This window comes from Hypanus sabinus, chromosome 10 (assembly GCF_030144855.1).
Source record: "Hypanus sabinus isolate sHypSab1 chromosome 10, sHypSab1.hap1, whole genome shotgun sequence".
Classification (NCBI taxonomy): Eukaryota; Metazoa; Chordata; class Chondrichthyes; order Myliobatiformes; family Dasyatidae; genus Hypanus; species Hypanus sabinus.
This window is the reverse complement of record NC_082715.1, coordinates 59,296,713-59,440,891: the sequence shown is the minus strand read 5'-3', so window position 1 is coordinate 59,440,891 and position 144,179 is coordinate 59,296,713. Positions and strand designations below refer to the sequence as shown.

Genomic DNA, 144,179 nt, shown 5'->3' with positions numbered 1-144,179 from the left:
ACTGGCCTTGCCTCTCTGAGAGTAGTTGTCGCATTGCAGGAGCCACTTCTGCCAATCCAGCCTCCGCTGACTTTAACTTCTTCTCCATCTGACACACAAGCTTTGATTTGGGCTGTGCTTGAGCATAGCTTTCATTCTGCATGAGCCACTTCTGCCAATCCAGCCTCCGCTGACTTTAACTTATCTCCAACCTGATGAACAGGGTCAAGCTGTTCTCTCCCCCCGGGTCCATTTTGATGGTCGAGTCTTGCTGACATGGTCTTCAGTGATGGCCCAAGTGCAGAGGGAGAAACAGCGGAACAGAATGAACAGATCACAGAGTTTTAATAAATAATGACAGAAGGAAAATAATAAATGCTAGGCCAACAAACTCTCAAACTAAAACCTAATGATCTCACTGCAATTCAGAAGCAGGAAGTTAATAGTAACCTAATGCCACTCCTTTACAGCAACAGGCTAAAAAGTAATTTTCTTTCCCAGAATATGGACTAAGGTTATGCAGGGAGCGTGGTTGTGGCTGTTCTTCAGTCAAGGCCCGACAGGACTGAAACAAAATGAAAGGAGTTAAATACAACAACAAAACAGCACTAGTTGGCTGAAATGCACAGTTCCACGAGGACGACTGCCGATTTCTTTCAGCTGCCCACCTTCGAAAGCTCACAGACTCCATGACAGTAACATCATCAGCATAGTGTTCTCCTTCATATTCTAGATTTTTCTGAAATGGTTGCAAATTATGTTTGCCTCAATTACTCCATGCAGTGGTGAATTCCTCAATAACCCTGACCTCTGGGGAAAACTATATTTGATGAAATGGCAGAGGCTGACACCATGTATGTGAAAACCTCCTACTTGCTGTCAACTGCAACAAAGGCTTTTGGCAGATGTAATTCTGGTACATGTTAATCTGGTGGGATATAGTGTCACAAGCTGTATTATGAAGTGCATTGTTCCCAGTGTAAAATATCCATTGTTGCATCTGATGGTCGATCGACTGGTTTGCTAAACCCACTAGTATTTGAAAGAAATAACTAAAAGTTAATGCTAATACAATAGTTTACTTCATTATGAATGTTCTGATTGTCTTTGATATTGTCTGTAGCTCATTCTAAATGATGAAAGAAAGTTATCCAGGATCTCAAGTTTGCAAATTGTTGCAAGTTTCCTATTGTTGACCGAACACTTTTTCCTTCAATTTCAGTTGCAGCGTAACAATGCCCCAGGCAGCCTCTGTTATCCTGCTGCTTCTGGTTTCTTCTTGTTTTCATTGCTTCTTTTGACTTATTTCTCATTCACGACCAGGTTACAAGCATCAACAGTGAAATATCCGTTCTGAAACCCTTGAGTGCATCCCCAAATATGGCAAATATCCAAATGCCAAAGAAATGGAAACAAATTTCCAAAATGCAGTGATGAAAATATTTTGATTGCCCAACATTGCAGTACTTTTGACTTACTTTAGACCTTATGGTTGCACATTAAGACATTTTGAAAGACATGTCAATGTGCACTGGCTTTGCCATACTTCTAAACATCTAACACAGATATTTCGGGGTCTATTAACCATCTGTGGCTGGGTTAGAAGCAGGTTTTTTCCCCAGTGGGAATTCTTCAAAGGGTGTAGTTAGAGATCTTTCTTGGACAGGAAATGTTGAGGATCTTCCAGGTGCTCATGGTGTGGAATGATGACAGCTTGGCAAGGTTGCTCCCTTATGGTTAAGTGGAAGGACAATATTCTGACAAAAGTGTGGACCCAGACTGGACTAAGACCTACTTTATTCATTAGGTCCACAATCTCATTGACTTATTAACTGCTTTGATAATTCTTCCTGTCGCATTGTGCTCATCAATTACCATCACTTCTTTTTTACATTTACAGCTTGTACCTTCTCTATTTGAGCTTCCCGCCAAGCATGACTTCATGCAAGAGGAGAACTGCTCCTTAGGAAGTGCAACCTTAGGACAGGAAAAGACACCTCCCACTTCTGAGTCAGGAATGCCCCTAACTTCCCCACATTTAGTCTACAAACCCAATATTCCACTTGCCCAGCTAGTCAGATTCCCCTCGGCCCAAGCCCCATCCTCTGATCACAGCCCTCCCATTGGCTTTTGATCTGCCTCTGTCACATTGCAGTCAGGCAGTCCAAAATGCAAATAATCACCTCCCACTGTTAAGCTTACAATGACGTGGGAAGGCCTGTTCTTCTGGGTATCCTGAACATAGTGAAATCACTTCCTCCCCTCCCCTCCCCATGTGAATATCAGAGGTAGGTGATTCTCTGCTATTTACATTGGCAGCTGCAGACAGTAGATAGGTGTCTGAGCCTCAGACTAGCCATCCTTTCCTTCCCATTAGACTAATGATGATTCCCTTGAAAGATGACAGATAATTCATACCCTGTTTGCATTTCAATCACCTCTACACAGATGCAATTTCAATGGTGTTAGCAATAGTATTAAAAGCCATCAGATCATTTGAAATAGTAACATCTGCAACTTAAAAGATCACAGAACAGACGAAGTTAATTTTTATAATTAATCTGCCAATGCAGGAATGTTTGGAGGAAGATGTCTATGCTGAAGCATCCAAGCCAGAGCTTCGCTCACTTCAAAGGCCTGGCTGCAACATGAAAAAATTCACACCAGAATGTACACCATGTAAGTCACTCAGGTCTTTGACTCTGGCTGCCAAGCAGCCTCATATGTGCAAGTTCAGTCGGAATCTTGCTGTTAACCAACCGCACACACTGCACCCCACCCTCTCCTGACACACTGCAAGCTTCTTTGTGAAAATCTTTCAATGGAAAAGCACTCCTGCTTATTCAATTTTATGAGGAATAAATTGTGAAGAAAAGCAATATTTATCCATGATTATCTTTGTGTGGTCTATCTAATGTGGGAAGAGAACCTCTAAGTAAATCTCTTTGTTTTAGCCAGAATTTATTGGCTGGATAGAGCTGGTGGGTGAATATGGTGTATATCCGATGTCACCTCTTCTGCACCGGAGCTGCCCTAGTCCCAATGCCAAGGTTTAGTTTATTTGTTCAGATTATGAATGGTGTAGGAATGAGTGACGTTAAGTGGTTGGATATTTGCTCAGTTCGGAGCAGGATTTGGTGATCTATAACTATTTAAAGGAACCTTACATCATGGAAAGGGCAATTTTTCTGTATTTTATGCACCTGTTTTCCATTGGAAGTTTCCTGCTACTGGAAGATCAGAGCCCACTTTGAAGACAACAAGAAAATGTACAGCAGAGAAAGGACATCTTCATGAAAATGGCTGTAAGTTTTCAGAAATTATTGGCATCAGATTATGCTAGATAGTGCTACCCAGTTTTCAGGGTTAAAGCATGTTGTTGGAACACAGGAAATAAATTCAACAACTTCCTCAAAGGAGGCAAGGTAATAACACTTACTGTTTGCTCTATTGCTCATGGATAATCATCGGCCATCATTTCCATTAAATCCTCTTTCAGCACAAGAGGGTACAGAGTTATTGGGAACATCACAAGTAACCAGCTTGTCTGTCCACCTACAGCCAATCACAGCAGATCGGAAGTGTTGTCAGGTAACAAATGCCTGTGTTCGCATCGTTCATAGATAGTGTTTCTTCTAGTTTTGTCAAAGAATGCAGCACAAATGAAGCTTTTCTGAAAATGGTCTGTGAGGTTTTCAAAGAACACCACCATTAATAGAATGATGGTGAGCTCAATGAACTGTACGGAAACTTACGGACCAACATTCCTCTGTTTCTGCCTAATAAATTTTTATGTTGTTAGATTTAAAAGTCAAATGTTGGGTTACCCTAAATATCAATTACTAAGCAGTAAAACATAACAGTGCAGCAAACAACTTCTGTATCCACTCAGTAACACATATCATCATATGGGTTTGTTTTCAAAAAATATACTTTACCCATAATTTATTTGGTAAATATATACAGAATGTACCATTCTTTATATTCATTGCTCCATAACTCTGTAACTCTTAGTGAATAAGTTAGATCATTTCGGTGAGTGGAGGAGTGTTTCCTCCGATGGCCAAGTGCCCACAGGTTTGCAATGATAAATATGTGACATAGCAACAATGTTAAATAATGGAGTTCTTATTCTTGTCTCATCAACCACAAAATGAGCAAAAGCTGAAGATTCATTTTCTGTTGCTTTTCACTGTTTGCAATAAATTCAAAGGCTGTGAAGTGCTTCAGAGAGTTTTGTATCAATAGAAAAACATTTCTTCCACTAAGCAATGTTTCTCTCACACAGATTCAATGCCTCTGATGCAAATTCAACTTGAAGAGAATCAGACAACTTCTTCAACTGAAAATAATGTTCTACTGCCTGCCCTTCAAATTAGCTGTCTGATTTTCTGTCTCTCCACATTTGTCTGGGACATGCTTTGCATCTCAGGCAAATATATTGATTGTTTCTTGCATAATGTCAATGTAGCTGTGCCCAGAATATAAACCGTATTCACAAAGAGGTAAACTTTTATCATTTACCATCTCATGTTCTTAGACAGCCATGGAACTCCATAACATTGTATGGTTTTCTCCTTGTCCTTGATAAATGGATAATATTTCCATGGTTTTGCAGCATTCTGCAAAGGACATCAGTAGCCTTTCTGGATTCTTGAGCAAAGCTTTGTTGTATGCTTTCTCCATGAATTTAACTATTTTATTGGGTAGATTAATTTCTTAACAGAGCTTGAAAACTCACAATAAATCATAATTGCCAAATTCCTGCATTGAGTTTGATCATCTATTCTAGATCATCCTTGTTTGCCTGTTGGGATTGGAATATATTCACAATGGGTTACGTTATGAGATTTCCAAGAAGCAAATTGCAGAATGTGTTGTTTTTGCACAATTAACTGATCGGTCTTCAGTATCACCATCATCAGATCAAATAGATAGAATGATACATCTCGCGATACACTCAGATACATCATCAGTGATGCAACCCAGGGTCACTGGGATTCTCGGGGGGGGGGGGATTCTTTCAACATCAGACATCCTCACCCGAGTGATTTTGCCAGTGTTGATCTGGCCCCAACTTGTGTCTGAGTAGCATTCTGCCATGGATCTCCTCCTGATCCACAGCCATCTCGAAGCTTGCTCTGCTGCCTCAGTGTTGTTCCTGAAGGCTTCCCTTTTCTGGGTTTCTGAGATGCCCATACAGCTGTAGGCTCGGCAGAGGGACTGACCAGCAAACCCTCTGCAGCCTACCTCTATGGGTATACAGTGTACCCACCACTCCTTTCTGCAGCACACCTCCACCTGGTCTTGGTACTTTGTCTTTTTCCTTTCATAGATCTCCTCCATCCAGTCTTCCTAGGGAATGGTCAGCTCCAACATGACCACCTGTCTAGATGTCTCTGACAGCAACCTAAGATGTGTTCAGGGAATATGACCTATTTTCTAGGTTGACTCTCAATTGCCAGTCCTTTGCTGTTCCGAGGAGGTCATCATACTCCTTGAATTGGGTACGTCTTCCCCCCACCTTGATAAAAACAACTGCTTGCATCTAAAATATTGCCTAACAACTGGTAACGCAGAGTACTTCTCCTGTTTGATGAGTCAGTGCTTATGAAAAATTATTTATGAGTATAATTTATTCCTGGATGAATTTGTCTTCTGAGCATAAAATGAGAATTGGAATGATCAAGTTCGTGAGTCTGACAGTGAGATAGTGTTAAACTGATTTGCAAGGTAGGGAACTGGCAGAATTGGATGGAATGCCAGTTTACATCCTCTCACTTTTTTGCTTTATTGCCTTAACAGAATTAACTGAGGCAAAATTTAATATTTAAAACTATAAATGTATCCATTCTATCAGTTTAGATTAAAATTGCTACTTTGCTGTTTTTGGGAAATTATCTGTCTTCTCAGAAAATTTAATTTGTTCTTAACTATTGTTTTGTTTTACAATCCATATCTTAAATTTGGTCTTTGATAGTAAAATAGACTTTTAGGAAGAGGACTTCACAAACATTCTCATTCACTTTGGCACTTTCAAAGATTCAAAGGTCCAATTTAATGTCAGAGAAATGTACAGCATACAATATACATTCTGAAATGCTTTTTCTTCGCAAACATCCATGAAATCAGTGAAGTGCCCCAAAGAATGAAAGACAGTTAAACGTGAGAACCCTAAAGTACCTCCCAGTTCCTCCCTCCCATGCGTAAGCGACAGCAAGCAAAGATTTTCCCCTCCTCCCACCAGCAAAAAATGCACATCAGTGCCATCACCGAGCCCAAGCGTGTGCTAAGCAATAGCAAAGACACAGACCAAAGTTACCCCAAAGGCTTCACATTTCATCTGACATTCGACAAACCACAATTTCTCTCTCTCCCTGGCAAGGGAAAAGGAAGTGTCCCCTATTTTCACAGCGAGCGGGAGACATAACAACAACCTGCTGGCTTACGATGTTAAAAATCTGTTTCGTCGCTCTTTTCAAGCTCTGTGTCCGAAGATCACAAAGACCTCGGGTCTTCAGGCCCACAGCGAAAGATTTTCCAGCCTCCCTGACAACACACAAGTCTCCTGCTGTGACACCGTCCCTCGATCCACCGGTCTCCAGAACCCCGAGATCTTAGGCTTCCAAACACGAGTGAGATTCGTAGGCCAAACCCCTAGCACGTCAAATAATGGCCAGTCGTGGAACCCCGAGAATGGGTCCCATACCCGCAAAGAAGTAACTCCAGGTCAAGGTCTTCAAAAGAATGCTGAAAGGGAAAAATAAAGATATTAAAGGTGGAAATAGAGCTGTTTCCAAAGATGCATGCAGAGGAGTCACCATTAGGCGCCATTATCCCTTCTAAGCTCCACACTTTCCCATAATGATGCATTGGAGCTGAGATGAAACTGTCCAGTAATATTTTAGTGAAGCTTTGATAATATTAATGTTCAGTCGCTATCTCAACATACTAGTTTCTATCATAAGGTCAAAATTGGAGATATTTGTTAATAATTACACAAAATTTGATTCTATTCACAATTCCTCAATAAATGGAGCAATCCATCCTTAAACACAGCCGGATCTAGATAGTATTTTGGTACGAGGGAGGCAGGGAAGATTTGTACAACAATGTAATGATCACCTCCTACAGGAAAGAGTCTAACCAGCTATCCTTGATTGTTATTGTCTCACCAGCTACCCTTGCTAATGGAATTATTATTTCTAAGAGTCCCAGCATTGATATCGTGCAAGTTCATCACTGACACAAAATTCATTTGGACAAGCCTTATAAATACTGTAGCTACAACAGCAAGTCTGAGGCTGGACATCTTGTGGCACAAGGGTCACTTCCTAACATCCCAAAGCCTTTCCACCTTCAAACATAAGACAAAATATGATGATGCTCTCAGTGTCTGGATGTGTGTAACTCCAACAATATCCAGGAACTTAATATTGTCTAGGGCAAGGTAACTACAGTACTTGCTTGGCATTCCATCAACCAATTTGTTGCACTTTTATCAGCACATAATGGCTACTACATATGCAATTGCCAAAATATATTGGGTTTCTTACCAAGGATACCCGACTAGCACTTTTGTTGATGCTGGTTGCTTCCTAAGTCACACATAGGATTGACATGAGTTCAGTGATGGCCCAAGTACAGACAGAGACACACAGATGCAGAATGAACAGTTCACTGAGTTTTAATAAGAACTGTACAGAACAAAAAAAATGGCAAATGTTAGGCCAACAAAGCCACTAACTAAAACTCTCAAACTAAGAGTTTACGCCATCACTGTGGCTTGGAAGCATTAATTTAATACTGCTCCTTTACAGTGTCCATCTAAATTATGTACCTTCTTACATGGACTAAGGTAATCAGGGGGCATTGCCATTGCTGTTCTTCAGTCAAGACTTGACAAGACTGAAATGAAAGGAAAAGAGTTAAGTACAATTACCGAGCTATCCAAATTGGCAGGAATATATGTTCTCATGTGTGTGATTGCTAACCTCTTCCAGCTGACCACCCATGAGAGCGCCCTGACTCTGTGGCAGTGTTTGTAATTGCGCCAGGGCTCCCTTCCCTTGGCGTAGCTCCCGTGGCACCACAGACCTGTGCTGGTGGAAGTCCCGGATGAGAGACCTGTCCAAGGTATCACGAGCAGGAACTCAAAAATATTCCTCTGGGCCATATCCTCCCAATCCACGAGGGACTGGACTCTGCCTTGCACCTAGCAAGACACCAGGATGTGCCACAAAAATAGGCCAGGGTCCCATCTATCAAGCATGAATGGTTCCACATAAAATGGGCCAACTTACCACCTTCTATTCTCAAAGGAAGATCTCCAGACACCATCCAGACTTTTTCTCTGACTTGAAATGCATCACTTGTCACATCTGTCAGCAGAACCAATCAGCCTGCCGGGCAAATTGTTTCTGATTGAGCAGCAGAGAAGCCCTGGCCCAGCTTTACACATGCTTAACTTTGGACAAACTGCTCAGCAGAAGAATTTCCATGTCAATCTCTTCATCAGGGAAGGGTGGCAGCGAGAATCCCTTTTGGCATTCAAAGGGGACGTGACAGTGGAGGACAACTAGAAGTTATTGTGGGCAATATCTGCCCAAACTATTTTGGAGCTCCGTGGTGTAGGGTTGGAAGAGACAAGGTGGAACAAGTTCCTGATTCTCAGTTGACCATCAGATTAGAAACCTGATGAAAGGCTGACTTTGGCTCCCCAAAGAGACCATGCAGCCTACCAAAAATGGGATGTGAATTGAGGTCCTCGATCAGACACTGTGTCCTAAGAGAAGCCCTGCAGCATGAAAATATGCTGAACCATGACAGTGGCAGCTTCACATGCTGTGGGGAGCCTGGGGAGTCCAGGTGGACTGCTTTAGAGAAGCAGAATGGTAGAGTTCCCATCTGAGGGAGACAGACCAGTGAGGAAACACAACAAGAGGCACAAGCAACAAGTAGAGCAGACCAGCAGTGTGCTGATGTGACTGCTTGGTCTGGCCACAAGTGGGAAAGGCAGAGACGAAGTTGTGGAAATCTTGGGACATATATGGACAGCAAAATCATTTCTTTATAAATTCCAGGGTCCAGTGAATGCCTGGATGAGCAACCAGATGGGAAGATTATCCCCACTCCAACACTCTGGAGTGTACACTAGTAGGGACAAACAGTTGTTTGCATGCAATACTTCTCAACACTATAACATTGAACAATGACAGATCACTCTCTCAATCCACATTTAGTACCATTTACACTTGTGTTGAGGGTTTCTGCTCAAGCAATCTTTTCCTCTCACCAGCTTAAAAGTTTGCTGTTTATAACTACAACCGTATTATGCACATGGCTTGTTTTGGCAATGAAGCCTTCTCACGTTGTTGAAACATGCGGACAGAGGTAAACAGTGGAATCAGTGGAGTCTTACAGTCAGACTGACATTTCCATCTGTATTTGAGGCTGGTAATTAACAGAGAGTTCTTGCCTGCAGCACAGCACCATCTGCTAGGGAAATGGCTGAATTAGGTGCTAGTTGGTTATTGCATCTCTATAGTGACTCCATCAGGTTTGGACATGAGGCTTTGCATCTGCTAGACAATGAAGATGAGCTTTTAACGTGCTATTAGGCAATCCGACTGGGAAAAAGCAGAAAGGAACAGATTGGCTTTGGAGATATCTTCAGTTGTTTTGTTGTACTGACCTTCTCCTTTGGGATCTGTGAACAACTAATGTGGTACTTTTTTCCTTGTTTTAATTGTATTTTTATTCCTTTATTTGCATGTTATTTTTCACCCTCTTTTACATCCCCTTTGAACCATGGGTAATTCTATTTTGACAACAGCTTATAATTGGCTAGAAAAGTACTTCTTTCTTCATGCTTGCTCACTCTCTTTTCGCTGTGTTCTGAGGATGGGAATAAACATTCATCCACCCACCTGCCTCATTCTCTGAAGTCTGCCCCCCTGCCCTGATGGTTCATGTCACCTTTGATTCATATCCCTTGATGCCCCCACCAAATAAAAAAAATGTTATCAAGCCCTTCAGCATTTTGCGATTCCACTCTTTTAGAGTAGGGAATTATAGATTCTCACAAACTTTAGTCCTTCCCGATTTCACTCAAAAATTATTTATCTTCAATTCAAAGTCAAGCCACATAATTCTGGGTCGCCTCCCACCAGCAGCCATATACATACACTCTTGAATCCTTTTTTTTTATCACTGTCATTACCTCATTTAGATCATACCTGAGCCTTTGAGTTCAAGGAAATATGGCTCGTTAATACAGAACAATACACACAAAATGCTGGAGGAACTCAGGAGGCCAGGCAGCATCTGAGGAGAAGAGTAAACATTGGATGTTTTGGGATGAGACCCTTCTTCAGGACTGTTAATACAGCCTGCCTTCGTAGTTAAACTCCTTAATTCCTTGTGTCATCCTGGTGAAGGAACACTCTAACCATTCTGAATTTCTTGAGATGGTTGTGCAAAACTAAATGTTATAATCTAGGCAGCATGGTAAGAGCTAAATATAACAATCACATCACTTTTTACAACCTTCTGAAAATAACAGGCAAATATTAAATTCATTTTCTAAATGCCTTTTGTGCTTGTGAGCTATCATCTAGTGACTTGTGTACCTGGACCCCTATGTCCCTTGGCTCCTCCACAGTTTCACTGAAAAGAAATCTGAGTTGTCTTTATTGAATCCAACAATGAACCCAAATTGCATTCCTCTTCCTGAAGTTTTACTTCCCCATGTAGTCCTTTAGCTACTATCTGCTCACATCTTGAATGATTGAATTGCAGTGAAAGAGACCTACTGAGTCCATACTAGCTCCCCATTCAGCAAGCTACTCAGTCCATTATTTTGCTCTTTTCCTCCAATGCCACAAATCATTTACCCGCTATTGTCCATCCAACTCCATTTTGAATGCCTAATTGACCATTTTCAACATCCTCACAGGTGGCTAATTCCAGACCATCACCACTTTCCTTCACTAAAAGTGGCGATAATCATTGGGAAAGTTACAATCGGTCTTTTCTGCATCTTCTCCTCCAGAATGTTCACATTATTCCAAAGCTGGCAACCAGAACTGAATGTAATACTCTGGATGTAGACTAACCTATGTTTTGTAAACATAAGTCTTGTGACTTTCGTAGTCTATGCCTTTACTTGTGAGGTGACCATTTCCCATATGTTTTATTATCTGCTCTGTCAACAAATCATGCCTCTTTAAAGCTGAATGCTCATGAACACCCACATCCCCCTGTTTCTGTACAAACTGTGCAAAGTAGACTGCAGAAGGATAATGGTAGACTACCTTCTTTGCTAGTTTACCATTCCTCCAAGTTGAAAATTATATGTTAACTGACACTTTTCCTGGCATATTCATATATTAGTCATTAATAAGTAAAACAGTGATTCCAATATTGCCTCCCCCTTTCAAAGTGAAAGATAACCATTTACCACAGCTTACTACAATTATTTATCAATTCTGCTGCTCATTACTTTGCTACTAACCCTTCAATTTTGCTATTGAGCATCGATATAAACCTTTGTGAAAGAGCTTCTGAAAGTCGGTGTAAATGAAATCAATTACACTTTCATCATCACTTTTCTCAGTTACTCATCAAAATATTCAGTTAAGTTAGACAAATATTACTCTCCTTTAATATATCTAAGCTGGATCTTCTTTTTCAACTCAACTTCTTCAAGTACCTGTTATTTTTTTCCTCTCTGATTATTCTTTCTGGAAGATTCCCCACCACCATGGCAAAATTGACTGAAGTTAATATCCGGTGCTTTTTTACAAAGAAAGTGTCAAACTTGTTTTGAAGGCTTGCACCAAATAAAACTGGAGTGACCTATATGAAGATGTGAGTGTGGTGCGAAACCACCTACTCATTCAAGGTGAGAATGCACCCTTCACTCCTGAAGTCAGAAACTTACATTGCGAGCAAATACAAGAGGAAGTCATGCATTTGATAATTGCATGGTACCCTGGTGTGCCCTCAGGAGCAGTTAATGTTATATTATTAATGAAGAATAAATCTTCACTTTTTCATTGAAGTTTAAATGAATTCTTAGCTATCTAGTAATATGTCCAGTTTCTAGGCAAAGATTATGTAGGATCAATTATGCCTTAATTTATGTTGGATGTGGCTCAGATGCATCCTAAAAGCATCACCATCTCTCGTTCCACCTTGATCTAACTTCAGCACCTCATTCCAGGTGAAGAACCGAAGATCTGAATAGTCGAAGCTTACTTTATTTGGCAAACAAATGCAAATAGCTTTGTGAGCCATGAAGGATTTGGAAGATTATCTTTTAATTATTGCTAGGGTATCAGGTGTGAGCTGCCACCAAAGCCAATTTCTTTCCTGTAAGGGGGAGGGTTGTGTTCCTACTGATAACTTATCTGAGCGAGCACCTACTTAACAGCAGGGCAAAGGTAACAATGTGCGCCTTTACTGCTCAAATCAATTTCCTGCCCTTTGCTATTCTGGCTATATCTTCATGTCTCTGCACAAAGAATGTGCCCTTCAATTTGCATCTATACCCATGACTTTATAATGGAAGTCTTTATCAATATTGCAGACCATGCATCACGCTGCTGTGAGAATCATTGATAGCTGCTTAATGAAATAGTTGCAACTTGGCACTTGCCAGTGTCGGAATCAGAATCAGGTTTAATATCACTGGTATATGTCATGAAATTTGTTGTCCTGCAGCAGCAATCTATATCAATACATAATAAAAACTATAAATTACAGTTAGAAGTATGCATAAAAAATTAAATAAGTAATGCAAAAATAGGAAAAAAGTACTGAATTGTCCATTCAGAAATCCAATGATGGAGTGAAGAAAGCTGTTCCTGAAATATTAAGTATGTGTCTTCTGGCTCCCGTACCTCCTATTTGATAGTAGCAAAGAGAAGAGGGCAGGTCCAGGGAAATGGAGGTCCTTAATGATGGATACCAACTTTTTGTGGCATCACGTTTATAAGGCATTCTGGATGCTGAGCAGGCTAGTCCCCATGATGGAATTGGCAGAGGTACAACTCTCTGCAGCCGTTTCCAATCCTGTGCAGTGGACCCTCCATACCAGATGATGAGGCAACCAGTTAGAATATTCTCCATGGTACTTCGGTAGAAATTTGCAGTGTCTTTGGTGACTTACTTCAAACTTGGAATGAAGTATAGCCACTGTCATCCCTTCTTTGTAATTACATCAATATTTTTGGCTGAGGATATGTTGACACCCAGGAGTCTGAAAGTGCTTACCCTTTCCACTTCTGATCCCTCGATGAGGACTTCTGGGTGTTCCATCGAATTCCCCTTCCTGAAGTCTACAATCAATTCTTTGGACTTACTGACATTAAGGTTGTTGCTGCGACAACACTGAACCAGTTGAACTATCTCACTCCTGTACACCTCCTTGTCATCATCTGAAATTCTGCCAGCAATAGTTGTGTCATTAGCAAATTTATAGATGCTATTTGAGCTTTGTCTAGCCACAAAATCATGGGTGTAGAGAGAGTAGGGCAGTGGGCTAAGCACACATCCTTGAGGTGTGACAGCATTGATAGTTAGAGAGGAGAAACTTTACTTACAATCTTCACAGACTGTGGTCTCCCAGTGAGGAAGTTAAGGATCCATTTGCAGAGGGAGGCACAGAGGCCCAGGATTTCAAGTTTGTTTATTAGAACTGAGGGTATGATTATATTGAATACCTGATGCAGGTATTGCTATTGTCCAGGTGATCCAAGGCAGAGTGAAGAACCAGTGAGATTGCATCTGCTGTAGACCTATTGTGGTGATAGGTAAATTGCATCAGATCCAGGTCCTTGCTAAGTCAGGAGTTGATCCTAGCCGTGACCAATCTCAAAGCACTTCACCACATTAGATGTGAGTGCCACTGGGTGACAGTCTTTGAGGCAGCTCACCCTGTTCTCCTTGGGCCCTGATATGATTGTTCCCCTTTTGAAACAGGTGAAAACCTTCAACTGCAGCAGTGAGAGATTGGAGATGTCTTTGAACACCCATGCCAGTTGGATGGCACAGCTTTTCAGAACCCCACCAGGTACACCATCAGGGCCTGGTGCTTTGTGAGGGTTCACCCTCTTGAAAGATGTTCTGACGTTGGCCTCTGAGACAGAGAATACATGGTCACCAAATGCTGCAGGGATTTGCACAGTTTTGTCTTCTTTTCAAAGCGTGCACAAAAGGCATTGAGCTCCTCTGGGAGTGAACCATCACATCCATTCATGATGTTGGGCTTTGCTTTGTAGGAAGTAAAGGCCTGCAAACCCTGCCAGAGCTGACGTGCATCCGATTCCGTCTCTAATCTCAATCGGAATTTTTTTTCACCCTTAAAGTAGCCTCCTATAATTCATACCTGGACGTCTGGTATAGTTCTTGATCACTAGACCAGTCTTGAATGCCACAGATCTAGCCCTTATGAATCTCCTGGTTCATCCACGGCTTTCGCTTTGGGTATGTCCACTATGTTCTCAAAGGAACACATTCATCCACACGGGTCATGATGAATTCAGTGAAAACTGTGGCATATTCATCCAGAGTTGAGAAGACGAATTCCTGAATATTCCCACTCTCCCAACTCAAAGCAGTCCTGTAAGTGCTCCACTGACTCCCTTGACAATACCTTTTTGGTCCTCACCCACTGATGCTGCAGTCTTTAGTCTCTGTCTATATGTTGGGAGTAAAAATACAGTCAGATGATTAAAGTGTGGGTGTGGGATGGTACGGTAAGCATTCTTAATGTGGTATAACAGTGATCAAGTGTGTTGGCTCCTCTGATTCCACAGGTGATATCACAGTGATAGCTGTTTAGAGAACTCTTTAACTTGGTGTGGTTGAAATCCCCTGCAATGATAGGGAAGCCATCCAAGTACATAGATTCATGACTATTGATCTCTTTACCCAGCTCCCTCTGTGCCTGCCTAGCATTAGCCTGAGGTGAAATGTAGACTGCTACCAAGATGGCGGTGGAAAACTCCCTCCACAGATAAAATGGACGACATTGACTACTAGATGTCCCAGGTTGGGTGCACAGGATTGAGACAGAATTATAACATGCAACACAATGAGTTAATCATAAAGCATACTCAAAAGCCAAAGTCGAAGTTCATTTATTATCAAAGTATGTATGCAATGTACAACCCTGAGATTCGACTTCTCCACAGACAGCCATGAAACAATGAAACTCTATTGGACCCATCCATAGAAAATATCCAACACCCAACACGCAAGACAAAGAACAAATCATGCAAATGTCAAGAAATGAAACGCAGAATATTGAATATGGTCTTATGGCCATAATAATAAATATCAAACCATAGCTTTCCTTGAAACAGTCTGAGAATGTTCATTTTAGTTCAGTTCAGTTTAATTTAGTGGTGTATCGTTCATTGAGTGTCTGTCCCAATCAGAATTGCACAAAATATCAATAAAAAAATGAGTAACCAGAAAACAGAAACACATGTAACATGAAATGCAGAGCCCTCTAGAAATGAGTCCCATCCACAAACTGCAGCGGTCAATCCTTGCCTAAGAACCAAGGCTCCTGCATCTTCCTCTGGCAGCTTCGAACAAGGGGGAGAGGGAGACTAGTCAAACACTGGCAGACAGCACTGAACACCATTATTTACCTTCTGTTCTCGTCCTCTAGATTTCAACTTTGTTTGACACATTAATCGGCAAGATCAGTGTAAAGTAGAGTTGATCTTAGGTTTGTGCCCAATATTAGGCCACACACTCTGCTTCCATGACGAATTCTGTCAGAGACAGCAAAAGTCTCAAATTGTTGAGTCAACCAAAAACACATTATCAAAATGTAAATTGGAAGAAGGAGGATGAGTGGTGACCTGATAGAGGTGTATTAGATGATGAGAGGCATTGATCTTGTGGATAGCCAGAGGCTTTTTCCCAGGGCTGAAATAGCTAACATGAGGGGGCATAGTTTTAAGGTGCTTGGAAATAGGTACAAGGGGGATGTCTGAGGTAAGTTTTGCCCTGCTTTCAAAACACACATAATTACAAAGTCTTGTTATGGGCGTCTAACTTTCCTGCAGTGTCTCTAAGTTGCAAAGCTAGGAACATATTTGCTGTAGAGTAGGCCCACTGATGTCTCTAATGCTGACAGTCTAACATGATAATTAGTCCAAATGCAAGTCATACCCTGAATGCATGCAGTCGAGATTTTCCTGACATACTGGCAATGTGAGGTTTGTTTGAAGTGCTGGCAACATTTATGCTGTGCAGTCAATTTTTGAAGACTCTTCTTTGCAGCAGCACTGTGGTTTTATGCTGGGGTTTTGACCAAAATTTCTATCAGCACAGATATTGGGGAAGAGGACGGAAGTGTGGCTTGACCTATTTTTAGATGTCATAACCGATGAAGCAGAACTCTTTGAACCATTTTAATTCTATCTTCTAGAATCAAGTACAGCAGGAACAAATTGGAGTGTGTTTCTTTTCCCCAAAAAGAATAGCTGTCTGATGTTTTGCCAATGATCCAGATGCTGTATTTAATAAGGAAGCTTTACAGTAACAGAGTTCACCTTGTTATATTACTGAAAAACTGGTGCAGGGAGCTGGACAGAGGCCGAAGCTCTTTGCTTATTACAGATACTTGTTCATGTTATTATCCACAGTAAACAGAGTTATGTTTTGCGTCACATCTGCTGGAAGGATTACATTTCTCCTTTTAAAAGTCTCATTAAAGCATCATCTTGAACCATAATTCTCATTTACAAAATGGGAGTTTTTAGATAGCACTGGAAAGATGTCTCTGGTGCTGTCCCACCCAGCAACACCTGCTGCTGATTATTCATACAAACTCATCTCACTCCCCATCTAGGCTGCACAGGGTGTCAGTATGTGAGCCTCTGCCTGGGAGTTTGATGCAACTGATTATGAACTGGCAGGAGGTAGCCTGCTGTGTAGGAGACCCTTTCCACTCAAAAGGGAAAGTAATAAGAAGTACTTTGCCGAATGAAAAGAAAAACGCCAAGTGCGAATCCTGCACCAGATTTTCACTTTTGTGCTCTGACTGAGCACAGCCTAGAAGCTGGCGACACACCTAAAGGCCTTCTGGGACCAGTACCAACAGCGGCCATGATTTCACTGGGCGTGGTTAAAGTGAAAGGCATGGTATTATTACCTTGCTTGTTGTTGTAACCCATTCAAGCATGTATTATTGACCAAAAAATAAAATGCCTCTGCAACCAGATGCTGCAGTGCCTCTTAACTGGGAATAAGTTGCTGCTACAGAATGCAGAAGCACCTTCTTCTTAACAGCAAGGAGCTGAGATCTACACTACCTTCTGTACCTAATGAAGTGGTCACTGCGCACACGTTTGTGGTCTTTAGCTGTAACCCACACACTCAAGTTCTGATGTGTGTGCATTCAGAGCTGTTCTTCTGTACACCACCATTGTATCGCGTGGTTATCTGAGTTACTGTCACCTTCCTGTCAGCCTTAAGCAGCCTGGCCATACTCCTGTGATCTCTCTCAATATAAAGGCTGTTCGTCCGCAGTTCGGTAACTCACTGGATGTATTTTGCTTATTGTGCCACTCTCTGCAAACTCCAGAGGGTGATGTGCATGAAAATCCCTGGTGATCAGCAGTTTCTGAGTTACACAGACCACCCTGTCTGGCACCAACACTCATTCCACAATAAAAGTTGCTTCAATCACATTTCCACCCCATTCTGGTGTTTGGTTTGAATGACAACTGGACCTCTTGACTATGTCAGCTTTTATGCATTAGGTTTCATCCACATGATTGGCTGATTAGACACTTGCATTAACGAGCAGATGTACAAACATACTTAAGAAAGTTGCCACTGAGTGTAGATTTGACACATGCTCCAAGAATGTCAGTTGGCATGAGAAATCTCAAGGCACTATTCTGAATAAGAGCTGGGGAGTTCTCTCTACTGAACTGCCCAAATTTAACCTTTAACCAGAAATAATTAAAATGATTATTTAGCTGTTCTTTTATTTGATGTGCACAATAGACTGTGGTGTTCTTTATCTCCTACATTACAACAGTGGCAGACCTTTGACATTAATTCACTGGATGTTAAGCACTCTGGGATGTCTTGGCACCATGAATAGAATTTAATAAATAGAACTTTCTGTTTAACTGTCAATCTCACAATTGTGATCAGACAAATGGGATCTCAAAGTGTGGGCGGTGAGTTGATTTGCTGAGATACTGTAGACCCTACTGGATTTACAGCTCCGTGTTAACAAAGAAGTTCTGGCAAGGATCTAATGAATGGTTCGATACATCCTAGGACATGCTGGGACACATCAACAGTGATGTAACCTGGGGTTATCGGCTGTTTCTTGCCCAGGCGACCCAGCCAGGATTGATTAGGTCTTGGCCTATGTCCCAGCGGCAATGGTCCACGGGTCACACTTATTGATCCACAGCCATCTGGAGGTTCACTCAGCAGTCATCATGATAGTCTTGCAGATTCTTTTCTTTGAAGCCCCATAATCCCAAGGGAAGAGTAGGTTCTGCACAGCGAAATATCTTGATAATATTTGGTTGTGTACTATTTTATGGTTCCTTAAGGTTGTTATAGCCGGGGGTGGTAATGGGGACAAGCTCCCGCTACCTATTAAATGCTTCCAATGATGTGCACCTCAAATAGCCTCTGACAACCAGGTCCAGTTCCTGAGCTTTCATGTGTGGCTTAGCTACTAAGCCTGGCGGAACTGTGTTTTACTGACAGGAGAAGGGGCAAAGGTGGGTTCCTGGTGCCTTAAAGCCAGTTACTTAGAGCAGATGGGGCTCGTCAGCCATGTTTGGGAGCTCATCTAGGAGAAGGAAAACTCTAATTTCAAACCTCCACCATCTTGTGGCTATACCACTCAAGGGGAAGGCATGAGAGTAAGCCCTGAGGGAAAAATCCAGCGCTGAAGTGTCGACATTGAGTTCAGTGCTGATTGGCAACTCCTGCGGCACTGTGATACCAAACTGTACTGGTCTCTGCCATTCTTTTGGGTTCATCAGATGTGTGGAGAGGGGGAGCTTGCTACATGGTCAACAGTTTACTCTCCATATGGTACTGTCCAGTACGGTATGGTATCTAGACAGCTAGAACACAATATCCATGGTCAACCCTGACCAACAGAGGCCATCATCACAACTCATTATTTTATGATCACCTATGATCACCCTAGAGGCAGCAATGAAATGCTTAGCCAGCAATTTAAAGTTGCTTGTTTATTTACTGGGATACACCACGGTATAGGCCCTCTGGCCGTTCAAGCCATGCTGCTCAACAATCCCCCGATTTACACCGAGCCTAACATGGGACCATTTACAATGACTGATTAACCTGCCAACGGGTACGTCTTTGGACTGTGGGAGGAAATCGGAGCAGCCGGAGGAAACCCACACAGTCCTGGGGAGAACATGCAAACTCCTTTCAGGTAGCGGCAGGAACTGTAGTCCGGTTGCCTGTACTGTAAAGCCTTGTGCTAATCACTACATTACAGTGCCACCTTGTACCCTGTACCAGAATGACAAGACTCAAAGGAAGCCAGGTCCAACCAAGCATTCGATGCAGCAGAGTGGATAAGCTACATCCTACCAATCAATAAAACAAAGAATGGCAATCACTGGTGCAGCCTTTGAACAACACACTCAGCAGGACAGGAAGCATCTATGGAGAAGGGTAAAGAGCCCGAAACATTGGCCGTACTCTTTTCCATAGATGCTGCCCGGCCTGCTGAATTCCTCCAGCATATTGTGTGTGTTGTTTGGAGTTCCAGCATCTACAGATTTTCTTTTGTTAGTGTTATTTTGAGTCTATTTTTTAAAATATGGTTCAAATTCAGATCTGCAAGTGGTGAGAAGCCTGAGATGATCATTGCTGCAGTTTATCTGGATGCACAGTAGCGTAGTGATTAGCACAACGCTTTACAGTGCCAGCGACCTGGGTCCAATTCATGCCATTGTCTGTAAAGCGTTTGTACGTTCTTCCCATGATCTCCTGGGTTTCCTCCAGGTGCTCTGGTTTCCTCCCACAGCTCAAAGACGTACCAGTTAGTAGGTTAACAGGTGATTGTAAATTGTCCCGTGATTGAGCTAGGGTTAAATCAGGGATAACTGGACAGCACAGCCCAAAGGGCTGGAAGTGCTAATTCCACACTGTATCTCAATAAATTTTTAAAATTCAATGAACTTTTAATTAGAAAGTGTCCTCTTTGGAGCCGGTGGTGCGGTATAGGAAATCATTTGCACAAGTGAACAATGAAGAGGAGGATGTCAGAATTTTTGCAGAGCGTACCTTAAATGGAAATGTTCTTTGATGACTGTTCCTTATCTCTTTGTCACATTTTCCGTTTCTGTATTCTATCATGAGCTCATGTGAGAAATGGCTTTGAGTTGTGTAAACCATCCTCCTTCTACAAGGAGATTGTGTCACAGCATAATGTGTCTCACAAGATGCTTTCTAATAACTTATTGGCCAGTTTGGGTGTGATGATCATCTGGTGCTCCTATCAAAAGCTAACAAAATGATAGAATTTAAAATATAGCAGCAAAAGTGCCAGCAAAGGAGAAAATAACTATCGGCGACAGGTCTGATTTAATAAAATTTTATTTATTTTTACTTTTACTTAGAGACACAGCATGGTAACAAGGCTTTCCAGCTCACAAGTCTATGCTGCCCAATGCAATCATGAGACCAATTAACCAAGTAACCTGTACATCTTTGAAAGGAACTAGAGCATCAGGATGAAACATGGGTCAAGTATTTAAAGTGTGTTTATTATCAAAGAATGTATAAATTACATAACATTGAGATTTATTTGCTTACAGGCAGTCGCAAAGCAAGGAACCTGAAAGAACCCATTTTTAAAAAATAAGACCAACCCCCAGTGCCCACAGAAAAAGAGAAAAAAACACAAATCATACAAATGAGTAACACCACCACCCTACACTTCCAGTCTATATGGGCCAGTGTTCAGACTGTCCGATCAGTGAATTATACCCCGCATTAGGACCCGGGCCTCACTGCAGTCTGGGCTAGAACATACAGCCCAGTGATTCAGTTCAGACCTGGACTTCGTTACTGAAGAAGCCGTCGTTGACCACTCCAAATCGGCTTCACATTAGAGTGATCCACCCTCGCACCCAGGACAGCTGGACGGGCATCGGAACTCCTCTGTTCCATCTTCTCCCCTCAAAATCATTCACTCCAATCAGCACGACTCCAAATCCAAGTGCTTCGATTTTGCAGCGCACCAGCAGGGCACATCTCGCAAATTCACTTTGCCTTCACTCGTCTCTTCATTGTTTGCAGTGATAATTCACCACAATTTACCTCAAAGTTGTGTTACAGAAATACTTTTAATCATATTCCTTTGCATTTGATGTACCAGTAAGTTGTCGCACGCCTTTGACAGCGCCATCTTAAATCAGAAGAGCATAGGGTGAATGTGCAGGAATTGAACCCAGTTCAGTGGCACTGTAATTGCATTAGACACAACACTACTCTACCATGCTATGAAAATGAATTGGGCAAAATATTTATGTGGGCAAAAATAGGTGAAATACTGTAACTGAAAAGACCATAAGATACAGGAGCAGAATTAGGCCATTTGGCCCATCAAGTCTGCTCCACCATTCAATTAAGGCTGATCCTTTTTTTCTCTCCTCAGCCCCAATTCCTGACCTTCTCCTGGTAACCTTTGATGCCATTTCCAGTCAAGAGCCTATCAATCTCTGCCTTAAATAAACCCAACAACCTGGCATCCTCAGCTGCCTGTGGTAACAAATCCCACAAATTCACTACCCTATTTCTAAAGAAATTTCTCCATATCTCTGTTTTAAATGGACACCCTTCTATCCTGAGGCTGTGCCCTCGTGTCATAGACTCCCCCACCATGGGAAACATCCATTCCACATCTACTCTGTCTTGGCCTACCAACATATGAAAGGTTTCAATGAGATCCCCTCCCTCATCCTTCTGAATTCCAGTGAGCACAGATCCAGAGCCATCAAACGCTCCTCATATGATAACCCTTTCATTCCTGGAATCACCTTTGTGAACCTCCTCTCGTCCGTCTCCAATGCCAGCACATCTTTTCTTACACAAGGAGCCCAAAACTGTTCTCAATATTCAAGGTAAGGTCTAACCAGTGCCTTATAAAGCCTCAGCATCACATCCCTTCTCCTGTGTTCTAGACCTCTCGAAATGAATGCTTGCAGTTCATTTGCCTTCCTCACCACCAACTCCCAAGTCTTTAGGGTGTTATGCACAAGGGCTCCCAAGTCCATTTGCATCTCAGATTTTTGTATTTTCTCCCTGTTTAGAAAACAGTCTGTACATTTAGTTCTACTATCAAAGTGCATGATCAGGCATTTTCCAACTTTGTATTTCATTTGCCACTCTCTTGCCATTCTCCTAATCTAAGTCCATCTGCTGCCTATCTATTTCCACAACATTACCGGCCCCTCCACCAATCTTCATATAAGCTGCAAACTTGGCAACAAAGCCATCTATTCCATCATCTGAATCACTGACCTACAACATAAAAAGAAGTCCAACACCAACCCCTGTGGACCACCACTAGTCACTGGCAGCCAACCAGAAAAGTATCCTTTCATTCCCACTCACTGCCTCCTACCAATCAACCAAAGTACTAAGCATGTTAGGAACTTCCTTATAATATCATGGGCCTTTAACTTGGTAAGCAGCCTCATGTGTGACACCTTGTCAAAGGCCTTCTGAAAGTTCAAATTATACAACATCCACTACACCCACTTTATCTATCCTACTTGTAATCTCTTCGAAGAATTCCAAAAGGTTCATCAATCAAGATTTTCCCTTAAAGAAACCATGCTGACTTTGTCCTATCTTGACCTGTGTCACCAAGAACTCCATAACCTCATCCCTAGCAATTGACTCCAACATCTTCACAACCACTGAGGTCATTTCTGCTGCCTTCATCCTTTCTTAAATAGTGCCAGAGTCTAACAATTTTTTGAAAGATTATTACTAATGCCTCCTCATTCTCTACCTCTACCTCTTTCAGAACCCCAGGGTGCAGTTCATCTGGTCCAGGTGAACTATGTATCCTTGGGTCTTTCAGCTTTTTGAGCACCTTCTTTGTTGTAATAGTAACTGCATCCACTTCTCTTCCCTCACACCCTCAACATCTGGCACACTGCTAGTGTCTTCCACAGTGAAAGCCGATGCAAAATACTCATTTAGTTCATCTGCCATCTCCTTGTGTCCCATTATTATTTCTCCGGCCTCATTTTCTAGTGGTCCTATATCCCCTCTCATCTCTCTTTTATTTTTTTACATACTTGAAAAAGCTTTTATCGTCCACTTTGATATTGTTTGCTAGCTTGCTTTTATATTTCATCTGTTCCCTCCTAATGATTCTTTCAGTTGCTCTCTGTAGGTTTTTAAAAGCTTCCCAATCCTCTGTCTTCCCACTAATTTTTGCTTTGTTGTATGCCTTCTCTTCTGCTTTTACATTAGCTTTGACATCCCTTGTCAGATACAGTTGCACTATTTTGCGTTTTTAACTTTATAAGATATATGTCTGGATCTCATGTAACTCCTGCATTTATTGCCTGTTCTTAATTAATTTCCCTTAAAACGGTAATAGTGAACTACCTTCTTAAATGCAGCAGTTCTTCTGGTGAGTGAAGATCACAGAGCTGTATCGAGATACAGTGACAATGAAAAAATGGCAATATATTTTTAATTCAAGATGGTGAGAAACGTATGGGAACTTGCAGGTAATGGTGATTTTTTAGAATACGTACACGACCCTGGAAGAACTCAGCAGGTCAGACTGCATTCGTGAGAAAAGAGTAGCCAATGTTTCGGGTCGGAAGAGAGGGCCGAAGCCCAGTAATAGAGGTAGGGGAGGGGGAAGGGCTAGAGGCACCGAGGTGGAAAACCAATCAGAGGAAGGATAAAGGGGGGAGGGGATAAGCATGAAAGAACTGTAGAGATAAAGGAGCAGAAAGTTGAAAGGGGAGAGAGGCAGAGAGGGACCTAGGCTAGGGGAAGGGGGAGGGGGAGAGAATTACTGGAAATTGGAGAATTCAATGTAACGTTGGCTACTCGTTTCTCACAGATGCTGTCTGACCTGCTGAGTTCTTCCAGCATCGTGTACGTATACTTTGATCCACAGCATCTGTAGTTGTATTTTTGTATTTTGAATGGTGATTTTTTTATACCCTGGTCTTTTGCGACAGAGTTCACAAGCTGAACTGTGCTTTTGGAGCAGCCTAGACAAATAACAGCAGTGGATTTTGTAAATGGTACACAGTGGAGCTGCTGTCCACCACCAGTAGCGAGAATGAGTAGTTGGTGGCTTAGGGACAGGTGCCAATCGAGAATAGTGTCAAGCTTCTTGATGTTGTTGGACTTGCACTCATCCAGCTCCTTGGAGAGAATTTCCTTCTGCTCTGACTTGTAGATGATAGAAAGGCTTTACATTGTTCGGAGATGTTACCCAGCCTCTGATCCGCTGTTGTATTCAGAGTATTAAAAGTTCAAGATAAATTTATTATGTAAGTACATATATGTCAACATACACAACCCCGAGATTCATTCTCTTACAGGCATGCTCAATAAATCCATCATAAAATAATAACCATAATACAATCAATGAATGACCGTGTTCAACCCGGGTGCAAAAGACAACAAAATGTGCAAATACAAAAAGAAAGAAAAAATAGTAATAAATAAATAAATAAATAAACGAACAGGCAGATAGATAAATAAATAAATAAATAAATAGATGGATGGATAGATAGATAAGCAAGCAAGCAACAAATATTGAGAACATGCGATGAAGAGTCCTTGAAAGTTAGTCCATGGGTTGTGGGAACAGTTCAGTGATGGGGCAGGTGAAGTTGAGTGAAACTTAGCTCTTTGGTTTATGAGTCTGATGACTGAGGGTTAACAACTGTTCCTGAACCTGGTGGTGTGAGTCCTGTACATTCTTCCTGATGGCAACAGTGAGATGAGAGTATGAACTGGGGGCTGGGAGTCCTTGATGATGGATGCTGCTTTCCTGTGACAGCACTTTGTGTAGATTAACTCAATGGTAGGGAGGGCTTTATCCATAATGGACTGGGCTCTATACACTACATTTTGTAGAATTTTCCATTTAAGGGCATTGGTATTTCCATATCAGGTTGTAATGCAGTCAGTCAATATACTCTTCACCTCACATCTATAGAAGTTTTGTCAAAGTATCATATGTCATGTCAAATCTTTGCAAGTTCCAAAGTAGAGGCGCTGCCATGTTTTCTTCATAATTGCACGTGCTGGGCCCAGGGCAGGTCATACAAAATGATTGCACAGAGGAATTTAAAGCTGCTGACCACCTGCACCTCTGATCCTCCAAAGAGGACTGGTTTATGGACCTCTGGTTCTCTCCAGAGGTTAAGGGACTGAATCTAAGTATATTCTAAGAAATATTTATCTTTTTCCCATTAAAATATCCCTTCTTTTTTGGTCATTTACCCAACAATCTTGTCACATGTTTTAATGTGTTTTGCACATTACCTGCAGCACCAAGGGATCCAACACACTTCACCACTACTATATTACCATTAAGTATGCCTACCAATCTATCAGTAAAGTCTGATCAATTGGCTGTTCTTCTCCTTTCAGAGGCTAAAGAGCAGGGCATCAGAGGTAAGATCTACAGGAGTGAGAGGAGCAGCATCAGTAGACAGGGTCATGTTCAAGGGCTCATTAGAGGACCTGCATGAATACGCCATAGTTGTCACAGATTTTATATAGACACTTGTGAACAAGTGTGTCCTCACAAATTCATTCAGAGTCTTCCCAAAACAGAACCTCTGGATGAAACAAGAAACTTGCAATCTGCTGGGAGTTAGATCAGTGGCATTCAGTTTGGTGACCAAGGGATGTACGAGAGGTCCAGGTACGACCTTAATAAAGACATCTCACGTGTGAAGTGACAACTCTGGACCAAACTTGAATTCAAGAATATGGAGGCAACTTCATGAACTGCCACATCCTTCAACAAATCTCTGAATTCAGTCTCTGGGGCCGATGTGAGGGCATCTTTCAGGAGGTAGAAGCCATGGAAAGCATTTGGCCCAGATGGTGTACATAGCTCAGTATTGAAGACATATGCTAATCAACTGGCTGAAGTATTTACTGATATCTTTAACCTCTCACTTCAGTAGCCTGTGGTGCCCAATAAGAACGTGGTAAAATGCCTCAGTGACTATCGTCCAGTAGCACTTACATCCACTGTGACGATGTGCTTTGAGAGGTTGGTCATGAAGCATATCAACTCTTGCCTGATGAGTGATTTGGATGCACTCCAATTTGCCTACCATCACAACATGTCAACAGCAGATACGACTTCATTAGTTCCTCACTCAACCCTGGAACATCTGCATAGTGAAGGTACATACATCAGGATGCTCATCATTGACTACAGCTCAGCATTCAACACTATCATCCCTTCAAAACTGATCACTAAGCTCCAAGACCTTGGCCTCAGTACCACTTTATGCAGCGATATCCTCGATTTCCTCACTTTAGATTGGTAATCATATCTTCTCCACAATCACTATCAGCACAGCTGCACAACAAGGCAGTGTGCTTAGCCCCGGCTCTATTTGATTTATACTTATGACTGTGAGGCTAAGTACAGCTCCAATGCCATACACAAATTTGCTCTCAACACCACTATTATCCAGATCAAAGATGATGATGAAAATCAGGTTGCATGATGTCACAACACCATCTTCTCACTCATAGAGCTGATTATTGACTACAGGAGGAAGAGACATGAACCAGTCCTCATTGGGGGTTGGAGGTGGAGAGGATCAGCAACTCTAAATTCCTCCTCACTATCACTTCAGAGGATCTGTCCTGGGACCAGGAAGTAAGTGCCGTCACAAAGAAGGCACAACACCACTTCTACTTTCTTAGAAATTTGCACAGATCCAGCATGTCATCTAGAACTTAGACAAACAGATATAGATGAACAGTGAACAGTTTACAGACTTGTTATATCATGACCTGGTATGGATATACAAATACCCAAGAATGTAAGAGCCTACAAAAAGTGATGGATACAGACCAGTCCATCACAGAAAATGCTCTCCCCTCTATTGAGAACACTTACAAGGAACACAGCCACAAGAAAGCAGCATCCACCATCAACGCCTCTTACCATCCAGGTCCTTCTCTCTTCTCATTGCTCCCATCAAGAAGCCTTGGGTCCCACACCAGCAGATTCAGGAACAGTTAATGACCCTTCAACCATCAGGCTCCTGAACTTCACTGAATTAATTTTACAACCTGTGGACTCACTTTCAAGATCTATGCATTTCACATTCTCTGTGTTATTTATTTATTTGTTTGTTTGTTTATTTATTTATATTATTATTATTATTTGTATTTGCACAGTTTGTCTTTTACACAATGATTGTTTTGTCAGTCTTAGTGTGTAGTTTTTCATTGATTCAATTGTATTTCTTTGTTCAACTATGAATGCTTGCAGGAAAATGAATCTCAGGGTAGTATATGGTGACAGATTCATACTTTGATTATAAATTTACTTTGAACTACAGTGAAGTAGTTTGGGATGTTTTCACTCAGTTAAATTAAGTCAGTTAGGTGGAGGTCATTAAATTTGAAGGGTGAATGAAGACAAAACAAAAGACTTCTCCATTCTCTTTGCCTGTTGGAAATGTTTGTGATCAAAATACTGCAGAAAATTTCATGGAGAATGTTCTGAAAATTGAGTTAGCCTCCAAAAATTCCCTGGGAAGGTGGCTTACTTTGTTTAAGACCATAAGACATAGAAGCAGAATTAGACCATTCAGTCCATCGACTCTACTCCACCATTCCATCATAGCTGATCCTGGATCCCATTCAACCACATACACCTGCTTTCTCACCATTTCCTTTGATGCCCTGACTGGTCAGGAAACTATCAACTTCTGCCTCAGATATATACCCACAGGCTTGGCCTCCTCCACAGTCTGTGGCAGGGCATTCCACAGATTTATTACTCTCTGGCTAAAAAGAATCCTCCTTACCTCTGTTCCAAAAGATCACCCCTCAATTTTGAGGCTGTGCCCTCTAGTTCTGGATATTCCCACCAGAGGGAACATCCTCTCCACATCCACCCTATCTAGCCGTTTCAACAGTCTGTAGGTTTCAATGAGATCCCCATGCATTCTTCTAAATTCCAGTGAGTACAGGCCCAAAGCTGCCAAACACGCCTCATGTATTAACCCCTTCATTTCAGGAACCATCCTCATGAATTTCCTATGGACTCTCTTCAATGATAACACATCCGTTCTGAGATATGGGGCCCAAAACTGTTGACAATATGTGGCCTGACTGATGTTTTATACAGGATCAGCATTATCTCCTTTCTTTTATATTCTATTCCCCTTAAAATAAATACCAGCACTGCATTTGCCTTCTTTACCACAGATTCAACCTGTAAATTAATTTTCTGGGAGTCTTGCAAGAGGAGTCCTAAGTCCATCTGCATCTCTGATGTTTAACCCTTCTCCTCATTTAGATAATAGTTCCTTTTACCAAAATACATTATCATACATTTCCCAATAGTGTATTTCATCTGCCAATTTTCTGCCCATTTTTCCAACTTAAGTGATTAGGGAGAGAGGCAGAAGGGCTCTGTTAGACTAATTATGTTATAACGATACCCAAATAGAACAACCTCAAAGCTCTACGGCTCTCAGTGATCTTGAATCCACCCCAGGTACACTGCAGGGAACGTTGCCCAGTAATACATTGCATTTTACCTGTGCTGTCATTTGAAGACCATGCTTTATCATTTTGTTCAATCTTGGAGAGTCCATATGGAAGATAAGAACATGAGCCCAACTGTAGGAGCAAAAGCAGCTGATATGGCCCTTTGAGCCAGTTCTACCATTCAGTTAAGATGATAGCTGATCTCAGCTTGGATTAAAGTCCACTTTTCCCTCCTGATGCTCATAACACTTATTTCAGAATTGAATACGTGTACTGATTTAGCTTCCACTTTCTAATTATACATGGTTCTCAAAAAAAAAAATCCTCCTCGGTTCTATCTTAAATAGGTAACTGCTTAGATCAAGCTTCTGTTCCCTATCTAGATCCCTCTTCCAGGAGAATCATCTGTTCAGCACATAACCCATCATGATCCCTCAGGAACCTCATGTTTCAATAAGATCAGTTCTCTGACTTCTAATGTCCAAAGACCTCCCCCCATTTCATGGCCCTTCACCGAAGATAACAAACCAGGAAACCTTTCCCGTACCGCGGAGGATGCAAGAATGTCCAACAGGAATGAAAAAGGACAATGTCAGAAACACTCAGCAATGTGGTGGCACCTCTGGAAGAAGAAAAAGAGTTCAAACGTTTCAGATCTGAGGCGTTGAACTAAACTAGGGAAGAGAGAAAGCACCAGTTTCTGCAGCTGAAGAGCTTGGTGCGAAGGGTGAGAGGGACTATCTCTGATGGTGTGAGAACTAGTGTCAGATTCCTTTAAGCAGTTCTCTTTGTCTGTGCCATATTTGGCTAATAGCAAGGCTGTGCGATCTGCCCAACATACCAACCTAACTAATGTCTAGCAGGGAACAAGCACCAGGATGAATGCCCCACCAGAAGCCTAGCAAAAATGGTGAGAATCCCCTTTGCTGACCAGAGGTAATGAGTGGCATGGGGAAGGACTGGGGCTCGAGAGGGAGAAATGCCAGTGGTGCTCAGCAGCCTTCAAGGCAAAGATGACCTGCTCATTGCTTTATATAGCACTGGAAAACAAATGGACCATCGCTAGCTGTATCCTGAGGCAGGGTTAAGGGCACGGGCGCTCCCTGGCTCAGAGCTTTGACACTGCAGCAGTGAAACTCTGTTATTACCAAAGAAACTGCTAATCAACAAGCATCTGTTTCCCATTGTAATTCACAAAAAAAAGGAACTAGCTGTGGCAACACATTCACATGGAGGAAGAAGCTATTTCCATTGTTTATCTAGATAAACGGCTACACAGAGGAGGCTTTTCTACATTTTGGTGCCCTCTGCGTGAACTGCAAGCAAACAGTAATAATGGGTTGCTACATTGTGATTATGTCTCTCTACAATTAAAGAACAGCTGATTTCTTCCTCAGCATCTTTGTCCGTTGGGTAGAAGTCACAAAAAGTCACAAAGAAATAAAACAACTCAGCTGTGGATGCAACTTGCATTTCAGAGTCACGTGTACTTGAGCTGAACAGCAACGAGTCCTGCCTTTGGTGCCTCTGACCAAATTTTTAGCAACATTTTATTCTTTACTTCAGTTGCACTTAAATTTCTTAATTGTTCAAAGAGGTTTTTAATACTTCTTCCCCCCCCCACTTCATAATTCAATAAGGAAGGCATTTGACACTTATCCAGCACCAAGGCATTTTGCAACATTTTCACGCTGATAAAAAGCAAAAGGCAATCCAAGTTCTGCAATTATTTTTTTAAGAGATAAGTATATGGTGAAATCTTCAGTCATGTCTTCTCGTACTAATCAGTGGCAGTACATAGAATGTTCCGCATTGTATCTGTTGCAAAATCTACCAGCGGCTTCCAGTGCCTACCCTCTCCTCCCAGCACCACCTTCCTTTTGTACAATATATCCTCTGCCTGGTCTCCCAGGGTCCTGTTTTTTTATTGTCATAATGCACGATGAGGAATAGGTAGACAGGCACACAGATTCAGACAACATACAGAAAAAAAGTTGCACATAAATTAGACCAAACAGGGGAGGGAAAAAAAAACTACAAAAACAAGACACTAGTGCATAACAAGCAGAGATAAATCAGTATTTTAAGAGGAGGTCCACACTGTTCCACTGCCGAGGTAGGACTCGGGCTGTGCAGGTCAGTTCGAGAACGTGCTGGTTGTAGGAAACCAGCGGTTTTCGTTCTGGTGAGATGGGAATTCTCAACTGCCTGCCTGACAATAGCAGCAAGAAGCAAGCATGACAAAGATTGCTGAGGGGGACAGAAACTGCAAATTGATTTCAGGTCTCCATGATACAACTGTGGCCTGGCTATCGGGGATAATCCTGAAGGCCACCTATCTTGTGTGGTTTCAGTCTTACTGGAGAGTGTCTGCTCTCTACTGAATGCCTTCAGGACACTGTTGAATACACTTCCTTTTATCCTGAAAAACTTAGTGTCTAAATTACTCACTAGACTTATGCATTGAAGCATGGAAATGTACTGCTTTGCTTATTGAAGACTAATTCTAGACATTTGTGCATAGATTTCAAAGAACCAATGGGAATTAAGTGAACTGTCAAAAAGGCAACTGTTGTGGACATTAACTCCCAATTAAAATATCAACAACAATAGGTGAAGGGGGCTGTAGATAGATTACAGGCAAATGTTCTTTCTTACTTATAACTCAGTAGGTGTTCAGTTATACAAATGAGAAAATCTGCAGATGCTGGAAATCCAAAGCAACACACACACACACATAAAGTGCTGGAGGAACTCAGCAAGTCAGGCAGCATCTATGGAAATTAATAAATAGTTGACACTTCAGGCTGAGATACTTCAGGACTGAAGAGGAAGGGGAGAAGATGACAAGATAGAAAGATGGGGAAGGAGGAAGCTGGAAGGTGATGGGTGAAACTAGGTGGGTAGGAAACGTATACGTGGCTGTGGTAGCGAGTCAGGGTGAATACATGGTTGAAGAGTCAGAGGGCAGCAGAGATCACAGAGGGAGAGCAGTGAGAGAGCACCTCACTGAACTCCCATCAAAGAGAAGATTTAAAATTTCTTCAGGATAGGTGTCTCTCTGTCAGGATGCTGGAGCAGGGACCCAATCCAAACCAAGTACTGTGCACACTGTGATATTTGCTGAGTAGCAAATCCAGAGGGGCAACAAAGTCAGCATCAAAGTTCAGGCAGAGATCAAAAATTCCAGAGAAATCCAAAACACTAGAATCAGGAAACAGGCAGAGTTGATATTCAGACAGATAAATGCTGAAAAGGCTCAAGAAAACTCACTAGCAAAACACAGGTGAAAACACAAGACTGAAATACACTGAGCAATAAACAGAGAGGCAGATGATAGGTGGAGCACAATGAGACACAAGTGGCAGCAAAACAGGTAATAATGAGAAACAGGTGAGAGGCAGAGTACTCAGTAATACAGGGGCCGGGGTAGAGCAGGAACACATGGAGCATGAGAACAAACAAGAGCACATGGCAATACAAAACCACAGACTGCCGGCTAGAGGGAAAGCACACAAAAAGACAGAGTTCATCTGGAGATACTGACACTCTTAGAGAAACTTCACAATGGAGCCGCAAATCATAAACACAAGAGATTCTGCAGATGCTGAAAATCCAAAGCAACACATTCAAAATGTTGCAGGAACTCAGCAGGTCAAGTAGCATCTAGGGAAATGAATGTCCCATCAGACCCATGCCAATTCCCACAGAGTAATCTCATTCTCCTTCAATTTGTTATTTTGAATGCCCATCAATTTTCCCTTGATTCCTTTACAATACTCCTGCAATACTACCAGCATACCTTTGAATAGTAGAAGAAAACCAAACACACCCAATGGAAAGCCATCCAGTCACAGGGAGGTGGTGTAAGTTCAAAACACAAGGCTAGGATTGAACTGGCTCACAATTAGTACACGTTTGCAACTGGGATCGCTTTAATTCAGAAACAAATATCGAGGGTTCACAGTTAGAACAGAACACTATAGGACCCATGGATGAGAGGTAGTCAGTATTCTAGCAATCCGCTATAAACTACAATACCTAATCACTTCGAACCCCCTCCCAAACATAGTCATCATCTAAAACCTATTCCATTCTCTAATCCACCCTTGAGTTATTAATAGGTAAAAAGGGTAAAGCTCAGGGCTAATAAGGAAAACATAATCAACACCCTGCACACCACCCCTACCTCTGGTCGGTGGAAATCTATCTAGAGACTCTCATGAACTTGATATTCCTTATCAAATCAGTTACATGCTGTAAATGATGCAATCTCCATCATGAACCTGTCCTGTTCTTTCTTGCAGGCATGCAGAAATCCAATAGGCAACACATACCCTAGCAACGAAAAACACTTACTGTCCAGTCTACTTAATAGTTTAGTTTCATGTGCCCTGGCCCTCCCCAGGAAGTCAAACTGGAATAATCAGGCAATAGGTACACCATCCCTTTCCACACTTCATTTACTGAAAGACCTCAAATAGATTTGTACTTCTTTGGTGTAAACAGAAAATATATTCAGGAGAATATTTGGTCTGGAATATTGCCAAAATGGGTTTAAGAATAAGATTTAATGGTATATTTCAAAGTAATTAGCAGTTAAGTATTGAAGGGAAACAAACTAACCAATTACTCTGTCAGAGAAGAGATTTAGAACAATGGGCTGAATGGTCTTCCTTATATTATTTCATTCCATGATTTCTAGATGTGACAAATGAACGTGAGTGCAGACACACGTTGTTATAAATGTTACTGACTGTCTTTGAAAAAGGGGTTTATGCAGGGTGATATATCCTGAATGTTCCTTATCTCTCCTCAAACATGATGTCCAAAGAAAGACTGTGGTCAAGGTAATAACTGAGTTGGAATTACCAAAGAGTAACAATGATAGATCATTACCCTTGGCAAATATATGATAATTCAGAATTACTGAATTTCCAATGCATATACCGTAATAGTTTATTTTTCATGCATTGTCAAACTCATCAATTACTTTTAAATACTCTTCTTAATGAAGTATTCATTTCTCACAGTTTATAGTGAAAAAATCAATACCAAACCAGAAGCAAAGAAAAGAAATCCACTGTCTTTTTTGGAAATGGACACTGATACTCCAATTTACTTCTTTACATGCTTTTAATGGCATGAAGTCATTTTACTTTAAAATATAGTTCTGGGAATGTGAGCAAAAGTGGTTATGATATCTTTAAAACATAATGTAATCAGCTCCGAGTCAGATTGCTCCCAAATGGAAGCCATTTTGAGCCACTTAATGACAATAATGTGTCAGAAACATGCAGTTTGCCTTTTTTAATAAAAAAAATTGTTTGTAAATTACCACAGCTGCAGAAGCCAGGTGGTGTGTTCCTTCAGAAAGAACAGGAAATTATGAAATAGAGATTCTGCAAATGTAATGGGTGTCAGCTCATAATGTCGTGCGTGAGGTCAAACTATCCACCTGGTGCACAATTGATTAGCAGAAGCGGATTGTGAGGGTAGAATGAGAATACACACACTTTGTCTCAAACAATGGCTATCTGAGCATTGACTAACATTGAATATAAATAATAGGAAACACCTACTTTAATATGAAGCTTTGTTGTCAATCAGAAAAGATTAATCTTATAAGCAACAGTTTCTAATTAACACTAAACTCAGGCTCTTTCATATTCCTGGCTTTGACTCATCTCTTTGTGTACTAAACATCTTCACAAATTACTTATTGACAGACCTTCCATAATTAAATGATTCTTAATTTCTAGCGATCTGGTAGTAGCAAATTATTTCAGTAACAAAACAATAAAGGTCCATTCTGACAAATTGTCACTGAAATAGTACATTGCGCCAACATTTACAGTCAGCTAGGATTTTACATGATTAATAGGAAGTCAACACTTTAAATGACCATATTTTAAAGAGGATAGACAATACATTTCAGTCCCTCCTGTGTATTTTTACTCGTCAGTACGTAACAAAGCAGAATTGCCCAATATTGCTTCCTTAGACAACAATAAGAAGAATAATTTAAATGACCTAGAGATGAAAAGTGGAAAGAAACAAGTTTATAAATTAAATATTAAGATGGCAATATTTTGATTTACACATGAATTTAATATAGTGAAAATGAATTGACAAAATATTCCAGAAAAAAAAAGCCTGGTCACAGAAAAACACAAAGGTGTTACATTTGTATCACATTTTTTGGAAAAAGATCTCACAATGTGAAAACATTGCAGAATACCACCAACTACTATAGGCAATAGATACAGTGGTTGTTAACTGCAAAACTGATGAGGGTCCAGCTGTGGATTTGCTGACTGTAAACTAATATCATCTGTGAATATTATTATCTTTGTATCATAATATGGCAATTGTTTAATTTCTATTTCAAAATAGTCCAGAGAGAAAGCAAACTAAAACTCAATTTCTCAAAATTTTCCACTAACGCATTTTAAAGCAAAAGCTGCAACTTCACATTGTGAAAATGCAAAACGATTTTCAAGTGTTTCTCGTGTTTTTCTGTTTATGATTTTCAAGTTGTGTTAATATTCTAAGGTTTTTTTTAACTGTTTTAATTTGCATTAAAATATCCTATTTGCTTATCAGTGATACCACAGCTTGTGTATGAGAATTTGAGATAAAAGTATGCTGTCCAAAGCAGTTATCTATCATAGGAAGTCACTTGCAATTTCCATGGTTTCTGCTCTGCTCTGTTTTTCAACAGCGCAGAAGTAAAGACAATAAGCTTATCATGTAAGAGACAGAATTTTAGAAAAAAAAAGCTAATCTTTTTTTATTGCTTAAAGGAAAAAGATTAAAAGGAACAATTCAAAAATTCTGCAGCGTGGGTTGCATACATTAAATATTGCAGCAGCTGATGGTAATTACAGAGTACAGGTGGTAAGAAGCCATTGAATATAGACAGGCAGCTTCTGAGCTCTGCTTGTCACTGGAGAAATTAAACATTGGGATACTGGGATTTTTATATTTGTTGACAGGATTTAGAAGACTAGATGGCAAAGACTGCGGTGGAGAAAACCTTAAAGACTCAAAAGGATAGTGGAGAAGAGAAAGTATAAAACAATCCACCTGGGAACATCAGTCCTCCTGGAGAGAATGTAGCATTCCTAGGATACCATTCCAAGCCTGATGAGAATGCCAAACTAACATAAAAACAGAAAATGCTGAAATATTCAGTATACTAGAAGAATCTGTGGAAGAGGGAAGGTTGTTTCAGGTTAATGTAATGACATTCACTCTTAAAGATATTAGATTTGGACAACTTCATAAGCAAGTACAAATACTAGATAAAAGTGGGAGTGAAAGGTTAAGAAAACAAGAGCTATTCAAAGGAGAGGCCTATGGCTAGGGATGATTTCAATAACAATTGAGCAGATGATGGCATGAAGTAAGGTGTTAAAAAAAATAAAAGATGGTCTGAAGGAGGAAGCAATATTTATAATGCTACTACATTCTATCACCTATTTATTAGATTATACATGGCAGATTATTTAATCTTTCTTCCCTTGTTTTTTTTCATGTGTGTCGCACCAGAGAGTCAGCCATTCTTGTCTGGCGCGTAGTGTCAGGATTGGTCTCCTTTCAGACTAATCAAGTCACGAAATGAACATTCCTGACTCGACCCTTGTATTTTTTACGAGGCCGAGTGGCTAGCTCACCGCTGAACCTGGCACAGATGGAAAGCGTGCTCGGGGGTGGCCCGACTTGTGTTCAAACACAGGAGCATTTGCTCCGGAGTCCAGCGCTGATGCCATTGCTCCACCCGCCGGCCTTGGTTAAACAGTATTTTCCCAAAAGCCAGAAAGCTGTCTTAAAAGCTGAGCAGAAGACTCTTACTCCTCATGTATGTACAGGATGTAAGAAATAAAGTCAATTCAATTCAATGTAGAAGTCACAGAACTGAATGTGACTGCTTGAAATGAGGAATGTGTTTTATGCAGAAGGTTGAGAAGAATGGGCCTATTCTCTCTGCAATTTAGAAGAATGAGTGGTGATCTTACTGAAAGATAACAGGTTCTGAGAGGACGAGGGAATTTGAAGGTCGGTCCAACCTGCTTGGCAGTGGAGAAGGTTATAAGTAGGGGTTGTAACATCAGGATAACCATATATAACCATATAACAATTACAGCGCAGAAACAGGCCATCTAGGCCCTTCTAGTCCGTGCTGAACGCTTACTCTCACCTAGTCCCACCGACCTGCACTCAGCCCATAACCCTCCATTCTTTTCCTGTCCATATGCCTATCCAATTTTACTTTAAATGACAATATCGAACCTGCCTCTACCACTTCTACTGGAAGCTCGTTCCACACAGCTACTACTCTCTGAGTAAAGAGATTCCCCCTCGTGTTACCCCTAAACTTTTGCCCCCTAACTCTCAACTCATGTCCTTTTGTTTGTATCTCCCCTACTCTCGATGGAAAAAGCCTATCCATGTCAACTCTATTTATCCCCCTCATAATTTTAAATACCTCTATCAAGTCCCCCCTCAACCTTCTATACTCCAAAGAATAAAGACCTAACTTGGTCAATCTTTCTATGTAATTTAGGTGCTGAAACCCAGGTAACATTCTAGTAAATCTCCTCTGTACACTCTCTATTTTGTTGACATCTTTCCTATAATTCGGTGACCAAACTGTACACAATACTCCAAATTGGGCCTTACCAACGCCTTGTACAATTTTAACATTACATCCCAACTCCTATACTCAATGCTCTGATTTATAAAGGCTAGCATACCAAAAGCTTTATTCACCACCCTATCCACATGAGATTCCACCTTCAGGGAACTATGCACCATTATTCCTAGATCACTCTGTTCTACTGCATTCTGCAATGCCCTACCATTTACCATGTATGTCCTATTTTGATTATTCCTACCAAAATGTAGGGCTTCACACTTATCAGCATTAAATTCCATCTGCCATCTTTCAGCACACTTTTCTAACTGGCCTAAATCTCTCTGCAAGCTTTGAAAACCTACTTCATTATCCACAACGCCACCTATCTTAGTATCATCTGCATACTTACTAATCCAATTTACCACCCCATCATCCAGATTATTAATGTATATGACAAAGAACATTGGATGCAGTACAGATCCCTGAGGCACACCACTAGTCACCGGCCTCCAACCTGACAAACAGTTATCCACCACTACTCTCTGGCATCTCCCATCCAGCCACTGTTGAATCCATTTTACTACTTCAATATTAACACCTAAAGATTGAACCTTCCTAACTAACCTTCCGTGCAGAACCTTGTTAAAGGCCTTGTTAAGCCTTGTTAAAGAACCTTGAAAGAACCAAGAACCTTGTTAAAGTCCATATAGACAACATCCACTGCTTTACCCTCATCAATTTTCCTAGTAACCTCTTCAAAAAATTCAATAAGATTTGTCAAACATGATAAGGGGTCATCCATTTAATTTTGAGATGAAAATTATCTCAAAGATAATTTTTGTAACACTGGAGATCTCTGGGGGCTGAGCCATAACACATATTCAATGCTGAAATAGAAACGTTTTTGACAATAGTGGAGACAAGGGTTGTGAGAATCCAGTGAAAAAGTCAATTTAAGATCGTCAGTCAGTTCAATCATGATTACTTCAATGGAAAGTGCGAGCTGAAATAATCATTTATTCCACTTTTCTTAACTTGAGCTAAAAAGATAAATAAAAGAGAAATACTGTGTCCTAAATAATTATTTACTAGATCAATTTTATTCTTATAATGTTAGTGGTCAGTAAGTCCAGGCTCAAGGACAGCTTCTACTTTGTTAGAAGACACTTGAATGGATCTCTTGTATGGTCAACCTTAGGCTGCTGTGCCATCAGAAAAAAAGTACAGGAGCCTCAGGACTCACACCACCAGTTTCAAGAACAGATACTACACCTCAACAATCAAGCTACTGAACCAGAGGGGATAACTTCACTTGCCCCATCACTGAACTGCTCCAACAAACCATGGACTCACTTTCAAGGACCCTTCATCTCTTGTTCTTGATATTTATTGTTTATTTATTTATTATTATCTTTTTTCTTTCTTTCGTTATTTGTACAGTTTGTTGTCTTTTGCACACTGGTTGTCCATCTTGTTGACGCTGTCTTTCATTGATTCTATTATGGTCATTGGATTTATTGAATATACCAACAAAGAAATGAATCTCGGAGTTGTGTATGGTGACATATATGTATTTTGATAATAAATTTACTTTTAACGTTGATAAATATGAACTCTTGATCTTCCAATTTACTTCATCATGGACCTTGCACTTTACTTGTCCACCAGCACTACCTTTTTGCTGTAACTCTTACACTATATTCTGCATTTTTTTCCCTTTGTACTACCTCAATGTATGCATGTTTGGAATAATCTGTAAAGCTGGCATACACACAAAGTTTTTCACTTCATCTCAGTACCCTTAGCAATAATAAACCAAATAGTAACTTCCAGTTCCTATTTTGATATGGTAACTCAGTGCAGAAGGAGGAGGTTCACTTTCAAACTGCAAGTGGAACTGTTGGGTTCATTCTGTAGACAGACATATGCTCCCACAGAGTGAATCTTCAGATCCTAACATCCTTTAAGCTTGGTGACCAAAAATTCTCTCTCTGTCAAACAAGTGATAGTGGACTTATTGTTTTGTGTATAGGCCCCTGTCACACATCCAACAGCACAATTCCACTAGTGATGAACTCCCAAGGTGCCATCACAGAGCCAGAAGAACAACTTGCTCAGGTGTCTAACACAGGTTAAAGGCGAACAACACAGATCACCAGGCTGAGTAAAGCCAAGGGTGAGTGATTTAAACAGGTTAAAGAGGGAGTGTGGTAGCTTCAGTTGAGGTAATGAAATCTCAAATGGCCAGGTAGATTACTGAGGTGCTCTGGTTTCCTCATACAGTCCAAAAGCCGTAATGGTTAATTGGTCATTGTAAATTGCCCTGTGATTAGGCTAGTGCTAAATAGTAGGTTGATAAGTGGTGTGGCTTATTGCACCAGAATGGCCTATTCCATGCTTTAAATCTAATTAAATTAAACAAATATTAAAAGTGCTTCATACATCTTGATTGAGTCTTCTGTCCTACACCTCACTCATCACCCAACTCTGCTTTGAAAATGGACACCTCTGTAGTATTGCCTAGTTCGAAGCCTGTGTTCCTGACACAAAATGTTCATTGATTTCCCTTTCCACAAATGCTGCTTCTCTGGCTGAGTTCTTCCAGCATTTGTGTTTTGTTGGTCAGACCCCAACAACTGCAGTTGAATTTGCCTTCCACTGCATCACAGAGCACTGAAGGGCCACTGTGGGTCTCCAGGCACCTACCTGTGTCAGCATGTCACATGCACAGGAAGTCATGTGGTGTATCTTGGCAACACTGTATTTCCATTAAAATTCCATCGTGTTGCATAGAATATTCATTGCAAAGCAGATCAGAGTTTCTAGTTTCAAGCCCTTGTTATAACCACAAATGCACTGACTTTATTATTGAATGTTGGACAGAAGGCAGCACCAAGGAAAGCTAGGCTTAAGGTTGGAGATTGGAAAAGGATGGGTGGAAGAGAAGGGTTAACCATTAAACGTTGTCAAGAGAGGGAAAATGGGAGTCCAACAAAAATAACAAGACTCTCTGAAGAGACAGCAGCTGAAATCAAAGTGACCAGCTGCAGAATGGCTTGAATTTGCAATAAAACATCTGCAAACAAAGTTGGGAGCTGATGATTTAAGTACGAATCTTGGTTGCCAAAGACAACAGAGTTGAAGAAAAATTAAAAAGAATGGTGTATGAAGCAATGGGTTAAATGTGGTGGGGAGAAAGGAAATTTGGGGATTCTGTCCATGAAGACTAATTAATTGATAGTGTCACAGCAAATTCACAACATAGCAATGCAGCAATGAAATCAATAAATCGCTGAGGTACTCAAAAAGTCGGATCACTTCTGAAAAGTGAAACTGATTTAATCTTTCATGTCAAGATCTATTGTCATTTTAACAAAAGATGAACTTAACATAACAAAACTGCAGACCTGAAAAAATGACGAACTTAAACCATACCATCATATTTTCCAATCTTCCATTTGCTTAAAATATTTCCCCTGCATCACACTAGAGTTGATGAGACAATGAAAGTTCTGAAGAAATGTCACTGAACTGAAACAAAGGCTCTCTTTCTCTCACCACAGGTTCGTTCAGCCTACTCTGCTGAATATTTCTAGTGCATATTTTCAGTATTTAAAGCCTTGTGCTTTGATACAATCTCGTTGTATGTGCTTGGTACCTGGTGAAACATTTGGGGTTGTAATGCTGTTAACTTATTTTGATGCCTAGATTGACTGGTGAGTATATTGAGGAAGGATAAATCCTAAGTCAACATATTTTTATTAACTCTGGCAAGTGCATTAAATTAAATGAGGAATATGATAGATAACTGTGTACATATAAACAACATGTGAACATGTAAACAGCTCGTTTTACACTTATTACTGTGTGGCTAAGCACAGCATCAATACCATTTTCAGTTTGCTGTCGTAGGCCAAATCAAAGGTGGTGATGAAACTGCATAGAGGAGGAAGATTGCAAATCTTCCTGAGTGGTGCCTCAGCAACAACCTCTTACTCAACGTCAGCAAGACCAGGGAGTTGATTATTGACTTCAAGGGGGGGAAATCATAGGTCCATGAGCTAGTCCTCACTGGAGAAGAGGTGGAGAGGGTCAGCAACTTGAAATTTGTTAGTGTTATTGTTTCAGAGGATCTGTCCTGGGTTCAGCACGTAAGTGCAATTACAAAGAAAACACAGCAGTGCCTCTACTTCTTTAGGAGCTTGCAGAGATTTGGTATACCATCTAAAACTTTGACAAATTTCTAAAGACAGTACATTCACTGGCTGTATCACAACCTGGTATGGAAACACCAATGCCCTTGAATGGAAAATCCTACAAAAAGTAGTGGATACAGACCAGTCCATCATGGGTAAAGTTCTCCCCAGCATTTTGCACAGCTGAATGAAGCGTTGTTGCAGGAAAGCAGCATCCATCATCAGGGACCTCTCCACCACCCAGGCTCCGCTCTCTTCTCATTGCTGCCATCAGGAGCCTCAGGACTCACTCCACCAGGTTCAGGAACAGTTATTATCCCTCAACCATCAGGATTTTGAGACAAATGGGATAATTTCACTTGTCTCATCACTGAAATGCTCCCACAAACTATGGATTCACTTTCAAGGGTTCTTTATCTCTTATTCTCAATATTTATTGCCTATTTATTTATTACTTTTTTCTTTTTGTATTTGCACATTTTGTAGTCTTCTGCACACTGAACATCCAAGTTAGTGTGCACTGATTTTACTATGGTTATTATTCTATTACAGAATTATTGAGTATACCTGCAAGAAAATAAATCTCAGGGCTGTATATGGTGACATACAAGTACTTTTGTTGTGTCTTTAATATTTCAATAATATTTGAATGATCTTGTATATAAATATTAAGCATATATTGTGTATATATTAATCATTCTTGTTCATTTGAGTACGGTAATTCATTACAGGTTGTATGTAATAATATGTTAATTGCATACATCATCATGTTACTACGTGATATGTGCATGCCTAAAGTAAACCTCAAGTTACACCTGCATTTCAGTCTCCCTGGTCTTCCTTTGAATTAGTTTAATGTTTTGAAATTATAAAACATAACTTTGGTGACAAGTAATTTTTAAAATGAATCCAAGATGGCTCCCAATCTGTTAATGCGCAGTGAGATGTTCGAACTAAAAAAAATGACAAGTGAAAAATGTAGCCCAGCACATGCAGAGGCATCAAGGTTTAAAAATCAGGCAGTAAACAAAATAGTTCAGGATTTATAAATAGTGAGGACTGGGTGATAATAACTGTAAAAAAAGAAATGGCTCGCCACATCAGAAAAATTGACGAGTTTGATTACACAACGGATAATTGGTTCATGCATACTGAGCAACTGGAACAGTATTTTGGAGCAAATGAAATAGCCAATAAGAAGCAAGTGCCAATTTTGCTGAATGCATTGGGTTTAAAAGGCATACAGTTTGTTTTGAAGTTTGATTGCTCCAACCAAACTATCAGAAATTTGCTTTGTTGCTATTGTAAAAGTGATGCAAGGACATTTAGAACAAAGTCTTTGTTGACTGCAGAACACTTTAGGTTACATAAGTGAAATCAAAAAGAAGGGGAGTCCATTTCAGCATGCATAGCAGAATTGAAGAGGTTGTCTGAGCATTGTCAGTGCGGTAATGGGCTTAATGATGCATTGAGAGATCGTTTAGTTTCTGGAATCTTATAAGAACACCTCCTATCTGAAGCACAACTTACATTCAAAAGACCAGTTGAAATCATTGTTTCAATGGAAACAACAGACAGAGATGCAATTGAGTTGAACAAAAGTGAGTGTGAACAAAATTGCAGCATCTAGATAGAGGCCTGTCTGGCCAAACAAGCTGTGTTATCATTATGGCATATATACACCAGACCAATACAGGTTTAAAGCAAAACTTGTAGGGAATACAACAAAGTAGGTCACATACAAAGAGCATGTCAGACAGACAAAAATAACTGCACTACACAGAGAAGGGAAAAAGAGAGAAAGTCAAGTTGCAGTTGCAAAAAGAACACTAATCTGCATGCTGTTCATGAAAAATCTGATAATGATTAGAGTTTCACAGGACTGCGTAGCCTTGAGATTTAGTGTGTGAAAATTAGCATTGACCTTATAAGTGGCAAAAACAGAAGTACCAGCATTGTGGAGTCATGACCGGCTGAGACAACTACAACTTGATTGGAGATCTATCTGTTCCACAATGCCACATTCCCTGCAATGAATCCATCTGAAAGCAAATTAAGAAAGATGCAGGATGATGCCACAGCTGTCGCCATACTGTTCTCCATGAACAATTGCCAAACAGAGGACAAACAAATGTTGATGCCTCTGGTTAGAAAGCATGCTGTTCAGAGGAAGTGTGAAGCAGTGGTCCAACTACAAGTTTTTTTGTGAACAACATATCTGAGAAAGCTTCTGATTTGTTAATCAGGAAGTTACTTGTGAAATGTGGCTTGCTTTTAAGCTGGAAGAGTTCAAGGAGCTTCAGGAAAGTTGCAAGCATTCAGCTTTTGTAAGTATAAAAAACCAGAATCTACTCTGTGTGCATTAAGGTCATTGCATGAACATCAAGTGAGAGACAAAAAGCTGCTTGTAAACGTAAATGCAAAGACCAAAGCCTAGCTGGATGAATGTAAGGCCAAAAAGAAAGTTGTCAATGGAGCTACAAAACAGAGGATTTGGCAGATGATGCTATGGATGAAGAAATCAAAAGGAGAGATCAGATCATAAGGGGAGCAATAGAAGGATTAATAAGAGAATACTCCAGTGAACAAAATGGGACATTTCAAGATCAAGATGCACATGCTAGAAGAAGAAAAAGGAGGGAAAAGATGGAGAGAGCGAATGTGAAGGTATGAAATAGAGTAGGAACATGAGAAAGAGAAAGAAAGGGACTAAAGTACCCAGAAAGATAAAAAGAGAAGGAATGTGTCCAGAGCTGTCAGAACCACTTCCTGCAGTCTCAGAGTCAACTCCTACAACCACCATGGAGGAGGCCCCAGAACCTAAGATTGTTTACACAGCAACAATTCTCACCAGCCAAGCAGAGTAATCTTGCTTGTCTGGAAAGTCGTTATCCCACAAGAGTAAGGAATCTTCCACAGTGATTAAATCTTTAGGCCTGAATGGGACACTTTAAAATTTACTATGCTGTGGCTGTTTGTAGATAGTCGTTGTATTATATAGCAACTCTGAATATAGTTGAGATACATACTCTACTTAGTTGGAGTTTATAGCTAAGCAGGGAGGTGTGTTGGGTATTTAGTAATGCAATAATATTTGAGTAATCTTGCATATATATTGTTCAATTAAGCATTCCTGTTCATTCATATAATTCATTATATGTAAAAAATACATTAATTGCATACACCACCTGCATTTCAGACTCCCGAGTCTTTCCTTGAATTAGTTTAATGTTTTGAGGTTACAAAACATAACAACTTTGGTAATAAATTTACTTTGAACTTTGATATACAATACATTTGTGGAAGTGGAAAGATTGGCTGGAGTTCAAGAAATGCCACATGAAAAAAGCAAACTCTTTGCTTGCAAGTGCCTACTGTAAATCTGAACTCTCTCTCATTGGTCTGATGCCCATAATAGCAGCTGTATCTTTGACATCCAGATCTCCCTTGTCTTGGTCAATGCCACAGTAGCTGGACGGTTCCAAGGAAAGGATTCCTTCTCAGAGACTCTTCAGTAGATAAATATGCCTTTCCCAAACTTATCAAAAAAGCTTGGCAATAACTGGTGATCATGATGACCAAAACCTTTTAAGAAAAAACATAATAATGATAAGTAAGTTTGGGATCAACATCAGGAAGGGAAAGGGCTTAAGTGGGTTTGGTGGGGATTGTAGGAATTTTAAACTGGTTTGTGGGAATTGCAATGGAACAAGAAGGGGAAAGCAGAAGCATAGAAAATAATTACATACCAAGTAAAATAACTAAATTACTGACTTTCCTATCTCTCTGTGGCTGCTGCAAGTATGTGCTAGTTTAAATATATCAACATTATGTTTTGAGTGTTTATTTGAATTGCTGAGTATGAAAACATTAATGTTGATTTTACCATGGTTGAAAAAGAGGAAATCATTGCCTTTAGCCAACTCCTTGCAATAAAAGTTCATCTGTGACCATTGTGTTCTATCTGGTGAAATGTCATACCAAATCCTTACTTACTAGAAACATGGTTAAATTCTATTGCTTTCATGCTGTCAACATTTACTAATTACAAACCAATCCATTGCAATACCCAACTACAACACATTTCTTCTCATGATGTGACAGCCGACATTCTCCCAGCTCCCAGCTCCACGTTTGGAAAGCAGCCCACCGCCAGTACAATTGCTGAACCATATGTAAATGTATCCATTAGTTTGGGCGCTGCTGGAATAAGTATTGTGGTTGCAGCTGGCTTTCTATTTGCGGGGATGTTGGGGGTGGTGGTGAGGCTGATGAACATAAAGGAAACACATGATTACAATGAGTGCTATTCACATTCTATGGAGAAGGTACAGTGACACCAGCTATTGTTAAAGGTCATTTCTCTGCCTGCTTTAACATGCCCTTTCATGCACAAGAACCAGCTGCAAGACCAGATGTTGCTCAGGGCACGCAATTTGAAGGTCAGTGCAAGGGTCATTGGATACTCACTGGGTATCCTGAGTGCAGGCAAAAAGCATCCAGGGTGAGATATATATATGAAATTAAACAGGAATACGCTTCTTAACAAAATTGATAAATTGAGTACACCAAAGCACAACACCATAGACTGATAGTTTAATGTAATGTCACATCTATAAGCTGCCATTTATAGAAGGATAAATGCAGAGTGAAAACTATGATGTAGTCAATCTGTTCATACAAGATTAACACTATAAAGTCCTTTATCAACATTTTGCAAACTAAAGACACTTCTAATTGTTAAAATCAAATATTCCATCATTGAAGTCAAATGTAATTAATTTGGAGAAAGTATTAAGCAACAGGAGTATTGATGTTTCAGAAAAGATAGAGAAAAAGGTAAAAGAGCGGGGAGGGGAAGAGTTGTACTACTAATCAGGAACAATATTCAACCTGCACTCAGAAGGGACATAACAGGGGCTTCAGTCCTGCCGAAGGGTCTTGGCCCGAAATGTCTACTGTACTGTTTTCCATACATGCTGCCTGGCCTGCTGAGTTCCTCCAGCATTTTGTGCGTGTTGATTGGATTTCCAGCATCTGCAGATTTTCGCTTGTTTATAATTGAGGAGGTGGTCTCACCCAGTAAGTCTTTATGTCAAAAACAGGAAGGAGGTAACCTCTGATGGAATTGTACCACAAACTCCCCAATAGCCACCATGACATTGAGGAACAGATATGCAGGCAGATTAAAGAAAGGTGTAAAAACAATAGTGTTGTTATCATGGGGGATTTCAACTTCCCAAATATAAACTGGGACATTCTGAGTTCATGAGGTTTAGGTGGAGTAGAATTTGCTCAGTGCATCCAGGAGGGTTTCTTAGACCAATATGCAGGTAGTTCAACAAAAGGAGGGGCTGTACTGGACCTGGCATTGGGCAATGAGTCTGGCCAGGTGACTGACCTTTCAGTGGATGAGCAGTTAGGGAACAGAGACAACAACATCTTAAGTTTTAACAGGTAATGAAAAATATGGACCTTGTGGGCAATGTTCCCTCTAATTTGTAATGACCAGTTTGTGCAAAAATCTTGTGTTGCGCAATATTTTTGCCCAGTGACAACAACACGTATGCACTGAATAGTTTCTTCAATAAAAACAGTTTAAATATGCCAATTCTAAAATCTGCAGGCAAATCAAAGCAAACTCCATGTTGGCAACACCACCTGCATCAGAAACCAGAAAAGAAAATGTGATTGCGTACAATCATGAATTATGAAAGGAATTATATAGAATGCAAAACTGTCTTATTATTTTATAGCTCATGAAGTTGACTCATTGAAGGGCAGCAAATTGTTTTCATAAGTTATTCTTTGAGTTACCTTTCATTTTGCTTTATCTGAGAAAGGATATCAGTTCTTTCTCATAACGCTGAACAAACAGAAAAAAAATTGCAGTCCAGTCACAACTTGTCTCTCACTTGTCAAATATACAGTGACAATAACAATTGAAACCAGAAGTTTACAGTAAAGAGGGAAGCGATTTGGGTAGGTGACAATTTAAGTTCTATTAGGGTAAAACACAATTAATCTTAATCCCCAGATCCCTCACTATAATCCTGTCCTCTGCCCTGCTTCAAATTTTAATTCATTGAAGTAATGCTCTGGCCGCTGCTTCTGCAGCTCACTGGCATAAATCATTCTGTGCCTACAAAGCTCCACACTAATAGAAATTTCTCCTTTCTTCACCTTCATGTTGGCAATTTTAGACTGAAATTGCCAGTTAGAGGATGAAAGAAAGATGATCTTGTAGCGTAGTTAGAGATTGGTAAGTAAGAAGTTGTGGGCATCACTGAGTTGTGGCTGAAAGAAAATTATAGTTGTGAGCTTAACATCCAAGGATGCATTTTGTATCAAAAGGACAATACAGGGGGGATGGCATGACTGTTTTGGTAAAAAAAGAAATCAAATACAAAGAAAGAGATGACATAGGATTGGAGTATGTAGAATCGTTGTGGGTAGAGCTGAGGAACTGCAAGGGTAAAAAGACCCTGATGGGGGTTATATACAGGCCTCTAAACAGTAGCCAGGATATGGGCTATAAATTGCAACAGGAGTTAGAAAAGTCATGACAAAAGTGCAATGTCATGATAATCATAGGGAATTTCAATATGTAAGTAGATTGGAAAAATCAGGCTGGTGCTAATTGTGAATCCCAAGAGGGAGAATATGTAGAACGCCTACGAGATGACCTTTAGAGCAGCTTGTGGTTGAGCCCACTAGGGGATCAGCTATTCTGGATTGGGTGTTGTGTAATGAACCAGATTTTGAGGGTAAAGATATCCTTAGGAGACAAAAATCAGAATTCACCCTGCAATTTGAGAGGGAGATGATGTAGTTAAATATATCAGTATTACAGGGGAGTAAAGGGAATTCCAGAGGCATGAGAGAGGAGCTGGCCGAAGTTGATTGGAAGGGGTATTAACAGGGAGGATGGAAGAATAGTAATGGCTAGAGTTTCTGGGAGCAATTTGGAAGACATGGGATTGATACACCACAAGTAAGAACTATCTTAAAGTCAGGATGACACAATCATGGATGACAAGGGAAGTCAAAGTCAATGTAAAAGCAAGAGAGAGCACATAATAAAGCAAAAATTAGAGGAAAGTTAAAAGATTGGGAGTTTTTAATAATCAGCAGAAGACAACTTTTAAAAAAGCCATAACAAGCAAAAAGATGAAATATAATGCTAGCCGATAATATCAAAGGGGTACCATTTTTTTCATTTATAGAAAGAGTAAAAGAGAAATGAGACATACAAAAAAGCTGGATGAACTCAGCAGGTCGGGCAGCATCCGTTGAAAGGAGCAGTCAACGTTTCGGGTCGAGACCCTTCGTCAGGACTCGACGAAGAGAAACGAGAGTAGATATTGAACCACTGGAAAATGGATGTTGGAGAGGCAGTAATGGGGGAGAAGAAAATGGGAGACAAGCTGAATAAATATTTTGCATCAGTCTTCACTACAGAAGACACGAGCAGTATACCAGAAATTCAAGAGTGTCCAGAGGGCAAAGTGAGTGCAATTGTTAGGGCAGCAGATGTTGTCTTTATGGGCTTTAGTAAAGCTTTTGACAAGGTCCTGCATGATTCGGGGAAGCCAGTGAGATGGATTCAGAATTGGTTTGATGAACAGAAGCAAAGGGTGATAGTCGAAATCGATTCTCTGACTAATAGGGTGCCCCAGGGTCAGTGTTCAAATCTCTATTATTCATTATGTTATAACTAATTTGGATATGAATGTACATGGTACAATTAGCAAGTTTGCTGATAATTATAATGAGGGGGTCCTATTGATAGTGAAGCAGGTTTATTTATAATAAATTGCAAAGAGATCTTGATCAGTTAGGGAGATGGGGTTGGAGCAGTTCAAAACTGAAAGACACAGATATAAGAAGGAAGATTTAAAATAGTCCTGAGAAGCAATTTCTTTACACAGAGAGCAGCGAGTGCTTGGAATGAGCTGCCTGAGGAACTGGTTAAGGCGGGTACAATTGCAACATCTAAGAAACATTTGGATAGGTATATGGAGGGGAGGGGCTTGGAGGGTTATGGGCCAAATGTGGGCAATTGAGACTAGCAGGGAGGATGCTGGGTTCGGCATGAACCAGTTGGGGCAAAGGGAGAGTCTTTAAGGCTCTCCTTGAACCATCTATTTGACCAAGTTATAGAGTCATTGTGTATTACTCCATGGCTCTATAACTTAATCAAAGAAATGAGATTTCAAATTCAGTTTATTATCTTTCAGCCATACACATGTACTGTATACCACCAAATGAAACAACATTCTTCCCAGACCAAGGTACACAACAGACTACATATAGCACACACATATACACATAAAGTAATATTATCACAAGTAAGTTAACAAATAATAAGGTGCAGTTACAATACAAGTTAAAAAGTAAACAGTATAATGCTGCTGACACTTCCTGTGTGGTGAAACCTGAGTGGTGACAAGGAGTTCTGTAGTCATATTGTCTGGGGGAAGAACTGTTACCCATCCTATCAGTTCTTGTCCTAACAGGACAGTATTTCCTGCCTGATGGTAGGGTGTCAAAGAGATTAACAGATAGATGGGAGGGATCATTAACAATCCTAAGGGCCTTGCATATGTAGTGCTCCTAATAAATATCTCTGATAGGTGGAAGAGAGGCTTCAATGATCTTCTCAGCAGTTCTCACAATCCTTTGTAAGGGCTTGCAGTCAGATACACTCATTTCCCATATCAGACAGTGATGCAGCTGATCAGGACACTGTCAATGGTGCTCCTGTAGAAATTGGTTATAATGGGCACACACCTCAATCTCTTTGGGAAGTGGAGACATGGAGATGGAAATGTGCTTTCTTGACCAAAGAGGTGTTGTTGAAGGACCAGGTGAGATTGTCCATTACCTGCACTCCCAGACTCTTGGTGCTCCTCTCTCCACATAGAAGCCATGTATGTGCATTGAGGAGTGGTCAGCCTGCATCTTCATAGGGTCCACAGTCATCTCTTTGGTCTTGTCCACATTGAGGCTCAAGTTGCTGTACTCACATCATACTACCAGCTGCTCTACCTCATCTCTGTACGCTGCCTTGTCATCATTGTTGACCCACTGCTGCGTCATCTGCAAACTTGATGATTTATTTTGAACCGTATCTAGCAGTGCAATCAAACTGCTGAACACGCAGCCCTGGGAAGCCTGGTGCTCAGTGTGGTGGAGACAGGGATGTTTCTGCCAGCACGGACTGACTGTGGCCTTTCTGTCAAGAGATCCAGGATCCAGTTTCAGACCTAACAAGGATAATTTACCCACCAGCTTCGGAGGGATGTTCATATTAAATGTCAAGCTGAACTTGATAAACAGTGTCCTGGCAACAGAGTCATCACTTTCCAGGTGGGACTGGATGGCATCATCAGTGGACCCATTTGAGAGATAGGTGAACTGGAAAGAGTCCAATGTAGTACTGCAGGAGGGTTTTAAGAAGAGAAAGCTGGGGATGTTCAGGGTAGAAACTTCAGAGTTAAAGAGCTCCATATTTAGGACAGGAGCAAGAACGGGCTATTCAGCTCTTTGAACCTGCTCTGCTTCTCATTGAGGTTGTGGCCACTCATCCATCCCAACATCTTTTTGGTACGCTTTTTCTATATCCCTTGACTGGTTTAGTATCCAGAAATATATCAATCCTGAGCCTCCACCATCTTTCAATGTAGAGAATTCCAAAAATCTACCATCCACTGAGTGAAGAAATTGCTACTCAACTCAATTCTAAATGACCCACTCCCTATTTTGAGATTGGCCCAGACTCCCCAACCAGTGACAGTGCTCTCCCTACACCTAGCAAGTGTGGGAAGCACATACTCTCCTGGAAGGCCAAAATGTGTGCACTTCCAATTAGAAACCATAGTTCTCCCTCCAAACAGACTGAAAAATTGATACAGCACCCACTTAAATTTGCTCCGTGAGTAAAGCTCTTGAACTGAGCCGCTGAGGAGGAATACCCACAGGCCGATGTTGATGGCAAGCAAAACAAAGTTTTTCACTGTACTTTGGCACAAGGGACAGTAATAAACTTTGCCAATTTATTTTACGTGGCAATAAAAGTATTGACAAGTTTTTGGACATTGGAGCGAACACTGGCAACTTCGGAATGTGGGCTTCGTTTGTGCTGTGTAGGCACATAATTTCATAAACTTGATCCTGTTGAACTCATTTCCCTGAACTCGTCATGTTCTGCAGCGTGCATAGATCTCAACAACCTTTTACCTTCCACACCGCAATGTGAGTGTGTCCAAGACATGATCTGCTTCCTGCTTCTACCTCTCCTCATTGCCCTTTGAACTCTGAATTACAGCCACTCCAATTAATGAGATGTGAGCTGAACATATACCTGCAGCCATGTACTGAGCTCCAGTTCCTCAATTAGATGCTCTTGAAATGCTGTGGCAGTAACTTGCACTTTTGAATGACTTCTTATTAATATTATAAGCTCTTATTATACTTTTCACATTCTGTAATCTAGATAATCAGAGCCAACTCTGAGCTGTACTTTACAGTACTGTTATGGGGAACTGGTAATAAAGGCTTCTCCATAGAAAGAGGGACTAAAAGCAGCTGGATCAATAGCCATACAAAGCAATGTTAATTTTCTGTTAGGTAGATAAGGTAATACCCTTCAGCAAAAGAATAGGGAAAAAGGGGAAACAATGCTCAGTTAGTGACTCACTGCAGGGTAGACTGCACGGACACAAGGAGGCAGCAAGTCTGCTAAGTGTCACGGCTCAAGGGGAGGTAGGCTGGAAATGACAACTGGGGTTCTTTGAATTCCACTGCCTTATTGTGACCAGACCTATATTATAGCATAGCAACACCCCCCATGGGAATTAACAGTTACAGGCCACAGACAGTAATTGCAAATCTACTGCCTCTGGATATTGTTATGACAAGACGTGATTTGATTCTGGGAGCTCAGTGCCTGTGTTATAATGACTTTATATTGCTAAGGTAACAAGAATTCTCTTGGCAACATTGAAAAGAAGGAAATAAATCAGTACTGTGTTAAAAAGAAGTTGCCAAAGCTAATCTCACAGTTGTACAGCCCTTCAGTTCACGATGCCATTTTTCCCTTAAAATAAGCTAGATTCATCAGCCCATTTCTGATTGTTCTTTTACTTATTTTTGTCACCACTGTAACATGTTTGATCAAAGGAAAAATCAGAACAGCTCTACAGAATGGTATTGTACAGCAGATCAGTTGTGTCATCTGCTTCCTTTATTGTGGGGTACTGGAGATTAGCAGTGGGGCTGATAAGGGTACAGGGAGGAGGTAATGACCTATATGACATTGCTGGCTGACCAATGGGCATGTTGTGGAGCCAGCTTTCTGGTTACAACCTCACTGGGAGCTAGTGCATTCTGCTTTCCTTTACAGATATTACATTGAAGACCTGGGAAACTATAAAAACTCTCCAGATTGCCAAGCTAGAAATTGGAGTTTGTTATAAACCCGCTTGGTTCTTTGAATCAGGAATAAAAGCAATGAAGGCAAAAGAGCACATGCATCCCACACAGTATTCTTTCATACTGTTTCTCAAAGCCAAAGCAGAACTAAACTAAAGCCATATCTTCACTCTCAGGAGCCTATCAAGGATTCCATGTTTGTTTAAACAAAAACAGACTAATTTGTTGCAGTCTCTTAGTCAATGGCTTTTCCTCAGTTCTCATCATTAAGGCAGATTTTGTTGTTATCTCCCTGACTTTCATGGAATACTTCTATGGAGAAGTTGATTATGTACATTGCACCTTTGAAAAAAAAAGTTATTTTTATATAAATGCAAAATCCTTCATTCTTGCGTGGAGTGAGTCATGCCAGAATGATTAAACAGGTAATAAACACTCTCCTATATATGACTATGTTGTTATTTTTCACATGTGACCCTAGACTGTGAACAATCTATCCACAAGACTAATCACATGATCCTGAAGCAACGTACATAATCTCAAATCGCACTTCAATCAATGCTTTGAGATCATTGTGAAACTTAACAGCTCGGAAAAGGTTCATCCATTCCACCTTGACCCAGCCAGCTCTTTGAACCATCTCCTTGCCCTTTTCTTGTCCTTAGCCCTGCAAAACAATTTGTTGCAGTTTATGTCTAATACCTCTCTGAAACTTATTCCCAAATCTATTTCTACCACCCATCTAGACAATCCATTTTGGGTTAGAATAACATGTTGCATAACAGCAGATTTCTAATCTTCTTTGTTCTTTTGTAAGTTATCCTCAATATGCAGCCACTGGTTATCAACTTGATTGCTCGCAGAAACATTTCTTCATTATTTAATCAGTTAATTCATTCTTCACTTTCGGCTCCTCTATTGAATCGCTCATTGATAGTCTCAGCTCAAAGGAGAAAATCCTGGATTCTCTCATCTCGCCTGAAAAACTCCCTCTAGCCCATAATCAGACTGAGTACTCAAAAAACTATGATTTATGAAACTTTAATGCTATTTCCATTTTTTTGTATTCTATTCCTCTACCTGTAATGTCAAAGGTCCCTTGTGCTTTCCCTAACTTGTATAACCATGCCTTGCAAGTTTAAAGCATGTAGATGAAAGTTTCAGTGGGTTTCTGCAACCCTTCTAAAATTGTTTCAATTAGTTTAATTTGCTCTTCCTCTTAAAGATATCACTTCAAAATTCTCTGCTTCAAATTTCACCTTCAATGCCCCTCCCCAGTTTGCTGCCATTTTTATGCCCCTTAGAAACGGTGCAATGTGCATCTGGTCAGCAACATTGTCATGATCAACTCTGTTCGTAACTCTGAGTGACTTTTTCAGGGCAACACACACAAAATACTGGAGGAACTCAGCAGGCCAGGCAGCATCTATGGAAAAAGAGTAGCGTCAACGTTTCGGGCTGAGACCCTTCACAGGACTGGAGAGAAAAGAAGAGGAGACAGAATTAGTAGGTGGGGGGAGAGGAGAAAGAAACGCAAGGTGATAGGTGAAACCAGGAGGGTGGGGGGGGGGGGGTGAGCTGGGAAGTTGATTGGTGAAAGAGATACAGGGCTGGAGAAAGGGGAATCTGATAGCAGAGAACTGAAGGCCATGGAAGGAAGAAAGAAAAGGGGGAGGAGCAGCAGAGGGAGGTGATGGGCAGGCAAGGAGATAGGGAGGGAAGGGGGAAAAGGGAATGGAGAATGGGGAGGGGAGGAGCTTACCAGAAGTTTGAGAAGGAAAGAATGAATGGAGTAGTTTGGAGAACCTAGTCCCATTTAATTCAAAATGATTAATGCTCCAGTCATGTAATGTGTCTAGCCATTACTAAATAATGCTTAAAAACTAGAAATGTCAGATGAGCCTGGATTAGATGATGCCAGACTACAGAGGGAGCTGCAGCTTTCCAGGCCTATTATGACATACTGAGGATTTATTAACAACTTAAAGTCAGTGAACAACTTATTATAACACCCTACCCAACACACTCAAAAGCCTAAGATAATGTTCATATAAAATTTTTGCAAAAAAATGCAAGACAGACCAAAAAGCTTCTCTGAAGAAGTACATGTAGAATCCAGACACATGGCTATGTATACAGGACAGTATATCTGACCTTACTGGAATGATAAAACAGACTAGGTCATTGCAGCAAAATAACTGTACCTAATACTTGTTCAAATGCCTCAGAAATGAAATGAATCAAAAAGCCACAGTGAGTCAAATTTGGACAACCTAAGGTTTCGTTGAAAGAAAATATTGCTAATTCATGGATGGACGAGATTCAGAGATGCCCACAGGTCTTACTTGGTTTGATCCTATTGCTTGCTTTTTTAATCATAGTGTTAAGGAATTCAACTTGCCTAATTTCAGCTTCCTATCTGTGGTTGCGAGGCTATCCCCCCACCCCCCCAACCCTACCCCCAGGAAAATATCCACATGCGGCCAGGATCAGACATGATGCATTCCACATTTTGACTATAGAATATCACATTACAAGTGCTTCGGCCTGCAATGTGGTGTCAAACTTAATGGACCTTTAAGAATCATGGCTTAAGAGTAGGTCAGGGAAACGGCATTAATATTCCAGGCCTTACAGAGGACCTTTTGATAGCACCAATAAGATACCCTTAGTACTGACGTGTACCTGAAAGCAACCTGAAGTGCCAGCAAAGTTCTCTATATCAAGGTCAGAGTCATCGCCCTCCTTGGAATCTTGGTCTTAGTGTCTTTGCAAGCTCTGGAGACACAAGACACTGCAAATGCTAGAATGTTGAGCAAAAAACAATTAAGCTGCTGATGAAACTGGTGACCCCTGTTTCCATCCAAGGGGTCAGTGTGGACATGGTGGAGGATTACAAATACCTGGGGATACAAATTGACAATAAACTGGACTGTTCAAAGAACACTGAGGCTGTCTACAAGAAGGGTCAGAGCCGTCTCTATTTCCTGAGGAGACTGAGGTCCTTTAACATCTGCTGGATGAAGCTGAGGATGTTCTATGAGTCTGTGGTGGCCAGTGCTATCATGTTTGCTGTTGTGTGCTGGGGCAGCCGACTGAGGGTAGCAGACACCAACAGAATCAACAAACTGATTCGTAAGGCCAGTGATGTTGTGGGGGTGAAACTGGACTCTCTGACGGTGGTGTCTGAAAAGAGGATGCTGTCCAAGTTGCATGCCATCTTGGACAATGACTCCCATCCACTCCATAATGTACTGGTTAGGCACAGGAGTACATTCAGCCAGAGACTCATTCCACCGAGATACAACACTGAGTGTCATAGGAAGTCATTCCTACCTGTGGCCATCAAACTTTACAACTCCTCCCTCGGAGTGTCAGACACCCTGAGCCAATAGGTTGGTCCTGGACTTATTTCCACTTGGCATAATTTACTTATTATTATTTAATTATTCATGGTTTTATATTGCTATATTTCTACACTATTCTTGGTTGGTGCAACTGTAACGAAACCCAATTTCCCTCAGGATCAATAAAGTATGTCTGTCTGTCTGTAAGCTGAGCATCCAGGCAGTGTCTGTTGAGGAAAATGGACAATCAATTGTTCAAAGCAACACGCACACAATTCTGAAGGAACTCAGCAGTCAGCCGGCATCTTTGGAAATGAAGAAACAGCTGACATTTTGGGCAAAACCCTTCTACATGATTGAGAAAGAAGGGGGAAAATGCCAGAACAAAAAAGTGACAGGAGGGGAAGGAGGCTAGTTAAAAGATGATAGGGGAAGCCATGATGGTGGGAGAAGTCAAGGGCTGGAGGAGAAGGAATCTGATAGGGACAAGATGGCAGCAAAGACAAACTCCCAGGAATGGCTGTGGCAGTGGGTCTGGGTGAGGACATGGTGGAAGAGTCAGAGGGCAGTAGAGATTACAGAAGCAGAACGGTGAGAGAGGGTTTCACTGAACTCCCTTTGAAGAGAAGACTTAAACTTCATCAGGATAGTTGTTTCAGCTAAAGACCCAGCATCAGTACCAGATGACAGCCCATTTTCCTCCACAAATGCTGCCCTGAGTTCCTCCAGTGGTTTGTTATTTGCTTCTTGCATGCTGCGCCTGCTGAGCTATGGCACATAAAATTAAACTGGAAGGAGTGCAGCAAAGAATGACTAGGATGTTGCTAGAAATAGAGGGCCTGATTTACAGGTAGAGGCTGGCCAGTTGAGAGAATGAGGGATGGATCTTAAAGAAGTTAACAAAGTCATGAGCACAGATGAGGTGGGTAGTAACATTATTTTCTCCAGGGTAGGGGAGCTTAAAACGAGGAGGCATTGACTTGGGGCAAGAGAGGAAATATTTAAAAGGGACCTGAGAAGCCACTTATTCATGCAGAGAGTGATGAGTACATGAAACAAGCTGCCGAGGCAGAGGTTGAGGTGGGTGCAGTATAGTATCTGTAAGAACCATTTGGATAGGTATATAGAGAAGGAAACGGAGTGAATGCAAAACTGGGAGTAGCTGGATGGGCACTGTTGGGCCAAAGGGCCTGTATCCCTGTTGTATTGCTCTATAACTCTACGACAGCAATTTAAAGTAACATAAATTATACCTAACTTATGTCACAAAATAAACAAAAATAAACATATTTTGACCATAAGATGTAAGATAAAGGAGCAGAATTAGACTATTTGACTCGTGGCGGGTTCAATTTTCCTCTTGGCCCCTCCTGCCTTTTCCCCATATCAGCTTCATGCCCTGACCAATCAAAAATGTATCAACCTCTGCCTTAAATATACATGAAGATTTGGCCTCCACAGCTGACCATGGCAAAGCAAAGAATTCCACATATTCAACACTCACTGCTTAAGAATTTCCTCCTCATCTCCATACTAAAAAGACGCCCCTCTATTCTGAGGCTGTGCACTCTGGTTTTAGACTCTCCCACTATAGGAAACATCCTCTCCACATCCACTCCTTCAAGGCTGTTCACCATTCAATAGGTTTCAAAGAGATCACCCCTCATTTTTCTGAATTCTGGTGAATACAGTCCTACAGTTATCAGATGCTCATCATATGACAAGCAATTCAATCCTGGAATGATTTTCGTGAACACCCTTTAAACCCTTTCCAGTTTTAGCACATCCTTTCTATGATAAGGGGCCAAAAACTGTTTACAATACTCAAAGTGAGACCTCACCAGTGTTTTATAAAGTCTCAACAGTATATCCTTGTTTTTATATCCTAGTCCTCTTGAAGTGAATGCTAACATCACATTTGCCTTCCTTACCAGAGACTCAACATGCAAATTAACCTTTAGCCAATCCTGCATAAGGATTCCTAAGTACCCTGGCATTTCAGTTTTTTGTATTTTCTCTCCATTTAGAAAATGGTCAACTCTTTAATTTCTTCTACCAAAATGCATGACCATGCACTTCCCAACACTTTATTCTATCCGCTATTTCTTTGCCATTCTCCTAATCTGCCTGTCCTTCTATAGTCTTACTTCCTCAAAAGTACCTGCCCCTCCACCTATTTTCACTTCATCTGCCAACTTTGCAACAAAGCCATCAATTCCATCATCCAAATCATTGACATATAATGTGAAAAGAATCGGTTCCAACACAGACCAATTTGGAACACCACTAGCCACTGGTAGCCAGCCAGAAAAGGTTCCCTTTATTTCCACTCTTTGCCTCCTGCCAATCAGCCACTGCTTTATCCATGCTAGAATCTTTCCTGTAATACCATAGGATTGTAATTTGCTAAGCAGCCTCATATGTGGTACTTTGTCAAAGGCCTTCTGAAAATCCAAGTACACAACATCAACCAATTCTACTTTGTCAGGTAAGATTTTCCCTTGAGAAAACCATGCTAACTACAGTCTACTTTATCATGTGTCTTCATGTAGCCTGAGACCTCATCCTTAATAGTAGACTCCAACACCTCCCCAACCACTAAAGTCAGAATAACTATCCCATTGTTTTCTTAATTCGGTGTCTCTCCCTTCTTGAAGAGTGGAGTGACATTTACAATTTACCAGTCTTCCAGAACCATTTCAGAATCTAATGATTCTTAAAAGATCATTACTTATGCCTCCATAATCTCTTCAGCCACTACTTTCAGAACCCTGGGTGTACACCATCCAGTCCAGGTGATGTATCTAGTGTACCTTGGACATTAAGCTCCTAGATATAATCTTCTTTTAGCCATGATTCCATGATGCCTACAACATTGTACCTGATCTGCGACTTTGCTACAAGTTCTTCTTCCTTATTCCATATACTGCACACATTCAAATGCAACACCTTCCATCCTGAACCCGCCCTTTTTGATTTTGGCTGCCTTTTCCATTGCAACTCATCCAGCTGACTCCAATTTTGGCCTATCAACATCTCTCCTCACTACAGTTTGCCTCTGTTTGTAAATCAGCTACCTCATCTGCAGCGTTATTATCTGCCTACCTTATAATTCTTCTTGCTTTGAAATTTAGGCAGCTTAGCACATTAGGCACACTATGCCCAACCTTTTGATTCCTAACTTTGTCTGAGATCTTATGAACACCTGCCTCCACAACCTCTCCACTAACTAGTCTGGCACTCTGGTTCCCATCCCCTTGCATTTCTAGATTAAACCCCACTGTGCAGCATTAACAAACCTTCCCACTAGGATATCAGTGCTCCTCCAGTTCAGGTGCAAATCATCTCGTCTGTACAGGTTCCAGCTTACCTGGAAGAGAGCCCAATGATCCAAAAGTCTCATGCCCTCTCTTCTACACCAATTCCTTAGTTACATATTAAACTGTATAATGGTCCTATTTCTGGCCTCACTAGCACATGGCACAGGGAGCAATCCTAAGATCACAACCCTGGAGGCCCTGCCCTTTAACTTAACACCTAACTCCCTGAACTCCCCATGCAGAAACTCGTCACTCATCCTATGCATGTCGTTGGTACGTACATGGACCATGACTTCTGGCTGTTCACCTTCCCACTTAAGAATGCTGAGGACTCAGTCCAAGATATTCCAGGCCCTAACACCCGGGAGACAACATACTATCCAGTAATCTCATTCTGGCCCACAGAATCTCCTGTCCGTTCCCCTAACTATCAAATCCACTTTCACCACAGCCTGTCTCTCCTCCCGCTTCCATTCTGAGTCACAGAGCCAGGAAATGCAAGTTCAGAAAAATACAATTCAAAGTACACTTCTGGTTCTTCAGGTCAGCACAGGAACCTGACAGCAGTGGGGAAGAAGCTGTCATCGAACCTTGAGGTGTGGGCGTTCAGTCAGAGGGTGGTGTGCACATGGAACAAGCTGCCAGAGGAAGTGGTTGAGGCAGGCACAATAGCGTAATTTAATTTAAGAAGCACTTGGATTGGTATTTGGAACTGTGGCACTTGAAGGGATGTAGGCTGAACACCGTAGCTGGGTGGATACTATGGTCATTGGGTCAAAGGGCAGTATCCATGCTGTTTTGCTCTATTACTGTATGATATATCACACTTTACTGCCTACAGCTATACAACCAGTCAAAAAAAAATTACCAGAAAAATGGGGAAACCATCAATTATAGACAAATTCGACTTTTCAATCAATGCCTGGAAAAGGCATTTGGCTACAGGGCAAAGTTCCCAAAGGTGCAGACATTGATAGAGGATACCTTTGACACCTCTCTGGCAACTTCCTGCTATGAGTGCCACCTCTCTTTTTCAGATCCCTTTCTAAAGTTGAAGACACAAGAGACTGTTGAGGGTGAAATATGAAGCCACAGACAATCTGCTGGAGGAAATCAGTGGGCCGAGCAGCATCTGTGGGGGTAGCATTTCCAACATTACATTGCTAGTTATAATAATCACCTACTGGCCCATCACTCTCCCTCTTCTCTTCATACTGGCTATCTTCCCTTGCCTTCAGTCTTGATGCACGGTTTCAACCTGAAATGTCAACTATTCCTTTCTCCCCACAGATTCTGCTCAATGCACTGAGTTCTTCGTGCAGATTTGTTATCTTCCTCGTTTTTTCAAAATCCATTCTTCATCTGGAAAGCATAGAACTACTAAGTTTGCAATATTTCTTTTGATACTCTAGCCATGGAATTTTAAAGGGGAAACTGCTGGAACCATGTGTGTTTGTTATCAGGTTCCTGATTTGGAGCAGCCTACCTGAGGTTGCTTCACAGAGAGACTATTGTGCTGATCCAAGACAGAGGTGTGCAGCCCTTGAGTTATTATCTAGTTCAAACCTTCATTCTTATGAAGAGCGTGTGTGTCAATGAGTTAACAGTGCCAGTCGTAAATCAGACCAGTGTAATTAAAATCTCACCTGGAAAGTACTTTGGGATCTACATGATTGTTGATGTTTGTCAATGCCTGTGAGATGTGTTGAGGCTATCATTATGTTGGTTTAATACCTGTTTTGATTTTAAAATAAGCTCAATAACCTGTCCTACCCATGCTGATATCTTTAAACATTTCTGTGTACTTTCACAATTGTGTATCATAGTGAAGTTTTGAAGAGCCCATAATAAACACATCTTTCTAGTCCAGCTTCTCTGAAACAATCTGTATCCATTAGTTTTGATTTATTAAAATTGATTAAGACACGGAACCTGGGTCTTAGTACTCAGATTTGCAGCTGAATCTTCAACTTCCTCACAGACAGGACCCAGGCTGTAAAGATAGGGGACAAGCTCTCCTCTACAATCACTCTGAGCACCGGTGCCCCACAAGACTGTGTACTCAGCCCCCTGCTGTACTCACTGTACACCCATGATTGTGTAGCCAGGTTTCCATCAAACTCAATATATAAGTTTGCTGATGACACCACAATTGTAGACTGCATCTTGGGTAATGATGAGTCTGAGTACAGAGAGGAAATTAAGAACCTGGTGGCATGGTGCGAAGACAATAACCTATCCCTCAACGTCAGCAAGACGAATGAATTGGTTGTTGACTTCAGAAGGAGTAGCGGACCGCACGACCCCATCTACATCAGTGCTGCACAGGTGGAACAGGTCAAAAGCTTTAAGTTCCTTGGGGTGAATATCACAAATGACCTGACTTGGTCTAACCAAGCAGAGTCCACTGCCAAGAAGGCCCATCAGCGCCTTTACTTCCTGAGAAAGCTGAAGCAATTTGGCCTGTCCCCTAAAACCCTCACTAATTTTTATAGATGCACCATAGAAAGCATTTTTCTAGGGTGCATCACAACCTGGTATGGAAGTCGTCCTGTCCAAGACCGGAAGAAGCTGCAGAAGATCATGAACATAGTCCATCACATCAAACAAACCAATCTTCCATCCTTGGTCTCACTTTACACCACAGGCTGTCGGAGCAGTGCTGCCAGGATAATCAAGGACACGATCCACCCAGCCAACACACTGTTTGTCCCTCTTCCCTCCGGGAGAAGGTTCAGGAGCATGAAGATTCGTACGGCCAGATTTGGGAACAGCTTCTTTCCAACTGTGATAAGACTGCTGAACAGATCCTGACCCGGATCTGGGCCGTACCTTCCAAATATCTGGACCTGACTTGCACTACCGTACTTCCCCTTTTCCATTTTCTAATTGTGATTTATAATTTAAATTTTTATTATATTTACTTTGATTTGTACTTCAGGGAGCGCGAAGCACAGTAACATTTATCACTGTGATGATTGTATGCTCTAGTATCAATTCTTTGGTGACAATAAAGTATTTGTATTAGTATAACCAGCTACAACTATTTTATTTGCAGATCATTGTGACTACTGGGTGATTTCAGTTTGTCTCAAACGTGCACCACTTCATTTGAATATGTTTTCAAGTTAACCATATTCCTCATCAGAGCCTTCCAGCTGAACCAGCTGACAGAGGAATCCTTCTCCCATAGCTGAGCAAATCTGCTGCTGCTGTAATGCACTGTCCATTTACCACAATTTAGATTTGTAGTCGCTCAGTTTTACCCGTTCCTGTTGGTGCACAAATGCAATATAAGAAAGGCTTTATCCTCCATTGTCTACACTGGCTTAAACCCTGGGTGGTGTGGCTCTCTGTAGCTTTCGATTATGAAAACATTCACTTGTTGAAAAAATATTGCACCAACCAATTTGCAGTCTGAGTGTAACCTGTTGTGCTGAGAATATGCATCCTATATTTTGTCAGTGAAAGTTGAGAAGATAAACCTGCAGAATCTAGGACACCTTCAATCCCGCAATTATTAGAACCTTGAATGGATCTGTCATAAGCTAAACGGTAAACTCTTGAACTCTTGATCTCCTAATCTAAATCAAAATGACCCTTACACTTGTTTCTACCTGCACTGAACTTTCTCTTTAATTGCAAGGCATCCCGAATTCTGTTTTGTTTTTAGTATTTGATTTGTTTTTATTATGTATGGCATGATCTATCTGGAGAGCACACACAACAAAAGCTTCTGCCAAAAATAATGTTTGCTATGTTAAACTGACCCACTACAATGGGTGGTTAGCTTTACATTTAGAACACCAATTCACACCAGTCTCACTCACAAGCTTCAGATTCTGCTTTGGAACTTCAGACTTCACTATCGCTCTGCTACAATGAACTACAGTCATGTTTGTATCTTGCACTGAATGAGATGCTTAGCATTCTTCAGCTCCAGCTCCAGAGATATCATGATTTTGTACACAAAACACAAAATGACTTTGATTAAATTTGCTCATTGATCAAACCACAAACACTCTCGTCACCTGTGTACAGTATAAGGAAGTGCTAAGATTGCTCTTCCAAGTTCTAGCTTTGTTGCTGCAGTTTTTGAGGGTTTATCTTTGAATTGATCCTGTAACTTTTGCACCAAACAATAGAGATTTTGCTTTCCATAGTTCTAGATTAGTTAAATACTATACATTTAGCTATTTTCTTCTGCTAACAGAATAGGCTGTTGTGATCCCGGATAATTTTACTCAGGCCTGTTCTCAATTTACTTGAATGTTTGCTTTAAAAAATATTTCCTTACATTCCGGGCATGAATTGTAAGGCTCAACTAGTCATTCTTATAGACCAGGGGTTCTACTAGCTTGAGTCTGAGCAGTCAATTTATCCTCTTCTGATTCCAATCAAAGCTGTCAACGTCATACTAAATTTCTTATCATTTCATTCTCTATTTCATTGAACATTTTGACTCATTGTATAAATCGTTAATATTTTGCTTACACAGTTCCCCATGCCTTTTAACCTGTCTAGGGTACTATTATCCCTGAATCCACACAGCTGAAGTATCTCTGCTGGTTGCACTGTGTTTGCATAGCCAGAACCTCTTTTTTATATGAATTATATCATATCAATTCACACTGAAATACTCACTCAGAAGCCGCTTAACTCAAGCGGTTCCTCTCAGCATTGGCCTACACTACTTGTGACACTGCTGCCATTCTGTTATGCCCTCCAAATGATATTAGCTCACAGTAGGTCTTCTTTCTTGACCGCATGTCCACTTTCTTTCCCATTACATGAGCTCAGTTCTTTACATCACTATGTGATGTATGGTGTATGTGCACTTCTAGGAGCATTAAGGCACAGAGGGATCATGGAATGCATTATCTTCCAGAAAGTGGCAACACATATATAGTGTGGTAAAGAAGCCACACGGCATTGATTAGGGTGCTCAGTATAACAATCAGGAAGTCATGTTATGGGGTTATAGAGTCATAGAACACTGCAGCACAGACACAGGCTCTTTGGTTAGGCTAGTCTGTGCCAAACCACTTAAAGCTGTATAAAACTTTGGTCAGGTCATATTGTGGAGTATTGTGAGCAATTCCACTCGGGGCATAACAGGAAGGATGTGGAGGATTTAGAGAGGAGGTTCAGCAGGATGTTCCCTTGATTAGAGAGTATCATCTATGGACTAAGTAAGCTTTATTTGTCACCTCCACATCAGAGCATACAGTGAAATGCATCAAATCAAATCAGCGGGGATTGTGCTAGGCAGCCCTTAACTGTTGCCACATTTCAGGTGCCAACATAGCATACCAATAGTTTATTAAGCGAACCATACATCTTTGGACTGTGGGAGGAAACCAGAGCTGCCAGAGGAAACCCACAGGATCACAGGGAGAACATTTAAACACTTCACAGGCTGCAGCAGGAATCCAACCACAATCTCAGAGCTGGCGCTGTACCAGTCTTAGACTAACTGCTATGCTACCATGTTGCTACATGCTATAAAGAGAAGTAGCATAAACTTTTGAAGTATCAAAGGCTGAGGTGCAACCTGACTGAAGTAGGTAAATTTATGACGTATAAGTAGAATAAGTTGTTAGGGACATTTTTTCCCAGGGTCAAAATGTCATATGCTAGAGGGACTAGTTTAAGGTGAGAGGGGGAAAGTTTAAAGAAATTTATATGACAAGTTTTTTTTTCATAGAGGATGTTAGGTGCCTGGAAACCACGGCTAGGGAAATTAGTGGAAGCAGATACGATACCAATGTTTAAGAGGCATTTCGGCAGGCACATGAACAGGCAGGGAAAATAAATAACATATGTATAGATAGGCAAATGTGCAATTTAAATTGGCATTGTGGCCAGCACTGATGTTGTGTTTCTATTTTGCCTGAGTGTCAACATCTCTGAAGATGTATCATATTGATGCAATTACTGAAAATGCACATTGTTATGAGATGCTCTGAACCATGCCAGCTTCCCAGATTTGAACACTCTAACTCTCCAGCGTATGGGTAGCTGGCACCCCTTCCTTAAGGGCTTAGAGTGTTCTTGTTAATAGATCATCATTTTTTGGGTGCCAAGAATCAAGTATTTAAGGAACATGTGAACATAGGTTCAGTGCTCAATCGGAAGCCTACTAGTGATATCGCCTAGTGTTTGCTTTGTGCTCAGATCCAGTTGGATGCCATGGATGAACCACGCTTCAGATACCCCAGCATTTGGGTCTGAGACATCCTTGTCAAGGAATCTTGTCACAAATGTCAACTGTTATGCTTCATTAGTAGTTTGAGATTTGGTATGTCATCAAAGATTCTGACAAACTTCTGTAGATGCTTCATAGCGAAAGTCTGATCAGTTGCATCACCGTCTGGTTTGCAGTCTGGGATGGCACAGAATCAGAAAAAGCTGCAGAGGGTTGCAAATTCAGCCAGCTTCATCATCAGCACTAGCCTCCCCAGCAATGAGGACATCTTCAAAAGGTGAGGCCTCAAAAAGTTGGCATCCGTCATGAAGGCCCCCCACCACCTAGGATGTGCCCTCTTCTTAATACTACCATCAGAGAAGAGGTACAGGAACCTGAAGACATACACTCAATATTTTAGGAACAGCTTCTTCCCCTCCATCAGATTTCTGAATGGACAATGAACCAACCCATGAAGACTTCTTCACTATTTTGCACTACTTATTCAATTATATATACAGGGTACTTATATATTCTTATTGTAATTTATAGTATGTTTAGATTGCACTGTACTACAACCACAAAATAACAAACTTCACAACATATGTTAGAGATATTAAACATGATTCTGATTCTGATTCTATCTGCATATGTTTCCATGACTATAATAAATTACTTAGAGACAAAGGGAGCTGTTAAAACACGTGTTTTGTCTAATCTACTCTTTCCATGCACTCTGTGTGTATATGCATATGTCATCTATCCACTGTATATACTACAGTGAGGGTGTTGAACATCAGAACTCGGATATCATATAGTTCAATAAATCCAATCAGATCAAAGTCTGGATTATGGTACCATGTAGAGAGTTGAAGCAATTAGCACTTAATGCAAAACTGGGTTAGTACACGAGCGAGAGAGGAATAGAAGGATATATAGATACAAGTGGATAAGGATTATGAAGGGAGGCTCATGTGGAGTTAGGTCAAAAAGGGCTGTTGATGTGCTGTAAATGCAATGTAATTCTTTGCAAAGAACTCCCTCTGCACAACTGCAGTATTGCTGTGAAGCTGGCCACAATGAAAGGGAACACCCTGAAGTGTTCAAAAGGCAAAGTATTTTACAATCTTGCAGCGCCATCTGCCATGGACTAACAGGGAGCTTGGTTTAAGCCTGTGTTTTTCTTCATATGTTAGCTTCTAATCTCCCCATGTCATCATGTCGAGGTATTCTGTGGGAGCCAGGCCATTAGTCTGAAACCATCTTTAGAGGAAGTACACATTAAGGCCCTCCCTTCATTTCCCTATTGCCCCTCTTTCATAGCATTTCACCTCTAGAGTAACAGCTTTTAGAGCATCTAATCATCAGGAGGTATTAATCCAGCTGGAACTAAACTAAAGAAGTGAAGGCACTATTTTAACTGAAGGCAGCCTGTTTTTGCAACACAGTCCAACAGCACTTAGCAACAGACAACTCAAGTAAGCTTGCAAAGATTATCTAAACTTCATTGTTAAAATTATACATGATGAACCAATTTTGACTACAACTGATACTGTGAGCATGCTCTGGAGGAAGCAATGCTAAGCTGCACACTGTAAACTGCATCTCTGAGACTAGTCAGTAAGACAAGGAGCTCTAGACACCTGCAATTGCGTTGGTGTTTACACTTTAATTGATGCTGTTAGCCACAGAGCTTTGATGAAGACCACTTCCTTTTACCTCACTACACACAAGTGCTTATTTAAAGCACAGTACACCAAAAAGAAGCACTATTGAATCCAGAGCCAGAGTTCTTAAAATCATAGTTTTAAAAACTCATTAACCCTTTTGGGTCTATGGAAGTTGCAGAGTTTTAATAAAGAGCAGTTTGACAGTTGACAAAGTGCAAACTACTGCTCTGCATTTGCCCGTGTTTTGCAGTGAAGGAGGCAGTTCATGGTGCCTGGAGCAGTGACAGGCTGTGTGATCCAGTGACATTGCTGTACAGCAGAGTTGACATGATGAAAACTACTGCAGCTAAAAATATCATAGGCTAGGTTTTGCAGCTGTGCAAGTAACACAGCCACAATCTGAGCATTATAAGGATAAAGATTTTATTTCAGACTCAGTTTGGAATGACTGATATCATTGCAGACACACACAGGTATAAAAGGAGCACTTAGGGTCGAACAAATGGGAGAATCCGAAGAAATGAATGCCTTCCCAGTTCAGATGTATTTTTGACCTGCCGTGCATTTGAAGCATTATCTCTTTTAATATTGTACAGGCAGCACCTTTGGTTACAATTAGCTAAGTGTGCGTTTCATCAGCTCATTAAGCAGAGACCAATGGATATAAAAAAAATAACTCAATGGCTCCAAAAAAAGTACTTTAAGTAACTGCTTCTTTTAACACCCTATCCATTAATTGGCATACACTGTGCTCGTAGACTGCTATAGGGAACAAGAGCAGATTAATTAACCATATTTTATGTAGGTGTAACTAGCTGGTTTGTATACTCTGGAGACCCAAAGCCATATTGGAACATGAGCTGAAAGAGAACACAGGTAATTAGAAAAATAGGAAGCAGGGTGAGTAATGCATACCAAGATTAGTTTAGGCATGATGCAAAGTCATCTGCTTAAAATAATCTACAAGTGAATTATGCAGAACTGATATCACTTTTATGTGATTTATTACTGCCTGCAAGATCAATGAATACATCAAAAATTTAAACTCATTCTGCAAGTCTGGTCACACTAAAAATAAATGCCTCCCGTTAATTTCATTTGACTTTAAATGGTCATTTCATCTGACCACGAACCAACAAGGGGCTCCACGATAGCGTAATGGTTAGCACGATGGTATTACAGCTCAGGGCATTCCAGAGTTCCAAGTTCAATTCTGGTGCCGTTCTATTCCCCCAGGTGCTCCTGCAGTCCAAAGGCATACGGAATAGGTTAATTGGTCATGGAAAATTGTCCTGTGATTCGGTTAGGGTTAACCGGGATTGTGGGGTTGCTGGGGCAACGTGGCTCAAAGGGCCGGAAGGATCTACTTTGCTCTGTATTGTTAAATAACTAAACTTCTTCCTATTCTCCAAGGCACAGTTCAAATCAGGGCAAATCCCCATCGAAACAATCCTTCTATGCCACATCCTGTGCCAGCTTAACATGCGTAGATGGGGACAGTTGGGCTTCCCAGTGACACTTTTGAAAGGCAGGTCAGGAAGAAGATGAAAGTCAGGCAGCTGAGCTTGAGTTTATACACAATAAACTAGACTGCAACAAAAGTCAGATGTGCGGAACTGCAGCGGTGGGACCCACCTCTGAGGTTCATTGACCGGCCGTTTTTCGATCCCAAGGATAGGGCTGAGAAGACAAGCACGCCTTCAGGATTCCAAGGCTGTGCAGCCCTGGGGATGAGCTAATTCTATGCAGGTGTCACCAACTGAAGTGTCACAAGAGAAAACAGAGCATCGGGAACAGTGGGTCGGTTGTGAGGGGCTCGGTACTCGGCAAATCGTGTGCTCTCTCTCTTTCTCTCGTTGGCAGGGGAAAGTTTGCTGATGGTTCTTGAGTTGGAAAACTCAGAAATGAAGCGATGTGGCAGACTTTATCATCATCAATCAGCAAGTTGCTTTGTTATGTCTCCACGTTCGTTGTGGAAGGTTGACACCTCTCTGTCTCTTTATTGGGGAAGGAGAGCCTGTGGTTTGTCGAATTGTTGGGTGAATGATTAGTTTTTTGTTGTTCTGCAGGTGATGGTCTTTCTTGGGGGCTTTGCTTGCTTGGTGGGTAGAGGGTGCTGATGCCTTTCTTTCTGAAGCAAGTGAAGGAGGGGAAGGCTTGTTGCTTGTACGTGGGGGGGACTGGGGGCCGATTTGGGGCCCTAATGTTTTTACTGCCACTCATTCTTTGGGATGCTCTTCAGTTTTTGTGGATCTCTGTGAAGAACAAGAACAACAGGTTGTACAGGTATCCCCCTGCTTTACGAAAGTTAGCTTTACGCCGCTTGGCTTTTACAAAAGACCTACATTGGTACCTGTTTTCGCTAACCGAAAGAAATCCAAAGAGGATTTTCACTTTTATGAGAAAAGGCGAAAAGCGAGAATAGCGTTCAGCATTTGTTTTGCAGCGAGCCGTTATAGAGGCAGCGCGCACCCTGAGCCGCACCGCCAAGCTCCTTCCCCGGGAACTACACTCAGCATCTCAGCATCAAGCCACCATAGCTCAGAAACATGTCCGTGAGCATCTGTGCTTTATCTCGATTTATTTTGGCATCCATTAGCAAGATGTTTCCTAAGGTATCAGAAAAGCCTAAGAGAGCTCGTTAAGGGTGTTATGCTTAGCGTAAAACTGGACATAATTAAGCATTTCGATCATGGTGAACGAAGTAAAGACATTTTGTGTGCATTGAACTTGCCTGCGTCCACCACTCGTACTATTTACATGCATAGGGAAAGAATCTTGAAAGCTGCCAATGTTGCTATTGGTTCTGCTAGTAGCAAAGTGGTCCCTTTTAGTTTTGAGTGCTTACAAAGAACTGTATGATAGAAAAATGTGTGAGGCTAAGCAGTCAAGCATACTGTCATATTTCAAGCCTTCCACATCAGCCACAGCAGCCACAGCGGACGACGAACCTCGACCTTCGACATCGACGCAGGCAGACATAGAAGAAGGTGTAGACGTTCGTGACATGCCTGCCCTGATGGATTCAGACGATGATGAGATGTTTATAGATGACCCTCTTCCTCCTCCTACACCCCAGTCTCCTGTACCTCCCACCACCCCAACCTCCAACGACTCAGCCTAACACACTATCATCAGTGTGCTCACTGTCTTCCTGATTCCGGTAAGTGAAACTACACTGTACACACATTATTTCTACTTTATATAGGCTGTGTATTTATCCTATCCTTCCTGCTTTTACTATATGTTAGTGTTATTTTAAGTTTTATGTATTATTTGGTATGATTTGATAAGTTATTTTTCGGGTCTGGGAACGCTCAAAAATTTTTCCCATGTAAGTTAATGGTAATTGCTTTGTCGCTTTACGTCATTTCGGCTTACAAAAGGCTTCATAAGAATGCTCTACTTTCAAAAAGCGGGGGGAACTTGTATATAATATACATTGTCTGATATTAAATGAAACTATTGAACACAAAAACAGGTGAATGAAGGTCTCAGAAGTTGATCAGTAACAGTGGTGGTGTCAAGCGATTCCATAGTGGTAAAGATGGGCTGGCATTGAAGGGTAGCACAAAGGCACAACATGTTCTGCAGGCACTTCACGGTTCCAGTGAATCTGACCTCTGGTGTGTGTGGAGTTTGCACATCCTCCCATGACAGCTTCGATTTCCCCTCATATCCCCTGGTGTGCCAAGTATGCTGGTTGGTCAATTAAGTAGCAGCATAATTGGGTGGTAGGAGAATCAGGGTGAAGTTGATATTTGAGAGAGTAGGTTACAGGGAAGTAGTTAGGGAAGAGATTGATGGGATTATTCTGAGAGCAAAGATAGACCTGGAGGGCCAAATAACCTACTTCTATGTGGTACGGTAGTACAATTATGAAATGGGATCAAAACTCACCTCAAGTGCAGTATGATGCCAAGGATAGTTATGAATAACCTAGTTCATCCTTAAACATTTGTTCGGCTGAGACTGGTCATTAATGCCAAGAGAACAAAGTTTGTGATAGAAACTGAAGATAACAGCTTTAGTCTTACTAATAATTAGAGGGGGGTAATTTATGTTCTTCCAGTAAGGATGATTGCCAAACATAGATAAAAACAGAAAAGGTAAAAATACTCAGCAAGTCAGAAAGTATCCATGAAGAGAAAAACAAAGATAACATTTCAAGCTGACGACCTCTCAGATCTTCAGCATCTGTAGTTTCTTTTTTCTTTTTGTTATTTGAAAAGCAGACTAAACTTTGAGAAGCAAGGGTTGAGGTAAAGCTAATTGTCATCAATGTTTCTACTTTCTGTGAAGGCTGAGGAAAGTCCATCTCTCGCCCCCCATCCTCACCACATTCTATAGGAGTTGTATTGAGAGCATCCTGAGCAGCTGCATCACTGCCTGGTTCGGAAATTGCACCATCTCGGATCGCAAGACCCTGCGGTGGATAGTGAAGTTAGCTGAGAAGATCATCAGGGTCTCTCCTCCCGCCATCACAGACATTTACACTACATGCTGCATCCGCAAAACAAACAGCATTATGAAGGACCCCACGCACCCCTCATACAAACTCTTCTCCTTCCTGCCGTCTGGGAAAAGGCACCAAAGCATTCCGGCTCTCACGACCAGACTATGTAACAGTTTCTTCCCCCAAGCTATTAGACTCCTCAATACCCAGAGACTGGACTGACACCAACTTACTGCCCTCTACTGTGCCTATTGTCATTTATTAATTTATTGTAATGCCTGCATTGTTTTGTGCACTTTATGCAGCCCTGGTAGGTCTGTAGTTTAGTGTAGGTTTTTTTCTGTGTTGTTTTTATGTAGTTCAGTGTAGTTTTTGTACTGTTTCATGCAGCATCATGGTCCTGAAAAACATTGCCTCGGTTTTACTGTGTACTGTATCAGCAATTATGGTCGAAATGAGAATAAAAAGTGACTTGACTTGACTTGACTTGATGTTTAATTGAACCCTCTCTGGGAGTTTTTCAATGACAGTGGCAATGCAATGCATGCTGATGAGAAACTGTGGGATAGGGAATTTTGTGGGGGGTACATGAGAGGTAATTGGTGTGGAAATGGGAAGGGAGGACATTGTGAATTCTAGCTGTGACTGAAATAGAAATGAATCTAACTAGAGAAAATATTTTAGGGCAAAGAGGAAACATTACAGGTTGTCTAAGGCTTTAAGAGTTTCCATCATATATTAAGCTTTTGTTTGGAACCTGCAAGTGACCTCTTTCCACAGATAACGCATGAAGCAAAAAGACAAATAAATTAAAGGTTAGAACACAGCTGTCATCCAGCCTTGCAAAGATAGTCAAGGATGATGGCAACTAAAAAGAGAATTTGTCCTTTTGAATAATAATTTATTGATCTAAATGCCACAAAAGCATTTATAGTCTCCAGTTTAACATTATACTGTAAGTTGTCAGTAAGGTCAGCCAGAGGTGGTCAAATATATAAACAGGTGGCAGTGGCCTGTAAAGCTGAATGTCCTTTAGAAGACAGGGTTCAGACTAGGATTCCTTTCTCCCCAGGTGCGACTGCCAGTTCAACATAATTGACTCGATTGCCACCATCTCCATCTTGCACAACAGCTCTCTGAACAACTGACATTTCAACTCTCCCACAAGTGCCAGCAGCAGTGACATTGCCGGCTCACTCCCGTGTGAAGCCGATTATTCTGAAATGAAAGCGGCATGTGTGCGGCTGATGATAAGAAGCGTGTGGAGCTGGCTGACACAGAGAGTTCAGGTCTGAAGAAGAAGGTGACATTTCCCTGGCTGCTCTCATGCTTGTGTCCTTGTTAAGCTGTAGGGCGCTATTTATACTGTAATTTTCAGCTGCTTATTTGATCACCAAACAAACTGAACTTCTGGTAGTTTTCTAAATTTACCCAGATAATCATTGTTAGTTACAAGTGATAGGGACACAAGTATAAATAGTGTCTATTTCACCCTTTGCAGAGTGTGGCAGGAGGCTCAATACAATTGAACTTCTGTACTGCTATATGAAAGAGAAACTTAAGCATTTATTGTGGTTAAATAAAAATTTTGTATTTTGATATGGATTAGAATTAACTTGCATTTTAATTTCCAGATATGGATGTCTCCCTGTCAAGGTATGATCCAGCTTGCCATGAAATGAAAAATATTAAGGTTTGCTTAGTTCCAACTTCAGCAATATTGCAGTCCATTCAAAACACAAAATACATAGTATAAGACACCCCAATTAATCAAGGACCTATCAATCTCTGCCTTGCACATACCCAATGACTTGGCCTGCACAGCCATCTCTGGCAAAGAATTTCACCATCATCTCGCTAAAGGATTTTTTCTTCAGCTCTGTTCTAACTAGACGTTCCTCAATTCTGAGTCTGCGTCCTTTGGTCCTAGACTTACCCACTGCAGGAAACATCCTCTCCACATCCACTCTATCCAAGACCTTTCAATGAGATTCCCTCTCATTCTTATAAACTCCAGTGAGTACAGGCCCAGAACCATCAAATGCTCTGCATATGTTAACCCTTTTGTTCCTGGAATCACTCCAGTGAACCTCCTCAAGACTTTCTCCAATGTTGGCTTAGACAAGGGGGGAAAAGCTGCTCACGATACTCCGTCCTGTCCAACCAACGCGTTATAAAACCTCGGCGCTACATACTTGTTTTTATGTTCTAGTCCTCTCAAAATGAATGCTAAAATTGGATTTGCCTTCATTACCACCAACTCAACCTGCAAGTTAATATTCAGAGAATCCTATTCAAGGAGCATATCTGGGAGGAGGTTAGGAGGATTAATGGTACCTAAAGGCAACTCCTTTGCTCACATCTTCGGAAACAGCTCTCTTTCTATCTCTAATATCTCTATTTTTTTCCCTTTCAGGGTCTTTTGAAGACCCTGACCTGGAGTTACACATTGACTATGGTTCTTTGCAGGAATGGGACTCGCTCTCGGGGTTTCACAAATGGCCGTTATTTGGCACGCCAAGGATTCGGCCTAAAAGCTTCACTCACCTTCAGAGGACTAAGATTTTGTGGCTCTGAAGATGGGGGGGGGGGGGAATCGAAGGTTGGTGTCCAGCAGGAGATTGGTGTTTGTGGGAGTTGGAAGATCTAAGGCTGTGTGCCCAGAGACACGAGATCTTTGGGCACAGAGCTCGGAAAAAGTAATGCAACAGAGTTTTTAACATTGTAAACCAGTGAGCTGTTAGTTATGGCTCCCCTCTTGCTGTGAAACAGAGACATTTCTTTCTCCCTTGTTAGTATGTTGAATACCAGGTGAACTAGTAGCCTTTGGGATACTGCGAGTCTGTGTCTTTGCTATTGCTTTGCTTACACTCGCGTTCTCAGTGGCGGGTGACGATGCTTTTATTTTGCCTGTAGGAGGATAGAAGATTGTTGCTTGCTGCCACTTCTGTGTGGGAGGGAGGGAAGCTGGGGGGAGGAACTTTGGGGTTCTAACATTTAACTGTCATTCATTCTTCTCTGTTTTTGTGGATGGTTGCAAAGAAAAAGCATCTCAGGATGTATATTGTATACATTTCTCTGACATTAAATGTACCTTTGAAACCTTTGAAGGACTCCCAAGTCCCTTTTCACCTCTGATTTTTGAATTTTCTTCCCATTTTCAAAATAGTCCATGGCTTTATTTCTTCAGCCAAAGTGCACGACCATACACTTCCCTACATTACATTCCATCTTCCACTTCCTCCAATTTGTGTAAGTCCTGATGTCATCTTGCTTCCTCAACACTACCTACCCTTCCACCTACTTCACATTGTTTGAAAACTTGACCACAAAGCCATCAATTTCTTCATCCAAGTCATCAACATACAACCTGAAAAGAAGCAGTCCCAACACCGACCCCTGTGCGTACCACTTGTCATCCAGAAAAGGCTCCCTTTATTCCCACTCTTTACATCCTGCCAGTCAGCCAATCTTCTATAGTACCTTTCCTATAAAACCATATAAAACCATAGGCTCTTATTTTGTTAAGCAACCTCATGTGTGGCACCTTGTCAAATACCCTCTGAAAATCCAAATAAACAACATCTACTGACTGTCTATCCTGCCTGTTATTTCCTCAAAGAATTCCAATAGATTTGTCAAGCAAGATTTCCTCTTTAGAAAACAAAGCTGACTTTATGCTTCCAAGTACCCCAAGAGCTCATCCTTAAGTATCTGAAGATGACAGGCAGGCTGCCTTCAAGGGAGTAAATCCAAGGAAAGCATCTGCTCCAGATGGAGTACCTGGCCAAACACAGAAGAACAGTGCTGGCCATCTGGCTGATGTATTCACAGATATCTTCAACCTCTCTCTCTCCAGCATTGTGTGGTACCCACCTGCTTCACGCAGGGTTCAATCACACTAGAGCACAAGAAGAGCATGGTGACCTACCTCACTGACTATCACCCAGTTGCACTTACATTCACGATGATGTTTGAGAGGCTGGTATTGGATCCACTCCAATTTGCCTACCCAAAGCAACAGGTCTACAGCAGGTGCCATCTCATTGGGTCTTCACACAACCCTGGAGCATCTGGACAGCAAAAATTCACACACAGTATGCTCTTTATCGATTACAACTCAGCATTCACTACCATTACCCCTCAAAATTAATCAATAAACTCCAAGACCTGGGCCTCAATTCCCCCTTGTGCAATTGGATTTGGGATTTCCTCACTTGCAGACACGAGTCTGTTCGGTTTAGCAAAAATTTCTCCTCCTCATCAATCTCCATTAGCATCGGAGAACCACAGGAGCACCGGTGTGTTAAGCCCCCTGCTCTATTCACTTTACACCTATGACTTTGTGGTGAAGTACAGCTACTCTATATACAAGTTTTCTGATGACACCACTGTTGTGAGCCATATCAAAGGTGGTGATGATTCAGCATACAGGAGCGAGATTGAAAATTTGGCTGAGTGGTATAATAACAACAACCTCTATCTCAATGTCAATAAAACCAAGAAACTGATTGTAGACTTCAAGAGAAGGAAACCGGTGGTCCATGAGCCAGTGCTCATTGGAGAATCAAAAGTGGAGAGGGTCAGTAACTTAAAGTTCCTGAGTGTCACTATCTCGGAGGACCTGTCTCGGACCCACCACATAAATATAATTGCAAAGAAAGCGCGACAGCACCCCTACTTCCTCAGAAATTTGTGAAGATTCGGCATGTCTTCATAAAATTTGGTGAACTTCTATAGACGTGTGGCTGCATTACGGCCTGTATGGGAACAAGAATGCCTTTGAGTGGAAAATCCAACAAAAGGTAGTGGATTCGGCCCAGTACATCACAGGCAAAGCCTTCCCAACCATTGAGTACATCTACACGAAACGTTGTTGTAGAAAAGCAGCATCCATCATCAAAGATCCTCATCACCCAGGCCTTGCTCTTTTCTCGCTGCTGCCATCAGGTAGAAGGTACAAGAGCTTCAATGTTTTAGCCCGAAATGCCGACTCTACTCTTGTCTTAGATGATGAGTTACCTGGCCTGCTGAGTTCCTCCTTCATTTTGTGTATGTTGCTTGGATTTCCAGCATCTGCAGATTTTCTCTTGTTTGTAATCAGTACTCACACCACCAGATTCAGGAATAGTTACTACCCCTTAACAGTCAGACTGCTGAACAAAACGTAATAATTACACTCATTCTTCTTCTCGTGCTCCCACAAACAATGATCTCACTTTAAGTACTCTTTATCTTGTTATTTCATTATTTATATATGTATTGAACTCTTTGTTGTTCATTGATCCTGTTGATCCCTCTCTATGGATTTAGTGAGTATGCCCACAGGAAAAAGAATCTCAGGGTTATATGTGGTGACATGTATGTACTCTGATAATAAATTTCACTTTGAGCTTTGAACTTTAATAATAATAAGTCCAACATCTTTCCAACCATAGAAGTCAGGCTAACTGATCTATAATTTTCCTTCTTCTGCCTCTCTCCCTTCTTAAAAATTGGTGTGACATCTGCTATTTTCCAGTGCTCAGGAACTAGTGATCCTTAAAAGATCATTACTAATGCCTCCACAATCTCCTCTGCTAACTCTTTCAGGACTCCAGAGTATCATCCATATGGTCCAGGTGACTTAACTACTTTCAGACTTTTCAGCTTCCCAAGCATTTTCTTCTTAGTAATAGCAATGACACTCACATCTGCTTCCTGCCACTCGAATTTCTGGCATATTATTAGTGCCTTTCACAGTGAAGATTTACGTAAAAGACTTAACAAGTTCCTCTGCCATTTCTTTGTCCTCCATTACTACCTCTCCAGCATCATTGTCCAGTGTTCTGATGTCACCCTCATCTCTCTTTTATTCCTTATATATCTGAACAAAGCATTTTATATCCTCTTTTATATTATTTGCGAGCTTACCATCATATTTCATCTTTTCTCACTTTATGGCATTTTTAATTTCCCAATCCTCTACCTTCCCAATAATCTTTGCTCTTTTATGTGCCCTCTCTTTTTCTTTAATTTCATCTTTGACTTCCCTTGTCAACCATCATTGCCCCATCCTCCCTTTAGAAAAGTTGGTCATCTTTGGGACATATCTTTCCTGTGCCTTCCAAATTACCCCCAGAAATACCAGCCATTGCTGTTCTGCCATCATCCCTGCTGGTGTGCCCTTCCAATCAAATTCTCTCTTGTGCCTCTGTAATTCACTTTACCCCATTGTCATACTGACATGTCCAGTTTTAGCTTCTCCTTCTCAAACTGCAGGGTAAGTTCTATCATATTATGATCACTCCCTCCTAATGGTTCCTTTACCTTAACCTTCCTTATCAAATCTGGGTCAAATCACCTGTATATTGAAATCTTCCATGATTATCGCAACCCTTTTGACATGCCTTTTATTTCTCCCATTATAATTTGTAGCCCACATCCTGAATACTGTTCAGAGGCCTGCATATAACTCCCATCACGGTATTTGACCCTTGCAGTTTCTTAATTCTACCCACAACAATTTTACATCTTCTGATCCTTTGTCACCTCTTTCTAAGGATTTGAATACATCTTTATCAACAGAGTCACCCCACCCTCTCTACCTACTTGCCTGTCCTTTTGATACAATATATATCATTAGATATTAAGTTGCCAACCATGATATTCTTTCAGCCATGACTTGGAGATGCCCACAACATCATTCCTGCCAATCCAGCTTATTCCGTATACTGTGTTCATTCAAATATAGCGTATTCAGTGCTGTATTCATCACCCTTTTTGATTTTGGCCCCCAGTTACATTTTATCTCATCCGGACTGCAATTTTGCCCTACATCTGCCTGTCCTTCCTCACAGTCTCACTATGCACTGCATCTGCTTATATACCAACTGGCCCTACCTCAGCCCTATCACTCTGGTTCCCATCCCCCTGCCAAATTAGTTTAAACCCTTCCCACCAGCTCTAGCATATCTGCCCACAAGGATATTGCCCCCCTCAGGTTCAAGTGTAAGCTTTTTGTCTAGATCTTACCCTCCCTAGAAGAGATCCCAATGATCCAGAAGTCTGAAGCCTTAGCCCCTGCACCAATTCTTCAGCCATACATTCATCTGCTGAATTATCCTATTCTTAACCTCATGACACATGGCACAGGCAGCAGTCCAAAGATTTCTACCCCACAGGTTGTGCCTTCAGCTTTCTGCATAACTCCCTAGATTCTCTCTTCAGGACCTCCTCCCTTTTCCTACACATGTAATTGGTATCAATATATACCACAACTTCCAGCTGTTTACCCTCTGCCTTTAGGATACCATGGACCTGATCTGAGACATCCCTGACCCTGGCACCTGGGAGGGAACACACCATCCATTTATCTCTACAGAATCCGCTGTCTGCTCTTTTAATTATGGGATTCCTTTATCACTACTGCACTCCTCTTCTCCCCCATTCCCTTCCAAGTCACAAAGCCAGACTCAGTGCCAGAGACCCAGTCACTGTGGCTGTCCCCAAAGTGGTATACTGTACTCATTATTGAGTGACAGCCACAGGAGTACTCTGCACTGGTACTTTGAGTGACTAGAAAAGTCCAAATTTTAATGAAGTGTAAAAATAAGAGGCGATCGTGTTGAATGACAGGAATTGGCTGAACAATATTATGGTGAACATGTTGAACGTTATCGTACTGCCCTGAGGCAATTGAAAGGACCGGTGCATTATGTGAATACTACCATCACTCTACAGCTAGATAGTCTACACAAACAGCCAAAGTAGGGTCACAGTTGGGAGTGTGGGATATCATCATGGTTTACTGTGGCTTCTCATGATACTAAAATGAAGGTTAAAATAGATGTAATCTGTGTGAATGAGAATAGAATATCTTATGGGAGAGTGGTACAAACATTAAGTAATTCTCTACTTTCAGGAGACCAATACCCAGAGTAGTCACTTTCTCCTGATTCCATTAAGTTCTGTGATCAACTGTACAGCCCTTCCCTTCCACCCACATTAATGTCTAAACAAAGAATAAGGCAAGCCCAAACACACTTCCAAGCATTGGGATGTAGCTTAAATATTCTGCATCTCTATATCAAATTAAATCATGTTTAATTGTCATTCAAACCATATATAGATACAGCTGAATGAGACAGTATTCCTCTGGGGTTCAGGTGAAATTCAAAAATAGTAAGTAACATAATTCAAAATAACGAGCTAAGAAACATACTCACTCAAAAATAAATATATATAGCCCAAGACCCTGAACAACAATGTCCAGCAATTGATGGTAGTCTCCCAGCAGTATACAGATGGACGCAACCCAGACTATCATTCCACCGTCTGAACACAGGAGTGAAGCACCGACGGCTGAGGCCAGGTCCCAGCTGAGCTTGGACGCCACTCTATAGTGCTTCCACATCTCTCACCTGGTCTGCAGCAGCAGGCAAGCCCAAGGCTTGAGCCCTACAACTGAGGCTACACAGCTCCCATGTCACCTGTCCCACCACCAGACAAGGGTAACAGGCCCGTGGCAACTTTCATTATCACTGTCTGACAAAGTCTTGCGATCACAAGTCAAATGTCCAAGCCAATCTCCCACAGTTATACTACACTAACTTTGATGCTTATGAGTAGCGGGTAGCAACATGGTCTGCAGCCAGGTCAGTTCTTCCATATCCAAACCGACTCCTCCAATATCCCAACCGGCTCCTTCGTCACCTTGACCAGCTCCGCACCAGTCCAGCTACTCCGATTAAAGAGCAGTTCACTGAGCGGCCCTGCAGTACCCGATGTTCTTGGAGTAGAATTGTCCTTGGATTGTAAAAAACAAATTTTGCAAAGAAGAAAGCACCTTTGGTTGACCCCCAAGAGGCCACTGCATTCACACAAGCCGCCATCTAACCAGAAGTAGGTATTCTTCTTTCTCTTTTAACAGCCAAGCATTAGTATCCAAATAACCACTAAAGCCCCAAGAAATTTCTTGTTTGAATAGCTCAATCACATCCCTTTTTGACACATAATCCATATTTGTTTTGTGTGCATTGATACTGGGATAGATTCCAACTGTCCAGTTTGATACTATCCGTGAATATATCCGTGTCCGGCCCTTCAACCAACTTATCTATGCTGACCAAGATGCCTTGTTGAACGAGTCCCTTTTGTAGGTGTTTGCCTCCCATAGCCCCCAAACCTCCCCTTTCATGAGTGCTTTTGATAGAACTTCAAAAATACTCTTGATGGTCAGCTGTCAACATTACATAACACACTGGTGTGGTCCAACAGGTAACCATCTGCCAGTCCATTACTGACTTAGCTGCTATTTGTCCAGAAAATTGTGATTCATTATATAAATTAAAAGATTTTTACATGTTTAAATATCCTGGAATTTCCTTCATACAAAAGTGGAGTCTAAACAAAGTGAATAAAGAAGGGTAGAAGGGTTGAGAATGAAAAAGGCATGGATTCAAAACGATTACCAAAGAATCATGGTTGACAAGGAAACACAAATTTTCATGTCACAAGTATTCATGATGAAAATTTCACTCAAAAATAAGATACAGCCAATGTAGAATATCTGAAGTAGTTCCCAAATTTTCTGGAAATGCAGAGCAAGCCAGGCAAGATCAGCAGAGGGAAAAAACCAGTTGGTTTGACCTTTCTTCTGAAGGAAAGTCAATTAAATGAAAATACTCCACTCTCTCTGTGGGTTCTGCTTGACCTGCTAAATATTTCAGTGTGTTACGTCTTTGTCCAAAATACTATATATTGTCCAGCATGTCAACAATTCATTTCCTCCCAAAGATGCTGCTCAACCTGCTGAGTTCTTCCTGCAGATTATTTATTGCTCTAGATTCTAGCATCTGCTGTCCCTTGTGTCTTTGCAGTGTGTTGTTCATATATTTGGAATTCATTGCCTCAAAGGCAAGTAACAGCAGCTTCAATCATCATTTTCAGATGGAATTAGTTTGATAGTGCAGAAAGAAAATAATGCATGGCTATGAGAAAAAGCCAGGGAAACTGATTGATGAGTCGACCTTAAGATCAAGCATTGAGATGACTCAAAGTTTAATGATCAAAGTAAGTTTATTACCAAAGTACATATATATCACCCTATACAACCCTAAGATCCATTTTCTTCTGGACTTAAGACCATAATTAGGCCATTCAGCCCATTAAGTCTGTTCCGCCATTCCATCATGGCTGATCCCAGCTCCCACTCAAACCCATGCACAATAAATACAAGAAGCACAATAGAATCAATGAAAAACCACACCCAACAGGATTGAACAGTGTAAATTAAACATAGGGAATATACTCTTAAAAGTTGCATTTTCAGAAATCTATGTATATGGAAATAAAGCCACAAAATAGGTACACTAGAGACCCTGGAGGCTTCTGGAATGACATTAATAGTTGATTCATTGGAAGTACTGGAGGCAAGGCTCATTACACTGTCCACGATGTTTCCAAGAGAGATGATTTGAACCACTCTCACATCAGCCAATAACACATCAGATCTTCCAGTTAGCACGAGTGGCAAGTAACAGATCACAGGGGTATGTAGAACTTGTACAAGTAATGGGGAGAATAAAGAGTTCTCTAGTCCCAAGTCATAGCAGAGTTATACATCAATGTCTGATGTCCTTGAATTTCCAGAATCTATTTGATAAGGTACCACATAAAATATCACTGTGCAATAAAAGAGAACACAGGGTGAGAATAATATATTAGTATTGATGTGGTTTTTGTTTCGTATGGCAAGTGTTTTTCTCTTCACACTTCTAATTGTTTTTTTGTCAAGCCACTCCTCCTGCTTGTGGCCGCATCAATAAACCATGGCAACTTGAAATGTTGGCTTGATTTACAATGAAGTATGGCCCAGGAGGGGCAGCTATGGATCTGTCCATTTGGGTCCCAGGGTTGGATCAACCTTCACCTGGCATCTCGTCGCAGCTGTTCCAACATGGGTGGTCCTGAGTTTGCATTGCTGATGGAGTCCTTGAAGCACACAAGCCTCTACATGACATCAATGTGTTGATCCAGGTCATGGAAGGTTGACATGGTTTGGCTAACAGAGAGTGAGTATTAAGGGGTCAGTTTCATATTGGCAGTCAGTAACTAGTTGGGCATCACAGAAACTTGTTCTTCACTGATTACTTGAATGAAGCGATCAAGTGTGCTGTAGACAAATTCACTGATGACCAAAAGATAGTTGTATTAGCAAATTGAATGAGGACTCAAATACTTATATTGGGTCAGGCAAAAGGGCAAGAAGTTGGTAGATAGAAAATTATGTGCCAAGTATGAGGTTATCCACTTTGGAAGGAAGAATGAAAAAAACAAATTAATACTTAAATGGAGTGAAACTACAAAAAGTTGTGGTGCTACAGGATTGATGGTTCACATCACATGAACACAAAAACTTAGAATGTAGATACAGCATATAAATAAGAAGGTTAATGGCGTTTTGGCCATTAGTGCAAGGGATATATAGTATTAAAGCAGGGAGATTTTGAATTAATTTTACAGGATCCTGGTGAGTACTGTGTACAGTTTTAAGTTCCATATTTAAGGGAACATGAGCTTTCATAGGAGGAAGGAAAAGAAAATCTCTGAAATTTATTGCTAGAATAAAGAGATTAATATATGAAGAATGGGTGAGCTTTTTTGGGCCTGAATTGTTTGAAGGGTGGAAGAATAGGAGTTATCTGATTGAAACATATATGGTCTTGGGGGAATTAATAAGTGGATGTTAAGACAATGTTCCCCTCAGTTGGGGGGTATCTAGAACTAGGGGGCATAGTTTTAAAGAAAGGGGTCATCTATTTATGAGAGTTACAGAGGAACTTCTTCCCTCAAAGGCTGATGACTCTTTGGAAATTTGTAGCCAATGAAGCCGTAGAGATAGTCATCAAGTTATTTCAGGTGGAGCCTGACAGACTACCAGGGAGTCAAGGACTACGAGGGAGGATGCAAAAAAGTTGTGTCGAGGCTGAAATTGGATCAGCCATCATCTGAAAGCTCTAGGCATCAATAGATCTTCTGCTGCTTCTGTTTCCCACGGCGCCTGTTCGCTGTTCTTCTTTTCACCACAGTTTCTTTTCCGTAAACAATTCCTCCATGTCATGAGCCCTTTTTATATAGATACAGTACTTCTTTATCTATTTCACTTGCATGCATTCCTTATCAGCTTCTACACGTTGCTTCTTTAGACAAGAAAACAAATTGCACACATAGGTTCAAAAATGAAAGAAGATTTAACTCTAAGATAAGGTTAAAAATAAATTAACAGTTGACCATGAAATATATTGGTGAGACAAGCTATTACCTACAATTTTGTGCACAGTGACCTTTTGATTTTAACCAGGTTACTTAGGATGGAAGATGAGTAAGAAGAGGAGCACTCCCAATGGATTAATACTGTGTACTTTGACATTGACTTACAGGGCAGAAGTGGCAAGGTCCATGGAACCTTAGCTACTAGAAAAGGAGTCTTGTCAGCAAGGTAAAAGAAAATAACTAGAGAAAGTACAGTAAGTCCAAAGGCTCAGAAAACGAACTAGTCCTCTATTGGTTCCATTCCATTCTCCATTTTCTCCAGCTCTGTCATGTCCTTTCTGATGGTTTACACATTTCAGTATGAAGTTTTTTTTAACCACCATCTTATCCACCATTATTGACAAGGCTCATAACAATATCTGTTCAATTTCCTTCACTTCTCTTCAACCCATTCTCCTCACATTCAGAGCAAGGATAGGATTCCCCTTGTCCTCACTTTCCACCCTAGTAGATCATTTCTTGAATTCCTACCATCTTCAATGAAATGTTATCAACAGACATATCTTTCCTTCCCATTTACCTTTGAAAGCTGATGTGACAAGGCCCTCTGCAATTCCCTCTATCATATTTCTCTTCTGACAGCACTTTCACAGGCAATTACCCTTCTCCCATTTCCTGTCCTACCAGCTGGGGACCAAACACATCTTCCAGGTAAAACACAATTCCCTTGCATTTGTTCCAACTGAGTGACTTACATTGAGTGTTCTCAATGTGTTGTCCTCATTGAATCAGATACAGATTAAGTAATCACTTTGGAGAATTCCTCTGTCCAGTCTGCCGAGCTGACCTTAAATTCTGAACTCCTGTCACTTTCATCTTCGACACAATGGCATGTGAGCACCCTACCTTTAGGCTGTTCCAATAAAATTCAAGGCATCTTACCTTCCACCTAGGGACATGGAATCCCAAATACATATTTCTGAAGAATCAGTAATGAATTTACCCATTTCAAGTAAACACACTTTCTAGTTTGTGCTAAAACTATTCAGTTTGATGCAAGATGGAAAGTGTAACATTAATTCAGCTTTTCTCTTCACAGATGCAAATAAACCTGTTGAATATCTTCAACATCAGATATCCAACGACGGTTGTGTTCTACGTCTCATAGTTTCAGCATTTTTTCTTGTTTCTGTGCTTATTCAATTCTCTCCATTTATATTGCTTCAGATAATGCGTCTGCCATTAACAAGCCTTCACCACCACTCAGGCACCATTACTAAAACATTTGTTAACTACAGTCTCTACCCAAACTAGACATTTCCTTTGATCTTTCAATCCCTACCCTCCTCTGCAGCTGAAAGCATCCTGGTTTCTCACTTCTCCCAGCTCTGATAGAAGTTTAACTCTGTCACTCTTTCCACAGATGTTGTTTGAACTGCTGAGTGTTTCCTGCATCTTCAGTTTTATTTCAGGTTTCCTGTACCTCCAATTTATTCCTCCTAGACTTTCATGGTTCAACTGGACTCCAGTAGCACAACTTGCCTTGAGATCGAGCCAAAATTGAAATACAGCCAAACTCACTCTGGCTAGAACACCACTTATTCTCCATTTGCAACTGTTAGCTTTAATGATGCAGAATATTCCATTTGTGAGGAAGCTAAAGTTACTGGAAAAAGCTTACCTGTCCCATACATTAATTCTTTAGTGAACAAGATTATAAAAAATCCTGTAGCTTAGACCACTGTGCCCTACACTTCTAAAGGAGACAAGCAATAAGGATAAGTAAACTTTAGGATCATTGGTTTAAGTGGGATGCTGTAGGATAGGCTTGTTCCCAAGAAGCACACCCATTAGTTAATCCGAATGGTAAACATTTCCATCTAATTACCACCTGAGTAAAAATGTAAATATTGATTTGGTTTATTTGAATCTTATTTGCCAATGAATAATCATTGCAACCATTGGGTGAATCATGCATTTTAATAATGGATGACTTCAGAAGCACTTACTTCATTTAAAAGCTCATTTGAACATTACTTTGTGAATGGCATAGGCGAGGTTGGTAAAGACCCAAGTGCAGGAACATCCAAGACTAGACTCAAGACATGATTCCAAGATTGTGGCGAGAACAGTGTTCTTGACTAGATGCTAGCTGAGAACCCAAACAAGACAGAAATCCAAAGTGTATTTGCAAAGTTAAGCTGGTGATTGAGCATCAAAGCTCAATTCTGTGCTCTTTAAAATCGTGGCACCAACACACGGCTGCCAATTAACGAAGTAGGCCTGAATCTTTAAAGTGGCCAAGCCAGCCGTCCATACTCTGGAGAATCAGAGCGTCTAAACCACAGAAGCTGGTGTGGTCGCATGCATACCGTAACAGGGGTAGCAAATGGAATTGAGGCCTTTCAGCTCATTTTCTACGGACTAATGATACATTACAAAACCCAGGCAATATTTACTTTTTATTAGCACCATTTATCAAGCTCTTAAACTTAACACAACTCCCCTTGATGTCCAGCACTGGTGAACTTCTGCTTAGGGATTCCACATCATTGTGCCAACAGGACCTCCCTTTCCTCTCAACATTCTGTAGCTCACATTGTTTTCAACTTCTGACTTCCAATAACAGCCTGCAGGGTGCATGTCTTTGAGCTTGTCCCTGATTCTGATCACAGGTGACACTGCAAAGACCCGACCTCACATCTTGACCCTTTCCCCATATTGATCACTCCTGCACGACCATTCCATTACTAGTGGTTCATCTGCGAGTGTGAAACGTCAACTTTTGATTGGCAAAACTGAAGTGTTAAAATTTTCCAGTCCCACCAGTTTGGCACTTCATCCATGGTAAAGGTGTTTAAGTAATCACATCCCATTTGCTAGATTAACTGGTGAACATAATTTCTCTGAATTTCCATGAAATACTCAACTCCCAGCTGCTGCACTCACCGAGAGGCCAGATTATCAAATGCAGGACATGTAGTAGAAAGTAATTAGTCTGTTTTCTCTTTGCTTTATACTTTCGATACTTTGAAGTGCATGAATCTGACATCTGAAATGCAAAGTGTACAATGTACTTCTCTGATGCAGGGAGAAGTGGAAAGACCATATTGTAAACAGAGCCTGCTGTGCTGCTTGGCATTGAGCACCATGTTTAATATTACACTGACTGATAATTCTGCAAAAAAAAGTTACAAATGTTTATTTAACACACATCCTCTGTTTCACAAACACCATGCTGTTAAGGGTTTTCAGAGCCTGTGATCCTGCCAGGGGTATCTCAGCAAATTATTTCTCTTGAGCAACTCAGTAGCAACCCTAATCCACCTTGTACCTGTTGCTATACACTCACAGCCAGATCCTGGATTGGCCACAGCCTTTGTGCCCAGAGTTCCAAACAAACAAATGGCCCGAATGACTGGAGGAAGTGAGTTTCTACCATAGCAATACAAAGAGACTCCTCAACACATAAGGGAGTCTGCTCATACAATCCCCTGCAGCTTATGAAAATACATGTACTGCTAGACAGAATGATTTCAATCATTATGTTTCATTAACAAATTTGCACAGACCATGGAGCACCGAAAGTAAACCAGACATAACGTTTTGACGTCTCTACATTTCCTCTGCATTCACTACATGTTACTCTGCTAAGAAGGTGTTAGTATAAAGACACTACACTGAGAAAGTATTAAGAAAGAATTAAAGTTCACTAAAGTAGTGAAGTCATCATAACACCAGGCAACTGTATACCCATGGACAGAGTTGAGTCATAGTAACCTCAAAGTGCAGACGGGACTTGAGTTTAGATTTGAGTGCTGAAGAATGAAAGACTAATGAATGAGATAATTGAATTAAGCCTTGAAACTATTGAAACAGGAATAGAGCAGTGACAGTGTAGATAAAACTTGGTTTCACCATGAGTCTTGAACTCCCCAATAAAGTACTTCAATTCAGACTGCAAGAGTACTTCAGTTTATGTATGAACAAATCAAGATGTTTTTCAGCACAGCCAGTATCATTGAAATTGACAAGAAAGGCAAAATGACACGCAAGCATGAAATGAATCCATAAGAGAGCATAAGGAAGTGATCTTGGTCATAAAGACAGGCTTAGATATCAGTGAACTGCCTTAACAGACAATTAAGGTACAATGCAACACAGAAGATGTCCCACTTTCTGAGGTAACAGAACTTTAATCCTTGAAGGCTTGTAGCAAGTTACAAATTTAGGACTAGAAAGCAAAGGCCAGTTAAGACTATAGATAGTGTTGGCCTTCATTGCAAAAAGTTTTGAGAATGAGAACTAGTACATCTTACAATAATATAAGGCCTTGACATGACCATACCTGGAGCATTGTATGCAGTTACAGTTTCCTGGTAACTAAGAAAAGGTACACATAAAGTGCAACAAAGGATCACCAGAGTGATTTCTTGATGACCAGGCTGTTAAATAGGGTGAGAATGGGTCAACTGTACTTGTATTTACCAGGATTTAGAAGAGCAATACAAAATCCCATGAAAACATATGACAGGCTCAACAGGCTGGACTCAGGGAATATTGTGTAAGGTTTCCCTCGGATAAGGTGGAAGGGCTGTGGGTAAAGAATCCTCAGAGGGTGATGAACTAATTCTCCACCACAGATGGCTGTGGAGGCTCTCAATTAACATATTTGAAAAGGAAACAGATAAAAATTAAGGCACAATAGGTATTAAGGGGCATATGAAAATAGAAGTGAATCAAATGGCACAAGTGCAAAGAGCCAAATGGCCTAATTCTCTTTTTCGAAGTTTCTGTTCGATTGCTTCATGATGTAGAAGAATTTGTTGTGACAAGTTGCGTGCTGCCTAACAGGTGAGCAAAAATACCTAAAACTTTTTGAATGCATAAAGCTTTATGCTTATGCGTGCATACAAAATAGTTGTGTCAATGGACGTGGCTTCTGAATACACTGAAGACTTTTAGTCATTGCACGAAGTCAGTGTTAATGCATGGTCATATAACAACAGCAAAGACATGAGCTCCAAAGTTAAGCCAAGTCATTCATAATAACAGAAAATGCTAGAAAGTTGTAAAGTTGTAAAGTTGTTCAAGGCATTGGTAAGGCCAAATTTGGAATATTGTGTGCAGTTCTGGTCACCGAATTATAGGAAAGATATCAATAAATTAGAGAGAGTGCAGAGACGATTTACTAGGATGTTACCTGGGTTTCAGCAATTAAGTTACAGAGAAAGGTTGAACAAGTTAGGTCTCTATTCATTGGAGCGTAGAAGGTTGAGGGGGGATTTGATCGAGGTATTTAAAATTTTGAGAGGGATAGATAGAGTTGACGTGAACAGGCTGTTTCCATTGAGAGTAGGGGAGATTCAAACTAGAGGACATGATTTGAGAGTTGGGGGCAGAAGTTTAAAGGAAACACGAGGGGGTATTTCTTTACTCAAAGAGTGATAGCTGTGTGGAATGAGCTTCCTGTAGAAGTAGTAGAGGCCAGTTCAGTTGTGTCATTTAAGGTAAAATTGGATAGGTATATGGACAGGAAAGGAGTGGAGGGTTATGGGCTGAGTGCGGGTAGGTGGGACTAGGTGAGATTAAGGGTTCGGCACGGACTAGGAGGGCCAAGATGGCCTGTTTCCATGCTGTGATTGTTATATGGTTATATGGTTAGAAATTCTCAGCAGGTCAGGAATCATTTGTGGAAAACCAAATCTAATCAATATTACAGGTCAAAGATTTACAGCATTTACAGAATTCTGATTTTCCTTGAACTGTGTCACATGAACATGTGAGAAATACTGGAGGTCAGTCGTCACTAATATACCAGCTCAGAGCAGTGACACATTCTAAATTTTGCGTTAATGAAAAACCAGAAGAATGTCAGCCGCGTAGATACTGTGTTAGGGAGAAGTGAAAAGTGAAAGCCGCAAAAAGGCTTGTCTAACATTAAAACTAATGAGAAAATTAAGGAGCAAATTGTAGACCATATTTAGAGAAATACTGGAATATTTTTAAATTAAAGTGCAATAGAATAGTCATTTTATCAACTTGAATACTGCTGCTGCAGTTTGAATCCATTACTGCATAAATTTCTTTCCATAATCATTTTAGAGTAGGGGTTCCCAACATGAGGTCCACAGATCTTTCAGTTACTGGCAGGGGTCTGGTTGGGAACCCATGCTTTAGACAGTTTGACATAATAAGTTAGTCTTTCATTCTTCCACATTTTCTGTGACTTAAAGCTATTTGTTTTCTCTCAATCCTTTTCTGAGGAAGGATCTTTAACCTAGAACCTTAACTCTACCTCTCTTTCTACAGATGCTGCCTGACCTGCTGAGTGTTTCCTGTATTTTTTGTTTTTATTTCACATTTTCAGTACCTGCAGTTTTTTGGATGTTACCTCACAGAGAATGCCCAAGGCTATATAAACTTGAGGCACCATTTCATAAATGTGAGCATTTTAGAAAGGATATTTTGCATTGCAGTTAAGTCTTATGACCCAGGAAATAAGTAAGTCAATTTTTTTACCGTTAACTTTTTGAATAGTTTTACAAGTTATCTTAAAACTCTTTATTTTCTAGTTATTTAAATACTTTTGTATTGCGCAAGTACAAACCAAATTAACAAGTAAGAAATTTCCCTGATTTCAGATTCTTAAAACTTCTGTGTTAGGCCTGTTCCTTTAGGCACCTCATCTCTACCCTGCTAATGGGATTCACCTGCAGCCTATTTAACCCCAGTTTTCATCTATTTTCCTGTTCAATTATTCAACTAGTTGCTCCTAGTTACTGGTTATGTTTAGTTTCTCTTCTCTCTTGGCTTGTAACCCCTTGAGCCTTTTATTTTGCTGTCTAGTATTAAAGTTATTGGCTACTGCTGAATCATTTCCACTGCACTGCTTTTGTGTCAAGTCTTCTCTACACTCCCCGACATTCTGTGGCTGATATGAAAGAGTGAGACAGTTGTTCATTTTTCCTATTCAAATAATATATGATGTTGGTATAGTACTTCCCTGAGATGCTGATAGTTTTTGCTGAGTTACATCTATTTTACACTTGGCTAGTTTGAGGAGATTCAGGAAACACTTGAGCACAATTTGATCTGCAAAATCAGCATTCAGCACAGTTACTGTTCTAACTTCTAAAATTGACCAACTAGGGAAACATTAGTGACATGGGAGATCGCAGTTGCTGGAATGCAGAGCAACAAAGAGACTGTTGGAGTAATTCAGTAGGTTGAACAGCATCTGTGGGGAAAGGAATTATTGACATTTCTGGTCAAAATATTGCATTAGGGAAATATTAGACCCAGTTGCAACTCAAATGGGAAGAGAGCTCAAAGACATCAATTCCTTGCTTGTAAGTATGAAATGGTGGATTTTGACAGACGGAAAAAGATGAACTATAAACCAAGTGATGACATTTTAAAACAGTCAAGGTGATATAAGGACTCACTTTGCTAAACCTTCCATGAAAGAATGAGTTAATAAGATTATTAAAGTATACTTGATCCAGGACATTATAAACTGATGCACAAAGGAAAGGAACTCAGATAAAATTTAGAAAATAATTGACTAGAGGATTGCATCCAATTCTTGGCAATGTGCATTTTATGAAGAACAGTACAAACTTTAAGAGGCTTTAGATGTGTAGAGAACTTGGAAAATGTTGAGATATTTTTTCTGTATAAAAATAGTAGAGGTTAAAAGAAATGTTCCGCAATATGAAAGGGTTTCATATAGTCTAAAATACACTAACTGAAAGAGCGATGAATGCCAACAATTATAATTTGTAGAATATAGAAAAGAAAGAAAATCACCGTTACAAGTTCAGGGAAGTGGTTACCTCTGTCAAAGTTGGATAGAGTACCCAAACTGGCTGATGCTATGTGATTCTATGAACAGTGTGCAGTATTTCCCACGGTAAACTGTCTGAGGATGCAGGTTCTCTGCTGAGCACTCTAACATTATGTACACTTCCAAGCCAGGTGCAATTCCAAGATATTACAGCCTAAAGTGGCACAGTTAGCTTTTGAATGGATGCCAGAATTTGCAGTCATGTAATCTTGGTCAGCTGTGTGTTTGAGAGCACTCTTACTTGGAATTCTGTCCCACATTAGATTTGTCTGCACTTTAAATTTCTTTCTATTCCACACCACCTCCATTTTATTTATCCACAAATTTCCAGCAGCTGGATTTAACTCTAACATGTAAGTTATTCCTTGGCTCAGTAACAAGTGCATGACTTATGGATCTGCCTTACCCCATCTATGCTTTTCACATGTCTATGAATGGTCCTCAGTCAAAATAGACAAATGTCAAACATGTTTAAACCTCACAGAGTAAATAATAGGCATGAATCATGTAATATCCAGTCTGAAAGGATGGATCTGCCAGAATCACAGAATGGAAGAAATGAAATCCCACTGGAATACCTTCCAAAACAATGTGGAGAATTACAATCTCCTAACTCCTCCTTCCTCCTCATCTGCAGAGGCATAGCAAAGGGTTGCAAACTCAGACATCCTGTTCAGACATGTCGCTGCTTGCAATGGCAACTGCCCTCCCCAGGACTGCAAGGAATTGCTGTGAGTTGTGAATGCAGCCCAGTCCATCGCCCAAACCAGCCTGCTCTCCATGAACTCTGCCTACACTTTTCACTGCACTGGGAAAGAAGCTGACATAATCAAGGATCCTGCCACCCCTGGCCACCCTCTCTTCTCCCCTCTTCTGTCAGGCAGAAGATACAAAAACCTGAGAGCACAAACTGCCAAATTTGAGGACAGCTTCAATACCACAATTGTCAGTCTCTTGAACAGACCTCTCATATGTTAAAAGATAAACTCTTGAATTCCTAATCTCCCAGTCTACCTCATTGTGTCCCTTGCACTTTATTTCTCTACCTGCACTGCACTTTCTCTGTAACTGCAACACATTTTGTAGTCTGTTATATTTTTATATCTTATATTTTACTACAGTGTATGGTATGATCTGTCTGGATGGCACAAAAACCAAAGCTTTTCATTGTATCTTGGTACATGTGACAATAATAAAGCAGTGGATGAAGTGTGTACACTTGGCAGGATGGAACAGGTCAATTAAGGGTTAGTCAGAGCAAAGTCAGTGGATGGATACAACCAAGAAAAAAGAATAGGCAAGGAATGAAAAGTAAAGAGACAATAAAAAGACTACATTGGCAGATGAGGAATTGAAAGGTTGGATTCTAAGGTCTGGTAAGGACACCAGAAGTGGATAAAGAAGCCGGGGACAAAGACGGATGATTCAACATAACCAAAAAGAATCCCTCAGAGTCCACAGAGTCCTGGAAGGACTGGAATGATGACTAGGCAAATCATTCAGCTTGAGGACCAGTCCTCGTTCCAGCAGAATTAGAGATACTAAATAGTCATGATTAAATTTTTGCCCCATAACAAGAAGTTATTAGGGATGGAAGGTAAGGTAAAGTGGGTAAACTGATTACAAAGATGACTTAGTTTGTTTCATGTGAATGAAAGGATACGCGTTTTGGATGCTCTAGATATTCATGCAGAAGAAGCAATAAATGTACTGCCTGCCCTCCCACCCCACCCCTGTATTATCAAACATTAATCTAAAGGAAGGAGAACAAATCCCAAAGAGAACTGAAATGGACATTGAAATAGAAAGGGAGAAAATGAGACAAGGCTAGCCCATGTTGGGAACAGGAAGGTCAAAAAGGATTGAGGAGACTGATAATGTTACGTCCGTGGCCCCTTCCTCTTTGAGAATCGCAAGATCACTATTGAGTCAGTTCAAGAGACCCAGGAAATGAGAAAAAGACATGCAGAATCCATAAAGAATTTGGAATGTGTCCTGGCCTCCGAAAGGCGGACCCATTGATATGGGCTATTGTCTCTTGGAGACGGACCTGTGTATTGGATCCTGTACAATGCCTCGAAGCCCCCAGGCAATGAACCGAGGGGGGGGTGTTGGTGGAGGGATTGCATCATCCCAACCTGATTGACATCGGAGACCCTGTGAGTCAGGATAAAAGAGGGTCTGTGGGAACAGCCCCTCAGACGCACCGGAAGAAACGCTAGTGATCCCGTAATAGCGAAAGCCGGTGGGAAGGCCACGTGCGTCCGTTTCCATTTGCCCCGGAATCAGTGGTCCTTTACCACGGAAGAACGGTTTTTAGCTAACAACGGGGAAATCAACTCCCAACAACTTTCGAAGGATTGACATCATAAAAGGAATGGGCAAGTTTTAACCCGTCTTTCTCTCCAACCAAAAAGCTGGAGCTTGAATGAACTAAAGTGACTTTTATATTTCCATCGGGCAATACATTATCCCCTAGACAACGATAGAGCTATTCCTTATTATTATTATACCCGCACTTTTAGATTTAGTATTGACGATGTATATTATCTGTATGTTTGCATTGATATTATTTTTGTGTATTTTTATCAATAAATACTGTTAAAAATAGTACCATCAGACTTCAACACACCTCTCTATCTTTGCTGGTAAGTGACCCAGTTACGGGGTACGTAACAATAACGAGAAGAAAAGGGAATAAAATCACTCTGAAGTGACAGTCTGATGATTGTCCAGCAGAGGTAAAAAGAGAGGAATTCAAAATTAACATTGTAGGCGACTGTGTTAAAGAAAGAGCTCAAATATAATATAAAGTAAAGGAATCATTCACGAAGGCCTGAGAACTCTAGAAGGAAGATCACTATGGTGAAAGATGAGCAACCGAGGTAGTGAAACAAGGCCTCGTTGAGAGAGCAGAGACAATGTAGTACTGACAATGGGTAAAGAAATCATAGCACAAGGTTTTAGGTCAGTCTTCATTAAATCTGTAAAGCTTTGCTTTCAGAACCCAGAACAAAATAAACATAAAATAACAGAAACAGTGTAGGCAATGTATTGACAAATAAAAAAGCATTTATATTTCACATAAAATTGAGCAGATACAGTGACTGAAGCACATGTAGGAGGTTAATGAGGACTAGAAATGAGCAATAATAAGAACAAATGGACCAAATTGGAATATAAATGTTATCTTTATTACTAATTCCTTTCCCAATAATGTGGATTAAGTAAGAATAGATTCCATTTATTAGGAATTCTTCTCCACGACTAAATTAGTTAAACGACATTCTGTTGTCTTCTCAGACCTGCAATATTACATGACAGTGATTTGCTATCCCTTCTGAAGTACTTCTGCTCCCTTCCCCCACTCCCCAAATCTTGGCTGGCTGCCAGGTAGTCAAGCATCAGCCTTGCAATAATGCAGTTTGAACCAGGCACCTTCCTCAATGAATGTTAACAGATACAGCAGACAAGGACTTTGCTTTTTATGGCAAATACATACTGTTGCAATGTATTCTAGGCATTGCACAGAAATGAACATTAAATATTCTAAGAAAAGCACCCATATTCCTTCAGAATAATCATCATTATTGTTCCCAGCTACAAGAACACGAATGCCAATGTCAAGGACAAAAGCAGTCCATTTGCATCTTGCAAGATTCAAAGGCTAGGAATGCAAAATACACTGTCCAGCATTTACCAGTGATAATTACTGATTCCCTTTGTGGGACAATGTCAGACATTGTATTTGGCAAGACTGTTTCATCTTTTGATTAATGGGATGGCGCACGTGCAACCCTGCATACTGCAATTCAGTATTCCTGTTCGTGCATAAATTTTTTCAAGTTCAATATTTCATTTGCTGATAGTCAAAGTTGATTTCCGTTCCAAAACTTGAAATTTAGAATACTGTACAAATATGCAGCAACAATGCATTAGTTTCTATTTCCAGGAGATTTGCAATGTGGCTCAGAGGTTCATGAAGTGCTCGGTACAACAGCAAAGGGCTAATTAGCTTTGCCATATCTGTAATTCCTTCAGCATCACTTCTCCCTGTCATTGTCGAGACTGCAATGCATATTTCCATGACCTTGCATCTACAGAGCTATGTCAGATATAGCAAACATCGGAACATAAGATTCATGTGGAAGATGATAAGTAACAAAGGTGATTATATGTACGATAGTGGTCTGTGGTTATATTAGGGCTTCAGTCACTGCTCGTCAATGCACATCATTACAAAGGTAATGGAACACAACAGGAAGTGTTTCAGATAAAATGTTTCCAATAAGTTACTTGTGTGAAAACTGGTCTTTGATGAGCGACATTTCATCACCAAAGTGTCAAGAAGACATTTAATGCTCGGCATATTTCATCAGGACCGTAGATTTGCTGTTATTAAGAACACAAGTAACTCAGAAGCACTTTGCAAAATGAGCAATATTTTCAGAAACTCGTTCGAACTATTTTATACTCTTGTTTTTACCTAGATGTGTTCTAATTGACCTTAACCCACACAGTGACAAAAAAAATGAAAGAGCTGGGATTCGGAATGACTGAATTACTGCATTTGTTTGATAAATGCATTTAATAATAGCCCTGTCATTCAAAGTACCTGATAGTGATGACCCTGCAGATATGCAGCCTTGAGCAAAGTAGATCATGAAAGTTTCTGCTTTCCAGTAGCTGCTGTTGTCTTACTGACAAAGGCATTGTGCAGCTGGCATACGTGTTACCACTGACAAAACAGTAATGGGCACAATCTGTTTGACTTTCCACTTGCCTTATGGAATCACTTTAAGCAGGACTCAGCCACCACCAAGATTTAAAAAAGGTACCGCAAGATGGGCCACACTCCTCACACAGTCTCAAGCATTCACTTTCTTTTGTGATGGATCACAACTGGAAATAATTTTCAAGCTGCTAATCAATTTAAACTCAAGCACAGTGGAAGGCGGCTCACTCCGGGGAAGTTTCACATTGAAGCGTACAGAAGCGTGACCTCACAGAGTCCTCAATCAGTGCCTCACTCAAGGCTGCAGCAGGACTCCCACACTATGTGCCTGTGTTGTAATCTGCAGGCTCAGCAGTTCTTTCTCCTTTTACGCTGAGTTCCTAAATCACGGACTGGCCGCTGGTTGGACCATCCACTCCAGTGTGACTCAGTGGGTTTCTCCTCAGCTGGACACCCGGCACTGAGCCACACAAGGGCAGGAGGCCGGCAAGTCACATTCTGCATGCTGATGGTGTAGCATGGAGCACTTGCTCAAACCTCCTGACTTTCAAGTCATGCCCCGAATGTGAATCCTTCCAATTTCCACCCCCGCCCCTCTTTAAAACTGCTGTCAGTCTGTGCATCAGCAACAGTGTCAGTGACCTGCCGCGTCACCAACGCCCAGTTGCATTCTGCACCAACTGCATCAATTACAACAGTGGATCCTGAAAGACAGTGCAGAACAGAGACACAGCAACAATCTTGATACGTATAAACCCTGGCCACACAATCATTCATCTACTTCATGTGATCATTTTGTCACCTCCTTCCAAAATAGCTTGCTAATAGCTCAAGGGGACCAGCTTTAGTGTTTCCAAAAGGCTTCACGAGCACATCTGCCTCCGCCATTGGAGGTGTTGACATGAGGTGCTGCCTCAAAAACAAAGCTTCTGGTAATGGCGCTACTGAAGGCATGTGACAGCTCACTGGTAGCTCAGAAGGCAAGGAATTCAACTAAAAACATTGCTAAAAGCACCTGCTATGAAATAAATCGTGGTAAATTATCACCGCAAACAATGAAGAGGCAGGCAAGAGCGAACCAAATTCGAGGGATGAACCGTGCGATACGTCGCAGAGTCAGCACAGATGGAGTGAGCCATTCGGAGAGGAGATCCAGTACCTGGACTATTGGCCTCGGTTTGAGGTTACATTCCTCTGGGCACTCAGCCGTTTGGAGAAATTGAAAGCGGCTTCGGGCTGGACAGCATATTCTAGGCCTGGAGCCTTTCACGTCAGCGGTCCTGGGTCCTAGTCGAGATGTGATACGCTGCTTGGGCAAGTTAAACAATATGCTGGAAAGACAGGGCATCGGGATCAGAGGTGAGAGCCGATTTCACTCGCTCTTCATGTCACTCTTCATTTCACTCATGTCTTCATGGCGCTGAGGCTACGAAGCCTACCGTGCTCCGTGCCCGCTAATATGATGGACTGATATCGATGTTTGGGCCTACTCTGGGCTGCTCTGGGGTTCGGATCTAAGGACTCAATCTGGCTCGGAATGTTGTTGCTCGCTTCTGTTGTTTGCATGCTTTGTGTTTTTTTTCCCCCTTTCTCTGCGCATCAGGTATTGGTCTTTATTATTTTTAAATTGGGTTCTCTTGGGTTTCTTGCTTTGTGGCTTCCTGTAAGCAAACAAATCTCAAAGTTGTATAATTTATACATTCTTGGATAATAAATGTATTTTGAAATCTTTGAAACCAGTCATCAAAGATCATCACCATTTTGCTCATGACATCTTCTTGCAGCTGGTTCAGAAGCCTGAATTTTTACACCACCAGGATCAAGGCAACTTTATACTTAAATAGTTCCAAATTGCACTAAAATTGTCCTGATGAAGGGTCTCAGTCCAAAAAATCAACTCTTTATTCCTTTCCTTAGATGTTGTCTGACCTGCTCAGTTCTTCTATTAAAGTGGTCTTATTCTCATAATTGTGTACCTTTATGTAAAATTTGTTTTTCATTTATGTTTTTCTTGTGCATACTGCTCATATAATGCTATGCGTCTGGGATGCCACTGCTAGTAAACAATTAATACAGTATATACAAATTCAACTTTGACTTTGAACTACTTCTCTTCAATCATTCGGTTCTTGAGCCAACCTGAATAACCCTTATCACTACTTTTGTACAGTGACACTGTGACCACTAGAATCACTTTAGTCTACAATGGACTTTATCGTTCTGCTCTAATTGTGTTCTTTCTTGAATAATTTATGTTTCATGTATGTTTTTCTTGTGAATGTTGTGCACCTGAAGCTGTACCTATGATGCTCCTGCGAGTTTATTATTGCACCTTTGCATACATGTACTTGAGCACCGGCCAGTATGCAATAAACTTGAGTCAACTTCCAGACTCCACCTCGTGCAAGGGTCTATGCAGAGAATCCCAAGGAAGTTATAATTCTCTCTGGCGATAGACCAATATTTCATTACCTAAAATCATACAAGTAACACTCCACTCCAAAAGTATGCAAAGCGTCCACCATATAATGACATTGTACCAAATGGAATGACACAAGAGCTGTCAACAAGAAAAGGTGAGCAGGAACAACCAGGTGATAATTGCACAATATCATTCAAAACTTAAAATTAATAACAGCATATGAAGAGCAATAACAGTACTTGCCTGAGAAATAGATTTAATGACAATGTGCACAGAGTGATGATGCAGATGGATTTGTACAATTGGAAAAATTAGCAAAATTGCTGCACAATAAGTGCATAGGGTTGTAATTGCATGCCTTGATATAACTATCAATTAAAAGAAAAAAGAAGACTATGTTCTTAAGTGGACTACATTTTGAAGTTTAATAATGCATGATATAGGCTTATAAATTCTTGGTGAGGTTAAGACAGATAAAACCATCAAGCGCCACTGAATTACCAACAGGACTTAAAATGAAAATCTTGCCGACTGAACACAAGAGTGCAGCAAGGTCAGAAGACCTTTATGAGGGGTAAACAGGGAGCATGGCAATCAGCACCAGTTGGTACTTCCAGAAAGAGTATTGTGGCCTGTAGCAGGCTAATCACACCACTTCCAGTCTATCCCTGCCAGGACTGAACTGTGCCCCTGGAGCAGCAACGGTGGTGGGGCAGAGTGCCCCCCTCACTGAGCAGGAGTTCCAGCATCCCACACATAAACTCTGCTTTTGAACTGGAGAGCAGGAACTGCATTTTCTCTCAGTTTTGCAGCTATGTTGATTCCAGTGCAGATTTTATTGAGCCCAACAATAACATAATATGTAGCATGCACAAAATGCTGGAGGAATTCTGCAGGCCAGGTAGCATCTATGGAAAAGAGCACAGTCAATTTCCAGCCTCTGCAGATTTTCTCGTGTTTATGACGTAACATAATATGGTGCTTCAATCACTTTACTAATGTACTGTTTCATAAAGGAAAAATTGAAAGGCACATTATACAAATTCCTTTAAAATTTGCTTGTCAATTTGTGATATCAATGTATTTTCCATGTTACAAGACATAATGTTTTACACCAGGAAATAAAAGAGGGTGCAAAATTTTAATTTAGCCATTAGGAAGTGATATTGCAAAGAATGGCAATTGTGCCTCTAAAGTAATCTCCTCATAAAAGAAATTTATGAGGAATCTGAATGAAGTTGAGACCATTTGAGGCTGTGGAAATATTTGAGCAAGAGAAGGCAAGAGAAAGAATCATTGAATGTGTACATATAAGTGTGAGTGGAATATAATTTACATCTATGCTGGTGCTAATGATTTACTGTATATAAATATACCTCCACTCCATCTGGAGTACTGGGCCCAGTTCTGAGTAAGATGCCTCATGAATTATATATATTGTCCTTGGAGTGTATCAGCACTTCTGTCGATATTGACATTTATGAGGACGGGCCCTATATATGGACAATATTCCCTTGAGTTTAGCAAACCAAAGGATGATCTAACTGAAATTAAAATTATGAAGAGATTGCCTGGGTTAGATAGTCAGAACTCATTTTCTCTGTTGGGGAAAAACCTAAAGCTAGGCAGTGCAGTTTAAAATCTGACCTTGGCCTTTGTAGAGTAAAATTAGGAAGCACTTCCATAGGCATGATCAAAGTGTATGGAGAAGCAGGTCTGAAGAACTACAGGCTTGTCCTTATGTAAAGAAATTGACCCTGGATCAATGAAAACCCTTACAGCTACATTTTTCTTCAGAGAGTAAAAATTAAAACTATCATTCAGGTCTATGGACTTTGGCCCTTATTAACTTATTAACTTTGGTGTAACAAATAAGTGCTTGTAATAAGCAGCTTAGCATATCTGATGGCACCATTTGTGATGAATTCAAGTCCTGTTATGACAGGCTGCACAGCTGTGGTTGTTTTGGCGCTCACAGGAAGTGACTTGTGCCATCATAATTTCCTAGAAGCGGTTCCAGCACATGTGCTGCTTTCAAAAAAAACGTTGTTAATTTTTTCTAGCAGCCCGTGGTCAAAGAATGAGGAGAGGAACTTGGATCTAAATAAGACAGCATCCCAAGAATGAAATATGATGCTCTCTGTGAGTTTATCGGAATGGTGTGGAATGCAATTGAAGACAGTTGCTGCTTAATCAAATGTAAAACAAGAGCAGTGCACAGCAAAGGGATCCATCAGCAGGGGTAATGGGCAGTGAGGAGGTTTGCTGTTTCACCTCACATTAAAGACTATGATAAAGGTTGATCACAAAGCAGTGAGTACTATATATAATCATTTAGCTGAGAGACAGGATCATCCATATACAACAATTAGTATGGCATAGTGGCCATCTCTGAAACTTGGCCAAAGGATGGCTGCCATTAGCAGTTGAATGTCCAAGAATATACGGTGTATCAGAAAGATAGGTTAGGAGGCAGAGGGGGTGGTGTGGCACTGCATATAAGAAATAATATTAAATTGTTAGAAAGGGATGACATAGGATCAGAAGGTGTAGAGTTGAGTTAAGAAATGGCAAGGGTAAAAGGACCCTAATGGCAGTTGTATACAGGCCTCCAAACAGCAGCCAGGATGTAGATTACAAATTACAGCAGGAGATAGAAAAGGCATGTCAGAAGGGCAATATCATGGTAATCATTGGGGACTTCAACATGAAAATGAATTGGGAGAAGTAGGCCAGTACTGGACCTCAAGAGAGAATTCATAGAACGTCTAAGGGATGGCTTTTTAGAACAGCTTGCTGTTGAGCCCGCTAGGGGATTGGCTGTGCTGAATTGGGTGTTGTGCAATGATCCAGAGATGATAAGAGAGCTTAAGGTTAAGGAACCCTTAGAGAACAGTGATCACAATATGATCGAGTTTACTTTGAAATTTCAGAAGGAGAAACTAAATTACAATGGCGTGGGAGGGGAACTGGCCAAGGTTGACTGGAAAGGGACACTAGCACAAAGGACAGCAGAGCAGCAATGGCTAGAGTTTCCGCGAAAAATGAGGGAAGTGCAAGACAGATATATTCCAAATAAGAAGAAATTTTCAAATAGAAGAAAGACACTACCATGGCTGACAAGTGAAGTCAGAGCCAAAGTAAAAGCAAATACAATGAAGCCAAAGCTTGTGGGAAGATTGGGAAGCATTTAAAAACTTGCAGAAGGAAACTAAGAAGGTCATTAGGAAGGAAAAGATGAATTATGAAAGGAAGGGGCAACTAATATCAAAGAAGATATTAAAAGCTTTTTAAGTATATAAAAGGTAAAAGAGAATTGAGGGTAGATATAGGACCGATAGAAAATGGAGGTATTGAAATAAGAGACACAGAGATGGCAGAGGAACTGAATGCGTATTTTGCATCAGTCTTCACAGTGGAAGACATCTGCAGTATACCAGACATTCAAGAGTGTCAGGGAAGTGAAGTATGCGCAGTGAAAATTACGACTGAGAAGGTGCTCACGAAGCTTAATGGTCTGAGGGTGGATAGATCTCCTGGACCTGATGGAATGCACCCTCGGATTCTGAAGGAAGTAGATGGAGACATTGCGGAGGCATTAACAATGATCTTTCAAAAATCGATAGATTCTGGCATTGTACTGGATGACTGGAAAATTGCAAATGTTACACCACTATTCAAGAAGGGTGGGAGGCAGCAAAAAGGAAACTATAGACCTTTTAGCCTGACATCAGTGGTTGAGAAGCTGTTGGAATCAATTGTTAGGGATGAGATTACAGAATACCTGGAGGCACATGACAAGATAGGCCAAAGCCAGCATGGTTTTGTGGCTAAATTTGCCGATGATACAAAGATAGGTAGAGGAGTGGGTAGTGTTGAGGAAACAGAGAGCCTGCAGAGAGACTTAGACAGTTTAGGGGAAAGGATAAAGAAGTGGCAAATGAAATACAATGTTGGAAAGTGTATGATCATACATTTTGGTGGAAGAAATAAACGAACAGACTATTATTTAGATGGGGAGAGAATTCAAAATGCAGAGATGAAAAAGGAACTTTGGAGTCTTTGTGCAGGATACCCTAAAGGTTAATCTCCAGGCTGAGTCAGTGGTGAAGAAGGCAAATGCAATGTTGGCATTCATTTCAGGAGGTATAGGTTATAAGAGCAGGGATGTGATGTTGGGGCTCTATAAGGCACTCATGAGAACACACGGAGTATTGCATGAAGTTTTGGGCTCCTTATTTTATAAAGGGTATACTGACATTGGAGAGGGTTCAGAGAAGATTCACGAGAATTATTCCAGGAATGAAAGGGTTACAGTATGAGGAATATTTTGGCAGCTCTTGGGCTGTATTCCCTGGAGTTCAAGGGGGGGATCTCATAGAAACATTCCAAATGTTAAAAGGCTTGAACAGATTAGATATGGCAAAGTTATTTCCCATGGTAGGGGATTCTAGGACAAGAGGGCACAACTTCAGGATTGAAGGATGTCCATTTAGAAGAGAGATGTGGAGAAATTACTTTGGTCAGAGGGCGGTAAATCTGTGAAATTTGTTGCCACGAGTGGCTGTGGAGGCCAAGTCATTGGGTGCATTTAAGACAGAGAAAGATAGGTTTTTTGAATAGCCAGGACATCAAAGAGTATGGGGAGAAGGCAGGGGAGTGGAGATGACTGGAAGAATTAGATCAGCCCATGATTGAATGGCAGAGCACACTTGATGGACCAAATGGCCTACTTCTGCTCCTGTGTCTTATGGTCATCTGGAAAAAAGCCATTAGTTGACACAGAAATCCAGTAATTGGACTGATGTCTTCTGCCAACCAAATCAAAAAACACAAATAAAAAACTGCAGTTTTTTGTGTATAGATTGGTAACAATGGCAACACACACAAAATAGTGGAGGAATTCCGCAACTCAGGCAGCATCTATGGAAGTCAGCACAATCAATGTTTCGGGACAAAACCCTTCGGCAGGACTGGAGAAAAAAAGCTGAGGAGTAGATTTGAAAGTTGAGAGGAGGGAAGAGAGAAACACAAGGTGAAAGGTAAAACTTAGAGGAGGAGGGATGAAGTAAAGAGCTAGGAAATTGATTGGTGGGAGTTCCTCCAGCATTTTTGGTGTATTACACTGAAGCATCCAGTATCACTTTCATTATTAGCGTAAATGCTGTGTAAGCTTCAAACCAGCAACTCTGGCCCTCGTCTTATACTAGATTAGATTTTATTTATTTATTTATCACACGGGTATCGAAACATCCAGTGAAATGCATCATTTGCATTAACAACCAACACAACCTAAGGATGTGCTGTGAGCAGCCACCAGATGCCTCCATAATTAGTTAGTCTTTCTACTGACCAGATAGAGTCAAAAGGGTCACCACTCACATTGTCTTCAGTTTTCTCTGGTGGCTCTCAAACTCCCCCCTCTGGACTAAAGCTTTATGGGAGTTTTAGCAAGACATGGGTGAAATTGGGCCAGAAGGGCCTGTTATCATGTGGTATTTCCAAACAAATAAATAAAAATAATAAGACATAAATAAAAATAAATCTGTTCAACCCTCATTTACTAACCTGGATTACTCACCAGGAAGTTCAAATTTGGGAAATTCTGCAAACATCCCATTTTTACTCACAAAACCGATTACACGTTCTGTTCTATATTCCACCCAAAATGGGTACAAAGAGCTAATATAACGGAGGTGGTCTGATTCATTTCACCAGCCTGATTTGACCCCACTGGATGTCATCTTACATGTCAATATTTCTCTTCACCTACTTGTGATATTTTCTGTTACCAAATTATAGGTAGGCAAGTTTGCAGGCTATGCAGCTTGATTCTACAATGCCTATTCCTTGGATTTAAGAGTAACTGTTAGAATTAACCCATGTGATAGTTACAGAGTTCTCAAAGTGCCTCACACAGAAACTTCTTCGTTCTGACTTGTGGCAGCAATAAGATGAGTACTATTCTTCTGTCTTGTATTCACTATTTATGCGAGCACATTTTACCGCTGTGTATTATTGAATACAAGTCCTCCAGGACAAATTAGAAACAGTAAAACATGGGGTGACTTTCCATTATGTCTCGAATTTATTAATTGGAACAAAGAGCACCTTAAGCTCTGATCTTCAATATTAAGTTTCTAGGAACAATGCTAGAATGCACTCAGAAGCTGACCTTGGGAAAAGGTAAATAGTTCTGACTCGGTTAACATGAACTAAACCACCAGGGCCCCACCGATGAGGCAAGCGTCCGAGCTGGGCCTGAGGCGGCAACAAGTGAGAACTCTCTGCAACCGCCTGCACAAGAAAAGGCATCAGCCGCTGCACCAGTGCAACACCACAGGAATAAGCTGGCTGCAAACAATTGTCAATGTACACAGATGTTTATTCATACCTGCAAGTAACTGCTGGTGAGAGGTTATGCTTCAGCTTACCTCCCCTCTCCAGCACTGTAGCAATACCTTCCATTGTTTTCTTAAGCAATGCCATTGTGGCTCTGTGCCAGATAAAAGAAGAGCTATCAACTTCTTATTAATCTATCCTTACTAGTCCAAATTATCTGAAACATAACTATAAACCCCATACACAAGCATCCATTTCAAAAGCAATGTAATTTGTAAGTTTCAAATATACATTCATCTACCTATCAAACTATGTACATTTGTTTATCTCAGTATACTGAGATAATAACTATAGATAGCTAAAAGTATATATTTCTTATTTACTTCCTGAAATTCAGGCTGAAATATAATGCATTCTGGTACAATGATTTCATTTAATTCAAGGTATGTAGTTTCACACAAGCCCCCTGGTGACTTTAATTTAATCAGCCTGAGAGCTGTGCAAATCCATATCAATCTCATCATAAATCTCTGCCAAGCACTGCAGACTAATACTCAATTTAACCTAATAACAATGAAGCCCCTCCACTGAAGTGAAAAATGGCTGTGTGACCTTATTGAAAATTGTAATTCAAAGAAGATTTTTTTTTTATCTGCACATCGATCTGCCTTAAAAATCGTTTAGTTGGATCACTTCTGCAGGTCTTGGAAATCACAATGTGTACAAGCATTTGATAGACGTTTTGAGGAGGAGTAAAAATAAAAAAATGTTTAAGAATCGGAATTAGATTTATTATCACTGACATATGACATTAAATGTGTTGTTTCGCGGCAGTAGTACAGTGTAAAGACAGAAATGTATAAATTGCAATAGTAAATTGTGCAAAAAAAGGTAGTGTTCATTGATTCATGAATGATTCAGAAATCTGATAGCAGAGAGAAAGAAGCTGTTCCTAAATAAATGAGTGTGGGTCTTCACTCCTATACCTCGTCCCTGATGTTAGTCATGAGAAGAGGGCATGTCCTTGATGGTGAGGATCTTTAATGATGGATGCTCCCTTCTTGAGACACCACCTTTTGAGGATGTCCATGATGTAGTGTAGGGTTGTGCTTATTATGGACTGGTTGCATCAGCCTGGCTCCATACCAGATTGCAAAGCAACCACTCAGCAGGGTCTCCACCGTACATCGACAGAAACTTGTAGGAGCCTTTGGTGTTACCAAATTTCCTCAAATTCCTAACAGTCATTTCTGCGCCTTTGTCATGATTGCATCAGTGTGTTAGGCTTAGGATAGATCGACTGAGATGCTGACAACCAGAAACTTGAGGCTATTCACCTTTTCCAGCGCTGAACCCTCAGTGACACCTGATGCATGTTCTACCATCTTCCCCTTCCTGAAGTCCACAATCAGTTCGTTGGTCTTCCTGATGTGGAGTGTGAGATAGCTGTTGTAAAACAACTCAACCAGGCAATCTATTGCACTCTTGTAAATCATCTGAAATTCTTCCTTTTCCCTCAGTGGGCAGCAGTCAGCTCATGCTGCTGTTCGTTGGTCAAGCAACATGAGGTTTAAAAAGAGCTCAGGAGCTTTTATGGCTTTTCTGTCAGCGGGCAGCAATCAGTGCAGGGCCAATAAAAAGAAAGAAGGACAAGCGAAGCGGCCATTATTGGAGTGGGGCATTGCTAGAGTGGCCTGGCTTTGGATCGACAGGCTTAGACAGGAACAGGCTTGGATAAGCACAGGCAGAGAAAGAAGGACAAGCGAAGCAGCCATTATTGGAGTGGGGCATTGCTAGAGTGGCCTGGCTTTGGATCGACAGGCTTAGACAGGAACAGGCTTGGATAAGCACAGGCAGAGGTTCTAAGTAAGTAAGTAAAAATTTCTAGCAAGGTTTGTTTTCCTATTAGTACATAGTTAGAGCACTGAGAATGATCCAGTGGTAGTGGTATGCTCCTTGTGTGAGATGTGGGAAAATTTGGGAGAGGCCTCTAGTCTTCCTGATAACCACATCTGCATGAAGTGCATTGAGCTGCAGCTCCTTGGAGACCGTGTTAAGGAAATGAAGCTGTAGCTCAATGCAGAAGAATGAGGAGGTAATAGATGTAAGCTACAGGGAGGAAGTCACCTCTAAGTTGCAGAAGGCAGGTCCCTAGGTGACTACCAGGAGAGGTAAAGGAAATAGGCAGCCAGCGCAGTGTACCTCTGAGGCCATTCTCCGCAAAATGAGTATACCACCGGATACTGTTGGTAGGGTCTGAGCTACCGGGGGAAGCTGCAGTGACCAGGTCTCTGGCACTGAGCTTGGCTCTGTAGCTCACAAGGAATGGGGGAAGAAGAGGAGAGCAGTGCTGAGAGGGGATATAGGGTTTTTTATAATTAAAGGATCAAAAAGCAGATTCTTGTGGATGTGAAAAAGACACCCAGGTGGCAAGGTCAGGGATATCTCAGATCAGGTGCATGCCATTCTAAAGGGGCAGGGTGAACAGCCTGAAGTCCTGGCACATATTGGTACCAATGACATAGGTAGGGTTGGGAAGAAGGTCCCGAAGAGAAAATATGAGGAGTTAGGCAGAAAGCTGCAAAGCAGGACCTTCAGGGTAGTAACCTCTGAACTGCTGCTTGTGCCATGTGCCAGTGAGGTGAGACTAGGATGATTTTGCAGATAAATGCATGGCTGAAGAATTATTGGAGCGGGCAGGGTTTCAGATTTGTGGATCATTAGGATCACTTCTAGGAAAGGTATGACCTATATAAAAAGGACAGGTTACACCTGGACCCAAGGAGGACCAATATCCTTGTGGACAGGTTTACCTGAGCTGCTAGAGAGGGCTTAAACTCACTCGGCAGAGGGATGGGGAAGCAGAGTGATAGGGCAGTTGGTATGCAGGACAAGAAGGACAGACAGAAGATAGAGTAAAATTGCAGTCGGTGGAATGAGTTCAAGTGTAACGGGGGGACAAAATCGAAAAGGGTGATGAACACAGGATTGAAGGTGTTGTATTTGAAGGCACACAGAAAAGGTGTAATTTGGATGATCTTGTAGCACAGTTCGAGATTGGCAGGTATGATGTTGTGGGCTTCTCTAAGTCGTGGCTGAAAGAAGATCATAGTCAGGAGCTTAACCTCCAAGGATATACATTGTATTGAAAGGACAGGCAAGTAGGCAGAGGGGGGTGGGCTGGCTCTTTTGGTAAAAATGAAATCAAATCCTTAGAAAGAGGTAATATAGTATCAGAAGATGTAAAATCCTTGTGGGTAGAGTTAAGAAACAGCAAGGATAAGAAGATCCTGATGGGAGTTATATACAGCAGACAAGATCTCAGCTACATGTTACAACGGGAGATAGAAAAGGCATCTAAAAAGGGCAATGCTGTGATAATCATGGGGGATTTCAAAGTACAGGTAGACTGGGAAAACTCAGCTGGTACAGGGTCCCAAGAGAGGGAAGTTGTAGAATCTCTACGAGATGGCTTTTTAGAGCAGCTTGTGGTTTCAGCTCACTTAGGAACGGTTATTCGGGATTGGGTGTTATGTAGTGACCCAGATTTGATAAGGAAGCTCAAGGTAAAGGAATTCTTAGGAGGCAGTGATCATAATATGATAGAATTCACCCTGCAGTTTGAGAAGTAAAGTTAAAATCAGAGAATGGAGTTGAAGGTAAAATAAATCAGTTATGATCAAGTGGCAGAGAAGACTCAATGGACCAATTGATATCTATTGGTTTCATGTACAAGAATACCCAGATCCCTCTGTACTCTACTCAGCTGCAGCCTCTTCCACTTAGATCAGGAATTGCCAACCTTTTTTATGTCATGGCATTTTTAATACCATTATGCAAGGGGTCCATGGACCCAGACTAGTTACCCCTGACTTAGGTAATCATCTTCATTTTGATTCCTCATACCAAATTTCATGACCTCACAATGTCTCACATTAAACTCCATTTCGCAAGGTTTTTAGCATTTGCTCAACCCATTAATATCCTGTGGCAGAGACACAATGTTAACATTGCTGCAAACCCTCCCGCCAATTTCAATATAACTTGGATTACTCTGGGTCTGGATGTAGGGAAGGCTGAGCAATGGAGAACTTTTTTAAAAAGGAATTTAAAACCTGCATCAGTTAGCCAATGCTAGTTTCCAGTCCAGTCATGGAGCTGTGTGAATTAAAAAGTCTGGTGCCATAGTTGTGGACTTAAAATTGGCACACAGCTGGAGTCATTCGGTGTCAATAAACTTGGGGAAGATGTGCACAAGGTTGCTATTTACAGCATGAGTTTTCATTCACTCACTACAACATGTGCCACTTGGTAGATCATGTGACAGCTTTCTGTGAGAATTTGTCCATCCGAACTGTGCTGGGGGAAGAATGTAACAGATATCATTCTACTCAACTTAGTACTTGTTTAGTCCAGCTAGTCTTTGAGGAGGGAATTGTGAAAGAAGGTTCTGCATTGAGTCCACGACTGAACTAACAGCAAATGTGTATGGTAGAAATTTTACTTTGAAATGGAGTTTGAGATCAAAATGGGTACTTTCAATACAGCTGTGGCAAAGTTATTACTTCATTAGATTCATAAAATCAGGTCTTGGTGGCATTTCTTTAGGAAACAATGCGAGAATGGAAAATGGGCAGGTCAGGCAAATGACTGAAGAATGAACTGAAATTGTAAAAGAAAACATCCTCTCAGTTAAGAATTAATATAACCCACACAAACTGCAAGGCAGAAGGGTCAATGGTTGGGTATAATTATCAACAATCACAGCACATCAGAAAGAAGTGAACAAGCAATTCTGTTCCTAACTACATTAAGAACTCCACTGCAGACAGCCAATGGCTGACAAGCCCGAGGTTAGACGGATGTGTTACTGAACTGCAGTTACATTTGAATAAGACATAGAAGGGGGAAATACAGCAGGTGTCTGCAGACAAGGCAACTTTACTTTTGGTTATCCTTATTCCGTAAGCTCATTATATATGAATCTCCATTCTCATGCAAATATTGCGAGTATGTGAAGGCATTAAAACATTTTACTTGTTCATTTTTTAGGTCAAGGAAATTTAATTTGTAAATCAGAATATCATTACCAAACTTGTATTAAAGGACAAAGGCCATGATATAATCTTTAGAAAGTGCTTGTTTTTGCAGTTAAAATGTATTCCATTTAAAAAAAAGCCAATTGTCATTTTGCTAGTACATCTGGCATTACAGCCTTATTAAAAAAGTTTTCGTACAATATATTATCCAGTCTTCTATTTTCCTCTCTGGTCAAACCATCCTGGTGGTAATGATAATATGTGTGTTGAAACACAGCTGTTTAAACCTGACTCAGTGTAGGTGGAAAGTACCTAACATGCCAGGAATCTGGATTCTGTAAATTCCACTCAAGCCATGAGTTGTATGCAAACTACAAACTAGAAGTCCACCATCGCCCCCCTCACAATGCAGCAAACCTTTAAGCAATAGATTATACAGATAGTGAAGGGAGAATCAGCTGTAAAAATTAAAGTTATTTTGCCTTAGGGGGCCACCGATGGTTATGCTTCTTTGCTGATTTACATTCCAGTGGCTAATTTTTTTCAGAGGTGTTTAGAATAGAACCATATATGTCTTTTGGTGAGTTTAAGCGTCAGCCAGCAAACCTGATGAAACTCTATGTCACAGCCAGCATTCTGTTCCCAAACAATTATCCATCTTCCCCATGGCCAAGACTAACACCAAATCAGGTAACTGTTTGTCTTCTGTGTTTCATACCCCAAGGCATCATTCTTCTTGAAACCATTAAGCCCAAATTACTTCCATAAAATTAACAGAGATAGGGTTGATAGGAATATTTGCATGTCTATTCTTCATTTGTTTACCTGGCATACAAATGCCTATAAAACCTTACCTTCAGATTGCGCAGTGTCAAGTTTTGCCATAAATTAGGATGACTTCAATGGTTCATTGAGAAACTACACTACGTAACCAGATAGACCAAAATTCTCAACTTAATACTTCAACTGCTAGCTTCAGTCAGACACTTCTGTTGAGTTAAGAAGGGTTTATTACACGGAAATACTATAGCAATGTTGGGAGCTGATTACCTTTCATGATGACATAAAATGGAGGACAATAAATGAGCCACCTACTTTGCAGATCTCTGTATTTTTAAGTCCTTGGAAGTCAATACAAATGAAAATGGAAAGATTTACAAATTGAACTGCAGACCCCTATTCTCCATTTTACACTATTACACAAAAGAAGAATTAGTTCTCACTTGTGGAATAAGTTAGAAGTTCCGCAAGGTCTGGCAAGATTTTTGTGCCTTCTGTCTTTATGAACTCTGGCTTTTTCCACCCCTAACCCTGAACCTTTGCCACTTCCTTATAAATATAGTAGCCATTGGTTCCACTTCTGTGGTAATTCAAAGCTCTGATGTGTAATAGTCACTATTAATCCAATAGGGAATTCAGGAGAATTTTTCTTTTTACCCACTGCCACAGGGAACAGGTGAGGATAATAGCATTGATGCACTTAAGCAAAAGCTGAGTCCATTGCATGGAGAAAGAGAGCAAAATGGAGGAGATGAAAAAGAATGAGAGAAGGCTTCTGTGGAGTTGTGCCAAGAGATGAGTTTCAGTTCTCAGAATGGTTTTATATCAGAAGCTTTGTGAGACTTGTCAGAGGAAGAATGCACATTCAATATATAGCACTGAAAAGCACCCAGCCATTGGAAACGCACCCGGTGCATCTGATAGTGTCTGAAAGCAGGCATAACCAGACATCCACTGCAGCCAGATTTACTTTCTGGACTTAGCTGCACACCCACTGAGCAAGCTCACCACCAGATCACATTGGGCCATTAAGTCACTGGCACACAGGCTGTCATGATTTCTAGCAATGCAGAATAGACACCATGTCCTCTGCAGTGCTGGTCCTGGAGAAAATCAAGCTTAAGCCTTAGTTTTTGGAGAAACTTCAAGATTTTTTATTAGTGACTAAGCACCATGTAGGAAACTCACTTCCATTATTTCCAACTTTTCCTGGGACAACTAAGTCATGTCCATGCTATTCTGGCTCAGAATGCAGTCCACATATTTTCCCCGTCTGTAGCAAATAGTCTTTCATGGAGGAATTGAGCCGTGCAGCACAGAAATAAGATTTTTGACCCAACTGGTCTATTCCAAACAAGATTTTCAACCAAATTAGACCCATTTGACTGTATGGCCAAAATCCCTCTAAATATTTCCTATCCGTGATCCTGCCCAAGAGACTTTTAAATGTTTGTTGTTAATATACCTACCCAAACCTGTTCGAGTTTATTGTCATTTCTGTCGTATGTATGTACGCCACCAAACAAATCAATGGTCCTGCAGACCAAGGTGCATAACACACAACACATGAAGTAATATTACAACAAATAAACTAACAATTCAAAAGGTGCATTTACAACACAAGTTAAAAGGTAAACAGTATAGCGCTACTGGCACTCATACGTGATGAGACCTGAGTGTGGAGGCAGGGAGTTCAGTAGTCTTATGGCCGGGGTAAGAAGCTGTTTCGCATCCTAACTGTCTTGGCCTTGTCTGTGTAGGGGGTCAAAGACGATGTTGGCTGGATGGGAGGGATCACTGACAATGCTAAAGTCCCTGTGTACGCAACACTTCTGTTAAGTATCTTGGATGGGTGGAAGGGAGACCCTGATGATCCTCTCAGCAGTCTTCACAATCCCTTGTAAGGTCTTGCAGTCAGATGCCTTGCAAATCCCATACTAGATAGTGATGCAGTTGGTCAGTACATTCTCAGTGGTGCTCCAATAAAAATTGCTTAGAATGAGGTTGGGGTCCCTCACTCGCTTCAGTCTCCTTGAGAAGTGGTGATGTTGCTACTCTTTCTCGACTAAAGAGATGGTATTCAGGTAAGAGTATCTGTTATGTGCACTCCCAGTAACATGGTGCTCCTAACTCTGTCCACAAAGGAGCTGCTTATAGTGCAATGAGGACTAGTGAGCCTTCACTTCCTGAAGTCCACAATCATCCCTTTAGTCTTGTTCAGCACAGAGGATATGTTTGCAAACCTTCCAGAGGGCAGCTCTTCAGCAAAGCGGATTTAGCTGATGCCTACAGATGGAGATGGAAGAAGAGTCCAAAGTGTTTCTTACCATAAACACTCACAAAGGGAGTTATTGCTATAATCAGCTTATTTTTGGAGTTGCATCTGCACCTACACTCTGGCAGAAAGCTATGGACCAGGTGCTGTAAGGCTGCCCAGGCCCTCTGTTTCACCTGAATGACATCATTGCTACTGGTCAGGAGGACAAAAAACATCTCCAAAATCTCAAGACAGTGTTAAAAAGATTAGAAGGTTATGGCTTCAGAATGCAAGCATGAATTCTTTAAACCAAGAATCACTTACTGTGATCACACCATTGACACATAAGGATCACACATGTACTAAGAAAAGTCAAGCAGTAGTAGTTGCCCCAAGGCCAAAGGACATGTCACAGTTGCAATACTTTTAAGGGTTTCTTTATTACAATAACAGGTTCCTGCCAAACCTGGATACTGTGTTCCATTCCTTGAACTTATTACTACAGATTGGGAAGAAATAGCAATTGACTAGTGTGAGGTCGCTTTCCAAAAGGTAAAGGAATTGGTGACATCAGACACTGTACTCTCGTGTTATGATCCACATTGTCCAGTGAAGCTTGCCTGTGACATCTTGCCTTAAGGTATAGGTGCAGATATAACGTACCTAATGTGATGGAGGTGAATGCCCTATAGCCTCTGTGTCACGTTCCCTTACAGCCACAAAAAAAACTAAGCACAGATTGATAGATTGATAGAAGTAGAAATTTCAGTAATATTTGAGTAATATTGTATATATTTGATTAAGCAATCTTTGTTGTATTCATTATTCATTAAAGGTTATGTGTATGAATTACATGAATGGCATACGTTATTATACGACTATAGCATACGTGCATACCTCAATAAGGTAAACCTAAGCATACTTGTTCTCCTGGGCTCTTGTGTTTTCTTCTTTCAATTAGCTTCTGGAGTTACTAAACATAACAGACTCTTCTCTATTTATGCCTTTCATAAGTTTAAAAATGTCTGCCAGTTCTCCATTCAACCTTCACCACGCTAGAGAAAACAATGCAAGTTTGTCTAACCTTCCTCTATAGCACACATATCATCTAATCCATCCAGCGTATTGGAGAAGCTCTCCTACACCCTTCTCAAAGCCTCCACATTCAACATATAATGGGGCAACCAGAAGTGAATCCAATACTCCAGATGTGACATAAACTAATTAGTAGCATGTCAATCTCTGCCTTAAATAATGACTTGGTCTCCACTGCCCTCTGCAACAGTGAAGTTCACCAATTCATCACCTTCTAGCTGAAGAAATTCTTCCTTTTCTCATACCTAAATGGATGTTTGTTGACTTAGCTGGAGCATTTTGTTTATTTCCCACTTGATGAAAGATGTTGGGTTTTGGAGATGGTTCAACGTTCCTAAAGCAGGAAGATTGCTTCTTCCCCATTGGAACATATCTCGCAGTGAGTGCTCTATGTTAGTGAGCTGAAGGTTTCAGAAAACAATGTGTTAGGCTACAATATATCGTACTTCTATACAAATATCTGTCCTTCAAGATGATTTGGCCAACCACAGCTTTAGCAAATTCTATGGCCAGAAAATGGGGCACAAAGTAATCCTTTCAGGACACCTGGGCAACAAAGCAAATTTGCTATAGGCTTCAACCTGGCTGCAAATGATTCTTGAGCTAAAAGAACAGGTCCATGAAAGAAATAACAAAACTCTTGCGTTAATTCTGCAGTCACAAAGCACAAATGAGTAGGTCTCAATGCAGCTAGCTGAAGTGTGGAAACAAGATTTTGAGGGAGATGGGTAAGCATCATTATGTGGGATCAGCTGACATTCTACTGTCACTGTGACTGATAGATATTGGTGAATGTTTTAATTTACATCAGGCTTCATGTTTACCCATCAGTACACTCTCCCCATTCTAATTACAATGACATGGGACAAATAAGCGCACAGCCAGCTATTGTATATACACTTAACTGTATCTAAAAATGGGATATTTATTCCAGAAGTCTTATTAAGACCCCTCAGTGCAAAGATTTGCAAATCTCAACAGTCATCAAAAGTATGAAAACTGGCAAAAAAACATTAAGTTTATCAATAAATCTTAGGCATATTTAAATCATAAGCAAGGACTGTTGTTCTGAAATCATAAGCAAGTTGGTAAAAATTTGGTAATAATTAAGAGACCATAGACTGTTTAAGAATATCATTTAGATTTGCTTTAATTTTAATTTGCTTTCACATTTAATATAATAGGTAATGCACAGGTGATGGTATTTTTTTCTTGAAAAGGAAAGGCAGGAAGACGATCTATGAGAAATTCCAAAATTGGGATCTACAAACATAGGATAAACTTTAAAAAAAAAACAGCATGAAATCTCTAAGTGGCTTTTATAGCCAGGGTGTTGTGAAAAATGCAAGTTGACATGAACAGAGTAAATGCTTTTAAAAAAATAATTATATAAGCATGAAAAAGAAACGAAAGATAAAAGAAATAGGATAGGAAGGAATACTTTGATTTGAATAGGAATATGGTAAATGCTAGAAATTCTCAGCACGATGAGCAGTACAGAGTCAGCATCTCCTTTCAACGATGAAGTAATTGAGCTGAGCTTTATTTCCATTCTATCTCAGATCAAATTTCAAAAGAAACATTGATTTAAACCATGATTTAATACAGTAAAGGTACTCAGTGAATGCGAATATAGTCCTTATTACTTTTTCTGTAAACTTTTATTTTTCATTATGGTACCCAAAAGAGATGACACATTTCCCTGCTAGCAATTGTTACTATATTTCTAATTAGTTTATTATGTTCGGGCAAATTATTTGAAATGTTAAAGTCTGGAGCGATATAAATGCAGCTTTTTAAACAAGAATACCATTATTCTGTATAAGAAGCAACAAACATCTAACTGTCAAACACAGCTTACCCTAAGTGATCATTCTTAATGCCATCAACGTATATACTGTATAGGTTGCTTTTCCTTTGCATATTGATCGTCAAAGGATTCCTCTAAATCTCTCAAATTAAGTATTTAGATTTTTACAGGCATAGAAACAACAGTGACTTCACTGACATTAGAAAACAGGGTTAATAAAAATAAGAGTTATACAGACAGAAAGTGGCCCTTCAGCCCAATTCATCCATGCCAGCAAGCTATCTACCTAATCTAATCAGTTTGCAGTTTGCAGTTGATACGAAGTTAGGTGGAGGGGCAGGTAATGGGAGGAAACGGGGAGGCTGCAGAAGGACTTAGACACATTACGTGCATGGACTAAATAGTTGCATGTTGAATACATTGTCGGGAAGTGTATGGTTACGCACTTTGGTAGAAGGAATAAAAGCACAGACTAGTTTCTAAGCGGGGAGAAAATTTAAAAATTCCAAGCGCGCACGGACTTGGGAGTCCTCAAGCAGGATTCCCTAAAGATTAACTTGCAGGTAGATTTGGTGGTGAGGAAGGCAAATGCAATGCTAGCATTGGTTTTAAGCAGACTAGAATATAAAAACAAGGATGTAATGCTGAGGCTTTATAAGACACTGGTGAGGCTTCACTTGGAGTACTGTGAGCAGTTTTGGGCCCCTTATTTAAGAAAGGACATGCTGACATTGGAGAGGGTTCAGAGGAGGTACATGAGAATCAGTCTAGGAATGAAAGGCTTGTCATATGTGGAGCGATTGATGGCTATTTGCTGGAATTTAGAAGAACGAAGGGTATCTGATTATAACCTATAGAATGTTAAAAGGCCTAAATAGAGTGGATGTGGAGGAAATCTTTCCTATGGTGGGTGAGTCTAGGTCCAGAAGGCACAGCCTCAGAAGAGAGGGATCCCCATTTAGAATGGAGAAGAGAAGGAATTTCTTTAGCTAGAGGGTGGTGAAATGTGGAATTCATTCCCACTGGCGGCTGTGGAGCCCAGGTGTATTTAAGGTGGAGGTTGCTAGGTTCTTGATTAGCTAGGTTGTGAACGGCTACAGGAAGAAGACAGGAGAATGGGTTGAGAGGGAAATGGATTAGCCATGATAAAATGTCAGAGCAGATTCAATGGACAGAATAGCTTAATTCTGCTCCTGTGCCCTATGGTCTTATGGTCTAATCAGAATTCTATGTGTGCTGCTTAGTAGCAGCTGCAAGAAGAGGGCATAGCCCAAGTGAGGATTCCCAATGATAGACGTCACCTTCAAATGGCAATTCCTCCTGTAGTTACTGATGCTGAGGAAGGGTGTGCCCATGCTGCATTGAGTTATGTCCACCACTTCTCAGTTACCTCTCCTACACATTTAAATGGCCATACAAGATCACTGATTCGTTCAGAATATGAGCCGGGGGGTTCTGGAATACAGTAGGAAACAATGGACTGAGTGTTGGGCTGAGAGAAAGGGCCCGGACACTGCAGCTGGACTGTAGACAGAGTGATTATCCAAAGCTAGGGTCTGGACTGCGAGCCAGGGTTCTGATTAGTAATACATTTCCCACTGCCTTCAAACTCACTGAATACACTAAAAAGTGGTTGTACTACTGTTACTACTGGTGGCATCCGTCGGTCTCGAGAGACCATGGATCTGCACCTGGAGTTTCCAGGGCACAGGCCTGGGCAGGGTTGTATGGGAGACCAGCAGTTGCCCAAGCTGCAGGCCTTCCCCTCTCCATGCCACCGATGTTGTCCAAGGGAAGGGCACTAGGACCCATGCAGCTTGGCACCGGTGACATCGCAGAGCAATGTATTGTTAAGTGCCTTGCTCAAGGACACAAACACGTTGCCTCAGCTGAGGCTCGAACCAGTGACCTTCAGGTTACTAGTCTGATGCTTTGCCTACTAGGCCACGCGCCAACACTGTGTAAACATGTAAAAAATGAAAAAGTGATAAAATGAGTTAAAAAAGTGAAACTGGATATTTATAACAGTAGCATCCAGTAGTCTATAGATAAGATAGACAGTCAGACTCTTTGCACTAGGGTAGAAGTATAGTATGTTGCCTGGATTAGTGGGAATGTGCTATAACAAGAGGTCAGACATACTGAATTTTCCCTAGAGTGGTGAAAGCCAAGGGATGGCCTGATAGAAGTTTTAAAATTATACAAGGCATAAATAGAGTAGACAGATGGTATCTTTTTACCAGGGTTGAAATATCTAATACTAGAGAACGTGGGAAGGGGGCAAGAAGGGAGGAAGTTTCCCTTTCACACAAAAGGTGGCAGGTCTAAGGATCAGGCAGTTTGACATAAATCACTTAATGAAAAGAAGTAAATTTCACCCATCAGTTCTATCACTTTCTCCCACATATGGTTCCAGTTCCACCTGCCCTTCATCGTTCCTCCACTTGTCCTAATATCACCTTCCATACTTTTCTGATTGCAACACCAGTGGCCATTGTACTCCTGCCTATCACTCACACGCATGACTTCACCTTCACCCTTCCCTCTCCCGACAGACCCCATCTACCTTTTATTCTACTTTTTTCTGTCTCCCTCCATATATCATCCACATGCCTCTCTCAACTCCACAACTCCCCTTCTGCTGATTATCCTTCACCCTGACTCAGTCCACTAGTCACCCACCAACCCCTGTTGAACCCATCTTTATACTGGCTATCTTCCCTCACCACCCTCAATCCTGATGCAGGTTTTTGACAATTCCTTTCCTGCTGCAGATGCTACCTGATCTGATAAGTTCCTCCAGCAGATTGCTTATTGAAAAGCAGTAAAATAGCTAAGGACCAAATTATAAAGGTAATGAACTTTGGATTACTAACTGAGTCACATGCAAATTGACAGAGGATCAATAACTTCAGAGAGCTGAACGAGTTCCTCAGAGACTGGAGTGGGAGATATGGGTTTCAATTTGCGGGACATTGGGGGTAAGGAATGCGTTCCACTGAAAAAGACTCTACTTGAATCAGGCTGGGACCAGTGAATTAATTACTGGTGCTGCAATAGGGACTTTAAAAGAAAGAGTTGAGAGAGGATGATTGCTCTGGTGAAGCTTAGAAAGTTAAAGAGACTTTAACATAACCCGAATGTTGACTGAACTTGGTCTTTTCTCCTTGGAACGATGGAGGATGAGAGGTGACCTGATAAAGGTGTACAACATAATGAGAGGCATTGATCATGTGGATAGTCAAAGGCTTTTCCCCCAGGGCTAAATGGCTAGAGTGCATAGTTTTAAGGTGCTTGGAGGTAGGTACGGAGGAGATGTTAGGGGTAAGTTTTTTACGCAGAGAGTGGTGAGTGCGTGGAATGGGCTGTGGGCGACGGTGGTGGAGGCGGAGACGATAGGCTCTTTTAAGAGACTCCTGGATGGATACATGGAGCTTAGAAAAATAGAGGACTATGGGTAAGCCTAGGTAGTTCTAAGGTAAGGACGTGTTTGGCACAGCTTAGTGGGCCGAAGGACCTGTATTGTGCTGTTTGTTTTCTATGTTTCTAATCTAGAAAGTTAATCTGACAAAGATAACCAGAATCTTTGAGCAAAGGAAAAATAGAGTCAGAGCAAAGAAAAGTGGCAAATTAAATACTCCTGGAGACTGACAGACAAAATGGAAGAGAAGGAGTGGTGTCTGTGACAATTAAAAATGGTGCAAAGGCTGTAAAGTCAAAGAATTCAGGCAATCAGGAAGTAAAATCAGTTTGAATGGAGCTCCACTTACACTGGCATGCTTGTCCACTGCCTTCTTTATAACCAAATTGAGACCAGATACTGATTTAAGGAATAGCTCATTACATTCTGCCTTTGCAGTCTCCAACCTGACAGCATGAAGACTCAGTCCTTTAACTTCCAATAACTGATCCTTTATCCCACCAGCTCCATCTTCACATCTCTTTCCCCTACACCATCCTTTCAAACTGTCCGGTTTTCACACATTCCTCCCTCCAGTACCCCTCCTCTCCTCCTTCTCTTTATTCCATGATTCACCATCCTCTCCTAACAGTTTCCATCTTCTTCAGATATTTGTCACTTCCACCTTATCATCTACAGTATCCAATGCTGCCGGTGGGCCAACTGTATTTCAGAGAGACCCGACGTAGATTGGGAGACCGCTTTATTAAGCACCTTCACTCCATCTGCCAGAAAAAGTGGGATCTCCCGGTGGCCACCCATTTCAATTTTTCCCATTTCGATTCCGACTTGTCAGCCCATGGCCTCCTCTACTGCCGTGAGGAACAACAGCTTATATTCCATCTGGGTAGCCTCCAGCGTCCTCTCTTCTTCACCATTCCCCAATCCTATTTCCCTATCTTACCTTATCTCCTTACCTGCCCATCACCTCCCTCTGGTGCTCCTCTCCCCCTTCCCTTTCTTCAAAGGCATACTTTCCTCCCCTAACGTATTCCCCATTCTCCAGACTTTTACCTCTTTCACCAATCGACTTCCCAGCTGTTTATTGCACCCTTGCCCCTCTCCTGGTTTCACCCATCACCTACTACCTTGTATTTCTTCCTCCATTCCTCCTACCTTCTTATTTGGGATTCTCATCTTTTATCTCTAGACCTGATGAAGGGTCTCGGCCCGAAGTGTCGACTGTATTCTTTTCCACAGATGCTGCCTGGCCTGTTGAGTTCTTCCAGCATTTTGTGTGTGTTGCTCGGATTTCCAGCATCTGCAGATTTTCTCTTGTTTAAGGTTGAAAGTGGTTTAATTCAATCTGAAACCAGAGTCTTCAGTTAAGAAGGCATGCTGTGCAAAAACTACATTAAAAGTTATTACGGTGAATTAAAAAATAACATTTGAAGTATTAACAGTTTAGAATAAATAAATATCCCTTTAGGGTGTAAAAATGCAACAGAATAAATGGTTTATCAGCAAGCTTGCCTTCATAGGTCAAAGCATAAAATGTAAAAGTTGGGAGGTTATCTTACAAATTTAGAAAACGTTGGTTAGGTCATATTTGGAATACTGTATTCTATTATGGTTACAGGAAGGGTGTGATTTTATAGGGGCTTAACCTGGACATCGCCTAGATTTGGAGCACCTTTCTAATAGGGAGAGACTTGATAGGCTAGGCTTATTTTTCCTGGAGAGATCAAGGCTGTAGGGTGACCTAATAAAGCTAGATAAAGTTACAAGAGGCATAGATAGTGTAAAGGCATCAAAACCAAGTGGGCAAGGGTTCATGGTGAGCGGAAGGTCTTTTAAAGGTGATTAAAAAAAAGATTTTTTTTTGCATTGAGAATGGTTGATACCTGGAAGTTACTATAGAGAAGGTCATGGAATCAGATATAGTTACTGCATTTAGAATTAGAATCAGATTTATTATCACTGACTACTGTATATTGTGAAATTTGTTGTTTTGTGATAGCAGTACGTGCAAGACAAAACAAGTTACAATAAATAATTAAATGTCTTCTGTCTCCTGTGCCTCCTCCCTGATGATAATAATGGGAAGAGGGAATGTCCAGAATGATAATGTTCCTTAATGCCTTAAGGACGGATGCCTTCTTGAGGCACTGCCTTTTGAAGGTCACCTGTCCTTGATGTGCTGTGCCCGTGATTGTGCTGGCTGAACCTACAACCCTCTGCGGCTTCTTTCGACCCCATGCATGGGAGTCTCCATTCCAGGTGGTGATGCCACCAGTTGGATTGCCTTCCACTGTTCATCTGTAGAAATTTGCTAGTCTCTAGTGACATAAAGAAACTCTCCATATTCAAATTATGAACCCCCTCAAATTAAGAGGTATTTAAACAAACAGCTAAGTAGAAAAGGCATAGAAAGATATAGACCAACTAGGATTAGTGCTGATGGACACAAGAGCTGCATATAGACATGGTTCTCCAAAGGGCCTGTTTCTTTGCCACACAATTCTATTGCTCAATTAGATGAAACATGAGCTGAAATCTTTATTGAATGGGATCAAATGATCTACTCCTGCTTTTATTTCTTGTGTTCTTATATTGCTAAGTGAATATATTCTTTAAATTTAAAGAAATGTCATGAAAATTTCCTAAGGAAGTACGCTTCAAAATTGTCCATAGATTTTGCAAAGACTTTCAGGATCTTTTTGATGATTTTTAAGTATGTTCCTGGTGAGGGATAGGGTTGCTGTCCACAGCCAGCTCTTTAGCATAATCAGTCCCTGATGGACCCTGTGGCCAAGAGGATGTGAAGATTGTTTGCCAAACAGACACATGGATGGGACTTGTCCTGCAAGCAGGTTGGCAGCTAATGAAGCTAATGCCGTTGGTGATGCTCCCCTGCCACCTCAGATCTCAGAGCAACATCAAAAAGAATATATAAGACTCTTTACAACATGTTCTCACTATTTGCAATGCTGTTTTGCACATTGGTTGTTTGTCAATCTTTGTCTGTTTATAGATAGCTTCTCATAAAATTCAATTGTATTTCTTTTTTCATGTAAATACCAGCAAGAAAATGAATCTCAAGGTAAGATATGATAAAATATATTTACTTTAATAATGAATTTACTTTGAAGTTTATACCATAAGACCATAAGACATCGAGCCAGAATTAGGCCATTCAGACCATCAAGTCTGCTCCGCCATTTCATTATCCCTCTCAAAAATCATTCCCCTGAACTCTGCCCATAACCTTTGACACCCTGATAAATCAACCTCTGCTTTAAATATACTCAATAACTGGCATCAACAGCTGCTTGTGGCAATGAATTCCACAGATTCTCTACCCTCTAACTGAAGAAATTCCTTCTCATGTCTGTTCTAAATGGACATCCCTCTAGTCTGAGGCATAGACCTCTGGTCCTAAACTCACCCACTATAGGAAACATCTTCCTTACATCTACTCTAACCAGGCATTTCAATATTTGATAGGTTTCAATGAGATTTCCCCACCCCACTTCTAAATTCTAGCAGGCCTGCAGCCATCAAACGCTTCTCATACATTAACCCTTTCATTCTTGGAATCATTCTCATAAAGCTTGTCTGGACCCACTCCAACACCAGCACAACTTTTCTTAGATAAGGGACCTAAAAGTGCTCAGAATACTCCGAGGGCAGCTGACCAGTGCCTTATAAAACCTCAGCATTACATCCTTGTTCTTGTACTTTAGTCCTCTTGAAATTACTACTAAAATTGCATTTGCCTTCCTTACCACCAACTCAACCTGCAAGTTAAACTTTAGGGAATCCTGCAGCTTGGATTTTTAGATGGGTGGGAATCTCGACAGCAGCAGTGAGAGACTGAAGATGTCCACGAGTTCTCCCACCAGTTGGTTGGCACATTTCAGTGCGTGGTAACGTACACCACCAGAGCCTGACGTCCTGTACAGGTTCACCCTCATGAATGATGTTCTGAAGTCAGTCTCCGAGACAGAGATCGCAGGATCACTAGATGCTGCACAAGTGTAGCTTTATTCTCCCTTTCAATGCACGTATTAAAGGTGTTTAGCTAGTCTGGAGTGAAGCGTCACAGCCATTCATGATCTTAGGTTTCGTATTGTAGGAAATAATGGCCTGCAAGTCCTGCTAGAATTGATGTGTATCCAATTCCAGTCTTGAATGACATAGATCTAGCACTCAGCAGACTACAGGGGGTACTAATCTCCCGGCTCATCTATGGCTTTTGGTTTGGGCATTGCCGGATGTTCTCGAAAGCGCACATGCATCCACACTGGCCTTGATGAAGATAATGACAACTGTGCAGTATTCATTCACATTTGGAGATGAATCCCTGAATATTGTTCGGTCCACTGACTCAAAGCAGACCGATGAGTGCTCCTCCGCCTTCCTTGACCATACCTTCAGTTATTACATGAATGAAGTCACAGAGAACTACTGATTCCAGCGAAATAGAGAGAGAGACACAAATAAACTGTCATCATTTCAGGTGGAGCCCCTTCAACACGTCTGGAATGGAAGGGGGAAGGAACCAGAAGAAGATGGTGGAAAGGGGAGAAATACAAGTTGGTTGGCAAAGCCAGTTGAGGAAGAAAGAGGGTGATTGGGCTGGGTGGATGAAGTTGGGGGAGAGTCTGATAGGAGAGGACAGTGGGCCATGGGAGAAAGAAAAGAGAAGGGGGATAGGCAGGTGAAGAGAAGAAAAGGGGGTAAGAGGGAAGCCAGAATGGGAAATGGAAAAATAAAGAGGGGGAAGGGAAAAGAAATTAACAGAAGTTAGAGAAATTTTTCAAGCCGTCAGATTGGAGGCTACCCAGATGGAATATGAGGTTTTACTGCTCCAACCTGAGACTGACCTCATTGTGGCAGCAGAGGAGGTCATGGACAAACATGTCAGAATGGGACTGGGGATTAGAATTAAAATGAGTGGCCACTGGGAAAACCTGCTAGTTGCAGATAGAGTGAAGGTGCTCAAGAATTCTCCTGAAACATCAACTGTCTATTCCTCTGTATATATGCCGCCTGAGATGTTGAATTCTTCCGGCATTTTGTGTGTGTTACTCTGGGTATCTAGATCCTCAGAATCTTCTGTGTTATCAATAAGGCCAAGCTAAAAGCTTAGACTCAGGAAGGTGACACAGTGACACAGCAGTTAGAGCTTTCCTTATGAAGTAGGAGATCTTTTTGGTCCTTCAAGCCTATGCTGGCTCTCAGGTAAAACCCATTAATTTTCACTGTAACCTGAGTAATCTATTCTCCCCACATTGCCATCAACTATCCCCATATTTTGTCTTCATCTGAACACAACTGACCCACCAAACTGTACTTCTTTGGGATGTAGGAGGAAACCTTCACAGTTGCAGATAGAATAGGTGAAGTTTCCAAAGACAGCAGCAGAACACATGACTGAACCCAGGTAGCTGGAGCAGGGAGACAGCAGTTCCATAGCTGTGCTGTCCTATCACCTAGATTCAGTTCTATCTCTGAGAGCAGTTTAAGAATACTTTCTGTGGGTTCCAGTTTCTTCCCATATGCCAATAATTAACTATCATGGTTAATTTAACTATCATGCACAGTAAGAGAAGTAAGTTATGGTGAGGTATATTCCTTCGGGACTCATGAGTAACATTTCATTTCTTTGCCACTGAGAGTTAAATCTGCCACATTTTGTAAGATCAGCAATATGAAGGCACCAATTGATTCATGATGTGGATAAATGCAATTGGAAGAAGGTGGGAATGGTGTAAACTGTAACCTCAACTCCTACCAATGCTGTGCGTTCTTGGAATTTGGTGATTGCCTACTAGCATTCATGATCTTGAAAGCAAATTGAAAAAAATATTAATTCTTTTAAAACAAGGAACTTCACACTGCATTTTTAATGATTTATGACATTTGTTGACAAGGTATAACTTCATTTCCTAGGTAAGATGAGGAGATGTAAAGTGCCATGAAAGAAAATCCATTCTTCAGTTCCATTGAGCAGAATGTATTGGTTACCCTACAGGGTGCTTTAAGTTTACCCTTAAACTCAGAGCACAAACTTCACCCACATGAACAGATGTAAATGAAAACAGAAACTATCAGAGCACTCAGTAGGTCAGGATTGTACACTGGGACTTCTTAGAACAGTACGGAAGGCCACAGAAAGATACAGCAGACTAGGAGTCAGATGGAATTTGACGTTACCACACCCATTCCTTCATCTGGGCACATGGCTGCTTTGGAGACTCAATATCAAATTCAACGATTTCAGGTTCTTTCTCTGTTTGTGTCAGTTCTGCTGCGGATTATCATTTCAATACTAATTCAATATTTCAATACTGAACAGCAAAAACAGGTAAGCCTGCCAAATTCTAATCTAATAGTGAATCATTTGGGAATCTACTCAGACTGGAGGAATGCCAAGCAATGACATGCTGAGCATGTCTATATATGTTTGCTCACAAATACTTAAACAGCTCTAATGGTGCGTGAACAATTGTTGGTGTGTGAACTAATTCCTACATTAATATTTGTCCTATTCATCAAGTTGATTATGCGGTTCAAATGAAAGAAAATTATTGGCTTTTCTACACTTAAATTTTGCAAAGTCTGCAGTTCAATTTGTTTTAGAAGTAACTTGTTACTAAATATTAGGTGTAAAAAAATTAATCGTCAGGGCAAATAGAATCATATCTCAAGAGCTATCAAAGCTCCTTGACTTCTAAACTGATCAACTGTTGCCATCAGACTTTCAAACCAGTTAGCTCTTGGCTGTAGAGCCATTGGGAATGGTTTAAACTAATAAGGCAGGGGCATGGGAACCAGCATGATAGAGCTGAGAATGAACCAGCAGCTTTACAAGTAGACGATGGGTGAGGAAAGACAAGCCAATGATTGGGTCCAAATGCAGTCAGTGCAAAGATTTATATTATACTACAGAGGCAAAATTCAAAAGGACAAAGAATGCAGGACTGAAGGTATTGTATTTAAATGCACATAGCATTCAGAATAAGGTGAATGAACTCATGGTGCAATTACAGATTGCTCAGTATGACATTGTGGGCATCACTGAGTTGTGGCTGAAATAAGGTCATAGTTGGGAGCTTAATATCAAAAAATACACTTTGTATCAAAAGGACAGGCCGAGAGGCATAGTTGGTGGTGTGGCTTTGTTGGTAAGAGATGGAATTACATCCTTTGAAAGAGGTGACATAGGGCCAGAGAATGTGAAATTTTTGTGGGTGGAATTAAGAAACTGCAAGGGTAAAAATATTATTGTGGGAATCATATATAGGCCTCCAAATAGTTCCAGGATGTTGGGTTGAGATTGCAACGGGATCTGGGAAGGGCATGTAATAAGGTTAATGTCACAATTGTAACACGGGGCTTCAATATGCAAGGGGTCTGGAAAAATCAGGTTGGTGTTATATTGCAAGAATAGGAATTTGTTGAATACCTACCAGATGGCTTTGCAGAGCAGCTTGTGCTTGAGCCTACTCAGGGAAAGGCTATCTTGACTGGGTGTCATGTAATAATCCAGATTTTATTAGGGAGCTTAAGGTAAAGGAACCTTTAGGAGACAGTGATCATAATATGATTGAATTCATACTGCAATTTGAGAGGGAGAAGCATAACTCACATGATCGGTATCACAATGCATTAAAGGGAATTACAGAGGCATGAGAGAGGAGCTTGCCCAGGGGTTTTGGAAGTATTGAAAGGGGATTACTGGTGGGGATAATGACAGAATAGAGGTGCTTGAAGTTTCTGGGAATAGTTCACAAAGCACAGGATAGCTATGTCACACAGAAGAAGTTCTCAAATGGCAGGGGAAGGTGACGGTGGCTGACAAGGGAATTTAAGGACTGTGTAAAGGCCAAGGAAGGGGCATATAATGGTGCAAAGTGAGTGGGAAGTTCAATGATTGTGAAGTTTTTTAAATCAAACAAAAGCAACTAAAAAAGCTATAAGAAGGATAAAGATGAAATATGAGGGCAACTAGCCAAAACTATAAAGCAAGATACTAAAAGTTTTTTTCAGTTGTATCAAGAGTAAAAGGGACATGAGAGTTCATATTGGATCACTGGAAAAAGATGTTGGTGAGGTAATAATGGGGGACAAAGAAATGGCTGATGAACTTAATGAGTACTTTGAGTCAGTCTTCACGGTAGATAACAATAGCAGTGTGACAGAGGTCCATGAGTGTTAGGGAGCAGGAGTGAGTGTCATTACAATTACAAAAGAAAAAGTGCTAGACAAACTGAAAGATTTTAAGGCGGAAAGGTCACCTGGACCAGATGGACTACATCCCAGAGTCCTGAGAGAGGTTTCTGAAGATGCATTGGTCATTATTATTTAAGAATCACTAGAATCTGGCATGGTTCCAGAGGAATGGAAAATTGCAGGAAGGGAGGAAGACAAAATAACAGAAATTTTAGGCCAGTTAGCCTAACCTCAGTGGTTCTGAAATTGTTGGAGTCCATTATTAAGAGTGAGGTTTTGGTTTACTTGGAGACTAAGCCAAAGCCAGCATGGTTTCTGTAAATCAAAATCTTGCCTGACAAATCTGTTAGACTTCTTCAAGGAAATAACAAGCAGGATGAACTTAGGAGTGGCAGTGGCAAAGTTTGCAGATGATATGAAGACAAGTGGAGGGGTAGGTAGTGCTGAGGAAGCAATACAATTGCAAAAGGACTTAGACAAATCGAAAGAATAGGCAAAAAAGTGACAGATGGAATACAGTGTTAGGAAATCTGCAGTGATGCATTTTGGTAAAAGAACAATTGTGCAGACTATTATCTACATGGGAAGAAAATTCAAACATCAGAGGTGCAAAGGGACTTAGGGGTCCTTGTGCAAGACTCCCAGAAGCCTAATTTACAGGTTGAGTCTGTGGTAAAGAAGACAAATGCAATGTTGGCATTTATTTCAAGGGGAATAGAATATAAAAACAAGGAGATAATGCTAATTCTTTATAATACATGGTCAGGCCGCACTTGGAGTACTGTCAACAGTTTTGGACCCTATATCTCAGAAAGGATGTGTTGTCATTGGAGATAGTCCAGAGAAGGTTCACAAGGATGATTCTGGAAATGAAGGGGTAAACATAAGAGGAGAATCTGGCAACTTTGAACCTGTACTCATTGGAATTTAGAAGACTGATTGAAACCTACCGAATGTTGAAAGGACTAGATAAGGTGGATGTGGAGAGGATGTTTCCTATGCTGGGTGTCAATGATTAAAGCACGGAGCCAGGTTAAAGCATCAAGACTCAAGAACAGGAAATGAACTGGTGTTTAGCCTTATAACTCTGCACTGATTAAGCATCAAGCCAAATTAAAGCATTAAGGCCTGAGAGCGGAAAAAGAACCAGTGTTCAACCTGCAACTCCATGCCAGTTAAGATCCCTCTGCTGGGGCCGTTTCATCCGCCTGTGTTTGACCAGTCTCCCTCTCGTCTCAGTACTGCCATCGGCCGGGAGGCGCAGGAGTTTCAGATCCCAGGCCGCCAGGTTCAGAAGCAGTTGGTGGCCTGCTGTCATTGAAAATGATCTTTCCTTATATTAATGTATAAAGGGTGGCTTGGTAACCTAGTGGTTGCCGTGGTGCTATTACTGTGCCAGAGACTTGGTTTAATTCTACTGCTGCCTGTAAGGAGTTTGTACATGGGTTTCTTCCTGTTTCATCCCACATTCTAAAGATGTACCATTGAGTAGGTGAGTGGGTCACATGGATGTAATTGGGCAGCATGGGCTCTTCGGGTTGGAAGGCCCTGTTACGGTGCAGTATTTCTAAATAAAGAAAATACTAAATCATATAAAGTACGAAATTGTTATAGAAAAACAAATGATGTATTTCTTTGCTCATCCCTAATGAAGATGTAATCCTTTTAATTTGTTTGTGTTTGTTACTACTCTGGTGGTTATTAAACATTTTGGAACACACCCAAGAGATTTTCAATATTGAGTCACAGAACATTTGTCAATTGAATTAGATGTAATCATAGATGGAAAAGTAACTGTGCAGACCTCACCCCAGTGCATTGAAACAGAACCCAATGAAGAATCATCTGCCTGAAATAGCAACTCTGCTACTACACTGCTGCTGCCTGGCATGCTGAGTATTTCTTGCATTTCCTGTTTTTAATACATTTATAAGAAACTTGTTTTGACTTCTGCATGAGCACTATGTTCAATTCAGGCACTGTTTCAAGAAGAATACAGAGGCAAGAGTATTCCCAGCAGGGAGTGCTTGGGTCAGGAACTGTTATTACTCCTCGACCATCAGGTTCTTGCATCAGAGGAGATAACTTCACTGAACTTCACTCGCCCCATCACTGAACTGATCCCATAACCTACAGTCTCACTTTCAAGGACTCTTCATCTCATTTTCTCAATATTGATTGCTTATTTATTTATAATTATTATTTCTTTTGTTTTCCTTTTGCATTGGTATAGTTGGTTGTCGTTTGCACACTGGTTGTTCATCCCATTGGGTGCAGTCTTTCATTGATTCTTTCATGGTTATTGGATTTACTGAGTATGCTGCAAGAAAACAAAGTTGATGATGGAGATGTACTTTGACCACTAGGGTCATCTGTGCACAGGAACTTTGCACCCATACTGCTTCTGGTTCTTCAAAGGTGTTAGTTGGTAATATCCAATTCTGGACAATTGCTTCTGGAAAATTGACAGGTTTTGGGTGGTGCATGGAGCCCTTGTCAACAAAATAAAATCAGAAAATGTTTGAAGTACTCAGTAGGTTAGATGATATCTATGGAGAAAGGAAAAGAATCTATGTTTGAACAGAACTGGGAAATGAAAGAAATTTTAACCGCAGGATCAGGTATGATGAGTGGTAGAGAACAGAATTGGAGACGTCTAGGATGGGGAGAAGAGCAGGAATGATGCAAGTACAGACAGTGCCATTGAAAATATGAAATACCAGAAGAGAGAAGAGAAAGCCCTGTTGATAAAATTGAAATCAAATCCTTAGAAAGAGGTCACATAGGATCAGAAGGTTCAGAATTCTTCTGGGTAAAAAGACCCTGATGGGACTTGTATACACGACTCTGAAAAGTAGCCAGGATGTGGGGTACAAAATACAACATGAGATGGAAAAGGCACGTAAAAAGGGCAATGCTGTTATCGTATTGGGGGATTTCAATATGCAGGTAGATTGGCAAAATCAGGGTGGTGCTGGATCCCCAAAGAGGGAATTTGTAGAATTTGTGCTGGATCCCAAGAGAGTGAAGTTGTAGAGGGCATTTGTAAGATAGCTTTTTAGAGCAGCTTGTGATCAAGCCCATTAGGAAAAAGACTATTCTGGATTGTGTGTTGTGTAATGAACCAGATTTGATTAGGGAGCTTCAGTAAACAAACCCTAAAGGGAGGATGAGGCAACCGTGGCTGGCAAGGGAAGTAAAAGACAGCAAAAAAAACATTACTGGGAAGTTAAAGGATTGGGAAACTTTTATAAACCTACAGAAGACAACCAAAAAAGATGAAATATGAAGGTAAGCTAACCAATAATATAAAAGAAGATACAAAAGATTTTTTCCAATATATAAAGAGTAAAAGAGAAGCGAGAATAGATATTGGTCTGCTGTGGAGTTATGAAACTGGCAGCAGACTTTTGATTGACATCTTGTTTTCCCATGGTAGAGAAATGGATTCCCATAGCCAGCCAAGTAAATAAATTTGGGAGAAATGTAATTTAGAATGCAAAATTTAAATGGCTCAAGGACCAAATCAGGTCGTTAGGTCATGACTACAGAGAACTTCTGTTCAGAGAAGAATGCGAAGCAGAGTTTGCAATGTGTGGCTTTGACAATCTAGTTTAGTTACAATACATAGGTCAAGTAGAGCAGTCAAACAGAACTCTCAGAGGGGTCACTCATCCAAGCCCACTTGTGTCTTTCACACTCCTTCAAAACTTTACCGCTTCTATCTTTCCATTCTATCCCACAGCCTCCAGCTCCACTTCCACAACAAGTGAAATAACTGGTATTATAATTGATCAAAGATCAATTAGGAATCCTTCAGAAAATGTAACAGGTCTCAGAAAAATGTTGCCAAGTAATGGGCTTTTCAGTTCTCCATGTCCAGCTTCCATCTATTCATGCCAAGGTGGGCCTTGAGCTGCATTCCTTGCTCCAACTATATATGAACTGGGCCATCCATCACCCATCAGGTCATCCCGCCCTATGCAGATATACAACCCTACCACACTGCTATCTAATCAGAGCCCTGCGGCCTTTTCTCACAGCAGAGCCTTTTCCTCACTAACATTAAGGCACACCCATGCCTGCTGAATGTTGTACCTTCTGTGGAGGTTCACCTCATTTGCAATATCCCATACCAAATAAGGGCAACACTGAGGATCTCTTCCAGTCTCCCACCCACTTCAGAGTCAGAATGTGAAAGAAGCCCAATTTCAGAAGCTCAAACTGAAAGAAAAAGTTCAGAGAGAGAAACCTTCTGATCAGAAGCTTAGAGAATGTCATTGTGATGTGATATTTACTTAAGGCACACAGTTGTAACTTCTAATTTAGAACTCATAATGGAAACATAATTCAGGACAGATACATAAATTCAAAAAGAGGATGTTTGATCAATTCATGGTCTTTATCCTAAGGTATCCTCACTTCTAACCTCAAGTCCATGTTTTATCTCTGATTTTCGTGTCAGTGCTTGATTGTTACATGAAACCATCACGACTATGAATTCAAGTATTGAACTAATGGAAACTTAAAACAACTGAGATTTATTGCATATAATATTGAATGCACTTCACCCAAATTACTTGGTCATCCATCATCGAAGTTCTATGAATTTGGAGGAAATTCATACATATGAATAATCAAATGATTTCTGTCAGCCCCTTTGATCTCCCCAGGGCTCACAAAAATCATTATATTTAATAGATGTTAGTAGAGAACTGGTGAAAATATATTTTTAGGTGGCATGATTTTGGAACCAACTAGGAGATTCTACCCAATAATCTACAGGTGAAGAAGTTATCAAAGAGAGGGTGAATAACAAGCATGGATGAAATCCAGTCCCATTTCATATCCTGATGAAATTTTATCTTCAGTGACCTATTTTTTATATATTAGCAGATTCTTATTTCAGCACTGAAACTTACTTAACAAATATATATGTGCAAGACTGAAGGACAGCCTCCCCATCTGCTGAGCTCTATGTTGTCAGATCACACCTCAGACGTGGTGAGAGGACAGTGCTCAGCAATATGGCACCTTGCCTGGTTCTCAACACTGCCAGAATAAAGGGTAAGCAGAAACTGTCCAGTGCTAAAGTTTTGACAATTCTAAATCTGTTCACGTTGAGTCATTGGAGTGCAGGACTGGTCACAAGGAATTTGTCTTTCACCTTCCATTCAGTCACATTCGTTGTTGCATACCTGAGCAGACTGTCTATGGAGGGCCACCACAGGCTCCCATCGAATGGCTGTCCTCACCAGCTCACAGACAGCTGACAGTTGACCAAATGTGTGAGGGAACTAAATTACAGAGGAGGCGGAGTGAGGGGAGTGGAGTTGAGATCAAAGTTCAAGTGATCATGTACATAAAGTGCCCACATCTTTTGTGTGTGTGATACTGCTAATGAAAGGGATATGGCATGCTGTTGCTGTATATGGAAAAGCTGAGACCCAATATGTTGTTGGCTCAACTCCCCATGCAGATGCTACTGGTTTGGCTAATGATTTAAACGTTATTGGTGCCTTCCTGAGGTACTCCCAGAAGGTCAAAGTTTATATAATCCCCATCTAATTCTTCCTGGGGATACACCTATGCTTTAACATCAGACGCCATGCAAGCAGATGTTCATTTCTTCTTTTCAAGCCGGCATTGAGTAGTGGAATATATTTGATGTAGTTTAAGTAGGGCTCAGCATGGGGCACCTTGTGCGGTGTCAGCTAATAAGCTCTAGTACCTCTTTACTTAAAGTTTGGTCAAAACACCAGTCTGAACTGAGAAACATAATAATTATTGCTCAGGTAGATGAAGGACATCATTAATCACTTGCAGAGGTATTGAGAAAAAGTTGGGGTAGCACAGAAGGCTGTGGTGTTTTATCTGACTGCCCTGTCAGCAGATCTGTCCTCTAACCAAGACGAAAACTGAGTTATCCAACACAGTAGACCCTTTCAGTGTCATGGAAATAACCCATATATTTTTTAACATGGTAATTAGAGATAAAAGGTTACCAACAACGCAAAGTAGGAAGCTATTATTAAAACGTTGAAGGTAAATAGAATTTTAGCTGAAAACAACAGAAACCACAAACCTCTGTACTCTACGTGAAGAACATATTGTTTGATACAGTTTATGTTTATTAATGCAGCTGAGTGTTAAATTACTATTACCAGTGATAGACTCCTTTTAGTTCTTCAGTCTCCCTCTCTTGGAAGTATTATTTACAAAACTGAAGTGATGTATTTTGTTCAGAGAATTGAGGCAATCTAAAATAAAATATTTGGATTTTTAAAAGTGTGCAGGAAAAAGAAACCAGCAGGTATCTGTAAAACAATAGTCTTTGATGCAGGACAGCTGGCTGTTAAAATGCATTAAGATTTGTTTTGGTTTTATAAAAGAAAGAAAATGTGCAAAACAAATTCCAAATTTAATAAGCTCTCCAAATCCACCTCTTCCACTCCTGTTGATACAGTTCTGGCACCACCCTGATTTGGAAATGCATGACCATTCATTCATTGTTCTTCTACTCATCCATATCTATGAAAGGCCTGGGTCTTTACTTTTGACTGACACTATACAAGCTGACTTTGGCATTATCCAAAGTGAGAATAGGAAATGCTTTTCTTGCAAACTTCCCCTTGCTGCTGATAAAATCCTAGCACTGTAGTAACTTGGGGTGAGTTTGTAATCTTATAGAGAATACTTGCACCACAAGGACAACTACATTTCGTGAAAGTAGTTCACTATCACTCTCTGAATGGAAATTGGCCATAGTAAATGTTATTAAACTATGAATAAAATAATTTCTCTTCAACTAAACTGTACCAAACCTTTCTGCCATTATTGGATTTAAGCATGTGGAAAGATATCAAGACATTGGCAACTTTGCAGCGGGATTAAGTGGCATAAAAGCAGGGTTAGAGGAGTACAGCTGTACATGGATAGGCAAGAGAGGATAGTATTGCTGTACCTGCTTACAGCACAGAAGATCATGCAGATATTCCTTAGGAATGTTAAAATCAGGAATGGTTTTGGTGGAATAATTATGATTTCCTCTCTCCCATGGCAAAAGGTTTAACAGCTGCTTATGGTGAAAATGGTCAAAGGGTCAGAGGATATGTGAAGCAAATTACAATTTGCAAAACACTGGCTGAAAAACAATGGAAGTAAATTCAAGGGTGTGTTCCTCTTTAAAAATGGCTAAATTCTAAATAAATAAAGTCAGCAAAATTGCATGATAATTGAAAAGAGCAGGGTAGAGGATTAATTTAATGGTTCTTTTAAAGAACTGTTGGTTATAATGGGCTGAATGGTTTCCTTCTCTTTTAAATCATTCTAAGCTTTTGACCTTTACTCATTAATGCGGCAATAATTAGAGTCATAAAGTCATAGAAGACTGCAACACAGAAACTTGACCTTTAACCCATCTAGTCCACACCAGATTATTATTCTGCCTAGTCCAATTGACCTCTACTCAGACCATAGCCCTCCATACTCCTCCTATCTATGTGCTTATCCAAATTTCTCTTAAATGTTGAAATCGAATCTGCATCCACCTCTTCCATTGGCAGCACATTTCACACTCTCACCAACCACAGAGCGAAGTTCCCTCTTGTTTTCCACTTAAGTATTTCATCTTTCACCCTTAACTTATTACCTCTAGTTCCAGACTCTTTCAATTTCAGCCTGCTTGCATTTACCCTATCTAAACCCCTCATAATTTTGCATACCTCTATCAAACCTCCCCTCATTCTCCCACGCTCCAGCAAATAAGGTCCTAAACTATTCAACCTTTCCCTATAACCTTTCCCTAGACCAGTGAGTCTTACTTCAGCGGTTGGTAAGTTGATAGAGAAGATCCTGAGAGGTAGGATTTATGAACATTTGGCGAGGTATAATATAATTAAGAATAGTCAGCATTGCTTTGTCAAGGGCAGGTCGTGCCTTACGAGCCTGATTGAATTTTTTGAGGATGTGACTAAGCACATTGATGAAGGTAGAGCCGTAGATGTAGTGTATATGGATTTCAGCAAAGCATTTGATTGGGTACTCCATGCAAGGTTTATTGAGAAAGTAAGCAGGCATGGGATCCAAGGGGACATTGCTTTGTGGATCCAGAACTGGCTTGCCCACAGAAGGCAAAAAGTGTTGTAGACAGGTCATATTCTGCATGGAGGTCAGTCACCAGTGGTATGCCTCAGGGATCTGTTCTGGGACCCCTACTCTTTGTGATTTTTATAAATGACCTGGATGAGGAAGTGGAGGGATGGGTTAGTAAATTTGCTGATGACACAAAGGTTGGAGGTGTTGTGGATAGTGTGGAGGGCTGACAGAGGTTACAGCGAGACATTGATAGGATGCAAGACTGTGCTCAGAAGTGGCAGATGGAGTTCATCCCAGATAAGTGTGAAGTGGTTCATTTTGGTAGGTCAAATATGATGGCAGAATATATCATTAAGGGCAAGACTCTGGCAGTGTGGAGGATCAGAGGGATCTTGGTGTCTGAGTCCATAGGACACTCAAAGCTGCTACGCAGGTTGACTCTGTGGTTAAGAAGGCGTACGGTGCATTGGCCTTCATCAAATGTAGGATTGAGTTTAAGAGCTGAGAGGTAATGTTGCAGCTATATAGGACCCTGGTCAGACCCCACTGTGAGTTCTGTGCTCAATTCTGGTCGCCTCACTACAGGAAGGATGTGGAGAGGAGATCTACAAGGATGTTGCCTGGATCGGGGAGCATGCCTTATGCGAATAGGTTGAGTAAACTTGACCTTTTCTCCTTGGAGCAATGGAGGATGGGAGATGACCTGATAGAGATGTACAAGATATTGAGAGGCAATGATTGTGTGGATAGTCAGAGGCTTTTTTCCCAGGGCTGAAATGGCTAGCACGAGAGGGCAGAGTTTTAAAGTGCATATAAGTCGGTATAGAGGAGATGCCAGGGGTAAGTTTTTTACACAGAGGGTAGTGAGTGCGTGGAATGGGCTGCTGGCAGCAATGATGGAGGTGGTAATGATAGGGTCCTTTAAGAGACTCCTGGATGGATGTATGGGATATGGGTAAGCCTAGGTAGTTCTAAGGTAAGGACATGTTTGTCTCAGCTTTGTGGGCCGAAGGGCCTGTATTGTGCTGTAGGTTTTCTATGTTTCTAACTTGGGTCCTCAAGTGTCAGCAGCATCTTTGCAAATTTTCCCTATACTCAATCAACCTTATTGATATCTTTCCTGTAGTTAGCTGACCAGATCTGCGCACAATACTCTAAATTAGGCCTCACCAACTTCATGTCTTTTCATCAGATCTAGCCAGTTATGATACTGAATGACAAGAATGGTTGTTTGAAATTATTCAAATTGATGTTAAGACAAGAAGACAAATGCAACAAGCCATAGACCGATTGTCATAGTTTGAAGATGTTGTTCTTCAAACTTAAGTTCAGCTTCATCAGAACAATGCAGGAGAAAAAAGGGAGAAATATCCAAGTGAGAGTGAGATAAAGAATTTTATAATATTGTTCACCACCACTCTTGTCTAATGGCATAAAATCCTTAAGCATGTTTTGTCAACTTTAGTCATTACTATTCCAGTGATGTCCTACTGATCTCCCAGTCTCTGTTATCTTCGTATCATCCAAACAATCTGTTTTCATCTCCCCAGAGGAAGATCTTATTCTTGTTTACTGATCTATATTAAACCCCTGGTCTCAACAGGATTGGAATTGGGTAATTACTTAGGTATATTATTGTCACATATACCAATACAATGAAGAACCAAGTTTTGCCTTCCATCAATACAGATCATTCCATCACATCAATGGACTGAGGTAGTAGAAGGGAAAACCAACAACAGAATGCAAAATAAAGATTTTCAATTACAGAGAAAGTGCAGTACAGGCACACAATAAGGTGCAATCACAACAAGGGCTATGACAAGGTATAATATGTCTATGTATTCATTTTTAACATACAAGACGCTAGTTCAACAGCAAAGATAGAAACAAACCTTGAGCCTGGTGGTGCATGTTTTCAAGCTAATGTATCTTCTGCCCTATGGAAAGGGGAGAAAAGGCAATATTTGGAATAGCAAGGTCTTCAATAATGCTGGCTGCTTTTCTGAGGCAGTAAGAAGTGCAAACAGAGTCTATTGAGGGCAGATTGGTTTTAGTAATAGACTGAGCTATGTTATCAGCTCCTTGCACTTTCTTACAGTCTTGGTCAGAGCATTTGCCTGAACAAGCTGTGATGCATCTGAATAGGACACCTTCAATAGTGCATCTATAAAAATTGGTGAGAGTCAATGGGGACTTGTTTAAGCTTCTGAGGAAGCAGAGGTGCTGGTGTGCCTTCTTGACCTTAGCACCAACACGCTGAATCAAAACTAAACATTGGTGATGCTTATACCCAGCAACTTAAAGCTCTTAATCATTTCTATCTTAGCACCATTGATGTATACAGGGGCAGGTGCTCTACCCAACTTCCTGAAGTCAATAACTCACTCTTTTGTTTTACTTATATTGAGGGAGTAGGCTCTTTGTCTCCTTTAGGTGTTCTACCATATTGTTATTTGATATCCAACTCACTGTAGTGTACCAACAATATAAAAATAATTCTAAATTTCCACCTTTATATTAAAACCTGCATGTGCCATTGCCCCTTCCTAGTTCCGTAAACATTTGCAAATCCAGAATCAGACCTCTCCTTTGAATATTCCCCACCAGTAGCATTGGCACTCCCCACCAGTAGCATTGGCACATTCTGTGAACCATCTCTAGAAGATCTGTTTCTGAATCTGTTCAGCTCTCCTCCCCTCTTCGTCTTTAGGACAACCATGACAACTCATATCTATTAAGATTTTAGTTACCCCTTGTTATGTTACACCAAAAGGTTCTCTGAGCCGATTCAGTAAGGCAGAAAGACACAAACTTCAGTTACCTACTTAAATCTAAGTTACAGTGTCTATAAAAAGTATTTACCCCCACTTGGAAATTTTCATGTTTTATTGTTCTATAACATTGAATCACAGTGGATTTAATTTGGCTTCTTTCACACTCATCCACAGAAAAAGACTCTTTTGTGTCAAAATGAAAACATATCTACAAAGCGATCTAAATTAATTACAAATATAAAACACAAAATAATTGATTACATAACTATTCACCCCTTCAAGTCAGTATTCAGTAGATTCACCTTTGGCAGCAATTACAGCCTTGAGTCTGTATGGATAGGTCTCTATCAATGCACATCTGGGCAATGCAATTTTTCTCCATTCTTCTTTACAAACCTGCTCAAGCTCTGTCAGAATGCATGGGGATCGTGAGCGAACAGCCCTTTTCAAGTCCAGCCACAAATTCTCAATTGGATTGAGGTTTGGACTCTGACTTGGCCACTCCAGGACATTAACTTTGTTGTTTTAAGCCATTCCTGTGCAGCTTTAGCTTTATGCTTGGGTCCGCTGTCTTGCTGGAAAACCAATCTTCTGTCTCAAGTTGCAGTTCTCTTGCAGACTGCATTAGGTTTTCCTCCAGGATTCCCTGTATTTTTCTGCATTCATTTTACCCTCTACCTTCACAAGCCTTCTAGGGCCTGCTGCAGTGAAGCATCCCACAACGTGATGCAGCTACCACCATACCTCATGGTAGGGATTGTATGTTTTTGATTATGTGCAGTGTTTGGCTTACGGCAAACATAACATTTAGTCTGATGGCCAAAAAAACACAATTCTCGTTTCATCAGACCATAAAACTTTCTTCCAGTTGACTTCAGAGTATCTCACATGCCTTCCAGCAAACTCTAACCAAGATTTCATGTGAGTTTTATTGAACAGTGGCTTTCTCCCATAAAGCTGTGACTGGTGAAGCACCTGGGCAACAGTTGCTGTATGCGCAGTCTCTTCTATCTCAGCCTTTGAAGCTTGTAACTCCTTCAGATTTGTCATAGGTCTCTTGGTGGCCTCCTTCACTAGTCCCCTTCTTACACAGTCACTTTGTTTTTGAGAACGGCCTACTCTAGAAAGATCTACAGCTGTGCCACATTCTTTCCATTTCTTAATGATTGACTTAACTGTACTCCAAGAGATATTCAGTGACTTGGAAATTTTCTTGTATCTATCTCCTGACTTGTGCTTTTCAATGATGTTTTTGCAGAGTTGCTGGAGTGCTTTTTTTGTCTTCATGGTGTAGTTTTTGCCAGGGTACTGGCTCACCAGCAGTTGGACCTTACAGATACAGGTATATTTTTACTACAGTCAATTGAAACACCATGACTGCACCCAGGTGATCTCCATTTAACTAATTATGTGACTTCTAAAACTAATTGGCTGCACCAGTGATGATTTGGTGTGTCATATTAAAGGGGAGGGAGGTGAATACATATGCAATCAAATATTTTGTTTTATATTTATAACTAATTTAGATCACTTTGTAGAGATCTGTTTTCACTTTGACACAAAAGAGTTTTTTTTTCTATTGATCAGTCAAAAAAAGCCAAATTAAGTCAATTATGATTCACTGTTGTAAAACAATAAAACATGAAAACTTCCGGGGGTGGGAGGGGTGAATAATTTTTATAGGCACAGTAACTAAGACATAGCAGAACACTTCATTCATAAGTGCAGACCCACCTCCCATTCTGGTGATCCACACTGTGCTTGTGACCAACCCATTGTTGAGGCCTCGAAGAGCTACCCCCAAGCCCCCCACCCACTCTACTTCTATACCTTTTCCACTGATTTGAAATGCTGCAGTAAGTGGATCAGTACATTAGCACCAGCTCAAACCATTGAATCAAAACCAAGCATCACTTGACACCACTCTTCACAAAATCTGCCCTAACTTTCATGTTCCCATGGGTGTATTCCCACAGTCTTGCATTCTCACGGTTGTATTGTATCCCAAGGTCATGATCAAAGCTTCTGCAGCTAGTTCTGTTACAGTCAAGGCCACTGTGGTATGAAGGCATTTGACAAACAGGAAGATTAACCCTTAACAATACACCTCTCATTATATCTTCTACAAACTTTACAAGAGCAAACTGCTACAGGTGTTGGAAATAAAAATGGGAAATTCTGGAACTATTCTGCAGGTCAAGCAGTAACTATGGAGAGAGAAAGACAGAGCTGACATTACAGGTCAAATTTGCCTTTCTGCCCATTTGAGGTCAGCGTCTAATCACATAAGGCTGAAGGAAGAGGGATGTGATAAGATCAAAGATTTTTCTCCCTCCTTATTTTCTGGAGTACTAAAAACCTGCAATCACTATCATCTAAATTTGGAAGGTTTGGGTTGTTTCAGATATACTGTAGATTGTGCATGTTTAACATTTGTAAGCGATAAAATCTGCTGTGTTTTGAGCTATTTTGACATTTATTTTGCTTTATTTGGATGAGAATAAAAGCAAAAGCATATTTACTGAATAAGCTTTAGTAGATAGCACTTTGTTACAAGTTAACAAAATCTGCATTAACTGCCATTTTGAACTTGACTTTACAACGTGGCGAGATGCAAACTGTGGAACACATGATAAGATCAAAGTTGACAATGAAAAGTGTGTTCAAAATCTAACCTGGTGAGTAGGAGGTGAGAACAAGATAGAGTTAGGCCAGTGGGAATGTACTGAATAATAGCTCTCATATCCACCCACGCATTACCGCAGAGTAGAAAGGGGTGTGTGGGTAAAATATTGTTAACTGTTTTTTTTTCTTCTTCCACAGCATGCAATCATGCTTAAGATGAAAAACATTAGTAGCAAAATATATTTAAATATCTTATATGAACTAGTAAAATGATACTGAATGTGTTTGATTTTGTGAATTGGTTAATGGGTTCTGAATGATTCAATTTTGGCTTTAGTACTTCACACACAGTACATATGTGGTGGAATCTGTTGACATTTACACACCAATACCCCATGTTCTCATAATCTGCATCTAACCTCAAATGGGCTAAAATAATAAACAAACACTGATCTGCTTTTTTTCCCTATTATTAGAGAGTGGCACACTTTTAATCACTTTGGCCTCCAAATAGTGCAAGTTTTCTGTTTGCTCCAAAATTTCTATACTGAAGCTTTTCACTTGTTCCAAGGTGCAGATCCATGGATGTTGATCTTCCCATTCCCAGTCCATGGTTTGCAAATTAATTATACAATGCCCTCTTCCATGCTAACTGAGGTCAGACAGTCTGTAGAGGTCAACAATTGAAACACGGACCTTTCTGTGGATAGCAGCTCATCACAGGGCTTATGTTAAACTAATTGATCAAATTATTTCCTGCCCTCTCTTCTTTTCCACTCCAATGCAATGATTGCATTGACAATAATTTGCTTTCATACAATGTAAAGGTGCATTAAGGACAATGTACAAAATGAACTTGCTGATAACAATTGTTTTGCTAGCTGCAACCAGTTCAGTGACAGCTCGAAGCACAATGTGTTTTCAACCTGTTATCTTTGTTCAGTCATCAGTCTTGGGTTGCATTCTCTTATTGTCAGAGTTACGCTGACATCTATTGTTTGAATAGGGGCAAGATGAAACAAAACTAACTGAATAGAAATAAAATACAAATGACACTGAAAAAAAACAGAAAGAAATAAAATCCTCCACTCTTTTCTTTGTTCAGGGATGATAAAAGCAAAACTAATTCCATTCTTTTTGCAGTTTCAATGCCCTCTGAAACAGTCTGGAAAATCCATTCATTTTAATGGTAACTGGGACGGGCAAAGAAAAGTATTGGTCCACACAGCAAGGCCTATATTCCTGACTGAATAAATATAAGTTAGAATTATGATTTCAATGTTAAATGAGGCTGTGAAAACCAACTGAAGAAAATAACTGGAATTAACGACTAAAGGAAAAAGTAAAAACGCAAAATTCCATTTACAAGTGAAAGTGGAAGAAATAAGATGTCCAGATACAAAAACAAACTTTCAGTGACTGACAGTTGTCTGACAGCGATTAAAACTGAGAACATTGTTGAACTGAGCAAGTCATAACTTTCAATCTCAAGGTTAGACAATGTGACCAAATAAACACATGAACTTCTGAGCAAGACCGGCAGCAAGAAGCCAGTGTCTGTGCTACACAACTTCAACTGCAACCTCTAGATTTTCACATTCAACCACACAGTCAAGCCACCAACATGAAGTAAACTCAGTTTCACTGTAAAATAACTGGATATTCCTAAGCACTGCATATCAAACTAACATTCCAATTTCATCTTGATCATAAGACCATGAGACCACAAGACAGGAGCATAATTAGGGCCTCTTGATCCATCCAGACTGCTCTGCTATTCTTTCGTGGCTGATTTATTATCTCTCTCAACCCCATTCTCCTGCCTTCACCGCATAACCTTTGACACCCTTACTAACTAGAACCTATCAACCTCTTCTTCAAATATACTCAGTCTTTGCCTCCACAGCTGTCCGTAGCAATGAATTCCACAGATTCATGAGCATCAGGCTAAGAAATTCCTTCACATCTTGGTTCTTAATGGACGTCTTTCTATTCTCTGCCATCTGGTCTTGACTCACTTACTATAGGAAACTCCTCTCCATATCCACTGTCTAGGCCTGAATCGTTAACCCAACAACAAGTTGTTAAAACAAAGCCCCACCTCAGTTTACATCAAATATCCAACGTTCCATTTGATATGGAGCAAAGAATTCTCTCATAGTCCACACCAACAATTTTCTCATCAAAGAATCACAACATATGATCTAGTAACCAATTTACTAAGAGAGGACTGAATGTGGAATTTGCTATTCATGGCATTGCTGAGTCATCCATTTAATTCTAAATTAATATACAACCTAATCGCAAGCAACAGAAAATCTGCAGATGCTTGAAATCCAATCAACACACACAAAATGCTGGAGGAACTCAGCAGGCCAGGCAGCATCTATGGGAAAAAAGAACAGTTTTGGGCCGAGACCCTTCGG

At 40.8% G+C, this 144,179-nt stretch overlaps 1 long non-coding RNA gene across 2 annotated transcripts; it reads right to left on the bottom strand.

Moving 5' to 3' along the window:
• Positions 1-44,808: 44,808 nt before the first annotated feature.
• On the bottom strand, positions 44,809-143,969 carry LOC132400692 (uncharacterized). Of its 2 annotated transcripts, XR_009514337.1 has the most exons (4): positions 143,855-143,969; positions 138,247-138,291; positions 121,190-121,379; positions 44,809-45,198 (listed from the first exon to the last, which is right to left on the bottom strand). It is a non-coding gene; the product is annotated as an uncharacterized LOC132400692 (long non-coding RNA). The 2 variants fall into 2 exon arrangements; XR_009514336.1 differs by lacking the exon at positions 138,247-138,291 and having other exon boundaries at positions 143,855-143,948.
• Between the last annotated feature and the right edge of the window lie 210 nt (positions 143,970-144,179).